The 144,179-nt window shown below is 41.1% G+C and overlaps 1 protein-coding gene and 1 long non-coding RNA gene across 2 annotated transcripts; one reads left to right on the plus strand and one right to left on the minus strand.

The window, feature by feature from the left end:
• The first annotated feature begins 19,438 nt into the window (after positions 1 to 19,438).
• On the plus strand, positions 19,439 to 93,369 carry ldlrad3 (low density lipoprotein receptor class A domain containing 3). Its single transcript, XM_044192314.1, is given in 7 exon segments — positions 19,439 to 19,907; positions 47,829 to 47,975; positions 57,018 to 57,143; positions 59,190 to 59,324; positions 89,768 to 90,158; positions 91,033 to 91,156; positions 91,158 to 93,369. Coding segments are annotated over 7 exon segments (1,059 nt in total). The 5' UTR covers positions 19,439 to 19,852; the 3' UTR covers positions 91,239 to 93,369.
• LOC122874442 lies at positions 48,798 to 51,262 on the minus strand. Its single transcript, XR_006377609.1, has 2 exons — positions 50,764 to 51,262; positions 48,798 to 49,511 (listed from the first exon to the last, which is right to left on the minus strand). It is a non-coding gene; the product is annotated as an uncharacterized LOC122874442 (long non-coding RNA).
• Positions 93,370 to 144,179: the final 50,810 nt, after the last annotated feature.

Consider the following 144,179-nt stretch of genomic DNA (forward strand, 5'->3'; position numbering starts at 1 on the left):
CTTTCTCACTTCACTTCTCTTGCCTTCTCAGAATCACACCATGCGGCTCACATTTGCTTCACACCTGCTTTCTACCAGAGCTGCTTCATCAACCCAAGAATGCTTTCTCAGCTTGTCCAATCCCTCCGCATTGAGATATTGACTCAGAGAAACTCATTTACCCAGTGGTCATTGCTGTCTGGATGGTAACACATCTGGGTTTGCATTCTCTTGTGAGTTTCCCTTTACAGAAATAATGGGGCTTAATGATTTACCGCAGGAGGCATTGATCCTCAGCATTCACTGCTGGCTGACCAAGCACCAGAGCACTCAAACTCTTTTACAGATTTTTTTGTGTGTGTGTGTGTGTGTGTGTGTTTGTGTTTTAGTGTGGCTGTGGCTAAATTGATTTAAGTTCGCTATCAGGAGGCAGAGCCAGATGCAGGCTCCCATGCTATCAAAGGAAGGCTGGTTTCAGCGAATAATCATTATTCCGTCATCTATGTCGTCCAACCTGATCAAAGAAATAATAACACACCTGAGGGGGGACAATGTGCCTGTTGTCTGGGGAGGAAATGGAGAGGAGAGGATTGTCTGATCTAATTTAGCCAGGGAGACCACAAGGTTCCCTTTTTTCTACACCCAATTACACCTGCTCTTCCAGGTTCACTTCACTGAGCATGTTCACACAGAGGCACAAAGACACGTAAATAAACAAAAGCACATCCGTAAGACCTCCGCTTTGCTGATGGGCAAAAAGAAACTATTTGTGTATTTGTATTGACATAAATTAATTGCTTCATGGGTTGTGAGATTGAATTAGGTACGTGACATGCTTGCTAGTAGTGATGTGGCTTTGATTGTCGCTTTTAATAAAGCCTATTTCTCTCTGCCATCATTTAAAAGACAGTTGGTGGTTTCACGGTAATGGAGCAGCTCCACCACCCACCAACCCACTATGACTTAATGATTCTGTTTATTAGCATGGAAGAGAAACAGGAAATTTCTCTAATAACAGAATACACATTGCCCTGAGATGTATGTGTGTGCCTATATGTGTGTGTTCATTTAAGTGTTTGTGAGGATGTGCATTAGCCTGTGAAAAATGACAGTTTATTTGCAGAGATCCACACCTCTTGTACCATTCAAGACAATGTATTGCTTGTCTCACAGTAAATGCACTTTCTTATTCATCTTTCCCCCTTGGCCTCTTTACACACACACAAACACACAAAAACAAGGGAATAGGCATCAGCCAAGGGATCCTAACCCAGATTTTTACATTTTCCACAGTTTGCTTTGGGTTCAACCACTCACTGAAACCAGACATGACTATTACAAGACTCAGATAGTGCCATCTTTGAGATTAACATTTTCATCCCTTGTGGTGTGGGTTTCCAATGTGTTTACTATGCATTTGGGATAGAAAATGGTAGGCGGAGAGCAGACAAAATTAGCATATTGGCTAAGAAAATGATGCACATAAGATCACATTTCTTGAGGCAAGGAAGTGCTCTCTGTTTTGTTTTGTTTTTTTGTATTTTTAGTCACATCTCCCACTAACACCTCCAGCTTCTATTTCATGTAATGTGTTCAACAAAGGGCTAAAGCACCTTTGAGAAACGCTAACAGGGAATAATCAATCTCTTCCCAGTCGTTGATTTTTGGCTCATATGAGATCCAGCCAGCAACAAGGTGATGCAGATTGTGGACCATCCCAGACTGACTGACAGCAGGCATCTGTCAGAGGTGGCAGGTACAGACAGCTGTCTGGCAGCCCTAGCTCATGAACAATGACTGGGTGGAGACGAGACGGCCGGGGAATCCATCTCTCCTTTCGACAGCTTCCATCACTCTTACATCCCCGAGTCAGCAAAGACACCTTGGGGCCTCTGTCTCTAACCTCTGTGCAATCTTTTCTTGTCTGAGCATCCAACTTGGACAAGTAAAGGAATTGTAGAGTAGGAAGGGAAAGAAGACTCATACCAGGGTTCAGAATGAGGATAAGAGCTTAGCATTAAGCCTGCAATGGGGAAACATAAAAGTGGTCACATGCAAGGTAATAGAGATGGGGATCATGATGGCGTGGATGCAGTGGAAAGGAGCCGGGATGCTTGGTTTCCTCCAGCTGATAATAGAACGTGCCTCTGAATAAAATGAGCGTCCCGCCTAGATAACACCTACTGCTGTTCCTTCTGGGAGCTGTAACACATTATACTCTCTCTGTCACAGCTGTGATGAATCATCCTCACAACAAGGATGAATGTGGAATGTAGAGAAGTAGTAGACAAAAATATAGCATTTGCAGACTCACCCTCCAAAATCTCTGCCCAAAGGTATGTGGAAGTTAAAAGAATATATGTCTATATTGTAATATCAAAACAGAATATTATATTTCTTGGTTGACACAAATATGTCTGCATGTGTACGACATCTAAAAATGATAGGTTGCATTAAAATCTTCGAGATGTGAGTCCACATGTTTCCTTTCACAGGGTTTGACATCCGCCTACACTAACCTGGCACCCTAGCTTGATCCACTCATGTTTTCCCCTCCATTTCTTCCTCGCTCCCCATCCTTCCTCATGCCTCTCATCATTCATGCTGTGTACACAGTCTGTCCCTTTCTGGTTGCCCAGGCTCCTCCGGAGCTTGTTAATTGCGTTGGTGACACAGGTCTGTGTGTGAAGCAGCAGTAGTAATTGCTCTGGCCTGGCCTGAGGAGAGGAAGGGTACAACCGTCTGGCCTCCAGGTCTGCCCCAAGACTACGAGATTAGAAACATGCTGTTTGACGAGACGGATAGCATTAGTAGTTTTAACAGGGACAGAGTCTACCATCAAACTTGTACTGCTGTTCTCATTGGGGTTTGCAGACTATACAGCAGATACTGTGTAAATATGGTATATGTGCTTTTTTTGCAGTATATTTCACCAGCTGGAAAACAGTTTGTACAATATTGTGATGACCTTTAGATTACAGTTGGGGCACTGTGTTAACCATTCAGTTCATTTGTTTCTCTTCACTTTAATACAGGAAGCTCAAATGCCATCACTTTGCATAATTTGTAGACTCACATGCCTGCTGTTGTGCAAATAGCTTTCTCTCATTTCGTAGCTTCGTGTCAGTGGCCCCCATTCATCAAGCTACTCTGGAAAAGACTGGAGATTCTACCAAGGAAGTTATCCTTAATACATCAAAAGCAGCGTTTGGAGGGAAACCAGTGAAATCAATTGACCACTGATATGTAAAACACTTAAAGAGGTGTAGTTTGGTTTATTAAAAGGAAGGCTTGGCACTGTATCTGGATACCTTGCTGAAATTTACTGATATCTTTGTTTCAAGGGTTGCTGTCGAGTTGGGATTCTAGCACAACAATCCTAAAGATGAAATCTTAAGAAACACTTGTGGTACTGAGCATAATCAAGACCAATGAAGGAATGCAGAGGAATTTAATATGATTAAGGCATCAGTGGTTAGCACAGTCACCTCACAACAAGTAGGTCCTGGATTCAAACCCCACAAGACATACATGTCAGGTATTGGGAATGCATCTAACATTACCTTTGACTAACGCACTGGCCTTAGACCTTGATTTGAGGCTGCAATACAGCTGCCCACTGTTACTAAATTGGTCAAATACAGAGGACACATTTCCTCACAGCGATTAATGAAGTATAACATAACAGGTGTTGCTTGAGTTTTCAACTTCAAGGTTGCCAGAGTTGCTGCCAAGAGTAGTGTTTTTTGGCAGTCTTAGAAGTGGGCTTAATGGATGTCTTAGAAATACATTTTGGAAAGCAATGTAGAAAGCTATTGTGTTATCTGTCAGCTTTGTTTTAACCAAGAAAATTCAACTTCAGGTCTCGGTCTCTAAAGTTAAAAATGCGAAATTATAGATTATCATTCCCCATCCTAACCATTCCCAGGTCAGAAAGAAACAAACTGTTCTATTTCATATCCTGCTGTACAATGGCCACCTTCTTATGTGGAACAGCACATTGAAATTTACATGTACTTGATCAGCCAATCAGGAAGAATCCACCAAACCCTTCCTTATGGGGTGCAAGCATTGTCCCCTGCAGTGTGTAGTTCCGCATAGAGCATAGCATAGCATACAACGGCTGTTTATACGTCCAGTACCAGGTGAGGGTTTGATGGGTTTGCCCTGATTAGCCAAACTGTTACATGCACAGCTCCACAGTAGAGGATTGTCAGACTTGTAGAGCCCATTACAGGGTTGTGCTCATGGGTTGAGTAGTGGCAGCCTAAAATTCAAGTAGTCATCTTTCCCACAAATCAGTGACTATGCTCTTAGAAGTTAGCGTGACTGATTTTCTTAGCAAATGTGACTGTGATTTTAGAGCTACAATAAAGCTTTTGTTGTGAAATGAGAGTATGCTCATTCTAATATATATTAATAACAATGCACTCTAATACTTATGTTATGTTATATATGTCTGTAATATTTTCTAGATAAGTGTGCAAAACATTTAGTGTTTGAGAACTGATAAGAAATACATTTTAGAGAGAAATAGAAACACTATATACAAAATATAGACACAGGAATTCCAATATCAGTCAAAAATTGTACAGTCAGCATGATTTTTATCCATTTAGTTCTTTACTGACATGTTATTTGACTGTCTGTCCTTGTGTTTCCCGCCTACACAAAATGCTTTTTTCTGCAGACTCCCATGGTGACTTCTTAATCAAGATGACAAGCAGCTTAAAAATTAGACGCAGTGATGATAAGACATTAGCTAAACATGCACTCTTTTATGTATTTTCACAAAATGCTCTCCCTCAACAAGAGTCTTTCCCTGAACTAAAACCTCCTCTCAACTGGAGGTTGTGTAGAACTGAATATAAAAGAAGAATTACAACACACATTTATTTGAAGCTGTTCATCCTCCTCTCTGTCATCGCCACATACTCTAACACCTGCTTTCCTGTTTTCTGTTGATGTGTCTGTCACCCCTTTGGTGCTGCTACACCTGTTTTCCAAGGCACCTACAGAACCAACACTTGCAGGTATGGCAGATGTGCTAATGACCTCTGTTCAGCAAGGGGAAAGACTGAACTTTCTATTTCTGCAGCATCACAAACACTTAACGCACTTCCTCAGCATAGAAATTCAGACATTGCTCATGATACTGCTGCTAAGAGACTACAATCAATACACCACAATGTTACATAGTATTTCTGGATGGCTAGTACTGTAGCCCACAAACTCCCAAACAACATCTGTTCTCTACATTTTAAGTCACAAGAGGAGAAATCAAAAGAGATGAAAGAGATATGGTGATTTTTTTATTTTTTACCTAGGGAGTCTAGCAATTTTTGATGGATTTCTCCTAAACTGGAGCAGCAAATTGGCAGAATAGATATTTCAGTGTGTTATGTTTGTGATTTAGCTTCTCCTTTTTAAGGGAGAGCATAATAGGTTTGGTCTCGAGGGATGATATTTTTCTGCAGAAAAAGACAAAGCTACAGTACAGGCAGAGAGAAGCATAATAAATTGTGTGTGAACTGAGGTGCAGTTTGAAAAGTAGGAAAAATAAACAGTGTAAACAAGGCATGAGGCAGATTCTGCACCTGGATCAGAATTCTATTGCAGATAGAAAATGTTTTATGATGTGTAGATAGAGCTCAAAACAGAAACACCAGTGTTATTGCATTCAAGGAGCTTTAGAATCAGTTTTATTCATTACACCTGTTCAGCTAGGCAGCTATGTTTCTGTCGGTAGCCTAGGAGTCTGTATTCATTCATCCTTTACCATTATTGATGCAACTTTTATTTGTAGCAGAGGAAACGGGACATGAGACTTATAACAAAGGGCAGACAATGTGGAGATGGAGCAGAATGAAAAGTAATTCTATTCTCCAAACTGATTGCAGTAAACTGACACATCGGGGCACCTGTGAAACGGTGGAGGCAAGTGAGCTTTGCTTTCAAGGCTAAGAAGAGGCTGTTGTTGAATTCAAATCATATATAATACACACAGCAGCACAAAGTGTTAAATGTGCGTGTAATTTTCACTCATGTCCACGCATGTCTACGCTAACGTCCATTAGTGCTGGCAGGCAGTGGATTGAGATTAATGTGTTCCAATTTGAACCACCTCTCTGAGTGTCCTGCAAGGTCTCGCATGTATACAGGAGGACTGTGAAGTGAGAGCTGGAGCTGTCCCAAAGGTAGCTTGGACTGTTTCAGAGTGGCCTTGCTATCTCTACCTGTGGATGGAATACCAAACACACATCTATGAATGTGCTCGTACGATTTCACATAAATAGTTGCACAGACAACTCTCTCCCTCTTTCTATCTGTTTTTTGCTTCCTGCGCACATCCCTTGTGAAGACTCCACCTTCAGTGGTCAGTCTCTAAAAATGTATGTAATCACTTCAAATGTGGCCTCTTTATCCATTACAATGGGCCTAAATGGCAGATAATGGGCAAAAAGATGGCAACAACGTTCGTGCAGACACACTCACTGAGAAACATACCTTATAAAGAAATAACCAGCTTGTTTCTGAGATCCAGTATCTGTTTATTCACACTGCACTTTCCTCATGAAAGCTTTGTGTTTGACTGAGAGACTGAGTGGAGTAATGAGTGGATACAATAAAACTTTCTTCTCTCCCTCATATTTTACTTTCTGTCTTTCTGTGGTCGCTTTGTGATGATGTTTTAAGCCTCTCGTTGCCATAGACAATCAGAATGCTCATTTAAACCTGTGCCCACCTCAACACACTGGAAACCACAACTTGGTGAACAGGATTTGACTTTAACCATGATAAATGAGTCGCCATTAAGATAATGATAATAAAATGGCCGTCTGATTAAACGAGCATCCAGTCATGTTAATTGTTCTTATGATGAAAGGTCAGGCTCAGCATTGTGTCTGAGGCCAGGCGCCACCAGCAGTGGTATTTAATGAGACTTTTTCAATTAAATCATCCACAGGGAAACAAAGATGGAGGCCAGCGCTTTCTGCTCCCAACCGATATTTACAGGGCATGCTGGGTCCTAAAGGCACTTAGAAGCAATAGAAGGCAGTTTGTCGCCCCATCAAATGTTATGGAGGCTGAATCGCTCTCCGCCTTCTTCAAAAAATCATCATCGCAAACACTTCAAGCACATAATAATTTCAAGTGTGTTTAGTTAAGCTGTTATATAAGCACTGCACAACACACAAACATGCACAGACACTCCACCTCCTCCCTACATGCTGGATTTGGCCTTCCCCTGCCGACGTGGCCCCCCGTCCTTTGAGGATTAGAAACAATCAAAGCTATGCTCTTTCCACGCTCAAATGTCCTCCCTCCTAACAGCATGCGGGAAACCCCCATCGGCCCACACACCCGTCTGCGTCAGCCAGCAGGGTAAGCTTCAGGCAAGCTCGATTGGACAGGAAGATTCACAAGAAAATACTGCTTAGAAGCTTTCTATTACTGCACATTAATTCTCATGACATTTCAGTGTGTTTTGTGGCCTTGTCCCGTATGTGTCAGGGGCTCATTTATAGATGAATCATGTTGCCTCACAACATTTCCTCACTGTTTTGAATTTGAATGGCTCCCTCCATGTCGTCCAGCCGGAGACATGTTTAGACTCTGAACGATGTTATTTTCACACTTCAAAAGATGTCCTATATTTCAACTATGTTCCACTTTTCCGCTGCTATTGTTTAGATGCTTCTGACTGCCACCCTCTTTTTCTGACTCAGTGTGTCAGTGCTAGCTAACATATAGGCATGTGTGTGTGTGTAACCTGGTATCACCCTATGTCTCTGTGTGTCACAGTCCCATAGCTTCCCAGCAGTGACTCTAATGACAGTTCGCCCAAGGCAAGGCAACAGAACAAAGCAATGAATTTTTGTGTGTGTGTCTGTCAATTTGCCAGCTGTGTGTATTTCTGTTCATGTGCATGCCAATAAATGACTCAGAGATGTGTAGCGAGAAAGGGGTTGATATTTGAATATGAACATTTCCCGTGGTGCTTTGGGGTTGGGGCCCAGCAGCAGTGAGCATTCAGCTGGTAATTCTTCGCCCTGTGATCAAAGGCCCAGTTCTTAGCAAGCTCCCTTACCACCCTCTCGCCGTTCCCCTTATTTTCCCTTCCCTCCCCTCTCCTCGCTGCTCCAGTCAGGGCCCAGACCAACCCTCCGTGAGTTATACCCCAGAGGCGGTGTTGCTTATTATCCCTGAGTCTAGCAGATCTTACTGGTCCCGCCCCACTGGTAACCCCTCACTGTGCTGACCCCTTCAAACCCAACTTCCTCCTCTCATGGTCAAGCTCAGTGCTCTAGCTGCACCCAGATTTAAACAATCTCTTGCAGTCCTGGCATTTCTAGAAACCTTTAGGCAGCCACAGTGCTGCTACCTCTTGCCATCCGCCCCTGTGTTTAGTCTCAAACAGTTTTGAACTCCACACATGATCCACACTATCACACCCTTGACAAAACCTCTCTTAACACCCATAACTTTCAGTTTAGTTAAGATATTTCATGCTCCTTTTCCTCCTAACACCCTTTTCACACACCCATCTATATTCATGCACTTGACTGCTGAATCTTATGTATGAACCAATTCTTTCTTCCCTGCTTTCTCCAACTTTCTTTTGTTCTCAATCGCTGTCTGCTGCTCCTTCTATTTTAATTCACACTTCAATAGCTCAAACGTGTCACTCACTCGCTGGTGCTATGCATATTTGTTCAGTCCAGCATCTCGTAGACATACAGCGCTGCTCTAATATTCTCAAGGTTACTCTCAATGTTACCCTCCCGTTACCCTCTGTGTCTTTTTATCTAACACAAATATAGCCTGGAGCACAGAGCAGTCTGATGAAAAATGCAGAATAGGGCCAGGGCATGGCAGGAAGGCAGGGAATGAATGGCCCACTTTAGCCCATGAAAAAACACCTGTGACAGTTGGTGGTCCACTAAATGAAGGCAGCCTGTGGTTGTGAGCAGTGGGCCAAGCCAAAATGATTGCTATAAAACAGGCCAAGCCTGCTGGGAGCACTGGTGCCTCTTTTCATCCTGGCCTCACTTCATCACATGACCTTCTGGCCCTGATGCTCTCGTCTGTCCTTCTGTTTTCCTCCTCTCTCTCGCTCACCCTCTGTGATATTCACACTCCTTCTACTCTTCAGTGTTCTATTACATTTTGTCTTTGCAGTTGGTCATGTGTGCCCAGACTTATGTACAATGGGGGAGTGAAGCAAAATTGAATAGGTTCAGTTCTTTAACTCTGTTTAATCCCAAACCTATGATAACAAGTTATTGACAAGCTGGCAGGAAAATATTGTTTGTCTGTGCCTTCCAAAACAACATTGCCATTACAAATGGTTAAGGTTTGGTCAGGTTCTGGCAACTAAAACTACCAAACAACCAATGCTGATTATTAAGAGATGAGATGCAAACCTTTTTTTGTGTCTCATGAATTGACAACTGTTTATTTATCGGCATGGCAACATGTGCAACATATTCCACTGTCTCTCTTTGAGACACAAATTAAACCATATAGCCTATGCTTGATTATTGGGAGCAATGTAGAGCTTAACAAATATACAGTGTTTCCCACAGAGTAATTGTGGCGGGCAAGGGAGTGGGGTATATTTCTATTTCCAGTAGGTTATTTCTTATTTCATCATTTTAATTCCACTTAATTCTCCACCTTATTTTAGTGTTTAATCACAAACTACTTTAATCTGCTCACCTTGCTTTTCCCTTCAGTTCACACGCACCTCTGTCTCACCGGCTTGCCCAACCCCCGCCTCTTCTGTTTCTCTCGTGAGCAGTATGTTGTTTAACATCGCCCAAAAAACACAACTTGTGTTTTGGATTGTTTCAGTGTGTGGAGGAGGCTTGTTGTTAATGAGGTAGCCTATTGGAATGATCAAAACCAACGTGGTACCAGCAAACATTTCCTTGACCTGCGCTTGAGGCCAACAAGTCCAATAGAAGTCGAGATGAAAACATAATCTTAGGGGAATGGTGATTTCGAGGAAAACTTATTTTAGAGTGGTGTAACCGAAGAAATACAATTTTAAAACAACATTATAACACGATATAACATTGTAACATGTGTGAACCGTAGTGTTTACACATTAATTGTGTTATTGAAAAGTGTTATTATTCTAAATATATTATATGCAATATGCTATTATGTATATGGCCACTATACGCGCTAAAATAGGTGTTCCAGCATTTCCCCAAGTTCCATTTAGGAACAATTTTTCCTTACGCATCAACACTACAATACCTTCGGCCTCCAACGCATGCGCAACAGGTGATATCAATTCCACATCGAGTTTGACAGGAGGGGCATGTGAGTTGCCACTGAGTTTCAAAAAGACACTCCAATTTAAAATGCAAATGTGACATTATGCTTTTATAATTTGTATGCTGAGTTTGAGGCTACATGGCGTATTCTCATAGATAGCTGGTTTTCATATTTGTACATACAAACTGGGGGTGGGGAAGCTAGCATGGTAGCTGTGTGTTTTGTGGCTAACGGTGCAATCTGTAGCTAACGGTTAGCAGCTAATGAGCTATAGCTAACATTTTTTTGTGCCTTCTTTCCAGCTGCTGTGAAGAAATGGAATTCAAAGGCCACAGAAAGTGAAATCCAAGCTGCCATGGGTGTCCACCTACATTTTTATGTAGATGAATATTACATAAAAAACAATACATCCACAGAGCTTTTAGAAAGGTGCGGAATAAAAGTATTACGTTTCCTAAAAAAATATTATGATTGTGAATTAATTATTTTAAAAATTTTGATGAATCCAAAATAAATGTTTTGTTTATCTCTGTGTGAGATGTCTGATGTTTGGTTCCTGCTTCTAACAAGACTTGTGAGCCAATGGTATAACGACGTTGGTATCACGTGGTATAGTTGACCGTTAGTGTGGAAAAAATACACACTGACGTTACAGTGACGCACATATTAGCTATCTTAGCTTAATCATCCGAACAACAATAACCCATTAAATTATAGTTACATAGTCCTTAAAACCTTATAACCTTACTAATATGTTAAGAGGGACATACCACCTAGAATTTTTTTTTAAATAGTAGAATTGTAATTGTAGTGTTAATATTAATAAATTAATAATAATATCAATGACAGCTATAGGAAAAATAATGTCAGTATTAGTAACAGAGCCAATAATAACAACTGTAGTAGCAGTTGTCAAGCAGGAACACGGGGGGAGCAGGTGGCCCACAACCACAGATCCAGTCTCTTTAGCTCCGGAGGCAGAAATACCTGCTGAAAGCGACAGAAGGCAAGAGGAGAGAAACGAGAAAGCACAAAACTACGGGAGAGAGAAGATGTTGAGTTAGTAACATGCAGTAATGGGATAAAAATGCATACAAATGGAGAGGGAGACAAAGAGAGAGGAAAGAGGTGCATCATGGGAAGTCACCCGGCAGGCTAGGCCTATAGCAGCATAACTAAGAGATGGTTCAGGGCTCACCTGAGCCAGCCCTAACTATAAGATTTATCAAAGAGGAAAGTCTTAAACCTACTCTTAAATGTGGAGATGGTGTCTGCCTACCGAACCCACTTTGGGGTTTTTACAGGGGAAGAGCTTGATAACTGAAGGCTCTGGCTCCCATTCTACTTTTGGAGACTCTAGGAGCCACAAGTAATCCTGCATTCTGGAAGCGCAGTGTTCTAGTTGGATAATAAGGTATTATGAGATCTTTATAATACGATGGTGCCAGACCATTAAGAGCTTTGTAGGTGAGGAGAAGGATTTTAAATTCTATTCTGGATTTTACAGGGAGCCAGTGCAGAGAAGATAATATTGGAGAAATATGATCTCTTTTCCTAGTTCTTGTCAGTACATGTGCCACAGCATTCTGGATCAACTGGAGAGTCTCAAGGGACTTATTCGGGCAGCCGGATAATAAGGAATTACAGTAGTCCAACCTAGAAGTAACAAATGCATGCACTAATTTTTCTGCATGATTTTGAGACAGGATGTGCCTGATTTTTGCAATGTTACATAGGTGAAAAAAGGCAGTCCCTGAAGTTTGTTTCATATGGGAGTTAAAGGATAAATCCTTATCAAAGACAACTCTGAGGTTCCTTACGGTGCTGCTGGAGGCCAGGGCAATGCCATCTAGATTAACTATATCTTTAGATAATGTGTCTCAGAGGTGTTTGGGGCCAAGTACAATAACTTCAGTTTTGTCTGAGTTTAACATCAGAAAGTTGCAGGTCATCCAGGTCTTTATGTTCTTAAGGCATGCTTGAAGCTTAGCTAACTGGTTAGCCATGACAGACATGGTTTGGTCCGCTTATGAAAAGACGGTCCCACTAAATATAATTTTCATACATGTTTTTGTTCTGGTTTAAAGATGTTGAACTTCGGGTAACATAAAAAAATTGGCATTATGCACTTTATACCCTGAATGCAGTATTAGCTCATGTATTAATGCTTGATATAAAGTATTACGCGACGTCTACTGGACATGACCTCGATGCTATTTGAGGAAATGTTTGCCGATTAAGTAAAGTCTAATGGTTTTAAATATAAATAACAGATTGTGCTCGTTATAGGTTTTGTGGGTGTGTCATGTCCAACTTTATGTAGGCGGCAGTGGAAGCTATAGGCTACTGAAACTGCGGCAAACTACAAGGTAACTGAAATTTTTTTTAATAATTTCACAAGTATGTGGGTGTTTAGTGGCTTGGCTTAAAAGTAAATTATTGGTTAAATAATGTCTGTACAACGTTGAAACGATGTGGACAGATGTTGTCTATGAGCTGTTGAAACGTGTGTTGAAAGACCGACGTCAGAAAAACTTTCATATCAGCCCTCCACTAGACATCGTATCGATCTCCAGGACCAACATCGATTAGACGTCTGACGACATCGAAATGTTTGTTGGAAGGTGTTTCACTGCTCAGTATCTGTATTTCTCTGCAAAATGCTAAAATGGGTCACCGGCCGTTAATCTGATCGGCTTTTCTGATCAGTCTTTATAGAGACCGCAATCAAACTATTTAGAACGAATATCGGCCTATAACAACTGGTGACTGATCAGTTGGAACACCCTTAATCACAAGAGGTCACTTGTCGTGGAAATCATACACATACATTGTTACAAGTCTGAACAAACCTAACAATGCTATTGTTTTATCCATGCTTGCGGTGGGGCTCCAAGGTTCCAGTGTTGGACAGCTGGTCCACCACTTTGGTCCAAACTGAAAAATCTTGACAAATACTGGATGGATTGATGTGAAATTGCGTACAAACAATAATGGTCCCCATGGGATGAATCCTAAAGACTTGGTTATCCTCTGACTTTTCCTCAACCACCATGAGGTTAACAATTTTAGTTTTGTGTGAAATGGCAATTGGCCACTGTTGAATGGTTTGGTTTAATGGAATTTTGCATTGCTACATATATTCAGGTTCCCAAGAGGATGAATCCTATGACTTTGGTGGTCCCCTGACTTTTCATCTAGTGCCACCAGCAGGTCAAAGTTTTCACTTATCCAGTGAAATATCTTCACATCTACCAGATGGATTGGCAGACGGAGCTTTATTGGTCCCCTGACTTTTCATCTAGCGTCAGCAGCAAAGTTGACAGTTTTAGTTCAGAGTGAAATGTCTCAGTAGTTGGGTTGCCCTGAAGTTTGGTATCGACATTTATGCTCCCCACACAATGATATATAATAACTTTGGTGATCCCCTGAGTTTTCATATAAAGCCATCATCAGGTCAGAATTTCAGTTTGTCCGATACTTTGGTTTATGACCTAACACCTGCAAAACTAAAGACATTCCCATCGGCCTCAGCTGTACTCTACTGCATTTAGCTCAAAGCTCCACTGTGCCTAAATAGAGCCTCACAGAGCACAGTTGCAGTCTGACACACCGCCCCTGGTGTGTCTGCTCTCTCTGTGTCTGATCGTTTAAACTCAATTGACAATAATTTCATCATTTAGAGTGACGTCTAAGATTGTACAGGCAACAGTTTAGTTTATATTTTGCCTAAATAGAGGGACAAAATCTGAGGGATGAAACCTTGATGAATGCTCACAGTTAACCAATGTCTACTAATCATGTATAAGTGAGAGAAGATTGCCCATTGCTCAGCTAGACTTGACCTTGTTTGAGGCTGTTATTTAGAAATGCCACTGCCTGTTGTTTGGAGACCAGATGTGATAATGGACTACTGCGGCCTTGAGAGCCGGTTCACCACAGAGAGTAAGTCCAGCCTCCTCCATCTTCATGTTTGAGCTCATTTGGACCTTTATCCGTCTTTATAGTCTATTTCTTGTATATGTTTTACTGTTAAAGACATGTTAGTGTAAATCATTACTCTCAATGTGGTATAATTCACTTTTGTATTTAGGGTCCATTGTTACTTTTACTGGGCTGGTTTTAATGAACATTTTCCATTTACATACACAGCAGTGTAAGCCACTAGCTACTTACATTTACCCAAATAGCCCAGGGATTCATCTTGATAGTCACATTCCTGTATTTGTCCATTACAATAATGTTATGCCAGTTCTATGTTTATCATATTTATTATCATCCTTGTGTTTTGCAATTTGCTATGTAACTCAGTCCAATCTGTACATCATTTTGTCTAGCTTAATTAAGAAAGTAATTGTTGATGCTTCAGGCGTTTCCCACTCAAACTGTTAATGGCCCCTGCCTCAGAAATCCCAAATCAATATCTTTTCCTCATTTGATTCTCAGCCTGGGCCTTATAGATAGACAGTCACACACACGCGCAAACACATACACACACATACACACATACACACACACATTGCCCTTTCTTTCTCCCTCTGATTCAATTGCTGATGTCTATCTGATGTCCCTGCAGCGCCACCAGGTCAGACATCAGCTTTGCTAACTAATGTCAGTGGAACAAGGCATTGATCACATAATTAAATGATTATTCAATTAATGGTCCTGGAGGACCATGAAGGAGGAGACTCTGCAAGTATATGCAAGAATGTATAACTATGTGTGTTTGTGCATGTGTTTTCACATGATTGGTCTATAGGAAAAGCGCAATGAGATAACTTCTGTTCAATTGAATTGAATTGAATTGAACATAAGCCTGCATGTGAGGGATGCTTTTTGCTCTGAATATTCACCACTAAAGTCAACCTCTTAATGGGCCAGCAGAAACATTTGCTGAAATCATTGGCGCATTTTTCCTTGATGTGTCCTCTCTCCTGTTTTTCCTCTCTCTATTGCTTTCTGACTCACATGCTCACTCACAAACAAAGATGTCCTTCACATCGGTACGCTGGTTATTAAATGTAAGATGAATGTCAAGAGACTCACACTAGAGAGTGGCATTTCACAGCTATCTCGATGGCAGTCTGACATGACAAGGACATGTCATCCTGAAGCTCTTGTGAGTTCTATTATTGCTCTCTCACCCTTGTTTCACATTCTCGTTAGATAAAGTGATATATTAGCCAAGCTCTCACCGACAGTGAACTCAGCTAGTCTTGTTGGCAAAGTTACAGTATATTTACTTTCAGTAATTCCCTTCTTCAATACTTAAGGTAATACCTTAAGTATTGAAGGTTTTGTCCAAATACATTTCTCCTCTCATTTGCTATCTCACTCTATTACAGTAGCTCTCCTGATTCTTTCTCTCTTCATTATTCTCACACCTTCTTTTTCACCTTCTTGATCTCTCGCTTTCCTCATCCACCTCCTGATACTTTTCTTGCCGCTGGCTTCCTTACTCATTCTCCTTCCCTACTGCTCTGTAAGTGTTGTTTTCTGTCTCCACACCCACACATGCACACACTCACATAGACTCCCTTTATGCTGCTCCCGTTATACATTCCCTTACCTCTCGCTACATCTCTGTCTGAAACTCTCTCTCTCTCTCTCTTTCAATGCCACCACTCACCCACAGGCAAAGTCATCCCAGGTTGCTACGCTCCCCCCTCTTTACCAGTCAGAGCGTCTCACTACCTCAGAGTCATTTTCCAAATTTGGCCACTAATTGGGTTTCTCCTGCGATTAAGTCAATAACAACCTTCATATTAGAGTTTAATGTCTCCTAATGAGTCCATTTGTTGGCCAGCGGCTAATTAGGTCTGAACTGTTTATAGATAGCCTAAACTAATTGATGGGCATTACTGAAACACTGTGTGTCAATCAGTAATGTAGTTGAGCCCATTTCTGCTTTTACCTTGCAGCACTCTAGTGCAGAGCCCCCCAAAAACAGATTATACCGTTCTGGTTCATGGATCAGGCTGTATAATTTGTGAAACAGCTCAGCATTAACATTAATGATAACTCCAGGGGAGCAGAAAGAAATCCATTTAACATTGACTGACAAATCTTCTTCCTCCTCAACAGGCATTTAGTTTTATTAGTGTTGATTGTATCCAGGATTTGTGTTGAGGAGACTTGTGTCTGCCTTTGTTAGCTGTGGCGGTCATTAAAATATTCATATCTGCCAACTGTAAACTTTTCAAGAGTGGTTACGCAGTGCACATGCACAACCATCTAACATCAGGACTCATCATAACAGATTGAAATTCATAAGGCCCTACAGGCAACAATGGGGGAATATGAGGACAACAGGGCCCTGCAGATGCTATCAAGCTTGAATCTTTGACAAAGTTTTAACAGATCCGACTGACATGCCAAGACCCTCCCCTGGAGTTTGAGTCTGCACGAGGCTGTGGCTTGATAAGGCAGTGTGTGGATGAATATAAAGTGAGCCGGAGGAGTCTGATATTGGGACTCATCCCAATCATATGCCTCCAGGTTAGCATGCTATCAAAAGGAGAGGTTTGTTTGAAGCGAGGTTGTCTGTCTGCACACAGCTGCAGTTCTATGATAAAGAGGAGAGAGGTTTGATAGGTGAAGCCTCCTGTCCTTCCACCCCTCTCTCTGTCCATCACTCTAATTTAGTTCAACTTAAATTGGCATGAAAACACCAATATAAAGCATGAGGATACTTGCTTTCTGCCTTTTATCTCTGTATGTATTTGTTCTGTGTATCAGTGCCTGGACAGTGCTCTATCTGTGTTGTTAAATATTAAAGTCCTCACTGTGTGGAAGTTGCTAGAGCTGAGATTGTATAGGAACACCAGAAACAACTGGAAAGAATAAATCTCTTTCTGCTTTGATTTTCTACAAGTATTTGCCTCTTTTAACTTTCATCAAGGCAAACCATCTGTTAAAAGATTGCTCCAAATAGTTTTCCCCTGTGCCATCTGTTGCCACCATATCTATTTTTTTACAGTTTCAAAATATTTTCATCCCTATCGAAAACACCTCAGCGAACGAGCAATATCTGGGCACTTGCTGGCACACAGCAGGCAAGCCGCATTATGGTTTGCCACACATGAGCAACAAAACTTGCCTTTCTTTAGACAGAATGTCACAGGACAGCCTGAGATGGCTACATGCTGCTATTGTGCTTACTGACAACACTGGAAAAAGTTCAAAATAAGATGAAACACAAAATGATTTAATTAATATATAATGATGATCAAATAAAATTACTGATATGAAACAGAAACAAAAATAACTTTTTAGTGGTCCTCTATCAGGCTAAAATATTGTCTCTCAAAAGATAAAACTGCCCATGTGACCCGACTTGGTGCAGGAAGTGCTCTTTTGAGCATTTTAACATGAACTGTTTTTCTCTAAACTTTGCAGTCCCAGCTCACAGCTTTGCTCGTAGACCTTGCACAGGGCTGTGCTTCCATTGTTCACATAGAAACAAAGAGGGGAGGGGGTCCTTTTAATCCTTTCTAACTGGGTGTAAAGAAAGTGGACAGGATGGCTATCCAATCAGCCAATCACGTTAAAACCAAAAACAACCAATGGCGTGACGATTTACAAGGTGTACAAGGTTTCTTTGTCTCAGCTACATTCATCAAAAGGAAATGATGATGATGATAAATGATGATATGCTGTGATGTGAGATGAAGCTTGTTTCACAGCTTGCTTCAGTTTACCTGTAAATATAGCTAATGCTGCCAACATTAGCCTGACCTACTGATTGTGTTTGTTAACTTTTGCTAACTGGTTTCTGCAACTCCAAAATGCTTAGATTCTGAGGTGTGTTACACTGGTCTGCCATATTTTCCAATCATACGTCTCCAGCTTTGTAGACTGATTATGAGACTCTAATAAGCACTGTTTATAGATGGTTGTGGGTTAGAGGCTGTGATTACCAGCTGAATGTTTCACAGAATTTACTAATTTGCTGAGATCACACAAATATTCAACTGAGCCAGCATTTTTGGAAGTTTAAATTTTTACAGCTTTACGTACTCCCCTAGTCAAAGATGGTAACACTTCAGAGTCTCACCTCAGTGGATTTGACCCCTTCTGAGGACACTGAGGGAATGATTTCACCTGACTGGACATCTGACCTGATGGAAGCAAAGAGGGAAGGTTAGTTTTCACCGGTAAAATTAAATTACTTATCAAAACATAACCATTTTAACTCTATGATATTTTATATTTGTTTCATTGTAAGATTTCATCTCATGTTTATAGGTGAAGCATTTTTGATGGACTTGGATGTTAGTGATGCTGTTAGATGGATGGAGTGAAGGTTCATGACCAGAAGCTTAATTGTCCTTGAGGGAGCCAAAAGAGGAAAACGTCAGCTTGAAGGTGATGACAGAAGAGGATCTACAGGACCTTCCTGGGAGGCTGAACAGAGAGAAACAAGTCCAGGTGCCTGGTTCTGACTCATCCTGCCTACTTCCTCACTGAACACCTCCATCTTTGCTGGCATCCAACTTTCCTCTAGTTATGCCAGATATGACATTGTGCTTGAGACCCCCAGCACAAAGTCATGACAGAATGAGAGACACATCACTTTAATTTAATATTACATTGCTACAAATGAGGTGCACTGTGAAATGTAAGACCACATACTGTATAGTCAGATATACTGTACAGTATAGGTTTGCATAATATTCCTTAAGGAAAGTGTTTGTTATACAGTACTAACTTTAAAGCAACCTTTTGTGGGCCCACTTTATTATATAATAGGCCTACTATAATAGACTTGGACTAGTATGGTTTTCATAATGGACCATCCTCATAATGGGATTTATAATGAGATTATAATCTCATATTATGCATTTTGTTAATGCTGTTATCTGTTGCCTCTTTAGGTCTATCTCTCACTTATTATTTATTAGAGTGTTTTAGTTTTTGAAACAATAATCCCATGCAAAGTTTGATTAGGCAGTTTGGGGAAAAATAATCTGCCTTGCCCAGGCCTCCTCATTTGTTTTTCATATGAAGGAAAACCACGGCAGTAATGGCAGTAAACTCTGACCCTCGTTTTGTAGCTGGAGTTCTGTCCTAGCTAACTGTCCCCAGTTTAATTTTTTTTTCGCCCGTGTGTTTCCCTATTGAATAAGTACATGTAGCAGAGCTGTTAGCGGTACAATCAAAACAACTTCTGGTTTTGCTAGCGGGGACTGTTAGCGGACCCTAGCCCGCAGTTTGGGAACCTCTGCCTCGAACTGGCCGACCTCCGCTCTCCGGCTCTCTGCCTCCGACTCCGCCTCTCTCAGCACCAACACACGAGCGACCTACTCCCCAGCCTGCCTGCCGCCACCCCGAAGCCCCTTCCAGCTCCAGCCTGTGTACCTCCCCACTCCCCAAACCTGACTCCTTCTGTCCCGACGCGAACCCACCTCTCTCACGCCTAATGCACTGCTAGTTTTGCCGGAAGAGAAAAAAAAAGTCCAACTTGAAAAGTACAATAGGCAGGAGTAACTGGATCGGAGAAGTTTTTCTTCTTTGCTCCCAGTTTTTGGCCCCGCGGCGGGGCAGGACGGCAAGGACAGGCCGGGGGGGAAAAGGAGACCGTATGATGTGGATCTGGTACCTTCTGCTTGGTTCGGGGTCAGGCTCAAGAACTGTTGGTAAGTTTTTAAAAGCAGACGGAAAGTAATGTTGTCACGTCGCCGAGACGCTTCAGTGTACGGGTGGGTTAGAGGAAGGGGGGCAATGTAAAATCTTTTGAAGTGTTCGCTGTAGCACAGCTGTTTTTTTTCCTTCGACGAGTTTGCAGAAGCAACCTCTATGAAAAGAAGCTATCCGACTTTTCATTTCCATCGACTGAACGGGGGGGGTTTGTCTGGAAATTGGGAGTTGTAGCAGCCGGGGCAGTGGTTTCACATTTTTTCCTGCATGTCGAATGCATTGTAGCTACTGGGTGCATGTCCCCTTCACTTCTGAGTGAGAATATTTTTTGCTACAGACATTTGCCATATCCGTCTTCCGTGTGTTTTACTGAGATAGGGTTATAGTCTCCTCTAAGTTGTGACCGAGAGGTTGTTGACAGGGCAGTGTTGACAAGTCAATCTGTTCTCCAGCCCCGCCATGGCAGCTAGTGCCCGGTGGAGGACACTTTTACAGGAGTTTATACATAGGACAGCCAGTTGGCACTTTATGCCTTTTAACCATGCCGCTGTAGTTTAGAGCTGGTATTCCAATCAGTGACATCTATCCACTGGTTATTACAGTGTGCTGAAAAACTAACTGTCCACTTCAGTGAATAATTACATTAATGTGAAACACGTGTGTGGTAATCAGTGATTCAGAGATAAACAGCCTCACAGTATGTATGATCATGATGATAATGTAAGAAACAATTTTGAAAAGGCATTCGTTCATCTTTTCCCCTTTAAAATAAGTATCTGCACATGCTATATTAAAAAGGGTCTCTGGCCCAGCGTGAGTGAACTCTGTTCTGCAAGTTGTAAATCAAGTTTAGGTGAGTTGGAATTCCTCCTGATGATACTCATTTGATATCGATGCCCACATGCATGTACAGTGAACTTTAATATATGTTCATATTATATTCATCTACATGTTAAAAGTTAGTTTAGATACCATGTTTAAGCTAACATGTTAGATGTACTTTTATTGTCTTTTATGGGACCTTTTATGAAGTGTTAATCAAAGCATTTAGACATGCCACTTTTCTGTCAACATGGTTTGAGTTAAACATTAGTCACATTTTACTGAGTGCTAGTTTGCTCTATCGGAGTAAAGGAGCATGTACACATGACGGATGTCAGACATTTTCTCCCAGAATGTCACTTTGGTCTGTTTCTTCAGTATTACTTATGTGTTTTCAGCTTTGAATAAACAAATTGTGCTTCAGCCTTTTATTAGCTCGCAGCTTGACCAGGATAATAATAATGTCAGCAAGACTGTGTGTGTGGGTGTGTTGTATTGATGCCCAGACCAGTATATAAGTTAGAATAGAGCATAAATATTACCTGTCCTCTGACAGGACATTGCTATTGGTTAATATTCTAGCATACAAATTAACTAATAATATTAGGTCTAAATTGGAAATTTGGTGTGCTATGAATGTTACAGATCTGCAAACATGCAGATGATATGTGAGTGCAGTTAATTTCCTGTACACACTTCGCCATGCAATAACTCTGAATTTCTGAATGGTCAACAAATGCTACAAAAGTGTCACATGGAATCTACAGCTCACAACAGTAAAACTTGTTTTGCATGCTGTGAACAATGCACAAGTATACATACACTCAACAACAGATTCAGTCATTTCCAGAACAGTGTCTAAAATGACTGTAGTTCACAATTTGGATTATAAAAGCAATTAATAGAATATAAAGTGAGCCTTGCAGACTAGCCATTTTCTGTCTTTACACCACCATACTTAATGAGCACAGTACTGTATACAGTATACGGGATCACATAACAGCTGGTCCAAGTCAATGTCAAGACTAAATAACATTCACAGTTTATACTAAATTTGCCACATATATCTGGGTAAATTGCACAGCTCAATTCCAGTTTTTCACCTCAGCAAATGTGGCTCCTAGTTTCCCTTCTTTTAGAACTTTATATCTGTGTGCTTTTGGTTGATCATTTGTTTGTCGTAGTTCTTTTATATGCTTTGGCTCAAAACAAATGACAAAACCTGTGTTGCGATGTAGGTACAGTATCTGTCCTATGGTAATAATGAGATATCAAATCCAGTAAAGACCACTCTTTGTACTCCCTTTCAGAGCATACTAACAGACTTTGCAGATTATTTGACATAGCACTGGAATGGGCCCTTAGCCTTGCTGCTTTGCAGCCTTGCAGTCTTGCACTTGCCCTCAAAGCTACATGAGATAAATCAGAGCTATTATGTAATATGAGATTTAGTCACACAACCCACTGACAGTGGAATGTTGCAATGCAGTTACAAACAAGGCAAGTTTATTGTATTGTGGTGTGCAGCCTGAAAATATATTTAAGCTGTTCAGCTGGTTTGCACCAGGGGGAATATGATATAAATAATTTGAGGTACATTGTCGGAAAGATGAATTAGCTTTGCATCAGTTATTTCCCCCCCACACCTGAGGATGATTATTGTTTGTTAAAGATCAGCATTGTGATAAACATGCAAGTTTTATAGTACCCAGCACCCAGGGCTGCCTGGGTCAAATATTCTGTAATGTAGACTAGGTCTTGTACAGATATGTGTGTTGTGATCAAATACTATATCATTTTTTTTTAACTTTGTGCTTGTATGTGTGCGTATGAATACATAGTGACAATGAGACTGTTTCGCCTTGATTTATATGCACCAATAAAACGCAGGAGTAAGTTTGAGCTTGTTTTCATGTGTTTAAGCCGTAAAATTACTTGTGCATTTGTATTAACATCCTCTCATGACTATTTTCTACCATTCAGCTTGAATAAGTAAGCTCACAGAGCTCTGAAAGCCCATGTATTGCTTCAATGAGGAATTTTGGAAGAAACCTTGATGCTTTACACGTTGCTCTTATGCTCACCGTGAGGTTAGTTTACCTGCTCACTCAACACAACTGTACAGTACAATCTGCAAAACAACTATCAAAGCTAATATCTGAGTTACTTTGTTTTTCCAGTGTCTTGTAAGTAAAAAAAAATGCTCTTGTCCCCTAAATGGCTCAGTTAGCTGACTGACATAGCCACACTTAAGCATCTCCTCAATCAACATAAATGTGTGCTCCATTACCTGCTCTGTGTTACCAGGCCACACACACACAGGCCAGGTGGTCAGATATTTTCATTCATAACCAAAGACAGACTATTCGGGTCATTGCTCACACTGAACAGGGAGACAGAATCACATCTCCTGCTTATTGTGCTTTGTATTTTTTGCGCTGTGGCTTCCCAGAGACAGGCCAGTTGGCCCAATAAACTGCTGTGTGTCTTTGCTTATCTTTGCGTGTCTTTGGAACAGGAAAGAGAGCGAAAGAGAGATGTTGTGTTTTTGTGCTGACTGACATGATTGATATGCTTCCAGCCACAGTTGCACAGAGAAGGCCAGGGATTAAGGAGGGCCAGTGTGGCTTTAGTTCCCAGAGTTGTTAAACGAAGCCACATGACTGGAGTCACATTTCAGACCTTAGTAACAGTGCAGCTTTAAATACAGTAAGTACGATATTGTGTGGATTCTGTTTCATCATTTGTCAGTCAAACGTAACTACACATTACGTATGTTTTATGGCTAGGACAAACAAAGCATATTTGTACATTGCAGGATCTTTGACCATTAGGTGTAAATCACATTGTATTTCTCTCTGTGTGGGATGTGGGTTCGCTGTCCATTCTCTTTGAGCATCTCTGATCTGTAATGATGCTTAATCTTTCATGAACCCTGGGATATATGGATTGAAGGAGACAGAGAGAAACAGAGAGGAGTAAAATGTACTGGAAAAAGTTAGAAGACAGCTCATTACATATTGATTTTGGATTGATCTTAACTAATTTGCCATGCAGTGATGCAGAAGCTTTGTTAATCCCTGATAGTTGCCTTATATTGATCCACCATGTCCTTGGATGCCAAGATCAAACCTCAGTTTTGGATGAATTTGCTTATTTACCGAAGAGAGTTGTTTTGAGAATACTAGCCATTAGATTTTGTCGACTTGTGAATATATGGCACTCTTGCTTTTCATCATATATAGTGTTTACTCAGTACTTTTACCCAGTACATTGTATACTATCTATAGTTATTCCCAGTGGAGTTAACCATGAGGACAGTTTGTGCTAGAAATTGATTTTAACTGTCTACAGTGCCAGACCTAAAGGGTAACTTGCTGAGAAGTTTGTTTTAAAGTAAAGCCCAAGCAGTGAATGTTTTGGACCATTTTTAAGACTGCTGTGCTCTCAGTGTATTTTGCAACACATGCACATGTGCACATACACACACAGCACAGAGAGGGCTGCCAGTGGACTGCTGTAAAGTAGGAAAATGGTGAACTCTCCACCCCACTCTGTTTTCAGTTTTACTGGAGAAAAGGTGGATGAACTTAAAAACCCCAATCTTTTTCTGGAAATCACACCCCTCTGTCCCTCTTATCAATTGAAACAGCCTCTCCCTCCATAACTGATATCCCATTGTTTTACAGTTTAGAATAATCCTTTAGGGTAGAGACATCCTGTACACAGCGAGATAGGCGGAGCTGCAGCATCCCATTCATTGTTTTTGCAAAGCAGCAAACCACTTATGAGAAGCAACAAGGAATAATCAGGCAGAGCGGTTGAATGAAAAGTTAATTTAAATGAACTGTGACTGTAAGAGGTGGAGAATCGCAATGATAACCAATCACATCTGGCATTTATTGTGTATTTAATGTAAAATAAGTAAATTTACTGCTGAAATAAGATGCAGTTTCAGATGTAGGTTCTGCACTGATCCGTATTATTTGTGAATACAAACTGTAGCAACCATGGAAGTAAGCAGTAAACTGCATGATTGATCTGCCCACAAGTGAAGGTTTGTGGGATGTTATCAGCAGTCTGACAACCTGGCCACATTTGGTGTGTCTTTAGTGTCCTCGTTTTGTATGTCCTCACTATGTTATGTGCAACACCAACATCGTGTTTTGATATGAATTACATAACAATAACAAACTTTATATACTTTCAAATACTTTAAATACTGAACACGTGTCCCAACTGAAAGACAGTCCATGATGAACGTGATTGTTAATCGCAACACCCATTCTGCTTCCTGATTTTTAGTTTAAAATTTGAATTAACCACACCTGACAAGTGTACAGGATGTTCTGCTACTAACCTGTTTATAATATCATTATGGACAAAAGCTTTTTTGTTGTGTACCGTGAGGGCAGTTAAGTTATGCAGGTGCACTCTCACAGTGGACTGTAATTACACAGAGTCTGAGTATGATGTTGGGTTGATGTTAAATATTTTTAATTAAAACAGAGTCTACAGCCATTTTATCTGAATGGGGCTGAGCTGTCAGCAGCAGGCTGGATGGCTGTCTCTTGTTTAGTCTTGTCCCAAGTTTTGAGCCTTAAGAAATGTTTGACCCTGAAGTTGTTGATCTGTTGTGATGTATTGAGTCTAGAAATGCAGACATGGAGCATCCGAACTTTGCATCGGGACACAGCAATAGAGTCGTGGATTATTTTGTTTAGAACTTACACAGCACATTTGCTCGTTTTTCCCCTGGCCAGTCACCTTGGCTTCCCCACTTTATCTTCATCCACGGTGCCCCCTCTGAGAGGAGAATGACCCGCTGTATGTGTCCCCTGTGTTGCTTTGCCTGCTGTCAGGCAGGAAACATACCCTGGTAGGCTGACAGCTGGCTCCCCTGCTGTCCCCCGTGATCAGCAGTCATTTGCTGTACTGTGTCTCACAGCCACCGTGGCATCCAGTACAGACACTGACAGGCTATTTTGGACTGAAATTCCTGCATCCCTCTGTCAAACCAAACAAACACTACCTTAAAGGTCAACAAAAACCCAGAGAGAAACACAGAAAACACCAGGGCAGCTGATCCCCTGTTTGTTTGTTGACCAGGGTGAAAATATACGTGGCATGAGTGTGATATTATATATTTGGATCTTCAAATGACTTTGATTTGTCCCTTGAGATACTGAGATGACTATGGCCTTGAAAATGGACTCAATATTTTCTACTCAACTCAAAGAACCAGTAAGAAAACACTTAAGATTGCTCATTTTGTCATTAGCTGATGAGGTGAATTCAGGCTAAATAAATGATCTCTCATGTTTTCAGTCTATATCAGCCACAAATGATAATATGTAGATTAAAGGAAACAAAGTAATTTTGGATTTGTCTTTGGTGATTGTTTAAAATGAGATGCTGCTCAAAAAGAGTCCCTAATATTATATGCACTTACAGAACACTGATTTGTATTTTTTAGTTTATTTTATTACTGCCCAGTGCTTTATCGTCTGCATTGGGAGATTGTACATATCAGCTGCCAAATACCTGTGGTGATGATTATGCTGCACTAAACATTTGTGTGGACATACCTTTAGCCTCATGCTTTGTAATTGTGATACAGCTCCAACTCCAACTCCCAACTCCATCCACCAGCTTTGGATGCTGTAATTAGATGCAATTTTACAAACGTCTAATCATAAGTAAAATGGTTGTTTTGACTAAACACGTTTTTTTAATTGCAATCACACACGCATTTGTTTTCCTCGTTTCTCTCTTTTGCGTGCCAAGTGTGATTACGTAAGCATTCAATGCCCTGTGTGATAAATATGCAAAGTGTCTTAATAGCCTTGTAGGTAAAACCTGTTTTAGACGCACAGCGTTACTGCTAATGTATTTATCTGCAGGATTAGATTAATCTTTAGGATTATGGAGACCTTTAGTGGAACTGTTTTCTCCTTCTATTACACAGCACAGTGATTTAGGATTGCTCAATAGGTCAGGGGTAAACTCTAAGTCCGAGACTAATGCAAGAAATGCTGGCTCATGAAACAAGCCATTTGCTGAAGTGAAACTCACAATTATAATTGAGGTCCTGTAGAGTGTGAAATTTCAGTGATTTGCAGACTGCACTGAATTTTCTTTCCCCCTCTGAAGATAGTATAGCTGTATGTCTTATTGATAGTAATCTGACAGATTCTTTTCCAGGTTTAAATGTGAAGATTGCGTGCCATATTTGTGCCACAGAGATTTTTGCATGCTATTATGTGTCTTGTTTCAGTAACCTTATTCTGAGAGCACAAGTATTTGGCCAGGCATGATGGAGTGAGAGTCGAAGACAGCTAAAACCTCAGTTACTCTGTATCCACCCCTGTCCAAGGGGAAAAATACAAGGGGGAGACGTTACCTGCCCTTCTCTTCGCACCAGATTGACATTTCTTGGACAGTGGCAATGGAATTCTCTTCACCAATTATTGCATGCTCACTCACACGGACACACATTTGATTTAGCAACCTCTCAGGTGAAATTCCAATCTAGGGACGTAAAAGCTATTATGTACTTGAGGCTACTCCTCTGGGCGAGTGCATAAATGAACAAATAAGATCAATCTCAATTCGGCTGACTTGAAATAATTGCCTATTTGTCACAATTAATTTCAGAGCTTTGACTCAAGACCCCTTGATATTGATATTGAATTTCCCATTATTACATACCTGAAAACCTGCTCATTAAATGGAGTTGAATCCAAAGAATTAGTCTTTGTGTTAAATGGATGATAAAAGGGTCAAGGCAGACAGGGATAATTTCCCTGTCTGTTTGAGGAAGGAGAGGTGAAGTGATGCAGAAGCTGGAAGTTAATGTGTGGAAGAGACATGACTCCACCTCTGTCATGTCACAAACATGGCTTAACCCCTTGAGCTGTTGGCCCCTTGCTTCAAATGTGCACACTCTTTGATTCGGCCATGCTTGTTCTCTTTCTTCTCTAGTAGAGATCATGCAGTTGAGTCAGTGTATGTATGTGTTTGTATATGTATAAGGTGCGGTGTGTATGCGCAATATGTACAAAGGGTAATCCTCTCTTGGACAGGCACCAGGGGAAGTGAGGCGCTCATCTTCACAGGAACTAATCACCTGATCCCGCCTGCTGTTTACAGAGGCAGTCTCGCCAGCCGAAATCAAATGCAAAGCCCATGTTAATTGCCTTAATGCTGCTTCCCTGTCAACCATGGCTTGGCAGCAGCCCCCAGCACTAGGCACACACATAAAATGAATTATTTTCACTTGTTCAATGAATACCAAAGACAAAAGGGGGTTCTTGCCCCTCAGGATTGAAAGGCAGAAACCCATTTTTACCCTCTGATATTTTGAACTGGGGAGAGCAAAAGAGACATATGGGAGGGCAAATGAAAGTGGAGGTGGGTTTGTTGTGTAGTAGGGGAGGGGGCAGGAAGTTCAGGCCAGGCTTAGGTCATTACTGGGCCAGAACCATTAGTCTTGCCAGAGTCTGGTGTGTCAGAGATGGTAATTGAGTCCGTCTCTGTGCAGCCTGCTCTAATGAGAAGCTGCAAGCCTAAGATTTGACTAATTTCTTTTATGCCCAGGACGATATGTCAGCCTGGCCGTTCTGCGCCTAATGACTCTAGATACTTAATGAAGGATTGGTGGGATTTCCAAAGACTTGGATGGAGCTTTGTATTAATGTACTTCAAAAGTTAGTGCACTCTGGAGACTTGTGTAATGACATTCCAAGGCTTTTGATGTCCTGAAAGTGCCCTGTGCCTCTAATCAAAAGTGGTGTGTATTATATGTATTTGTATTTACGTATGTATTTTTGATGGATAGGTATATTTAATTGATTCCTGACCTGTTTATTTCCATGACAGATCATATAATTTACCATGTCATATATGTTTCTAATCAAATGAAGTGAAGATGTCAGACCAACTAGTCTTCCACTTTGTAAAGATTAATGGCCAGCCTTAGATGTTTATGAAGCTAAGCACTGCCACATACTATGTGCTTCTCATTCCTCATACCTTTGCAACTAGGAAAATAACATAATCGTCCTCCAAATCAAACAAACTATGTTAGGGGTAAGGATGGCTTGTTTTAAGTGAATAGTAATAATATTGAGCAAAGTTATTTATCTTAATTCCTATGGGTGTATTAATTATACTAAAATGAAATAGCCAAATTGCATTTTATGCCCGCATAAAGTGTTTCAGTGTCTTAATGCACAGGCAATGGAATGTCCATCAATGAATCTTTAGCATCTTATTTCGGGCCACTGTGGTTTAGTGGTAGAGCGGGTTGTCCACCAATCGGAAGGTCGGCGGTTCAAACCTGGCTTCCCCCAGCCCACAAGTTTAGTGAAGTGTCCTTGGGCAAGACACTGAACCCCAAATTGCTCCTGAGGGCTGTGCCTTCGGTGTGTGAATGATTCTCCCATCAGTGTGTGAAAGTAGTTGCAGTGCTTTGAGTTGTCAAAAAGGCCCTATATAAGTACATTTACCGTTTAATTTCCAAAATGATAAATGTGCGTTCACTGGAAACAATGTGCACAAAAATGATATACTTACTCAATAACCACATGCTTTTGTAGATCCCTTGACCTGCTTGCGTTGTCTATGCAGCCCCCGACAGTGTTGAAAATGTCAGAAACCAGTCAAGCTGGTAAACATCATATTTCACCCTCATGTGATTCCCATCCCCACGTGTCCGCCATGGGTCAGGAGCTCATCTTTCCTGAAGGAACAGCACAGCAGCTGATTATGATGGATTATGATAGATTCCTCCTTGACTGACCTCTGCAGCCAGTGACACATTCTTCACTGCACTTGCACACACACATACACACTTAGACACAAATTTATGGACACAGACAAGCGTAACACACACACACATAAAAGTTGATACACCAAAAAGTGCACACTTGCACAGACACTTGTTCATGTTGCAGTGGGAAGGTACATTCACCCAAGGACAGACATACAGGACACACAGTCACACATGGTCACACAAGTCTGCGCACATACATGTACACATTACAACATAAGGCCATGCAGTGCCATGCAGTGTATCAGATCAGTACCAGTGAGAGTCTTGAACTAAACCCAATTAACTCCCCACAAACTGACATGAAAGCAAAAAATTTGTGAAAAAAAACCTTCTAAAACCAAGCCCAAAGTGTGGGTGCTGCTTTCAGAGGGAGCCATTTGTTTTCATTTGGTTTGGTGTCTTTACCGTTGCCATGCAGAGCACTTTGAGCAGTGTGTTTCAGTCAGACCAGCTACCTCCGCCTCTACCCACAACCACCCCCCCTCGATCCATTAGCACAGATGGTAATGGCGTAGCTGCAGTGAAGAGAAATTTGGTGGATGGTGCTAATCACTGGTGCAGACTAATGGATGCTCGGTCACCTGGTTAACAAGCCGCTGAAGCGCTGCTCTTTGCATTTTCTCCTGCTTTGCAAAGGAGCAAAGGCCATCAGAAACAATTGCAAGTGGAAGAATGTCAGAGTAGACGATGATATTAACCCAGGGGAAGCTATAGAGGTGTCACGGCACTACAGCTGAGCGTGAGTCTGCATGTGATATGGAGCAGCAGGAGCACTGACGTGTTATGCAACAAGTAGAGAATTGTTGGTTTTCATAACATGAACCCTATGAGCGGATGAGGCTTTTTCTCAACACAGTGTGAGAGTACTTTTTAGCCATTACTATGACAACATAGAGGTCTAGGGCTCTGCGTGTGAGTGTGTATAACAGAATTACAAGTAATGCAGTTGATCTCTCAGAGGAAGGGAAGTGAAGCCAGATGAAGCAGGCTCACCAGCAAAGATGAATTAAGTGGCAACCAGGGGACACAATGGATAGATTTAGATGAACAAATGCTGTGCACACACCTGCTAAAGTACACACAGTCAAACACATGAATGCACAGAAAAACACACAAATTAGCTCCCACACATCGACTTTCTATCACACAGCAGAGAGAGAAAAGCTTAACCGAGTATGAGAAAGTGAGATATCCCCATGCTGTGAACTCATTGCCCTGGCTGTAATTACCAATTGGAAAAAATTGGTCACCTAGTACTCTTTTGACCTTTCTCATCACTGTTTATGTCTTTTCCTGTCACGTTGCATCTATGTCTAAGTTGGCCTTTTACAGATAGCACATAGACTGAAATCTTATTGGAATGACCTTTAGTTACAACATCAGCTGCCACGGTGAGAACTATTCATACTCTACCTTTTAAACTAAGGCCCTCCATTTGACTTATTACCATTGTGACTCATTACTATTGGGTTGAGTAGATATATAGAGAAAAAGAGAGAGAGGAGACTTAGTGAAGAGAGCACAGGCAAGGGCCACTGGCACTCTTTTCCCTCATCTGCATTCTGTTGAAATATACATTTCCATTGTAATGCCCCTGTCATTCCCCCTTTACCCCCTTCTCCTTAATGTAGTGTATCTATCTCACATTCCTTTATTCCTTCTCCCACTCACCTTGTGCTCTCTCTTTCTGTTCCTCTATCACTCTCTTTGCCCCGGTGTTTTTGGCAGATATAGTTCTTTCCCACTGCTTTTCAACCCCTGCAGTGACTCCATGGCCTGGCTACACAATTAGGAGCTCATTACTTGCTAATACACAGACTAGAAGACAGACAAAGGCAGTCTGTGCTTTTTTTTGTTGAGCACTCCTCGCTTCCATCATTTTATCTGTCTCTCTCCCCAGGCACTTTTTGAGTAAAAGTGCCTTCCTCCTCTCTCTCACTCCTCTACCATACCCTCTGTACAGTACATCTTCTCCGTGGTGCATAATGTGCCTGTGCTAAGAAGAATTAATAGTTAAATTTCCATCTCTTAAGCATTGTTTTTATGAAATTAAATGTACTCTCAACATGACATTTGAGTTTCTGCGTGTAATTTTCTGGCTCATTTAGCATCTCCAAGCCTTAACTGGTTTATAAATTTTGTTTACCATATGTAAGCAATGTCCTTTTTAAGAATTTGATTCCTTTGTTCGCAGATGTTTTCCTCCTGTCATGTTCAGAGCTCAGTGTGACTAGAAGCAAACTTGAGTCTCACAAGTGTAACATAAGGTCCCTCTGTGCCACTGTATGCATCACTTTTTTCACTATCTGGCTGGCTCTGTGGAAATGCCAATTTGCTCAGTAAGGGGTCTCGCGGCGTAGTGGTGGATGAAGGGTGTGTGCTGTTTACCAGTGTGTTCTGCGACAGTCGACTGCATGATGAAAGAGACGCAGGGGAGTGTTGACATTTTAGTTTTGTGCCGGTGATGGGCCAATGTGGGGAATCAGAATTAATGGGATAGTTGTGTTTGTTTGACAGGGGAAGCTTCCGTCTTGGGATTGATGAGGAATTAAAGCCCGTAAGAAGATATTTGTCTGTTTGGCATTGTGCGTACTTGTGCGTACATCTCTGTGATCATACTATGTGTGCATTCTTATGTCTATTTTTGTATGTCTTTGTGTCAAACAAGACTGCTTTTTGTCTGTATTTGAGTGGTGAGCAGCTCACCCACAATGCCATCATCTAAATCTCATTTTAGTCATTCTTCCTCCCCCCATCTCCTCAGCTCATCCTCTCTGTGAAGGTAATCCCAAGGTGATGTTAATAGGCTGGGATGCTGCTGAAAATGTCTGTCATTTCTTAGAGGATTAGATGGACAATTGCTTCTCTGAAATTCAAGCCAAGTGGTTAAAAGAAAACTGCAACAAAACAACTTTTCTGAAAGTGCTATATGTTGTTTTTTTGTACCATAACGTAACTCAATATTGTGCTTGCATTGTAATGCATGTACGTTCTGATCTCCATTTTAATTTCACCATAGATGAACTCATAAACAACCAAAATAAACCAGTGCAATGGGATTATAGGCTCAGTGTGATCTGTGATCCCAGATTAATGGGAGAGCAGTGTGTGATTAATAGGGCGTTGTTTAGCCAAGCCAGGCTAATTTGGCCAGTCACCATTCCAAAGATCCAAAGGCAGTAGAAAGCAGTCATTGCAAGGTCTATTTGATACAGGAGAGGCTGCTAAATGAATACATAATAATAAGGCAGAGGCTAATGAAACAATCTGTGTTGTGCTCGTGTTGCCAGAGAGCTGTGTGTGCATGTTTGTTTGCAAAGTATGCTTCTTTGTGTTTTCATTAACCTTTATGTGTCCATTTGTAAGAACACAGAAATAGGTACAGGGAATAATAACTTGAACAGACAGCTAAGTTGTCTATTACAAACATATACACAGCCACTACTTTCTGCAGCTCCTATCAGGGGAGAGGAGAAGCTAATTAATTTTTTTAGTTTACATTTTGCTTTGTCAAGCCACAACCTTTAACTAAGAGCGTATGTGTGCATGCTTTATTGGGATTTTGTGAAACACTTTAAAAGCAACCATTATCAGCAGATCAAAAGCTCTAACATAAATTCTAAACGATCAGATGTAGTTGATATACACATTACAAATAATACTTCCATTCTCCCTTAATACTATTTTAAGGCTGCGTGAATGACTCTGTACTTTTGAAGACAATTTGTATGTGTATAGATTGTCTTCATCAGTCATTTATTTTGCATTATTAGTTATGTTTCTTTTGTGTCTGTGAAATATGTACATCTATGAATAACTGGTTATTGTTCAAAATCACGGTTTCTCTTAGTTTAGTTTAGTTTTTTTCTCTTAGTTTTTCTCTTCAAGTTGGCTCTTTCTTTCGCTCTCTCTCTGTCTCACTCTACTCATTCTGGTACTATTTCAGCCCACAGATGCACTATCAATAATGCAGCCTCTTTAACAAAGCTAAGGCTTTTAAGAGGGTTTGTCTGTGCCCCTCCCTTTTAGATGCCTGCTAGTCACTAGGTGGCCACATCCTAGTGGAAAAAGCTTCGATTTTGTAATGAAACCAGAAATACACTTGCTGTTAACAGACATTTTATACTTTATTTATATCGTTATCAAGGCTTTTTCTTCTGAACCTCGCAGATGCTGGGAAGCACTTAATGCTGGTAGGGCAAAAAGTCACTGTCTCACCAGGGAAGTAAATAACTGAGCACTGACTGCATAGCTGTAGGCAAAAATGAAATGGTAGCTAAAGCAACAAGGAAACACTGTTTCACTCTATAAAGTTCATATTGTACTTGAACACATTTTGTTTGCATTTCTATGCAGACAACAGAAGGCTTGGAAGGCATTGCAAACCCCAGACAGCCTCATGTATCTTTTCAGGCAAAACCCATGTGGTGCAGCCTGCTTTATTTTGTGTGGAGCGTGTGTGTGTGTGTGTGTGTGTGTGTGTGTGTGTGTGTTTGGATTAGTTAGGAGAGGGTCTTGAGGAAATAGAGGCTGTTCTCTGAAATCACAGTTATCCCTCAATGTTTGGGATAATGCCATAAGCTATTGGAGGTTAGAGAACTTCCATTTATTCATGCACGTTGACTGAAAAACAGTGCTGTGTTTGATGTGAGAAAGAAGAAAGTAGATCCAGTGCAGAAAAACAAAAAATACTTCTGTACACTCTGAGATAATGATTGTGTTGTGATTTTGCCATATTATGTTTGTTTTCAGAAAAGCATTACAGGAAGAAGAATGAAAAGCCAATGACATTTGCCATTTTTAGGCCATTAAAGCAATGTGACTGTTGTCAAGTTTTTGTCTTTTCAGTTCACATGCAGTACTTACAGTTAACATACATACAGTTAGCATACTATAGATGTTTGCCATTAATGTTGCATGCAAAGAAAATAATGATAAAACGTGACATTTCAATTGTCTTCTGCCTTTTTTTAAATACAAACAATTAACTATAGTGAGATGCTATAGAAGAGTATGTTTTGTACATCAGAAGACTAGGCTTATATTCTGTCTTCCTTCCTTGAGGAATTTACTCTGACTGTCTGCCTTGAGAGCCAGTGTCCTTATTTCATTAAACAGCAAATGCTAAGTCCCAAAGCCAAGCAATTGTCTAGTTATCTGCTGAATAGATGGTGACTAATCCTGCTTTAGCCTATAGAGAGGACAAGCTTGTGGTCCATTGTTTGTTCTCCTCCAGATGCACGCAGGAGGATCGGACTGATGCCCCACCTATGAGAGCTGACCAGTGCTGTGAATTAACCACTCTCTCCTTGTTGGTACTAAAGACTTTTTAGATTTGATCTGACAGTGGGTGGTTTTTCTGGATGTCCTTGGACTCTAATTCCTTTTGCCAGGGTGGTGAAGTCAGCTTGCAGCAATCAGCCTGGTTGTCTTGATCTGGTCATGACAAGAGGTTTTTTATTTTGGCAAAGCAAACCCCTTTCTGCTGTTGCTGTTTCACAAATTGGTGTTTCTTTCGTCTCATTTTTCTCTTTTCACAGTTTCGAACTTGGACTAAACAAGCAGAAGGGACGGTGTAGTCCCTCATTCGTCCAGGAGTGTTCTATCGTAGAAAAGGTTTCAGTCGTAGTCATCTGGACACTGTTTTCAGAATCAAGACGTTTCGGCTGATTCGACAGTGTCCAGATGACTACGACTGAAACCTTTTCTACGATAAAGCAGAAGGGACAAACTTATCTACTTGGTTAAGATCCCCTCCAGAGTAATTTTAATGTGAAAAAACTCTGCATTGAAAAAATGTTTCTTTCCACAAAAACATGTTCAATAAACTAATGAAAAGGATTAAGGATCATCAGAAATTCCAAGATCTATGAATATGCAAATATGGAGATGCCTCCAGGCGCAATGGCTCGCCGCATCACACCCACCACTGTAGTGTCGCTGGTCTGATTGTACTTGAACAGCCGCTCAAAACACACATATCATTTCAAATATGAAGTTTAGCTTCTGACTCTAAGCATGTGTGTTGCATGTGGTCTGTGATTGTTTAGCATTAAACTCAGCAGGATGGGTGGGTTGAGAAAGTCCCGTTTTTATTAATGTCCGTTTCCTCAGGATGTTGGCACGTGTTCTGAAATTTTCATGTCATTAGTTGTACAGATGTCGTGGGAACTGAAGATTAGTCTGTGTCTAGGTTAGGTGAGATTTGGTCACAAATAACAGCCAACACAATATCCTCTGGTCTTACAGACCCTTTATTGCATTACCAGAAGTTACATACACATACGGATTTCAGAGTCACAAAGACAGAGAGACCTCGAGTAGAATATCACATAATCATTTATACTTACAGCCACGCCTGTAACAGTTATGCTTCTCTACCCTGTTAAGTTCTGATAAACACCTCTTTGTCTAGACATAGTGTCACATCGTACACTGACATTTATCTCAGACACTTCACCTCAAAACTGATATTTAACCAGGACTTCCCAGTTTTCTGTTATTCATGTATTTTGGGTTGTTTGTCCTCAAGACAACTTTCACTTCCCCATTAGTTAAAGATCATGCATAGTTCATCAGCGCAGCACACAGTGCACAGGGTACACACAGGTCATCTAGTACTTTTCTGCTGATCACACAGTGTGCGCACAGTTTCTGTGTTCTACAGGGCGCAGGCTGTTAGACAGAGATTGTGACTCACCATTACAAACTGTTATACATCTTAATGCACTTATAAGTTGTTATACATTTTAATGCAGGTTAATACCATAATTTCCACTACACGGACAAACATGTGCATGGCTCAGAAAGCACAGTGCTGTTTTGTGAAACAAATATTTTAAGTGGCATGAAATGGGGAAAGCACAATATTGCTACACTGCTGACTTTAGTGACAGAGGAGGATTCTTAAACATTATTTTGTTCTCTTCAGCAGCTACCATGCTGCTTTTGTTGAACTTTCTTGCACAGTATGCCTCCTCCGCTCTGTCTATAACTCTCTCTGGCTATGTGCGTATATGTATGGTACTCTGATAGAAATAAAATGTATGAATGTAACAGACATTTCCATTTCACAGGTATGCTCTACTTCTGTGTCAAACACAGAAGAGGAAATATTCAAACTGCTATATAATGGTAATGTACCAATAAGCATCATCAGGTCCACCTACAAAGTATGTGGACTTTTGTGTAAGTTCTTCTTTGTGTAAGAAGAACCAACAGCAGGGTTGGCAATGACAAGGACTTCAGTGCATATAGACTTGGGTATTCCAAACTGGGAAAAAAATAGGGGGAAATTGCTAAATTAATAACATAGTTGTTGTTAGTTTTCTTTATCAGCACTGTTACACTCTTACTTACTGTATCAACACACCCTTATTGTACACCCATATTGTATTATGTAAGCCTATCAAAATTGTTACACCTCAGTCTATCTCTGTATACTTGGGAGATATACATAGTGTATCCAGTTGATTATGTAGCATAGATAACAGTTTTACATTAAAGCTGATTGTAAAAGACTGGGATAGAGCATGGATATGTTGTAAGATGAAACAAGCACTTTAGAACCACACTGACATTATGGACCTTTCATTTTTGAGCATTTTCACCAGAATCATCTCATTTGTCTTCAGTCAAGAAGTTTTAGATATCTAATTGTGGTGTTTGTCTTCACACTGTGACCTGTATATTAAATCATGAATGAATGCTCAATCCTCCTCTGAATCCTCATTAGTAGAAAAGTGCACTACAAATTAACAGCACAATTAACTTCAGCTGTCTGTCTGACTGACTTATCATTACTTCCTTAGTAAACACAACAAGTGATGAGGACAAGATGAGAGATCAACATGTCTCTATTACCAATCCCCTAAAAAAGCCTGCAGCTTTAGATGTGATTAAAAATGACAAACCATGCTGCCTTGGAACTGTATCACATTCTCATTTTCTCACTTTTAGGATAATGCTAATCGGGAGTACATAACAAACTGTATGCTCACAGCTGTCACTGCAAATAAAACTATCTAGAGTACCAAAGATGATTTGGTCTTATTACTGTTAGATTGGTAAGGTGACCAGTGGTGACCAATGTTTTTACAAACTGTGTCTTCACAGTTGTGGCCATCATCCTCAAGTGAAAATGAAGATGAATGTTGTAGTTATTACCTAAACAGTTTGCTGTAAATGTTCTTCTTTCACAAGTTTATCTTTAACCCACTCTGCTTACTTTTACAAAGTAGTGAATGATTTCAGGTGTATGTGCTTTTGTTTTCACCTCCAAATATGTGCTTTATATAACTGGGTAAATCTGGGATTTGTTTAAAACCTGTCTGGTTGTCGGATTACTTGTGTTGGTTGCCTTATTGGGCTTTGTTGTAAAGCTGCAGCTTCCTAGCTTTAGCCTTCCCTAGCTGTGTCAATGAAACTGGCCAGAGAAATGTAGAATAGATGGTTAAAACTCACAAGTTGCACAAAAAACAAAAATTGCACAAGTGTAAAATAAATGTAAACATTGAAAAGACTAAAAAATGCAATGCAAATGAACCAAAATGTAAATTTTCCTTTTAGGATGAAGCTATGTTTAGTGCTTAGATTCTGTTGTGATGTTGATGTCAGAAGTGTATCAGAGGAATATGGAGCAGGGAAGATGTTGGCTGTCCAGGGCCTCTCATATCCACGTTCCTCTCTGAGAATAACAGAGGCAGGAAGACTGACTCACATCAACCCGTTGATTATTTTTCCCTTGTGGAGAAGTCTTATTTTTGGAGTGTGCTACACATTAAAACCTATAATAAAAGATATGGCCTACATAACAGTCACACCACAAAGTCAACATACACAGAATGACATTAAACAAGTGAGAAAATGGGAATGCAGCATTGTGCATGCATGAAAATTGGAACATAAGGAAATGACAAATGAATTTGTCTAAAGTGATAGAGGCCTTATTGTAAATAGTCATTGTAGCCTGATGGTAGAGTCCACTGATAGATTCACAGTGGGTAATTATTTTGATAGAAAGAACATTGGAGAAAACCATAGTATTGATCACAAATTTAGCTTGAAGTTGCTTCTGCTCATTAATATAGCCCATGATTAGCTAGTGTTAGATCATTAATGTGTTTTGAGAAATGTTGGAGGTTAAGGGAAGGATTGCCTGCAGCTGTTGTATGTTGAGGTCAAACCCACCAACGGAGAAGCCATAATCACATACAGCGCATATTGTTATCTATGCTCTTACACTGAATGCCATGTCCACACCCAGTAACTCAGCATCAATTATTTTGCTTGCTGGTAATTATCCCAAATTTGCCAAGCTTTTTTGTTTATCATTGTGTTTCTGTATTAACTGATTATCCAGAATGTGAACCATAAAATCTCCAGAGTTCCCCACAGAGGTCCACCTTCTCCCCTGCAGTTTATTTACAATGTAAATACCCATTTTTGTCATAAAAAACAGTATAAGAACTTTTGATTTACCTCCGCTTGTGTCATGCTTTCATTCTGCTCATTCCCATTTCCTCTCTCCGTTTTCTTTTGCTCTTTCTTTCAAATGCCCCTTAATTTGCATCTTTATGTGAATTTGTTTGATTTTTTTGTCAGGAGAAATAGGCACAACATGTAATCCACTGCACATTACTGAGTACCTCTTTAGATTACTACTATAGTTTACTGAACTACTCAAACAATGGACTACAATCAAATTTCTGCTGTGACTCACTGGAACTAGGGGGTGTATGGACGCATTACCCCACTGCACCAAATCGTGTGTGTGTGTGTGTGTGTGTGTGTGTGTGTGTGTGTGTTCAATGAGAAATTAGTGAACAAATATCTCTAATACTTTTGTCTAAAAAGAATATTTTCATGAAGCTGTATCACAGCTTAGTAATGTGAATGAGTGTACATAGCCTGTACTCTGCACTGCCAAAAATAGCATGAGCAGCATATGAAAATATATTTAATGCAATCTATTTTCAATGTATCTTCTAGAATAGTCAACCTACATCCAGAAAAGGCATTTTGTCTTTTGTTTAAGTATTATTTGCCTTCTAATAATAATAATAATGATGATGATAAACTTTATTTGTATTGCACCTTTCATACAAGAAATGCAGCTCAAAGTGCTTTACAACAAAGAAATGACATGCACCGAGTGCTTCACATGAAAGACGTAATTAATGTAAAATAAGATGGAAAAACTCTTTTGATAATGATAGTAAAAATAAAACTAAAATAAAGATAAAAATAGAATGCATAATATAAGATGGAAAATAAAACCTGAATAATAATGATAATAAAATTAAAGTTAAAAAATAGTATACATGGATTGCATAACATCACGTAAAATACAGCATTTTAAAAGAAGTGCGGCAGTGCATAAGTGCAAAGCAAAGTGCAAAAAGAGTTTCCAGCCTGTATCAGGAAAGTCACAGCTAATTAAAGGCTAAAGTGAACTTTAGTTTGCTTTTTAAAAAATATTTAGCGAGCTGGCTTCCCTGATAATAGGTAGTGTGTTCTATAGCTTTGGGGCATAATTCACAACAATAATAATAATAATTACTTTATTTGTATAGCATATTTCATGCAAAGATATCATATCAATAATATACAACAAAGGCAAGAGAAAGAAGGAAGAAAATAAATAAACAAATAAACTGTTTGATAAATGATACCAGCAACGTCAAGCCAAGTAAAAAGATAGGTCTTTAATTTATTTTAAAAATACCAAGGGAGTTTGTTGTCCTGAGATCCAAGGGGAGTTCCACAGTTTAGGGTCATAAAAACAGAAAGTAGCCTCACCAGATTTCTTGTGGGACACTTTAGGAAAAGAAAGACAGTGGAAGATCTGAGAGTTCTTGTTGGGACATAAAATGAGAGGCAGTCGCTGATGTATGAGGGTGCTAGATTAAGCAATGCTTTGTAGATAAATAAACAGACTTTAAAGTCAATGCTAAATGATACAGGTAGCCAGTGCAGTGATGCAAGCAGAGGGGTAATGTGACCTAACCCTAAATCCACAGGGCTGAAGATCTGCTGAATGACTTTTGATTTTGCACTTTTTTAAAACCTAATTGCATTCATAATCTGCTTTTGTTTTGTGTTAAAATCTAACTTTATCTTAGCATGTATTAAGAGCTGTGTTCTTCTCACTTTAGAATTAAGTTTATACTGTAGGTCTTTGGCTCAATTGCTCATTTAGCATTGTTGCCATGGACATAACTGTACAGAGTTGACACCACAAATAAAGTAACTATATAGCAGGTGATGAAGCCTGTGGCGCTTCCTCCTCAAACACATAGATGCACAGAACTTCCTCCCAGAAAATAGCTTCCATGTGGCTGCTAGAGGCTAAAAGAGACACAGGCCTAAATGTAGCCAGTATCATATTATTCAGGCTTTACTGTCTTTTTATTTTATTTTATATTTTGCATGCATGACTGCCCTATTCTCTATCTCTCCCCATTAAGGGGTGCTTTAATCTGATGCTTATGACCCTGCTTGTTCTTTGTCTGTCTGTCTATAGGGGGTCTTTAATTGATGCAGACCCAGTTCTTTACACTTATTTATACTGGACGCTTCAGTGAGTTGAGGGAAAATGATGGAGAATATTTTCCTCTCTCTAGGAAGCTGTTTTCTCTCTCTCTCTCTCTCTCTCTCTCTCTCTCTCTCTCTCTCTCTCTCTCTCTCTCTCTCTCTCTCTCTCTCCGCCACACACACACAATGAAAGAGACAGCCAAATCAACTGCTTGGATAGCTTGCCCATTAACAGTGGTGTGTAATTGAAAAATAAGTTTCTATCCTTGAACCTGAAAAGGCAAGTTTTTATTCAGAGCTAGGCCATATCGATTCACTCCTCCCTTATCCTCCAACACAAGCACACCCTGCTGTCTATGTTTGTATTGACATTATCAGGCTGTAATGTAACTTGACTTGCTCTTTTTCAGCTTCAAACTGAATTTCACATAATTCACTTGAGACTGTTTTGCACAGTATGGTGTATTTTTGAGGACAAAAAAACCTACGTTAAGGGATGGTTGATATTTTCCTCTGGAGAGCTCAACAACTCCCCTCTATAAACTAATATATATATATATATATATATATATATATATATATATATAGATAGATAGATAGATAGATAACAAAGTATACAAAGACAGCCTTATAAATTTTCTGGTGCTGTTTCAATCCGAGGCTCAGCCTTTCACCCAGGGCTAATCAATGCAGGTCAGATATCTAGGCCTACTGAGGAAGATGGGGTTAAAGCAGTAACAGCCAAGCCAATAGTCATCTGAGATATAGATTTATATCACTGACCTTTCACGCACAGAGCACAGGGAATAGAACTTGCTTAGGGCAGCTATAATCTGAGGGCAGAAAATGATGTTACTGTCCACCTCTCTGTTTCTTTTTTATTACCCCTCTACCTTTTTCTTCTACTCGTTCCATGTTACTCTATGTCCAGCAGTATCATGAGCTTCCCTCCCCTCCGATTTGTTCCCGTTCATCTACTCATCTTCATCTCTACTTTTCCTTAGTGAGCTGACAGTCTTCACATGTTTTCCCTACATACTGTTGTGTTAACTCCTCATAGCATCTTCCTGCCTCCAAGTCCAGACATACCCAGAAGGGTCTTATAGGGGAAGCCATCTATACTCTTTAAGATTTATTACATTTTCAATAGGCTCTGTCAAGAGTAATATAGATTTTATTACTGAATTAGCTGTCCAGGGCAGCATGCTGACAATTTGGTATGAAAATATTCATAAGACCTGGGAGACAGTGGCAGATGTGGGTGGCTGGATCGCAGGCTGCCTTGCGTGGCCGTCTTTGCATATTCAGAGAATTGCTTAGGGTGTACTGAAGTCTCCAGACTGCCATTTCCAGAATCATTATGTATGAAGTGTACCCATGGAAAATGTTGGAATGACAGTTGGAAGCTTGCCAAATGTGCATTGACTTGATTTTTGCTCTTTGAAATGTGCAACAGTGGTCAAAGATATTGAATAATTGACAACCCTTTTAAGAGATTGTGGGAACGTGTTCCCCAGATCTTTCCAATTGCAGTTATGCAAAAAGTAATCACCTTTTAAAAAAAAAAAATCTGTTTTAGATAAGTTTTTTTCCTCAATTTAACCCAGAAATGCCTGTTTTGATAATGGACTGTGTGCATCTTTGAGGCCTGACAAACATGTTGAACATGTTTCCTTCCTCATAAAACATTTGGAGAGCCAATGTTTTGAATATTTGAAATCCTGCATTGTTTACATCTATGTTTGCGAGCTTGCAGTCTTCTTTTTCCTTGCCTTTGCAGGCACATCACTATATTTCTTTGTGCATTATCACCACCAATTGTTGAGCAGTGGAATTGCTTGAAATTGGAAGCAGGAATGTGTATCGTGTCTCACATAAGTGCACATGCATGCGTGCAAACAAAACCCACTGGTAAAAACATTTCCGTATAGCACTGTTAGTGGTCAAAAACTACACAGGGTACCTTTAAAATGTGTTTTGCTTATTGTTTTTTCTCTTGGCTGTTTGACATTCACTGTGCAGACTGATGTATATGCAGAGTTTGATGCTAGAAGGCTGTTTTTATCTTTTGAAGGTGGAAAGTTTCTCTGTGTTCACCTTAAATGTCAGTTTAACACATGCACGTACAAGCAGGACTTTGTGACTTCATAACTAATTTGGAAACCAATCATGGTCCACCATGCAACTTGTGTGCAAGTGTGATGTGAAAAATTGAAACCTCCAGTGCACATACACTGAGAATGGACTTTTCATAGTAGTAGAAGAGATCTTATGTTCTGCAATTAAACTTTTGAAACAAGAAATATTTGCATCTTCACAGATCTGGATTTTCTAATGAGGATGAAGGAGATGTAACTGTAAGACAACATAATTTAATATTTTTGTGTAAAAATACCATATCAGACAAATTATTATTCAAAGCAGAATATTTTTCTGTGTCTTAAAACATGTCTGGAGGGGATTTTTAAACTTTGTGGAAATATGAGATTTTGCTTTCATTAGTGCCCTTATGTTCTGAATATAATCTAACACAGCACAGCAGTCATGCTCATATTGCATGTCACTTATGGCTCAACATGAGACAAAGAAAGATTGCATTAGGGAGGATTTTGCCTTTAGAAAATATTGCAGAAAATATTCCAAATTTGATTTCAGTATTATTTAGAACCTCTGGGAAATTAGACTTGTATTTATGCTGGGAGTTAGTTTTTATTTCAAATTATAATTGAGGTAAGACTGATGCACGCTATACAGTACCAGCAGCAGCAGTTGAGCTAAAAGATGGAGGGGTAAGTATTTCACCTTGATTGAACCAGTGAAACTTCTTGGAAGGTGCGCAAACAGAAAATGTAAATGCTAATTAGAAAAGTATCCAGATGATGCCTGAAAGATTCTACCCACTATGATTTAACAGTCTAAATGGGGGCTTAGGTGACACAGGCATGGTGGAGGGTGGGAAAGGGTGGAAGGCAGAGGATGGGTGTACAGAAGCAAGGATAGTATAGTCAATATTTACCCTGAGTAATTGGTCTGTACTTCCCCCCAGCAAGATACACAGCCGTCCAGCGTCATCCCTGCCTTATCTCCTCCAGTTCTCCCTCACACACCCACTGTGTGACCACAGTTGTAAACAGCAGTGTTGTGCAGCTGTGCATAATGCCCCCAGCTATCCACAGCATAATAGTTAAAGCATATGGGATGAATGAGTGAGCCAGTGCGCATGGACACTGTCCATTAAAATTCTTCAGGTCACCTTGGGAGAGTTGCAGAGCCCACAGAGAACTGTACTGAATTATTATTCTGGTAACAAGTTCATAGAGCAGTCTGTAATGAGCTGTGTAGCCACACTTACTGTGGTAATGAGGTGGGCATGTTTGTTACCTCAACGGTAAACCGCTGTAAGTATTCAGGCTTATTACTGTATCGATAGAATGACAAGGGTATAGCAATTAAATGTGTCGAGGCTACCAAAAGAGGAACTCCAAACCTGGATGCAAGAAGTGCTGCAGAGGTTTGCTATTGGCAGTGTCAGAGACTCATGGGAAAAGATGAGCTGTCTGTCACCCTTCTATCTTCACTCTTTTTGGCTGCTTCTCAAACACACACACACACTTACAACACATATAGTCCTCTCTCTCTTTCTCCCTCATGCTCTCAAAGAAACTCTCCAATTAACCTGATGCCTCTCGAACCGCCAGCTGTTTGAAGTCATTTCACATGGCTCCCTCCAACACTTGTGTTGTGTGTGAGTCTGTATGGACATTTACGTGGTATTTTACTTAGTTGTGTTGTCGACATTGAGTGGCCCTAATCACACTCATTTGTGTGTAAGTTTGCTGGTCTGTAAACCCTCATAAAGGCTGCTGGCTGCTGAGGAATCTAGTATACCAAGTGTAAAAAGTATTCACATTATGGCTACATTATGAGGAACAAGTCAGATAGAGCTGGTAAACAAGGGTGTAGCTTAGGATTTGCAATATTTCCCTTTATATGTGATGTGAACTTCATCCTAATCTGTCACGATCAGGGCACAAAAATGGTTTGTTGCGTGTATCAAAAAGATGACAACAAATGGCCTCAGTGTCAGCTTTGTTATAAGTTTATAAGTTCATTTATTATTTTAAATGTGTTAATTAATTGTGCACATGCTATCTTTTCTTGAAATATATTTAGGTACATTTTTTAGTTAAAATAGTAAAATTAGTAGTCTAACTGTATCTTAAGCCTTTCCAACTGCGATGGCTTGTAAAAGTCTTTGTTTACGCCTTCTAACGTTACTGTGCCATTGTTCCTCTCTCCCTATCTCTCTATTTCTCTCCAAAGTGTGCATCTCTGTGTAGGTCCCTTTATCAGAAAGAGCCAAACAAACAAGGATGGGAGGGGAAGAGCCAGGGGAGATTGTGTGAAGATGGTGGTGTTTTCTCAGATAGATAACAAAAAATTGACATTTGGCAGTTTTCAAGCATACCTGGATGGCTGTTTATATATCCAAGAGGCTCACCATGGTAAAATGCTGTCTACAAGAAATGGTCTCTGCAACACCATTGGGATTGGCTTTCAATTTATTGAAATATTATACCACACAGGTGAAACTTGAACTAAGATGTAGGCACAAGCAGTCTACTATTTGTTTTAGTTTCGTGGAGGTAGTAATCACTAATATGTATGCATAACAATTTCCATTGCATGTATTCATTTAATAGTTGCGTTTGACAAGTCCTCCCACCAAAAAGCGAAATGATAATTGGAATACTCTATATAAATTACAAGAGCCTTTTCTCTCTATCCCTCACTTCCCCTTTTCTATATTGCAAGAGACAAAAGAGGGGTTTGCATCATCACCACAGAGGATCAGAAGCATTGTGCTGTCTCATTTAAAAGAAGATACATACATGGTTTCCACAACCTGCTGCGGTAAAAGGGCAGCAAGAGAATGATGCTGTAAGAACAGATGATTTCTATGTGTCAGTTACTCAGCGGTACTCTTTGAGCTGGCTACATCTACTAACTGCATTGAACCTGTGAGCTCTGGTTATGAATTCACAACAACTCAAAGGTCAAATCTTTCTATTTGTATCGGAGTACAATGAATCCTTCAGTAATGGATACTGCCTCGTCGAGAATGTGTCCCTGTAATGATTAAATAGAGAAAACAAACCCTATTTCTTCTGCACAAAGTGAATTCATTTATCTGATTTATTTTGAAATATTGGAAGAACAGAAGCAGCATCTTCTCTTTAAACAGCACTATGAGTGTGAGGTAGAGGCCGTCCCATCCTTAGTCTCAATTGTTTAGTGTAATTAAGCTAAAGTATAGCAGTTCAGTTAGTAATGATAATATGAATGTAACACAAATGTGTAGCGCCTTTTTTTTTCTTTTTCACATCACTTCTTTTCGTAATTAGAGTTGTGTAAGGACAAGAGATCTATAGAGTGACCCAATCAGTCACTTTACTTAAAGGTGGGGTATGCGATTCTGGAGAAATCCATTACAATGACAAATACCATGATATAGAGCGAACAACGACACAGCAAGTAATGTAACTAACATTAGCTAGGTTGCGGGTTAGCAAACTGTCGCTACAGTTGCTGCTGCAACGCTAACAGCCAGAGAGGAGGAGACGGTTTCCCAGAGCCAGCAGACCAGCTCCAGACAGCGATATTCACAACTCTCCTGCTACTACTAACATCACACCAACGGCGTGTCTTGGCAAACTAGAAAGTAAACTGAATGTCCGTGGGCAATTCATTTAACGTTACCTGACAAAAATCATGGCTGTAATGGCTGCAATAGTGTTGTCTGTGGCTCGGTCAAACACTTTGTTTGTTTCCCATTTACAGAGCCAGGGCTGTGTACAAACACCAGAGTTTTTTTCAGCACACACAGAACAAACAGCTAGCGGACCATGAGGAGATATTCACTGAATTTGACAAAAAGACGTGTATTGGATTAGAATTGCATACCCCAGCTTTAAGGCTTAAAGGTCCACTCCTCTTAGCAGCAGGGACACCTCATGCTTCCTGCTCTCAAGTCTAATGAAGTGGCCTACCAGCTGAACCCAGTTTCAGCTCTGCAGCATGAAAGTGTTCCACAGTCTGTTCGGAACTCCTCATTACTGCCCTATAGTTTTGTTTACGAGCTAAGCTGCTCACCGCATAGTGTCAGACCTCAGCCAAAAGGCCATGTTTCACATTCCAGCCCATTATGCCGCAGCTGCACTGCGTCAACTAGAAATGCCCCAAACTAGTTCAGGGCACATGCTTTCTGCCGAATGTGTTTATTTCTGGTCTGTGTGTGTGTGTATCTGTGCATCTATGTCCAAGACATAAATATGTGCTTTGTTTGAATGTGATTGTTTCTTGGTGTTTGTATCCTTATCTGCCCGATTATGATACCGCCTAGCTCTAAAGTGAGGCTGACGTCCACAATACCGTTAACACTGAATGACCTTCTCTTCTTTTGTATTCATGAGATTGTCCTCTGTTTATTTGCCCGTAGATTGATATGGCTTTTTAAATAGAGCCACTGCGTTTAATATTTTTCTATCTGCGAATGGAGATAATAAGGGTCTTCAATTTTGACTGTGGTGATGAATATCACTGAAATGCAATATCCCTCTACCTGTTTTGATTTCATCATGGAATGAGATTGTAATAGTCTGCTTTCTTTCTTGTCATCCTCCTCTCTCTTCCTCTTCCTGTGTCATTCTCTCTGTTCATCAATCAGAGAGCCAGCTGCTCCCAGGGAATAACTTCACCACAGAGTGCAACATCCCTGGAAACTTCATGTGTGGAGATGGGAAGTGTGTCCCAGGCGGATGGCAGTGTGACGGATTGCCTGACTGCTTTGACAAGAGTGACGAAAAAGGCTGTCGTAAGTCCAGTTTAGACTCCATTATCAAATCCTTTCTTTGGCCTTAGCTGTGTCTTAAAGCAATGAAGCCACATAACCTATTTAGAGTCACGTCATGTCTTCTCAAATCCTGAACTCCTCTCGCTATCCAACATTGCAGTTGTGCTTCTTCTCCTGCGCCATAAGGGCCATTTAAACCTAATTCTCTGCCAACTTAAATTAACTTCCTTCCTCAATCCTCCATTTCCTCTCCCCCAGCGTGCACCCCTCCTCCTCCCTCTCAGACCCTCGGCCCCAGTTTAGCACCAGGGCAAAACTTAATGCCATCAAAGCAAAGGCCGATTACTTCTGTGTGCAGGAATAGTAGCGCATGCATAATTCTACTGTAAGGCTACAGTAATAATTCAGTTTTGATCCTCACTTTTAGTTGGCTTTGATCTTTCTGGTCTGCTGCTCCTCCTCTTCGCCCTCCCGTCTCAGCCAGAGTTCCACACAAAGATGGGATTGCTGATGAAGATTGACTCTGAGGCCTGCCACACTGAATGGAAACCCCCATCTCCCGATATATTCATCTCTCTAACAGTCTCGCAGTCCTGTTTCCACTCCTCTCTGTGCCTTCCCCTCTTTATCTCATCTGATGATTTTTGGCTTTTGGCTTGTAATTTGCTTCACAGAGGCTTGTTTTCTAATAGAAAAACAAAACCCTCTTCTTACAGAAATTACATTTTTTTTTTACCCAGCTAATTCCCTGCCAAAAAAAAAATCACATACGGTTTGCCCTCCATTCTGTCACCTCTCTCATTTTCTTCTTTTCCCCAGCAGTCACTTCTCTCACTTTTCTCTCTTGCTGGCAGCACAGGGAACAGGCACCTTACTCTGGACAAAGTTGTGTCCCATGGCATGCCAGCACACACATACAGACTCTCACAGCCCACAAACTCTGCAGTCATCAATCTTCTTAGTTTGTAATGCCTTGGTCATTTTAAGTTGTACATTCATAGGAAAAAGTGGTATCCTAGACTATATTCTTTTGTACACCTTTACTACTGACATCCCTGTAACTTAAAGAAAGTCTGTTACATTAATGAACTACTTATATGGATGGGTTCTGTGCCCCAGATTCTCATCACTCAATGGCCTTAAACTGTCAACAACTGTCAGACCTAGTAAAACCTAATTGCATCAGAATTAGATACATTTAGATAAGTCTTCCTGTTTTATCTAATCACACAATTCATGTGTCAGTTTGTTACATTCTCAGTCAAATTCACCTCAAGTACTTTGAACCTACAGACAAGCAAGATTATTATTTTTTTGTCTGTTGCTGACACTACATGCTGTACTGCTAAAGATAAAAGCAAGTTATTATAAAGCATCACACTCAGCCTGCTTCTCCAGTTGTCAGATGACTACTTCTGCTTGTTGTCGACATCTACATTATCTGCTCTGGCATAAGTGGGCCTTATTATCCTCAAATAGATGGCTAGTTGTCAGTCGATATCACCGGTGACTGCCTCACAAAAGTCCCCAGACAAACCTCTGGCTCCATTAGGCCCTCTGCAGGGACAGATAGACGGAGGGAGGGGAAACAAGGGAGTTGGGGAAGGAGAGAAGGCAGAGAGGAGGAATCATTATGGTTGCTACAGCAGGAGTTCTGCCTGGATGTCTATTATCTGAGGAGAACACAATGCCTGGAAACTTTGAGGCTGCAGCACTGGATTCTCTGCAAGGAGAATCATAATTAGACACCCCTCTCTAAGAAAACACACGAACACTTTTATATATTTACAGTTCTATATATATATTTAACAGAGGGGGTGGTTCCTTTGCTAACTTGAAAGACAGTTTGTTGACTTAGCTTATTCTCCTTCTCATGTACGGTCACTGAGCAACATGAATAGTGTTTCAATGCTTCCTCAGAAAAACGAAATCACCTTTATTTAGTGAAATATTGCTGTCAGACTCACTTTTTTTTTCCTTTACATAACCAAATAGGAAAACACACAGTGTATCTGATGATGTCTGACCACTGTCCTTTGCAATCATGGTCATTACTATTAAATTTCCTCCCATCTATAATTTGAGCGGATGGATTCTGTCAGACCAAGAACATGTGTTTTAATTGTCCATCAATGTCCGGAAGCTTTTTTTAACAATTTTGACCACTTGTTTCCTTAATTTTAAGTGGCCAGGGATGAGACTAGCATTAAGCGTTAAGTTTTTAGCAACCCCCATGTTTTTTTCTCTGCCTCTGTTAGGCATGGACAGTGTGCACTTTGCATGCATGCATATATACACAATAACTTTATATATATATAATATGTATGAACATATAAAAACTTTTGCTCCAGGAACAGTCTCTATTATTAACACATACAGTTGCAAAAGAAGACAGCTGTAGTTAGAGAGTAGATCCCCTGTAAGCCCATGCTTAGCCAGCAGATTGTGCTGATGTGGGTGTCTCTGATCCAAGGAATATTTATACAGAGCCTGAGGTAAAGGTCATATTTGGTGATCTCCATTGTGTCTCATTAATGAGAATTTTGTTTTTGGAAACCATGTGGCTAACGGGGAAACACAAAGGAGAACAAATCAATTTCATGATCAATTTTCTTTTGAATCTGTTCAAAATTTGTTAAACTCCAAAAAAAACACCAACAAGCACACTCACTTGCACATACTGTACATCGGAATTTACTGTACTTTGCCCTCAGAAAGAAACGTCTTTCTACCTTTTATTGTTGACCTGACTGTATTTTATTCCAGTGCTATCAGTGGATGAGGAAGTTCAGAAGAGAATCGTGCAAACCTGGTCCGCTGGTCCTCCGTCCTTTAATTATTTACTTATTGTAGATGTGTCCCAGTATGCTACGCCTCATAGACCAGGAATTGTCTCTCTCAAATGGTCAGCGAATGTTTATTCACCTAGAAAAGATAGGCTTCTCCCTTCCTCCCAAGCCCCGCTGCTTCTCTCTTGTTTGTTTGTTCTTCCGGTCCCCTCTAGCACAAGGGTCAACTTGAGTCATGTAAATACTTTTTGCTGGCTCTTAAATAACAGTCTGGGCTGAGAGAGGCAATATCTGCAGCCTGAGTCTTATTGCATTAAAGATGCAGCTTATTGCATTACTGTCCTGCTGCGCGAGGCCAGGACCCCCCTACAGATCGTTTTTATCAAGTCCAATTTTTTATGGAGTGTAACTTCTGCTTTGCTCCACATGAATTTAACAGAATTTTAGATGAAAACATATCACTTGTTTGAACAATATCTCCAATATTGAGCATCTACTCTATGTGGGTGTGCTTGTATGTATATGTGTTGGCAGGTCTGAGGGGTCTTCAAGCAATGATTCAGAGACAGGCTGCTGACTAATTCCTCACACAAAGAGGTCAAAAGTACCACCCTGCTCTCTGGTGTCCATAACAACAGCCTGGGAGACTGTTAGACGAAATGGACACTGACAGAAGAGAGGAGAGCTGACTGAGCTTACTGGGCCTCAGAGCCAGGATTAGCCTCTTTGCCCTTGTCTGTGCAGAGCATGAGCAGACGAGAGAGCTGCGTAGTGGGGCCGAAAGAGTGAGTGGACATGAGGTATAAAGCAAAAAGTGGGGAATCAAAGACGGGGGGACAGAAATGCAGTTGGGAGAGAGAGCAAAAACAGAGAAGCTGTTCTGAACTAACGCTCCTGCAGGCTCAGGCCGTGGCCTCTCGGTGTGGAAGAATCCATGCATTCAGTATTGTACACTTACAAACTTCTGTGCAAGTTCAACTTTTGCTCTGCTTTTAACTAGAAGGCCATCAGCAGGACCAGTGGCTCTTAAAGAACAAAGAATGGGCTCTTTGTCTCCTCGTATTCTGCTCAAAATCGAGTTTGCATGTCAGCATGTCTTTAATCAACAGGATGTTGCTGGTTGAGCCCCCCTTTTCTTTAGAGCAATGGTTCCTAAACTGAGGGTCGAGGGCCTAAAGGGGTCGCAAGATAAATCTGAAGGGTCACATGATGATAAATAGCATGGGTGAGATTCAAAAACATTTTTCTTCTACATATTTTTTTCCCCTGACTTCATAATAATTCCCCCTTAAAGCAAGACTGTGTAACTTAAAAAAAAAAGAAATAACACAATCTTCCTCTTTAAATGAGGTGTTGAATTCATAAACAATAAAATTAACCATTGCTCAAATCAGTACACTCTGTATGAGCAGTAGCTAATGGTGGCCAATGTTAGCAAACTTTAGATGAATATTGCTGCGTAAGTTCGCTGACTTGATGACTCTTCTTTACTTGAGTAACACATTTTACCATTTACCATTATTCTTTAATCGTCACTTGTGGCCACAGTGGTGCTGGTCAGCAAAAGTTACATAGTCTGGCTTTAAATGAAACAATTTGTGAAGGGAAAATCACTTTGTTTGAACTGCTCACCATTCATACACATGTTAAGCCTGTAACCTGTGCCACTGAGCAAACTTTCTGATTGGAGGCTCACACAAGTGCTGATGTTTTGTCAGTTAGTTTAAAAGTCTATTAATACTTCATAACAATGAAGGATATAACTGTTTGGAGTTTTCATTACCTGATGCACTCGTTATTGATCCTGTTAGCTCTTCACAACAATTACAAGCAAAATAAATTCAGTTCATTGGATTACTTGACTATTATCACATTATTGCTTTCTGCAGTCATAACACAGCCAAAGCCTGGAGCAACATCAATGGTGCTTTTTGTTTTTTTTCCTGTACTGACCTCCACAAAATGCCCATGAGATATTTATTTCAAAAGAGCCGCTAAATGCTTATCAACAACAAAGTTCTCCTCGAACAGCAGGGCTGGAAATAGCTAAAAAGACTCCTGATACAGATTGGTTATGATTTAGATATCAAGGCTCACACACTGCCAATTCTTTACCAAACCCACCAAGTGTGTGTTCATGTGATAAGAACAGTGACCAATGCACTGACTCTAACGCAAAGAGCTATTTACTGCTGACAGATATGTTTTTATTCTGCTGTTGTCTTCTGTTCATGCTTGGTTCTGCTATGCTTCATTGTGGATAGGTGTTCTTTGCTCAGAGAGTGTGTTTGTATTTGTGTCTCATTGTGGGTGTGTACATTTAGGAGGACACGTTCGAAGAATAAGCAGGTGGGATTGGAGGACTTTGGGGGACATAGACTGGAGCATGTCTTGGTTTGTGTGTGTTGTTTTAGCCAGCTCAGAAAAAAAACTGTCAAGAGAGCAAAAAGAAAAGAGAAGAGAAGAAAATGAAGAGAATATGGAGCATTAATAGCAGGAAAACTAAGGACAGCAGAGGATGGTTTAATGGGACTGGGAGTCTGGTGCATCCCATGTGCTTAATGGTTGACTGATCAATAAGCTGGTATAATTAATACCAAGAACAGGGATGAAATATTGATTATGGTCTTATATACAGTCTTACTTTGATTTTATCTCCTGAATCTCCTCATTTTTCACTTCTAGTTTTCTCTTTTAGAAAGAAAGCTATCCCTGTCCGATTGTCACAAATTACGCAAAATGATTGCTTCGAAATCTTCAAAGCAATAAGAAATGCTTTCTTTTAATTTCCCAATACAATGTTGGGCGCTACCAGTTCAAAGAAGGCAATTTTAGCAGCACGTTGCTTTCTATGATGAATATTGCTGCAGGGTCATTATCTGACAGATCACTCGCTGCTTTTTCACTATATGCCCTTGTTTCCCTCTCCTTTTATCGGAAGTTGTTGAAATATTACTGATATTTGCACATACGCCTGCTGTATGGTATATGAGCCACACTTGCTTCCTCATCTAGCATGAAGTTTGATGGCTTTGCAGAACGCCAGTGGCCCGTAAACGCTTGGCCCTTGAGATGAAGGCAGCTCTATAATGTTGCCATACCTCTTCCTGCACACAGAAGGTTATTGTATTGTACAACTGGTGTGTGTGCAGGGCTTAGACAGTGAAACGTATGGAATGATTATTTTGATCCCCAAGCCTTCTCGACTGAAACTACCCTTGCCCTTCTTGCTTACACCCTGACTCCATTACCTATTGATTTCCTCCCCTCAGAAATGCTCAGCAAGGTCAGAGAAACCTTTGAAGTCCTCAGCTGTCTCCACTCTGTCTCTGCCTCTATTCTCTGCACTGTTTTCTTTCTTATTAGTCTCTTTCTCCAGTCTTTCTCCTCACCCTGTCAATCATGCATGCCCATCACGACCAAGCCTACCTGTTCTCTGGGGAACCGAGGAGAGGGAGAAAAGGGGAGAAGTGTAGAGAAGGGCATAGAGGTGCATATTGGGGAAGAGCAAAGCATACTGCATCTGCAACAGGAGTTATGCTGTTGGATTCAGCCTGACATGAATGTTGAAGCCACGGGGCAGATAAAGACGGGAGAGGAGAGACAAACAGTAGTATTCAGTTTCAGCTTCATGTTAGATTATCAAATGATTTACTCTTAAACCGAAAATATGTCATGATGCTACACTCCTTGGCCTGGACTTTGTTTTTCTTTTAGAAAGAAATATTTGACTTGTTGTGTTGTTGTTGATATTTTAAATAAACATGAAAATAAAACAAATTCATTTCAACAGAGAGAAAGAGGGCATGTTTATGTGTGTGTTTTTGTGCCTTTGTTTGTGTGTCCGCCAACTGTGCATTTCCGTGTGATCCAGCCACGTTTTTCTGCTAGTGATAGTCTTACCTCAAGGAATCAGCTTGACTGCTAACCTCATTCGTTTTCATTTGCACTGCTCAGCTGAACACTGGAACTAAGTTTGGAAGCCATCCAACACCCTGCCTGCTTTTCGTAAACAACTTCTACAAAGGCTTAGAGAAGAGAAAGAAAATTTGGCATGGAACTGAAGCAGTTCAAACCAAGAAACAGAGCGATGACAGAAGGGATGAAGCCTGGATGAAATGGATGGTTATAGGTTGCAGAGTAAAGCAGAGGTGCTGAAATGAAGTAGCACTACCTGGATCAACAGCAGTATTTCAATTTGAACGGTAGAAGTCCCAGACCTGGAATAAAACAAGACACTTTCACAGTATTATCAAAGGATAATAAGGTTTATGTTTTTACCATCTCTTCCACCCTCAATATGCTCCTTCTAATTAATTTTTCATCTTCCTGCTCTGAAAACTGTTCAGCTAAGGGTATAAAGGGCCATGCATCCCCCCAAATACAGCTAAACACAGTAGCTCTATCTTTCCAACCAGTGCTGTCTCTCCCACCCATGAATCTCCCTTCATGAGCTTAACCTTCATGTGACTTTCGAGCTAATTTGGAACACAAACACTAGGTCAGATGAATCCTGCCAGCAGTAGAAGTGGTAATGAGGATTCGGTTGAGGGAGGAAGTGAATGAGGAATCTCAGAGCTGTTCTTCTAGCCAAGTCTGCCTTACAAATGAAAAAAAAGCAGTCAGCATCCATGTATATGCAGAAAAGAAGAAAAAGTTGTATTTTCAAAGAAGAAACTTTATATTGTCTTCAATATAAAACTAAATAATCTGCAAAATAAATAAAAATAGAGAATAAAGGATGATACTGCCTTTGTTTGTGGGCAGATTAATTTCAATTTACCCCTTCACAGCAGCATGTTTTTGTATCTTTTCTTTTATGTGTTGCTACAGCTCAAAGCCATGTCTGGTTTTCTCCCTGAACTCTAATGAATGTGATACACCATGCAAAATGAGCTTTGGGTGGTTATGGCCTCTGCTATCCAGGTAAACAAAGGCTTCCCAGACTACAGACACAGAGATCGGGCGCTATCCCAGCTTCCTCCTGCATTCAGTGGATTACATTTCATCCTGGAGACGGGCGCTCCTCGTGGTTGTTATGCCTCGCCCTCCCCACTCGCTACACATAATCGCCGCAGCTTGAAAGAGCTCATAAATCAGCCTACCACAATATATTGTAGAGGAAAAAATGTGCGCCCTTGGCATTTGAGACGGCACAATGCCAACCTATGAGTGGGCCAATTCCACCCTTTGTATTCAGCAGATAGAAAAAACAGAAAGACTGTTTGGTGGCTTGCTTTGAGATCTCTAGTATGCCCACTCACTCTCCCCCTCCACGTGTGTTTGAGTGTGTGGGTTGCTCCATCCTTTTGTTGTTTTGTAGTGTTTAAAGTGTTTATAATGCTGTTTCCTCACTAGCATTAACTTGTAGTCTTATTTAACCAGTATCATAAAAATGTCTTAGCTGTAATGCGTAGCTTTTCCTTTCTCTGTGTCCAATAAGCACGATTACAACAGGAGTAGCTCTCACACAAAGCCAAATTTACAAGTTTAAGCTTTTGAATTATAATGCAAATTATTGGAAGGGAATAATCCATGAGTAGTTTAACAAAGGCTGGAGTAGAGAAACAGAGCTCTGAGAGAGGATACTGTATTTCACACAGATGTGTCTCATTATTATAAACTGTAAATAGCGATGGTCATACTGCAATGTCTTTTGTGTGTCTTTTTTGTTGCCATCAGACTTTAAAATTCTAACTTCACAGTGATTGAGCGAAAGAGAGGTCCTTTATTTTCTGGTGCCTTTGCTTGTATCTACCTGCTATCTTGTTTTTCTCATTCTGCCAGGGAAGATCAATGTGTTTGAGTTAAAACTAGGGGTTAGTGTTAAACAGGGGATGCCAGGCATTGATGTTCTGCATGCTCGTCACTCAGTCTCAGGCCTGTCCTGGGAGATAAGACCTGTGGCCTGCTTAGGCTGATCAATGGCAGAATCCATACAAACACTCTCCCACACGATTTGGTCTCTTTGTCTTTGTCATTAACTTGTTTTCTTCTCCTATCAGTAATTTGTGCTCTGGACCTTACCCTTTACTTGTCATACGACAGAGAATGTGAAGATAAGCATTACAGAACAAATTGAGCTGAATAATTAATTGATCTCTATAACAAAGCAGGTGTTTGACTGTTCCCCTTGTGCATCACCACCAAGGCAAATTCTGTCATAAAGCATGAAGTAGTGCATTGAAAATTGCTGCATCATCTCCACATCACCCATAAACTAATCCATTGTTCTTCTTTTCACCACTTCCCCCAACCCTCCATCTGTCCTTAGCTAAGGTTAAGTCGAAGTGCGCCCCTACATTCTTCGCCTGTGCTAATGGTGTCCACTGCATCATCGGACGCTTCCGCTGTAACGGCTTTAGTGACTGTCCTGACGGGAGTGACGAGGAGAACTGCAGTGAGTTTCGACAACCAATTTCAACAATAACTATCTGTCTCATGCCATGGCCACAAGAAGTCATAGTCTGTTCAATGATGTACTGTATCCCAACAGTTTATACTGCAGCTACTGCACCGGTCATATAGCCAGTGGTGGGTTGAGTACTGAATGTACTTTGTACTTTACTCAAGTACAATTATTGCTGTAAAATCTGAACAAAGTATTAAAGGGGTAGTCCAGCAATTTTACACATAAAAGTCAGTTTACTCATCCTGTACTATTGAGCATGTAAAAGCAGTTTTATAGTTTCCTCTGTGGCTCTGGAGGAGCTTTTTCAACTCGGAGAAAATAACTGATGATGTCGTAGTGATGTAATCACTGACACTACTGAGTTATCTCAGCTTGGGCTTGGAGACTATATATTTAACAGAAAGCCTGATTTACAAACTGGAGGTGTGGAGTTTGAAAGATGTAGGTGCTAACCAGGCAGAGAGTAGTCTAACATAAAGACGCTATTGGTTGCATTATGGGAAATGTAGGATCAAGTGCTTTTGGAGCTTGACACACGCGAAGAAATAAAAACAAGAATACCCCAGCCTCTGTTGTTTCAATTGTGACAACTGACAAGTCTGTTTTGAGTGCGACAACATTATGGAAGTGCAACACAAAACAACACTTAGTGATAAAAATGCTTTAATTCATTTAATTTAGGAGCAGCAAAGGGAGTTTGACGCATAAAGATATCCAACTAAAACACCTCTGTACATCTTTCACACTTTTGTCTCTTTTCCTCTCTTCCTCCTTCCTTCTCCTATCTCAATTTTTTATTGTGTTCGTTGTGAACAAAAAAATGACAAGACCTTGCTTATAAAACTGAACTGACATCCCAACCTAAATTTTTGGATTCATTTTGAAAAATAAAAATCTCTGTGATTTTCCAGAGGCACAGCACGCACGTGATCAACTGTTACCTTTTTTAGATTTGGTTATGAACAGTGGGGTCAGAGATTATCACTAGAATTATTTTTAAACCTACTTTTGTTCTGCTTTAGTTTCTGTAATGCCAGAACAGTATTGCTTGTGCTTTCTACTGTGTGAAGCAGATATTCTTCATGTTCCTCCTTTCAGAGGAAAATGAAGGAGAATGTTATTCTATAAAGAATGCAATTTCTGCACTGTTGCTGTCCCCTCCACTCACTATTAAATCCTACATTTAGAGCAGATAATAATAGTGATGACAAAGTATAATTGGCAAATGTAGCAAATTCTGTAAATTTTTCAAAAAAGTTTGAGTCATCTTTATTTGTTTGCATTGCTTGTAATTCCTGACTCTGCACCCTTGGGTCTAGCTTTGCCTTTTAGATGCCAGGATCCAGGTGTAGTCTATATTATCAGGCATATAGTTTGTCCTAACATGATCCCATCCTTGCTTTCCCAGTGGAGAAAGTGCATCAAGCCAATCACTCACCACTGTCAGAGGCAGTGTTCCTAGCCTGCAGGGCCCCATACTCACAAATCTAATCTAGCCATTTAAATGGAGCTTTTCTCCACACTCCCAGCACATACTGCGTCATGACTGTATAATTGTCTGGATCTTCTCACAAGATAATTCTGCCTCATTTTGCAGAAACTAGAACAAAGACAAAATCAGAACGTGCTAAAAGGAAGTGGTAGTGCTGGGCAGGATTTTGAATGTCTTTTAGAAATTATTTTATTCTTTCTGTTGAGTTTGAGTTTGATTTGACTCCCCAGATCACATTCTTTATTAACTCACACTGTTTTTAATGTTTCATTTCACTGAAAACCCCCATGAAAAATAGCCATGTTTTTCTTTTAAAGTGTTGTAGATGGGATGGGTCCAACAAGTACACAAAAACAAATTCTAACAAATTGCACAAACTACCACTACAGATGATTAACTTAATTTGCTTTTAAATCATTTGTTTATGCTCCGAAGTTTGTTTCTCAGAGTCACTCCCAGAGTTGCTCATGTTTCTCAGGTAACTTCTCAATGTAACCCTGTTTGAACTAACACTTGACCCTTGACCTCTGACTGAACCACAGCAGGCAACCCATTGGTGTGCTCGGAGGCTCGCTTCAAGTGTCGAAATGGCCACTGTGTAGACCGCAGCTTCTTGTGTAACGGCCAGGACAACTGTCAGGACAACAGTGACGAGGAGCTCTGCCTAACTACAGCAGGTAAGTCATTAGGTCAGATGTATGAGGAGGTCATGTATTATGATAGAAAGAAGAAGTTATTTTTCAAACTGGAAGCAGAACATCTATTCAGACACAGGGGTAGGCTGAGGATGAGGGTGATGTAGTGTGAAAGGACAGTGAATTGTAGCATATCAGAGACATTCCTGATTCCTCTGATTAGCCTTTAACTCACACATTTCAAACTGTTTTTATTGGTTGGTTAACAGACACATTTCACCAAAATTCAAAATACAGAAAAAGGCAACTGAAACGCTGAGAAACTTAAAAATTGAAATTATGAAATTATTCCTGTGAGCATATTATAGTGTTACTGCAGCAGCAAACTGTGAAAGATACAGCAAAATCAATCACAAAGCTACAACCAGAACATGTAAAGTTGGACTTTTTTCATTAACAGGGTGCTTAATAGACGCAAAAGTAGCAGCAGAACCTTTAACTTAAATTAATTAATACCAAATATTGGCAGTATGAGAATACCAAAATCTGTGCAAAAATAGCAATATGTGTATGCAATAAGTAGCAAATTAGAAAGATATAAGAATATGAAACTGTTATAGCGTACATACATATATGATGTGTAAAAATATATATTATGATACTTTGTTTCTACTAAACCAATGGTCTACAAGGAGCTATATACTGTAGTGTCAGAAAGTATAAAGGCATTTGCATGTGGTATAAACACTATACACAAATAAGTGAAATATACATTCACTTTACAGAAGTAGCTAATTTGTTCACTGAATGTGCAGATTTAGGGATGTGAATTAGAGGCTGTTTACTTCATTAAAAACTCCAGATGGAGGGACCATATGTGCAACAAAACCTGACAATAGTATATTGATGTCTTTTCATTATTTTGAAAGCTGTGTTTAAAATATGTACCAGTAACAGGTTTACTGCATATGACATACAGTATATGATTTGCTTAAGCTTATGAGATGGAATAGTAAATAACTTGCAGAATTAAAGGACTGACTGTGAAAATGTCTTTAAAACTGCTACAGAAATTAATGTTCAAAAAAGTAACAACATACTAACAATCACCTGATGTGGATATAACCAGTAGCAGTCCTGTTCACATGTACTGTAATTACACAATAAGAATGGTCATTTAGATAATAATCTTTTATGGAGAGTTTTGGAGATAGTGGGAAAAACACTGTACACAGCACACTAGAAGCCTTAACTTACTGTGATTCAGTCTGTGTGAAATGCAGAAACACCAATTATGCTGGATGAGTAACATAGGTTTTCAGTTAAAAGGGTAAGTCTTTAAATAATAATCTCCATCTTCATGCACTTTATTCACTTAAAGATGAGACTGGGTGGTAACCACTGTCACTTTCATCTGTTGTTCCAAACTGGAGTTTGTTGAATTTAACAAGGCTGTAATTGTTGGAAATATTAGCAGTGAACTTTGCAGCAGATTTCAGAACAGGCGGAAGCTTGTAGACACAGTATTTAGCTTTTCTATTAAACTGGATAAAATGATGATAGATGAGCAGGAAGATTCTGTCACTCAATATGTCACGTCTTCTGATATTTCTGAAAACATCATTTAGGAAATGTAGTCTGCTGTCTGTGCTTCATAAAGAAACAGCAAAGCCACTGACATATTCAACTTCATGCCAAAGAAGACATGAGCTTCTATGATTTCGTTCTCCCAACTTGGAAGAACATTCCTCACTATGCCTATTTAACACACAAAAACACACCATTTCATCATCAGTGTGATGTTATGAAATATAATGATATTGATGACATTGTGCAGACTTTGCATGGTAACACAAACAGCAGTAGTATCATCCCTGACAGCGAGTCTGATGTCTTCTGGTATAGAATGTCTTATTCACTGGCAGGTACCACTTACATCTGGTGGTCTTATTCCACTGACAGCTTCACTTCTCACAGGCACAACAGTCAGCTACTGTCAACACTTCAGCTGTACTTCCACTGGCAAGCCAACATGATTTCTGCCAGCAGTCCACCCCTGATGTGTATATAACCCCAGGCAACCAAATGTGGACCACTGTCAGTGTTTTTTCTTTGGTTATAAAAAATCATGTGTATTGCTATCCTTCTGTCCAGGTGCTGCTGTAACATTGACTTACTCTATAGTAAAAAACACTGTCTGTCAGAAATAACAAAATTCAAAACAGGCTATGTGCAGAGTACAATGAAAAAAGTTGACGATAACCTGTCAGCATCTATAGCCCACAAGACAGTAATGTTATTACCCATACTGAGATAGGCAAAGTCAGCAGAAACTCAAGAGACAAAACATGTCTGATAAAAAGGGAAGGAGCTTTGCGGCAGTGGCACATTAAACTTCAGAATATGAACACAGTAAATCTTGGTGACATTTTTTAACAGCATTTATTCTCTAAAATAAAATAAAACTGTTGTCTGACACTGTTGACAAACTACAGATCAGATAATCGTTACACTAGATAATTATTCTGCGTCTACTTTAGCCTACTAATGTATTACCTCACAAATCTAAATTTGATATGCTAAAATTAGTCAGTCTATTTTTTATTTTTCCTAATTAGTGAAGCTGATTTAGTAAAACTCTCATTGTTTACCTGTGTGTGTTTGTGAGAGAGACAGAAAGAAAGAGTCCATCCATCATCACAAGCCCGTCCCTTTCAGACTCCACAACTCAATGCAGAGCCACAGAATGCTGAATAGACCTGTATAGTGATGCAGAAATATTGACTGATATCTGTATCCACTGCACTTCGTTTCCTTGTTGACAAGTGAACAATACCAACTCCAGTGCTGGCTGGCAGAATGGCATCTGAGGCATTAGTTCTCAGAACGCAGTCTTCGCAACAAATACTGGATACTGTATGAAGAGTTGAAACGACAGCTCACTGTTAGCAGAAAACCTAATACTGGATGAATTTGAAAAATGTTTGCTTATAATAAATATAATTAACAATCAAGGTAGACATAGGTAGAAAACATTTTCAATCTATCACAACTACATTATATCATAAAATGTTTTTGCACCTCAATATGGGCTCAGTGAAGATCTAAAGAGTGCTTTATGATACATAATATTGCCAGTCCTGAGTACAATTATTCTACTCCATTTCCTACAAAAAGAAAGTGTTCTGCCTAGCAGCAATTTTATTAAAAGGCTTGCTATGGTTGGCTGAGAGGCTTCTCAGACTACATCTCTAAAAACGTTTCAGGTATCTAGTGATGAGTACCAAGTTTAATCTTTTTCTTATCATAAAAATGCCAGATTTTACAGCTATGCAGCAGAGTAGTTTTGCATGTTTTCAATTCAGCTTCCACAGAAATGTACCAGTGCACCTACTTCTAACCTGGGTGTTTTTGGAAGTGTTGTTATATTCCCAAAGACTCCCTGTCAGCACTGATTTTATAGTAGTATTTGTATGTATGGAGCGTAAATGACCTAAATGTTCTCCCGCTTATTTTGCCGTGTAAAGTACATGTGTTGAGAAGTTGTGAGCTCCGTGTTGTTGTGACCTTCAGAACATCAAGGAAGAGCAGCTCAGTTTTTTGTTTTCTTGGTATGTTTCTTTTTTTTTGTCTTTTTTTTATCATCACTATGCACCCATATACACACACGCACACACATACTCACCTTACATTCTGGTCTGACTTTGCCTCTCACTATAATAAGCACAGACCTGCAGGTGACAGATAAGGCATACAATATCCACTCTAAGCCACCTGAGAACAGCATCTCCTTCCTCACTTTCTCTCCTGTACCTCTCCTTCTGTTCAACTCCTCTTCCTCCTTACCAATAATTACTTGCCTCAGTGTCTTCACATTTGGTTCCTTGATTTGAATAGTCTAGTGAGAGATCAGCATGCAGCCTGTCAGCGGACAGATCATCATGGCATATATAGAGTAGTGTTTGGTTATCCTGCTCTAGAGGTGTCATATAATTAGATCTACAGAAGCAGCACCATCCTCCTAGCTTTTTTATGCTTCCAGTGTTTTTATTTCCCATCAGAGTGATTTTAAACAATTTGGCACAGTTAGACACAAACAGAGCAGCACAGAGCTGCTTTTACTGTTCATCTTTTTCTTTGATGGGTAATTGATTTTTGAAATAGCAGAGAGGTGGCAAAGTGGCAAACATTGCAATGTAACAATACACAATCTTCTATAAATGCATTGGTGCAATCATCGCACAGTGCGATAGAAGGAGTGGGATGGGGAGCCTGTAACGGATAACAGAGATAAAGAAATGGAAAGCACACCATATAAACATAATATAGTGAACCAGAAAGGGAGTTGCGAGTAGCAATGAATAGCAATGGGCAGGAAGATGGAGGTAAGCAAAGAGAGACAGGTGATTTGGTAGAGAAAGGCAGGGATTTGGATAGAAGTGAGTGAGGGGTAGCGATAAGCTGGAGAGGATGACTGCAGCATCCATCTGAAGTCGAGCCCCGAGGCCGAGCAGTGTAACTCAGGAAACAGAAATGACATGAAAGCTAGTTTTGCAAAGCTTCTCTTTTCTCTTCCCGGGTCTCCCCGTCTGCGTATAGCAGAGGATAGAGAGTGCAGTGATGGAGTGCATGTTTGCCCCTCCAACAAACTGTTGTTGAAACACTGCCACAGGGCACACAGGACTTGGCCAGATGCTGGGGGAGCTATCGCTGAGAACAAGAGAGCCACTCTGCATATCCAAGGAAGCATGTGCATGAGCACACTCACACGCAGTCACACACACACAAAGAGTCACAGTGCATCTCACAGTGATTGTTCTGCATATTTAATTGCAAAAAAAGAACTCTGCAACCTCCAGAAGAAACTCTCTGAAGGTCATGGCACTGACAAGTTTAAGGACTGAGTACAAAAGTGATGAGCACAGAAGTTGAAGCTTTTTAAAAAGTGGTTGAGAATCCCCTTAGAGTCATTTAAGAAAAGTAATTGATTTAAAATGCACACATCAGCGTCTCTCATTACGCATTAAGTAGGCAAAGAGTATCAGATGGCGTGGTAACTGTGGGAGACTGTGATAGTGATTCATTCTCACATCTCTATCTCAAAGAAGCTTCATCTTGGCGTTTTTCTTACATGAAGTTGTCCTGAGAGAGAAAAAGTAACAGAGTGAGGGGAAGTGTAAGGGCCAGAGGATGGTTTGAGGGCTTCAAAAGCTCTCAAATGCTTTGTGTGGTCACAAGCTTCAATGGCGCTTGTTTTGGTTGTGTGTGTGCATGTGTTCCAATGCGCATTTGTTCTTTCAGTGGACAAAATGAAAGAAATGTCCACATTTTGTTTATGTTCTTGCAGTAAAGCTCTACAACCCTGCATTATGTTTCAGGATGCACAGTAGCTTTCCAACATCACATGAGGAAGGCTTAGGCTTTCACTGCTGCATCTCCTCTAGATTATTTATTTTAATATCAGTGCAATAATTTGACAAATAAAAGGCAAATAAATCCTTAAACCCATGACGATTGCACCGCCTATGGCTCACACTTTGAAAGCATCAAAACATCAATTAAGCTTTGAATAAAAGAGGCAACATCAATTCTGCAGAGCAAAATGGTTCAGAAATGTTAACATTCAGGACACATATTGGAATACATTCACACTGTTTGCTGTTTACATGTGATTTAAATTACAATGCATAGTAAACTAAATTATTTATAGTCTTTCTGCTCACGGGTGTCTTGTATCACTCTACTACAATTAAGGAATCACACCCAAGGGTAGGCCTTTGTTTACACGCAGCCTCAGTGTGTACTGTATAGCATGTTTTACAATGTCCAGACTCCTATGAAGATAGGCAGTAAGTCATTCAGCAAACTAAAGAATGCTCATGCAAACTATCCTGTATGGTCCATGAAGTGTAACTGTCACAGCACATTTTGTTGCATTATGATTTTTAGCAGTGACCCCATCAGAGTAATCATTGGTCTACAGTTTCTCAGAGAACTGTCAGTCAGAGTGAAATGTTGGGCAGCAAGCTGACAATTAACATTAGTCTGCTACATGAGTGTACTGTCAAAACATTGGCAGCTGATGTCACCCTTGACCCTGATTGGTTTGATGAAAATCAAGCCACCCGTTAAACATGGTCCAAGATCTGCCAAATGAAGTGGCAGCAAGACTTTTTGGAGAACATGACTGTATAATTAAACCTGCCAGTTTCTTTTGTACATTTAGATAAGCCTTTCAGCAAGAATCACTTGTTTCATAGTGCATGTCAAGCGAAGCTGGCTTATTGTAACAATGAGTGTCCAACTAAAACATTGATATGATCATAAGCTTTATTTCGGCCACCATCGCCACATACCCAATAACCCCCTCTATTCCCACCGACAGTACAAAAAGCAGTTTTAACCTTCTTGTTTGTGTATGGAGCGCTGCTCTCTGAGAAGTCAAATCCCTCATTTTAAACTCCAGGGATGCTCCCCTCCCACAGAGAGTAATCTGCAGCTTTCTATTTGTTATATCCTCCTAAGGCTGCGTAAGAACTACTCCATAGATCCACACTACATCTGCTGTTCTGCATAAGCACTATGTATTCAGCAACCTGTCTTCACAGCCCTGCCATTTACAAGGCCAATAAACACCAGTAATTCAGACGGGGTTGTATATACAGTGACTGTCTGCTGACATCTAGCAGTAACTCTTGCCTCTCCATTAGCGTCACCCAGTAAACTATACATTAATATATAGTGTCAGTCTGATATATAAAGAACAAAGAACGTCAGAGTGATTAAAAGTCCCTCTGTCTGTATTCACTGTTGGTATCCTTTTAGCTTGCTAATAGCTTCTCACACTGCCACGTCCTCCCCCATTGATTGCTGCCAGACTTTGGGCCCAAATAATACAGGTGCTATAGATTAAAATGACAAGTTAATCCATGTGCAGTTTTTGTGGTAGAGACACGTGCATGTTGTCTGCTCATGCCCTTAGTCAGTAGCACTCAGAGCACTGGCAGAGAGAGAAAGGTGTGGGAGGGAGCGTGAAATGGTGTAGGTGAATATAATGGCAGTAGACTGAGGTGTGGGAGGGGAATGTAATAGTGCCAGTTTATCAGAGCCAACGCACACTTGACAGGCACAAATAGAGAAAGTTGCGCATGTCACCGCCCATGGATTTGAACTCTGGAAAAGTTTCAGGTTTTTGCTTTTGTTAGCCTAAAGCATGTTCACAAAGCAGTGTTGAGGGGCTCTCGACTGTTGGTCTGCAGGAGAGGATGGCCAAGCAGTTGGCAAGATGCTGTTAGCTGCTGCTGGCAACGCTGAACTGAGAGGGTGCAGCTTTCTATTTCCGCCATTTAAATTGTAGACAAAATAGTTTTTCAGTATAGTAAGAGTGCATTTTAATTTGGGAGGTCTGGCAGCAGCATTTAGCATCTATACTGTTGTTATCCATGGGTAAATGAATACCATAGTTCATCCACTCATCTGTTGTGTACATCCTGCTTTAGTATACTGTGCTTTCTCTGTGCTTTATCTGAGAATATTTCTGCACTTGTCTCATCTTTCATTTCTTGTCATCCCGTCCCTCCCTCTCTCCCATTCCACCAAGGCTAAGCGTCAGTCTTTTCAGAGCTCCTGTTGTTTAAGGGCCTTGTTGCCATTGGCTATGGCCACACAGGAGGGTCACTCCCGGGACCAGAGTCTGCATGAATCATCCCCGTCCTTGAATCATCTCCAGTCAGCCGTTGCTGTTCAGGCTCCTGTAATTAACAACCTTTCCCTCCTAAACCTATCTTCATTCAGTCACCATGGTGATGGTGGTCAAGTGACGACCTGCACCCACAGACTAGTGGAGGAATTTCACTCCAAACAATAGCTCTACTGTTGCTATTGGGTAGAGTTGTACTTGGAATGAGGATGCTTTTGTGTTTGTGTGTGTCCATGTACAGTATGTGGGTGCATGTGTTGTGGGTATACAAGTGATTTTTTTTCCCATCACTTCTTGTTGCCATTCTTACCACGCTGCTACTTTAATAGCTTTTTGGATGGATGAGTCAGAGGAAAGTTCAGATTTGCCATTAAGAGATAATATAGCACAAGTGTTAATCTCTGGTTGAGCTGGCTTGGTCCATGATGGCCATGTACCGGCCAAAAACATTGAATTAGACCATTAGATTACTTGAGTAACGATATAAATGAAAAAATGACCAAAATAAGCTCATTAGCTCACTGATTTGTGGTTCTCTGAGCATCACATTTGCATTTGAGTGTGTTAAGTCTGGCCTCAACTGCAATGTTTCCGTGCTCCATCGATACTCACTGGTTGGCTGACAGCAGAAAGGAGGTGAGATCACCATGTAAAGTGTGCTTGAATAGGGCCTACCCCTCTCTACATCTTTTTTTTCTATCTCTGTGTCTAAATTATTTCAGTCATTTACAGTACCTCCTCTCTTTTCATAGCACACTAGCTATTTTAGAAAAGTCTGCATTGTGCAAACTCCAATGAGGCTCACAAGGCCATTATCTTTCTTGAACAATATCACATTAAAGAAAGACCAAGAGGTGTTGAGGCTGCACCAATACTAGATATTGACTGCTCATTAGTCACCCAGCTAAAGTCCTCAATAGCTGTGGTGGCAGATACTTTGCCTACTTCTTTGCAAAAGCTTAGAGATTATTAATGAAGTCTTTAATAGCTTCAGTGTGCAGTAAAAAGAACTTAAAAGAAAAATTTAATCACTCCTTGTTTTTTGGTTTCTCTGAGAAACGTTTCTATAAGTTTGTACAAGAGACATTTTTTTTTATCTCTGTTGGCTCTTTGGGGCCGAAGAGAAGAGGAAAATGCTGTTTTTGCATTTTTAAATTGCTAAATGGAGAAAATTAGGAAACTAGAGCGAAGAGGTGCACTGAATATGATTTCATTCTATTGAATAGCTTTGATGAATGTTGGAGAAATTTAGATACTGTTCTTTTAAGACATGGTTAAGTGCCCAGAGCTCAATATACAGTAATTCCCTCCACACAATTTTTTTTGACCACGTTATCTTTTCTTCTGGCACGTCTAATGCACTCATCCATAAGTAGCAGTCACTTAGTAGAATTACAACTCTAGTCTGCTGGAGTAAATCATAGTATTATACCAGATTTTGGTGTCACATTTTGCAGGGCTGAAAGACTGGTGTATTAAAGCAAATAACAGAAGCTGAAATATAAATATAAAATGGGAGCAATCAACACTGGCATCAGGTGCTCCATTACATCTTTTCAAAAGAAGTAGCCCCATAAATGCCACTCTGTTAGGCTACAAAATCCCACTGATTGGCTATCACATTGCTAGGGCTTTGGATCACTAAACACATCTAGTCTCATTGCTGGATGCTGCATTACCTTTTCATTACCTTTGATTTCTTCATGATGTGCATTCATGTATCGGTTACCTGACAGTAATTAATCCAGTGTTAATTATTGATAAGAGGCAGCATTATCCCCACATGTATCTACTACAGTGGCAATGGACCAAAATTGTGTGCAGGTATTAGGAGTAAACAGATAGACACCCTTGAGTGATGCATTAGGTATCAGTCAGCTCTCACTATAATGGGCCGGGTTATTTTCTGCAAACGCGTTTTCTGTCAATACCGTAAGTGTGCATTCACCCATAATATGGTTGAGCTGAAGGTGCTGCTCGACAGATGAAGAGCCACTGCAATTATAAAGGTGTTATATAATGCAGATGTGTGTTTGGGTGGTGATAAAGGTGAGGGTGCAATGGTGCATGTGTGTTTTGGAGGTTTGAGCGTCCATATATATGTGTTCGGTGTGTGTGTATCCATCATGGAAATGCATATAGAAGGAAGGCTTAAGTGGAAGGAAGGAAAAAGAAGAGTGCCCTGGAGAGAGAAAAGAGGGATTGCATGTCAGAGAGTGTGAGAGATAGAAATGTGAGCGGATGGTCCGGGGGTCTGAGGGGGTAGAATATGGGATGAAAAAAGCGCAAAATATGAGTGTGAAAATGATGGAGCGGAAGAGGGAAGGAAAGCACAAGGGAGAGTGTTAGAGAGCAAGAGGGAAGATGATGGAGATGAGGTATTAGGGAGAGTGGCAAAGCCATTGTGGAAAAATAGATAAAACCCTCTGGATTCATTGTGTAGAAAGACAGGGAATCAAGGGGGAAGGCAAAGAAGTGGAGGGAAACAGGGAGATGGAAACGGTAGTAGGGGAAGTGGTCATGGGTGCTGGTAGAGAGAGAAAAACCACTCAGAAGGGTAAAGAGAAGAATTGAGTAGAGGAAAAGATGGGAAAGTAAGCAGGGGGGAAAAAGGTGTCCGCAGAGATGTAAATAATCAGGCAGAAACATGAGAGACAGGTGCAGGAAGCAAAGGTAAGAGCAAAACAGAGAGGATGTGGTGAACAGGAAACAACAAAGTGATGAGTGGATTGAAGTTGAGCCAGAGTGGTGACGTGGGAATGAAATAAAGCAGGGTAGACAAAAAAAGAGAGAAAGTAACAATGAAAACAGCAAACAAAATGGAGAACAGGAGGGTGAATGACAGAAGAGCAGAGGGAGGAGAGAAAAACTACAGGGTATGAGATCTTGAAGGGGGTCATACGTGAAGCTCAGAGATTGAATAGGGGGGCCTAGATTACTCCCTGCATGCAACAGTGGTCTAAATTCATGGTAATTGCGGGATTCTGCACCATCTTTTTCAATTACTCTCTTCTCTTTTTTTTCTTATTGCTCTCCTTCCTCTGTCTCTCTGACTCACTTGGCTCATGTACCATTAACCTCCCATCAACTTTTCTCAGTTTTGGCATTTGGCTCCCATTTCCACCCTTTTCTCATCACTTCTCTTTACCATTTCACCTCCTCATGCCCCACTGTCTTGTCTCCTCTCATCATGGGCTTTCTCCTCTTGCCTCTGTTCTCTGCTCTGGCTGTCTGCAGTCGCTTTGTTCAGATGGGCAAGGCTTAAATGCAACGCTTGAGATGATAATACCTGCAGTGGTGTTTTGTTTTTTTTCTTGTATTTGTATCATCCTCTCTAACACCCTCCTCACCATTTTTTTCTCTCTCTGTCTCTGCCTCTCCCATTCTTTCTTTATATGTTGTTCTCATCGTTTGCTAGTGTCATGTGGACACCCATGTTAAAACCATGCTGAAGAGCCAAGGGATAGGGAGAGAAAAGCAGCAAGTGAGAGCAAGAGATACAGTGAACAATAGAAAGAAATTTTTGTGGTGTGTTTCACCTTTGGTCCTTCGCTTAAGCAGCTTTGTGTGGTGAGAGAATATGGAAAAAGCAAGGAAAAGTGTGCCTGCAGGACAAATGTGTGTACAGATATGTGGTATATGCATGTGAGCTGCTGGGCAGTTCAAATTACAATATATGATTACAACAGAGATGAAAAAAAAAAAAAACATTTTGTGCACAAAATGCATTGCTCTGAAAACCCAAGAAAGGCCTTAATTATTGTCACATTCAAAAGAGAAGCAGAGTTGATTGATTGTTGATTGATATAACAATAATAAACAAAATGAGCCTCATTGAAAGTGACATACTATATTGACGGTCAGTATAGTCCATCAGTGTACATTTGTCCCCTTTCTAATCAGTACTTTTTCCCAGTATGCTGTATGTAAAAGTACAAAACAAGCACTATTTGGTGAACAGTATATGCTTATTATTGACATTACTACAGTTGTGACTCATCTTCTATAGGTGGGTTTTAACATAAAGCTGAACATATTTGTACCATTTGAAGCAATGGTAAACAGTGATTACTTATCAATGATCAGTATGGCATGACAGTTATGTTAAGCTCAAATCTTGAAGCTTGTAGCAATGCATGTAGCGCTGATTTCAATTTGCTGCATTATCTGTAACCTGGGTTTTGAATGTGCTTAATAAATAAAGTTTCCAGTAGATCTATTTTGTTACAAAGTAGACAAGGCAGATAAATTAGATCTGAATGACATTTTAGGCATGATTAATGGATGAATTCCTAAACAACTATACATGGTACTCTGAATCACTTTTAGGTTTTGTTGGCTGAGTTTGCAATTTGATACCCAATCGATTAAAGATTTTGAAGTTCCTTGGCTGATGTGCAAATTAACTTTGACCTTTCTAAAACCTCTGGTAGGCCATCATCAGCAACATCAGAATCAGAGTCAGATACATTTAGAGCAGTACAATAAATATTGCGGGATTTCCTTGGTGTCAGTGGTGGGTGGTGCAAGAGCAGGAACTGAATATGTAGTATGAATGCATTTGCAAAACTGGTGGTCCTGGTTAAGTATTAAAATAGAAAAGATAGAAAAGAAAACAGTTTGTAACAACATGTAGAGCTGGTTCAAGGTTAACCCGAGCTTCCTCTAGAGGGGACTGTTATGTTAAATTTCGGTCTACAACATTTGGGCAACACTGCTTCTCAGTTAAGGCAGCCGGGATGTGGAGTATCAGAGAGTGCAGTACTCAAACATTTTAAATTTAGTTTCAAAACATGGTTGAAGGACAATCAGGTCTGTTGTCATTGAGCTAAGAGACACTGAATGTGGTCAGCATTGGTACTGAGTGTTTCGTTGGTAATTTCTTGTACTGATGAACTGTGTTGGTGTTGGGATTGCTAATGGGGTGATCCCCAGTGGGAATTTAGTATTGTTCTTCTATTGTTCGTTTCAGGGTGGTTTTTGTTTTTTGTTTTGGGTCTTTTTGTTTCTGGTCTTTTTTGAGTCTGTTTTTTACAGAGTGTAAGGTTTTGATTTACTACAACTGATCTTTTATCTCTGTGACCTGTGCATCACTAGTGGCCTCCGCTTAGGGACTACAGATGAAAATTAGCTTTCAGCTATATCTGGTACAATACATGCATTGTGCATTGTCCCTGCTAAATAAACAATAAATAAATATAGAATAGAATAAAATAGGAAAAGAAAAAAGGTTCTCACCTCTCTGTTTCTTTCTTCTTCTTTCTATTCATTTTTTTATATAATAGCTTTAAAATAATGTCGATGTGGCGAGATATTGATGAAAGGCTGTGTTCCTGTGTATGTTATGGGAAGGTATTTCGGGACAGCACTTACATTATTGGGAATTCACCAGACTTTGGTCAGAATAGATTGAGTAACAGGGCTGCAGTAGTGCGTTTCAAAACCGTTTCACACAGTATAAATACTGAGCAAAAAGCGCTTACGTGGCTACCTCTGCTAGGGAATACCAAGATAGAGTGAAATTTTAGCCCTCTATGAGAAATTCTTACATAGCATGTCATTCAGATGTGTGGGTTCCAAAACCAGCCTCATAGCCAATAAGAATCTCAGATGAAAGTATATAAAGATTGAAGCTATTCTCTTTTTCCTCAAACTGCAGGATTATCACAATTGGGAAAAATTGCTATCTATCAAATGTTTAAATAAAATAGAAAACACACACAGTGTACCTCCATAGTTGTATAGAGAGCGTTCTTTCATCATGCTCATCTGCCATGGTGCAAATGTTCAACTCTTATTGCCTGTAAAAGCACCTCACACGGGCTATAATGTGCATTCATTTACTCATCTAATTGTGAAACGTGTCTTTAAGCTCCTTTGCTTTGTATGCGCTGAGCTATAGGCGATTTCCTTGTAGGCTATGCACAATACAGTATATGTGGATGTTTAGTCCAACTAGGTGTATTCCTGAGGGACGGCTTTCGAGTGATGTTTTATAGTTGCTAGCCTACTTTCTCAAAGCATCATCTTCCATCTCTGCCAGTCTACTGGGAAACCTTTTAGCAGTGTTTGCATTCACAGAAATATCATCAAAACTCAGGGCTGTGATTTTCTTGGACTTGTCTTTTTTTTCTTTTATTAAGTTTCATTTTCTCTCCAAGAATGTCCTGAAACATTATATACCTTCTAAAAAAACAGGGCTTATTTTGCATACAACACCGAATATACAGTATGTTGGTAATTCACCTTTTAGAAGGTACTATCCCTTTTTTTAAACTCATATCACCCCCATTAGTTTCTAATGACAGTATACTATTTTATTCAGCTGTTTGGCAATGCAAGCAGTGTGGCTCTAGGCATGGCAGTGTCTGCAGGTCAGTTAGTCTGTCCAACACTGTGGTCCAGAGTAAAATATCTTAGATGGGTTGCCATTAAATTTAGTACAGACATCTATTTTCCCAGAGGATGAATGCTAACTGATTTGGTGATACCCCGACTTTTCATCTAACATCACAAAATCTCTTCAGCTCGACACGATGAGAAGGACTCTTTTTCGTTCGACTCTTTTTCTTTCGTTCTTACCATGCTGACATTGTTAGCGCGGTTAGGATGCCAACGTGAGCTGTTCTTAAGCTCAGAACATTGAGACTCACCAGTCAAACAACTTAAACTGGCAAAATCAACCCAAGTCTAACAATGTAGACCTGAGTCTAACCAACTCTTGCCTAGTTCTGATGTCTCTCAGTTTCATAGATACTAATTCTTACTTAATTAGTCTTAGTTTTTAGTATGTTGTGTGTTCCTTTGTTTTATCTTTAAAATTATCCCTCAATACAGTAAATTAGACATGCGCAAAGGAAAATAGAGGAGCTAATTCTTGCTGGAAAAAATGAAACAATTATGCTGATGAGACAGGGGGGTTGTGAAAGTATTAAATGTTTGGAAAAACACTTTATTTGTTAACTGGTGATAGCTTTCCAAAGTCTCAGACTGATTGACACCTGTTAGCACACATCTAATTTAATCGAATCATTTTTCTGTTTGTACACTAACTGCAAAAACACATTACTATGAATAAAAGTATTTATATACTGTATAGTTTTAGCATGTAGTATGGAATTGGGGCACAGCTATTGCCGCGTTCCTGCTTTTTTGTACCTGTAATCACATCTGTGAAAGTTGTGCCTCAACACACAAACCCTCCACAGTATACAACAAGATCACACTCTCTAGCACAGTATCATGCGGCTCCCTCAGGCTACAGATGATGCATAGCTGGAAGCTGCATTATTAATTAGGTGGGCATAAAGTTGACTCACTTGCACTGTGTGCCACAGCTTGATGTGTGGTCTGTCTCATCAGTGGTTACGTGGGCGAGAGATTGTTTCTGTGTTACAGAATATGTGCATGCATGCCTGAGCCTGGTGCTGATAGATGCGATCATGAATAAATGTGCATATTTTCAAAAACATTACAGAAACAAAACAACTATGTGTGCGACTGCATGGACAGGGATCAGTTACGTTGGAAATGATGAGTGTATGTTAATGTATAGTCTACTGTAGCTGGCTGTTGGATGGTTTGGAGGAACCATTAATGTGGCTGTCTAACCCATTAAAAGAGGCTCCTGCTGAGAATAAGGCGTATAAAGGATTGACAGGCATAAAGAAACAGAAATGTTTGATACAAGCCAGGAAACAAAGACATCTGGGAGGGAGAAAGCAAAATATACATTCATTGAGTATTTAGTGATCAAAGGAAGGAATGCTGTTGATAAAGATGGACAAAAAACTAAAGGCAGTGGGGGGATGAGAGTGCAAGGGAAGGAATGAGCAAAAGATATTGAGCAAGTAAGCTGTATAGCAAGAAGGAGGGGGAAAAAATCTGCCTTTCCCTCTTATAAAGGTTAAACACACACTGAGCACTACTGCTTCAATTCAGCCAATAAGCCACAGGGCTCTTGTGCATATAGCACATTTACTATATAGTACATGCATAATTGATTTTAGAAGCCTTGATCCTAATTGGTTATGTTAAAGACTTTCCTTTCAGCAACAAGATGAGTTTCTTTTTCTTTCTTCTGGTTAATGAAGCTGTGGTGTTGTAAATGGCCAGGGGAAGAGGTGCCAAAGAATGTTGTTTCGTCACATCTTCGCAATTTATCGAACATTGCTGCTCAGTCTTTTTGGTCTTCAAGAACATGTCAGTCAGTTATTTCCACCTATGCGCTTCACTTGATGTGCAAAAAGATGCACATGGATGTGCAGGGAGAGAAAAAGAGGATGCGAGACAAGAGAAATATTGAGATGCAGTAATAGCTAGGCAGTATGCAAAAGACCACACAAAGATGGTGACATACTTAGCATTCCTTCTGGTGAGGCAAACCAGGATTCCTGCTGGGATTTTTTTTCTATCCCCTCCTCATTTTCATCTGCACAGCTCCTCATTGTTCATTCAGACCGCACAGCATGCGTTCTTCACTGATTGGCTCCACCTTGTCTTCTCATACATAAAAGGTCATGACTTCAAACACCTATCTCAGAGAAAGCTCTGGGACCAGCCTTATCTCTGACCTCCAAGTACCAGCCTCCCCTTAAGAACTGATCCTCAATCTTTTCCATGCTTACTAAACCCTAACTGTCACACTTGGAGCAAATATGTACAAGCTGCACAACTGACCATCGTGCCCCACTTCTTATCACTCAGACAGAAGCCATTGATTCCACTCTAGCTGAACACAGAGATATGAGCAGGAGCCATAGACCTTCAGCAATGGGCTGTGTTGTTCTGTTGTTCGACTTTGATAAAAGACGCAAGGGCTCCTCGCACTTACACCAGCCTGACCAGGCCTATTGTTGAAGGAGAGGGGATTAGATGGTGGAATAGGCATCAGGGGTCTTGCTCTGTTTCTTAACCAAGAGAAGAACAGGGCACAGCTGAAGCCACCGGAGGACTGGCATTGTATGTGGGCACTGATATTTTGTGCATGTATGTGTCTGCATGGCTGTAAAAGACTTTAATGCTTTAAACTTTTTTGGTGTGTTTTGTGTGTCTGTATATCCATTACTGTGTGTGTATGTATTTGTGTGTCTTTGCAGGGTTTATCCCATTTGATCTGAAGCCAGATCCTTCCCTGCGCCTCTCTCCTCTCTGAGCTCAGACTTAACGTAGCATGGCCTGCCAGGATAAAGTGGGCCTGTGGTGTGGGGAGCCACTGTTCACTGTACCTTCAACAGATAAGCCTGGAGCAGGCTGTCCATGCTAGTCTTTGGCCTTGAACAGCATTGACTGGTCCGTCTGCATACTTATGGAGGCACACAGAAACAAACTGTGTACACAGATTGCTAAAGCAGGGTTTGTGTGTATGTGTTTTTTATTTCCACCTTGTGTCTTATTTTCTTAACTACAGTACTCAAGCAGGCCAGATTATGCAGCGATATATGAACATGACAGTCAATCTGAAAATATGTTGTTGGCAGGTTTGATGTATGGTAAACTTGGAATTATTCTACAACTGTCCATTTTCTACGTTGCAATTAAGAAAGAGGTCTCTGCACACCTTAATTAATCCTGTCTGTGTAACTATGATCTCTGCTCTGAGAACTAAATCAAATGCTTTCAACTGGAACTTCACTCCCTGAAACACAGTCTCCTGTTGCCACCACTTCTCAATAGATAAGGTTACCAAGAGGAATGTATTGCTTGTGTGCTCATGCATGTTCTTGTGTGTGCGTGTGTGTGTGTGGTTTTCTTGAGTGCACAATTTGTGTCAGAGTTAAACCTGAGAGTGCTGCAGCAGTTACTTGTAATGCTATGAAAATCCAATATAAAAATTCAGTTTGACACTTTCTCTTTAGTATTCTGTGTTTCTGCTGTTTGTGTTTAGATTTAATATAATTTATCTTAACACATTGTCTTATGTATTTGGAAATGGAACATTAAGTGCTCTGCTTTTGACAGATGCTGAAATGCGGTTACATTTATTTACTCTGAACAATATAAAAATAATTTGATTTTAACTCCCAGTTCAGTATTGCAACTTTCTACACCAACAGAAAAGAAGATGTCACATAATGCCCACAAATAGATTTGTTTTTTCACAGAATCCAACACTGGGTAGATGAGGGCTGGAAAAAAATAACAGAAACTGTAGCTTTCGTCTATGTGTGTCATAATGTCAGCACTTATACAATAAGCTGCACCATAGCAACCTTTTTAACCAGCTGGTGAACCTGTGAGTGGCAGCCCAAGAATGACTGATGGCTTAACTGCCACTTATGTGATCAATAAAAGTGACATCTACACAGGCAGCTCGCACACTCAACTTAAAACAAGCAATAGTAACCATGGGCTGATCTAATTGCTACAGAGAGTTGTAAGCAGTAGCAGTCTAACTACAGGCATTTACACAAGGATATTGTGACAACAGTGACAGCTACAGTACTGTATGTACATCTACAGAAAGTTTTTTATTAAAGGACCATGCCAATGTTTTTACAATTAACAGGCCTTTCCTGCACACCGCTCGTTACTGAGGATCATTTGTGTAAGCATAACAAGTTTTTGGATTGATTTCCTAGCAAAACAAGGCACTTCCTTATTAGTGTAGTCAAGGACGCTATGACATTAGCGATTTGAGTGTCAGCTGTTGAAATGCAAATGTTTAAATAGAAGAAATTACAATATTTGCATTGACCTTTTCATGCCACCTCAAAAGGCATCTTCCAGGGTTGGTCTCCCAAAAACATATTTCCTGGATGCCTCTCAAGCTTCAAATGTTGAAGTTTCCATGAATGCATCTCCAAAGAAGAGAATATTCCCTATGCACAGGTAAATTACTATGTAACAATAGCAAACAATGACCAAAAAAGGTTTCATTGTGATGGATTATCAGATTCAAATACGCCTCCCGTCTCCACAACTTTATTCTCATGCAGCATTGGCAAGAAAAGGAAATTATTCTAAAACCTTGCATGTTTTGGCAAATGTTGGGCATTATGCCCAATGTGTAGTTAATGACTTACAACATTCAAAACCACCAGTAAGGTGCTTTGAATTCTATACTTTTAGAGCCACTTTTCACAATCTGGAAAAAGGTGCATGCTTAGTAGTCAGTTTAGGACAGGAGCATTTTTTCAGGTTGAAAAATCCTTTCAGTTCAGGCTCTTGATAACACATAGACCTCTGAATGCTTTAAAGACCTATGAAACAAAGGTTTTGATTGACAGTGAAACTTAAATTAGTAGTGAGCAGAACAAAAATGAGAGCACATAGGAACAAAGAAATAAGAAACAAAGTCAAATACTGTAGATAAAACTCAAGCAGTCTTCACTACTGTACTACCCAGTTATTAAAAGACCAGTCCTCTCAGTAATAGGGTTTAGTTTTAAGTAGTCTTTCTCCTTTACTGGGTGCCTCTAAAATAGTCGTTTTTCTCCAAATAACCATGTGACAGCATCATTTTCTGATCAACTCAGCCTTATTCTCCTCCGCATCAAACACAGTCTTTCATCATGTTTTTTGGTCAGGTTGCCTCTGGTACAATTTACCTTTTTCAGTTGACCTTGTATCTGACTTCTAATAATTCCAGCTTATATTAGAGGTCAGCTGTAATGGAAAGGAAATGTGTGCTTAACTTAGATTTCAGGTGTTTTATGGTTAAGGATGCTCATCCACAGGCCTTACATAATATTTTTGTAGCTCTCTTCTGTCCTCTGGGACACACAGCAGATACATGTGAAAGCAGGGTATTTAAAGTCACTACTGTGCTTATATAATTCTGTTCTCACTGATTTTAACATATTATGGCACACTTTATGGTGTTAAATCAACCTCGTGGCAATTTCAGAGAAGAAGGAAAAATCAGTTAATTTAATAAGATATTCACATTCTGTATTGTCACAGCCGAAGCTCTTCTTCAATATTCAACATCCAAGTAGTGCTACTTCTGTATTGTATGAACGTTTTACAAGTCACTAAAACCAATTTTCCCTCAACACTCAGTCAACAGTCAGCCTCCTGTCACTGAGGCTGTGTCTCCTCTGTGACTCTTGCATGTCACCCTGCCTGCTGTTTTGTCGATCTAGCTGCAGGCTACAGTTTATAATAGTCTCCTGTCCCTCCTGAGGAGGCTGGTCGAAGCCTGCAGCTACCATCCCTGCAAATGCACACAGGCTTGAATAAGACTCTTAATCTCCACAGTCTTATCACTCATCTCATCACATCTTGGCTTTGTGCGCATGCGTCAGGCTTACGTGAGTTCTGTTTGTGTCTGCGCTCAGGCTAGCCTCCACCCCTTCCTAACTCACCTTTCGGCCTCAAAGAACAGTTGCCGTGGTGACTGTACTCGTCAGGTTTGGTGGGATGGGCTCGTAGTCAAAGCCTCTCAACAATCCTGAGCAACCTTTCACCCTCCCCATTCTTCCTTTTCCTCCAGGAAAAAAATAGCCTACCCTTCACAACCACTGGGTTTCTAAAAAAAAAAAGAAATGAAAAGAAAAGAAGAAAAAAGTAGTTGAAACTCCCACTTTTGTGCCTCAGTTGAAGCATGCAACATGTCACGAATAGAACAAAGACTGACACGTCTTTGTTTTTGCAGCTCCTATTGAGTCTGATTCTCTGTGATACACAAGCAAAGGTGATATTCATAGCCCATCTTTTCACCAGTATTCTAAAGCCTGTTATTCATGAGTCTTTACCCACTGTACTACAGCGGCTACTCTTCTGTTCCACTTCTCACTACTCTCCCATGTTCCCTCATCAACAGCAACATTAAGTCCTTTGTACTGTAGATCCAGTAGTTTAAACTTTGCTTTTATTTTAGCTGAAGGCTTTTTTTCATTCTTTCTTGTTTACTACTTTTGTTTAATCATTTTATTTAACTGCAAAAAAAGAGTTCTACACTTGTAATATTGCTACCACTGATATTACTATTGCTACTGTTAATAATATAATTCTGTCATGATAATGACAATTATTTTTATCATAGTAAATGAATGTATTAATTAATTAAAGGAATAGTTAGGCATTTTGGGAAATAGGCTTATTCGCTTTCTTGCTAAGAGTCAGATTAGAAGACTGATACCACTGTGATATCTGTACACTAAATATGAAGCTAGCAGCCAGTTAGCTTAGCTCAGTATAAAAACTGGAAGCAGGAGGAAACACCTAGCCTGCACTGCTAAAACAACAATAATCACGTTGTATGTTGTTTGTTTAATCCGTATAAAAACCAACGTGAAAAAAGCATGTTGTGGTTTTACAGGGAGTTATGTGCTGGACTATTTTTGGGCCAGGTTCAGTGATTTAAAGACACTGTTGTTACAGTGATGACAAGACAACGTGAAGTTACTGAGAAATAACTTACATAACTCCCTGTAAAACCACAACATGTCATACAGACAAGAGAGTGGTTATCAATCTTCTCATCTAACTCTTGGAAGTAAGCGTATTTCCCTAAAACTATTCCTTTAATGAAATTTACTTTTGTGTCAAGACAACAACCCACCTCTTTTAGGGTTATAAGACACCATCCAAATCGATAATATGGAAACATGTCTGTAACCACATACATACTATACTATAAATTCACATACGTTCATATATACAGGAACCAGTAAAGATGTCTTCTCACCTGCTCTTAAACCTCCCACTCCTGTCCTTCCCATGCATCTCTCCACTCTCCTCTTCCTCCTCCTCTGTGGATGTTCTCCAGATGCTGAAGTCATCCATTAACTCCAACCCACCTCCCCTCCACTCTTCTAGCAGCCCACAGTAAGCTGTGACTGAGTGTTATGGGGGGGTCTGATAGTGGCAAGCAATGGAGCGGACAAGTTATTACAGGACAGGCAAATAGAGGCCCGGTGAAGCTTGAAAACCTCCCTTCCCCAAAGCACCACTCAAGCACACGCACACACACACACACTGAGGGATATACAGACAGACAGGACAGAATTAGAGACAGACAGACAAAAACACAGGCAACCACACTGGCACTTTTACTGCTGTCTTCCATGAAACCATAAAGACATGCAGAAGTTCTTAATGAGAAAAAAATACAGTAGAGGGGTAGGCTTATAGAGTACTACAGTACACACACACACACACACAGCTTGCCCATTAATTCCTTCTTTCTCTGTGCATGCTAACGAGAGCAGACATATAGTACATGACAGGGCACAGCAATGGCAACAGGGTGATAGCATGGGACATGAATATTAATACCGGGATGCCAAAGGGATCTGGAACAGTTCTGTCGCAGAGCAGTTAACATGTTTTGCTTCCCAGCGTGGCTTGGCAGAGCAGCTTTCAATCAATCAATCTTTCATGTCCCACCAGGGGGAAATTTGTTGGCAACGAGGGTTTATAAAAACAATAAAACATAACAGAGGACAATGAGGGTGATTGCACACTAAAGTAAAGGGTGAAAACCCTAAGAGAGTAGTGGTTTAAAACAGGTGAAAATGCTAATTTAGAGATTAAATAGTCCTAAAAGTTCTACAACCAGCATCCCATTTTCTAAAATCCAAGAGTAAATGTGTTGATAGCTCTCCCTGTCTTGTTGAAATGCAGGCATCCTGAAATGATTACATGAAGGCAGTTGCTCAAAAGGCTTTGGCAGGTCAGAGCGATAAAGTATTTCATTAGCCACAAACACATTTTGTCAAGCAGCAACCAACCAAAAACCCAATGTTCTTTCATTGAGGACATTGGACCTGTACAGTCTTCGGTCTAACATGCAGTGAGAACATCAAGTGTTTCCAGGTCTCTGCTAGATAAAATATACCTTAGATTTCACAGTTTCTTAGCAAGGATGCCTGTATCAAAAGTAATTTATCAGTGTTGCGTGAATGGATATGTCTCATCTGTAAGGTACAGCACACAAACAAACACCATACGTCTCGAGTGAAATAATGAAAACATGAGCTGAGATGGAGGTGAGGCATGGTCCCCATTTATGCGTGGAATTAAAGTTTGATCTGTATCTGGATGTCTTATCTAGATAGAAGTAGGTTGTATGTTAATGGAAGGTGGTAATGCACACAAACACTATCAGCACATGACAGGATCAGCGAGACCACTTCTGGAGTTGATCTGGCTTTCAGTGTGATTGGATCGCATTATACAGTGTCCGCTCATGAGTCAGAAATAAAATCACTACAGGCTCTGCTCTGCTACTAGCCAAGATGGTGTACCAAAAAAGGACAATTCTCATCTCCAAAGTTAACAAGAAAACACTGAAACATTCACAGTTGTTGCAAAACACAATTTCTGTAAAACCAACTTGTTGTTTTCGGGTGCTTCCTGTAGAGAAAGAAAAGGTACAGTCTACAGTAACCTCACCTCACCTCACCTACATGTTTTTTGTTGACAATAGATGAACCTCCCGCCTCTCCATCTACTCACCTGCTATGCATAGTGTGCATAAAAAATGTGATCAAATCACAATGCAGGCAGAATGCAGACAACAAGAAAGAAAAATTGCTGGGAGTAAGTGCAGTGGAGTGATTGTGTTATATTCCAGATGCAGACTTAAGTTTAATAGCAGGTGTAAATTGGGTCAGAAAGACGGTAAAAGCAGGACAGTTTCAGTTTTATAATAGTTTTTAGTAAAGTTTATTGCGCCCATAGCCACCGCAGTCCTTTTTAAGAGTTTGTTTTTCATCCTCTAGATTCCTCTCTACTGGTAGTGGAGTCTGAAGAGAGGAAAGCATGAGTGCACCAAACAACCCACAAGTTGCTGTTTGTAGTTCCCCCCAATATTTTTCAGATTTCCACACCATGTGGCATGGGTTTAGTTAGTTCTCTCTGGACCAGGATGAAAGGATTTCTGGGATTTTGTTTGTTTTGCTGTTTTTACTCATATAAGCATCTGAAAGCAGACTGTGTGAATGTGTGGATGCATGGATGTGTTTATTTCTCATGAACGTACTGTAAGATATGCTCATGAATTTACAGTATGTGCCTGGTTGCCATGCCCCCCCCCCAACCCAATGCACGCCCTCCCCCTGCTCCAGATTCCCGCCCAATACTAAAGGATGAAATGTGAACGTGTGTGAGTGTATGTGTGCGTGTTGCCAAGTAAACATGAGAGCTGTCTGCCCCCTAGTGGTTTCATTCTCTTTTCATGGTCCCTTCACTCATACTGGACTTAATGCGCTGAGCTATGAGCTGGCCAAGCCTGTCACTGGATCTGCACCTCATTTTATCACTCTGTCGTTGTGGGCATAACTGTGGCAACAGAGCTGCCAAATGAGCCAGCAGGCCCACACCTGTAATTAGCGTCAGACAAAGTGACTCTGCAATAAGAGAAAGTATTGCTGTGACCAACCTCTATCATCTGAAGACAGCCGTACTTGACACATAGCAGCAAACCCTGGAATGCTGAAGCCAGAGGATGATTACTTTTTTCTCCCCACTTTGGACTCTTTTTAAAGATGGCACTTTGTGAATGTAAAATGGCTCTTCAGTGCATATAAAGTACAGCACATCTGTGCAGGCCCTATCTTTTCCCTCAGGAATGAGCCAGAAGGGGGAAATATCTCCATTCCCTTTATTCAGATGCATTTTAAGTGTGGCAATTAAGACATGGGGAGTCTTTTATTAGGCCGATTTCTTTTTATTTTATTTTGCTCATTCATCTTCGGATGAGTGTATTCTGATAGTTGGCCAATCAGGATAAAGGAATGCGCTCGATTAAAAATAAATAAATAAATAAGCTTGCATCTCAGCAACCCAACAGCATGTCTGCTGTTGATCTGCCACATAGTTTGATTAAAGACAGTCAAAGGAGTGCTTCAGAGCTTGTTATAATCACTGCACATCCAATAGCCTATTGTGCACTAACATCGGTCCTTACTTTGCTTCAGTAGCTGCATACAATTTTCTATTTGTGGACATGTATGTGTGCACCAGTACTCTGTCTCATCTTGTTTTTATTTCATTTAAGCTAAGAAAGATTTTGATGTGAAAGCTTCCTCTCTTTTTGCTCATGAGCTGTGCTGCACTATAATGTAAATCTTGGGGTTGTCTTTTGAAGGTAGTGTTTTCCAAAGTAGCATCTACTGCTAAAACACACAGACACACAAATACATGGGTGCACACAGTTGTGTTCTTGGAGACAATCATTTAGATTTTATCATGTGGACAATATCATGATGTTTGTGATTGAATTGTTTTTGTATTGATTCATTTGAATAAGATGCTACTTAAATGTCTAAGCTCATCACCAAGGAATAAGTATTTACTGGATTTTTGAGGCCAACACCGATATCAATATTTTAGAGTTTAAAAAAAAAACCTGATAATGATACATCTGTCGATATTTGTTTTGTGACATTAGCGTATACCATACGCCATACCATTTCCAAAAATGTCTCATTAAAGAAGACAAAGACGCTCTAACTTCCATTTCCTATGACTTTAAGACAAAGATATGTACATAGCGGAACATTTTACAGTTGAAAAATAAACTTGTCTGTGCATTTTGCTGGACAAACAACAGTATGTAATTGCCACAAGATGAGATATGTGCACATGATACTTCAAAAGACACTATATGCTTATCTCTCCTCCCTGTCCCTTTGGACATGCCCACATCGGTCCCTACCTCTGTCTTCTTTCAACTCCTCTCTTCTGTCCACTGTTGTGCTGTCTGTGACCTCTCTATGTCCCTATAATTCTCTCCTCTCATGCAGGGGTAATAAGATTGATGCAGGCGGGAGATAATGAAATGCAAAAAAAAGAGTGGTAGACTATTGGAGAGGGAGAGAGAAAAGGCAATGAAAGAGGGAACAAGGCGGGAGACTAAAAGGAAAGGAAGAGAAAGATTGAAAGAGAGATTCGGTTTTTGTTGTTGATAAGCATCTTGAGTGCGTAATCCAGGTTGAGTGCAGTTGTTGTCTATCACAAAAGCAAAGTGCATGTCATCTCCATGACAGTAAATTACCAACAAGAGGGTAGCAGGGTGGAATAGCGAGTGGAGAGGAGAGGAGGGAGCTATGGAAAGCACAAAGCTGGGGGGGGACAAAAAGCACAGGAGTGGTGGAGAGGAGGCCAGAGGGGAGGAGAGGATTGGGGAGAGGAGGGGAGAGATGTGGGGAGAAGGCACTCTGATGTAATTGAAGTGGCTGAGTTGAAAGGCTGCACCTTGCACCCCCCCCAAGCCTCCACATATGAATACAGTATAGAAACACTGTTAGGGGTGCCAATGTCACAGGGAGAGTTGTAGAGTGAAGTTATTAATGTGGAACTAAAGAACATCTATGTGCAGCCCAGAAATGCTCCCAAATGTTCCTGATGTGGGGTAATGTTTACCCCCTCAAGATGAAATTCCTGGTAATTTCCCTTTAATATTTGTCACTCACTGATCCACTCGCAGAATACTAGTAGCACTATGTCGAACTTTCACAGACTGCTAGTATTTTGAAAAGTTACATGATAATGAACATGTATTAAATGTATTGGCAGATCAGACTGATCTTTTCTTTGTCATTGTGGTTATTTTCAAAAAGAGGGCAGAGTACACTTTAAAAACCTTACAAATATGGTGTCTCTCCTCCTTCAAAGCAGCCTTGAAGTCCAACAATGTAAAAAAAATCCTTTGAAAGTTACATTCAAATTCAAAACAAGGGTCTAGCCATCAAAAACAGTCCATTTGTTTTAATTTAGACAGACCATCCCCAAAATGATTTAAATGTCGATATTGTTAAAAAAAAATTTTTTCATACAAGTGAATAGTCAATGTTTAGGTCAGTTTGGTCAAGTTTGCATTATATGACTATCACTTGGCGTGGCAGAAGCTGAATGTTTCAACCATTACTTTTAGCTAACTGTTTAGACTTCTCTGCTTGGGCAATCACTGATCTACTTCAACTTGTATCCCGACATGCCATGCAGCAGGTCTTTAGAATTTACATTTTTGTTATGTCACTTGAAATTGAATGAGCTTAAAAGGAAGACTTCCTTCACTTTGGACTTTACCCCTTTTGAAGTCAACAGTGTCCAAGCAGCTTCGCTTTTGGCTCGACAGCACGAATGTACTTGAGCCTTTCATGTCATGTTTGACAAGACTGGAAAGCCTCTAGTGAACTTTGATGTTCAACTTTGATCATGACAGTTCCATCAAATGAATGTGGTACAAAGTAACACTGTCAGAGATGCTAGCAGGACCAGGCACTTTGAGTACATGTAGTGTGAGCACACCAATCACAAGAGATTTGGGTGACGGTAAAAGTTTGAAAGCCAGTAAAACGTTCATTGATTTGAGTTACCTGTCTTATACATAATGTGTCAGTCAGATGGTCGCTGTTTTTTGTCTTAAAGAAGGCAATATGTGCAGAAATGTTGATCCATAGAAGTTAAAATAAAAAGATTGCATCAGCGTTGTGAGTGTGTGGCTTTTCCCTTTTTACTTTGATGTACCTTAAACACAACATCTGGCCCTGGCTCAGCTATCCAGGACTTTGATGTGTGACTCCATTCTTCACAGAGAGTAAATTTACAGGTAGAAGCTAACAGTAAGATTTGCAGAAACTAATAGTAATCTCCTATCCTATGCTATCAAAGGACATAAAGTGTGCATGTGCATGCCTGTAACGTACTGGTGTGTGATTAGGACTCTTTTCTTTTGAATCAGAATTACTATTGTTATTGTGAGACCCCCCCTCACCTGTCTTTGTGTGTGATGATCACACCTTTCTTTGTGCCATAACTACAACTAACAGCTCGAAATGGGCTGAAACTCAGAATGCAGAGCTCAATCACACACACAGCAGGGGTGGGGGGGCAGATGCACGCAGGACCTCTGACTGAAAAGGAACTTGCCTCAGTCTCTTTCTCTTTTTCTCCCTGTCTTTTCATCTGCTGAATGTGTGATTTGTAACAGCCTTTCAGGCCTCTATCGCTAATGTACTGAATAGGCTCCTATTGTTAATGTTACAGCATTTTGAGTTCCTTTTGTGTGTTTCTCTCTGCTCCCAGAGGACTGTACTGAAACCTGATAGGCAGCATAGGGTGGCAGCGGTGGGATCTCTTTATTTGTACTTTTTTTACAAGGTAATTATGGAAATAATTCTTCTTTGTTTTGGCCTTTCTCTGCTGAGAGGCCAGTTCATAATTAATTGGTAGCGTGAAGGACTGGCCAATTTTAAATCACAAGGGAGGGGTCGAGGGGGCTTGTTTTATTGGCTGGTGCCTGGTTGGGGCGGCGGGCGGGTGGAGCATCTGAATTAGATTAGATTTAATTAAGGCATGGGGCCCCTGACTACACACTGGTACATAAGTAGGCTGTATGCCAGGCTGGTTGTTGTTGGGAATTTAACAGTATGTGTGCACATACTGGTGAGGACTCCCACAGGCCTTCAAGGTCAGGTAGACAGAGGAAACATGCAGCATGGTGTCTGGAATAAAGAAAAAACAAGCTAAAAAAAACCTCCTCCTCTAATGATAGTTTGCTGCTTTGTCCACATAATTGCTCAAATACTGAGCTTTGATAGTCTCTCCCAACCACCAGCACCTTTTTCTTAAAGAAATAGTTTGACATTTTGGGGAAAACACGCTTTCTTGCCAAGAGTTAGATAAGAAGATTGATACCACTCTCATATCTGTCAGTTAAATACGAAGCCAGCACCGTGTTAGCTTAGCATAAAGACTGGAAACAGAATCCGCTTATGATCACTTCTAAAGCTCACTAATTAACATGTTATATTTCGTTTGTTTAATCTGTACAAAATCCGAAATATAAAAATGACACATTGCGGTGTTATGGGGGTTATGTGTCAGACTATTTCTTCGAAAAACACAGTCACTTCCAGGAGTCTTGTCATAAGTCTTACAGGTAACCAGCAGAGACTCCAGGAAGTCATTGCGCCTGGCCAAGAAATAGTCTGGCACATAACATTGATGAAACCTCAATTTGTCGTTTGTTTTTTTTATACAGATTAAACAAACAGAGCCAGGCTAGCTGTTTCCCCCTGTCCTGTTTACAGTCTTTATGCTAAGCTAGCCGGCTGCTGGCTGTAGCTTCATATTTAATGTACAGATATAAACGTGGTATCGATCTTTTCACTTAACTCGCGGCAAGAAAGCAAATAAGCGGATTTCCCAAAATGTGGAACTATTCCTTTAAGTACACATTGTGACCTCTATCAATGCATGATATGAATTCCAGTACATATAAACAGTATATTACTTAATCTATTTGGAATCTGAAAGTGGAGTTCCCTTTCATAATCATTTTAGTTGGTGTAGCTTTGCGGATCAGACCTTTAACTCAATATTACAGAGTCACACTGGTTGACTTTTTGTGGCGCTCTGCACGTTTCATTGAATTCTCTGAGGCCCTGTAGCTCTAGCTTGTACATGTGGGGGGAATCTCTACCCCTGTGCTAAACACAATATCCCCCAAGAGCCTGTAAGTCTGTATAAGCCTGGAATACTCCAAAAAGGCTTGCCTGCTCTGCAGTTTCAGGAGATCTAATCCTTACAGATGGAAGCATTTTCAAACTATTGATTCTACCTCGAGGTATCTCGTAATGGTCATTTCCTGGCAAGCTTTCTGGGCAATATCTTCAACTGTCTGCATGATGGCTAGTGGACAGAGATGTGAGTCCTTTAAAGTATATATTAGGAATTAATGCACACAGTCTGTTAAGCAGAAACACAGAAACCTCGAACACAGAACATAGAAAGTATTCCAATGAGTGTTGAAATTTTTAGGAGGCACACAGAGGTTTGATCTTTGCAGCCCCCTGAGGCATTAGTGTAATTTGATCTGAAACAGCAACTGTAAAATACTTTTATGTAGCTCATTCCTCATTAGCACAGCCTTACTGCAGCTCCGTAATAAATAGGATTCCTTCCACTCTCCCTCCCTCTCTCCTTTGTACAACAGTACTTTCAGCCGGTAAGCAGCAGAAACACCATTTACATGAGCCTCACCCCGAGTGCCTGATTGAAATTCTCACACTGTAATATCAGTCAGCGGAAATGTTTAAGTGCTATTCCCTCATCCCATCTGGAATAATAAGCTGCAGTGCTCTCTGGCATTACAGTAGTCCCTTTCCTCATTTCAGGCAGCGAGTTGGCTGCTCTGCATTTCTTCCTGCCGGCCACGGCTCTCATCGTGAACTTTAAGTTCCCTGGACTCCTAAGTAGTTAGCACCCCTCTCCCTGCGACAAACATGGTAATCTGTGACGGCCCCTGGTGTTCCTCTGCCTTCTCTCTTCAATGCTGAGCAACCCAAGTCGAGTTTTATCTAAAACTGCTGTAAGCTGTTTTGTCCTCACAAAGAATTATTTAGCCTCTCTGTTCTTTTGCTTTCTTCAGAGAGAGGGAGGTCCCTACTTTTGAACTGTGGGCTCAAAGCTAGCCTCTGCACTGCACACGATGCTCCATTTGTTCTCCTCGTCTCTGGAAGCTCTTGGGGGAGAGTCAGACTGGTGTTACGCTTATTATGTAGCACTCTCATCTCCAAGAGAGGCTGCTTCTATTGAATCACACATAACACATTTCAGAATGAACCTGAAAACAATTTACTGCTTGATATTCATGCCCCTCTCCTTCACTCCCCTCTCGATTCCCCTGGCTCTGCAACTCCACAACTCATCCTCCCGTTTCCTCAACCTCCTATTCCCCTAAATTGTTTCCTTCTTTCTCCTCCTTTCCATCCTTCCTACCTCCATTCCCTTCTTTGTCTCCCTCACCATCACTCATCCTCCCTTTTCCCCGACCTCCTACATCATCCATCCTCAATGTGCTCTTCATCTCCTACCTCTCCCCCCACAGAAGCTCCGGGGCAGGACTTTGTGACACTGGATTACCGTCTGCGTTACTACCCCAGCATCACCTACGCTGTCATCGGCAGCGCTGTTATCTTTGTCCTGGTGGTGGCGTTGCTGGCTTTGGTGCTCCATCACCAAAGGAAGCGGAGCGTCCTGCTGCCCAGAGGCGTAAGAGGGAGCTCGCATCACCACCACCAGCCCCTGCTGCTGTCCCGTCTGGTCATCTTGGACCGGGGCCACGTCCATCCCAGAGGTCCAGGTCTCTCCCCTGGCTCCCCGACGGGCCAGTACAGCTCAACTCCCCAGGCACTTCAGCTGCTGTCTGGGACCCTGTATCCCTCCGGACTCTCCATGGACTCACCTCCGTCATACTCGCAAGCTGTTCTGGATGTCAGGTGAAAGGAATAATGATTCTAACAGCTGTTTATAATCTTTTGTCTGTTTCCATAAAGCTAGCTTTGCACTGTAAGCCTAGACTAAACCAAAAACCTAAAGCAGAAATAGTGGCTCAAAGTATAATCTAATTTAATATATAATTTTAATACAACATAATTAAAGTGTAATTTAATTTACTTGTTTGCTCATTTTTCTCATATAATCAATTTTCATAAACACGGACCAAATCAGTTCTAAAGGATGCTCTCAGAAATATCTGCATGTGTCTCAATGGTGATGTTATGTGATTTGTAACGCACAATCAATTAATCCTCTAAGCCTGCTGGGTACTCATTTATTATTAAAACAAAAGAGGAATGTTGATCATAAATTCCTCAAAAAAAAACCAAAGAAAGATGGTGAACATTTGCTAAAAAGCCCAATAATATTGATGTAGAGGATGATATTCTGATTAATAAACATCACTTTCTTCGCTATTCAGAGCACTGCAGCTTATTATTCGCTAGCTTCAGAATGATTACTTTTATGATCATTATGTGCAACATTTTTTCTAGTGGCTCAAAATAAGTGGAAAAACTAAATCATAATATGGGGGGAAAGAAGGTAAAAATTCATATATAACAAAGGGTTAAATGATGATAATGTAAAAAATGTAAAAAGCAAAAGTGAGAATCTTACTGGGTTGCAGGTTTCCTTAAATAATGATAGGTTCTTAAATAATCATGTTATTTTCTCAGAAAGGGGTGTACATCCTGAATCTTTGCTAGCTGCTGGTCCCAGTCAAAAAATATTCATTGTAGAGTCCTTATGTAATAGCTCATGGCCCTGACATCCTAGTCTTCCTCTATCTGTTTCTTCTGTTTTTTCTGCTAGTCGGCCTCCCTGGTTTGATCTCCCTCCTCCCCCATACCTCTCAGATGGGGAGCTTCCATCAGAGGGCGAGCTGCCTCAATACGAGGGACCACAAGACCCTTTGAGCCCCCCCTGCAGCGAATCCCTCTGCACCCTCCACACCCAGAACTGTGGCCTCGGGCACACAGCCGAGTTCGAGCTCCAGAGAGGAGTCGGACCAGCTGTAGCCACTCCCTTGTGGACTGATAATAGTTAGAACTTAGAGAATGCAGGACTGAAGGAGCAGGCTGGAGGGCCATGTGAGGCCAGGACAGTTCACAGCAAAGACCTGCTGAGGAGAATCAACAGGGACTAAGAGACAGTAGAATAAACTGCGTCCTAATCTCGCTGCCTACATGTCAGCTCACTGAAGCACTGAACTGAGAGAAGCTTATCCTGCTAGACTGATCTTGTATGCTGGCTCCCTCTGCTGGGGTCATGGCTGCACTACACCTTAATCAGTTACACGTTCATTCTTTTTTCATCAGTTTAGTTCACTTGAATTGTACTCTCCTTGAACAAATACTGTGCATGACACCTAACATTGACCACAACCTGCATCTCCAAAGAAGTAGGAGTTAAACTGCCAGACATTAACATATTCTTCATTAACATATCATATAATGATGACAAAATGGCGAAATGTGGCAGCACCTGAAATGGTCATTGTGCTATAGTATAATCATGATAGAGTGGTGTCATTCGCATTTGTGTAACACACGTTGGCAGCACTCAGACAGAGTCAGAGTTATGCACCATTTGTAATACACATACTGCACTTCACATTACACATCTGCAGTATTTTCCATAGTGCGGTTTATAAGAGATTTTTATTGAGTTGAAATTGTAAAATACCTGAATGCTAGATGAAATCTGTACTGTTGAGAATAACTGCTACATTTGATGACTTACTGTATTTAGGTCATTTTAGCAATGACATGTTGCCTTATTCTTACTGAAGTTGATATACTTTTAGACAATACAGTAGTGTTGTGTACATGTTTAATGGTTTAACAGAAACACATGCAGTTGTGATATACAAGAGCAGCTCAATCAGAAGTACTCAAATACTAGTAGTACTTTTTCAGTGTTGATATGAACAGTGATCTGATTCTATGGCTACAGTGAACTGATTATAGTACAAATTAACATTTTGTAACGGCTTTAGTGGTACTCAGCCCATATTAGCAACATGTTTCCACTGAGTTGTTGAGAAAAATTTAAGAGACATTTGTAAAAGAGCAGTGGAGGTCTTGTAGTTTTTTCACAATATTTTTCGCAGTGTTTCTTGATGTAATTTGGTTAAATTCAAGCTAAAAATGTGAAGAGGACCATTGAGATTTTTTCAAATAATCCTGAGCAGAAATTATATAAGAATATATCCTTACCAAGTAAATCATTCCTCTAAGAAAAACAACCACCTCTGCTGGCAAAGATAACTTTTTATTACATTTCTGTTTGAAGACCAATAATGTTTTATGAAATACAAATGATTTTGTTGAGGTCTTATTCTGTGCCAGTTTGGCCCTAAGTGCCTTTGTATGTGATATGTTTGAGGGCATAAATAGCCTATTTAAAACCTCTAAAAACAGCCTGAGATTTTACAGTAAGCTCACATGACAAGAATATTGTGTCTTAGGTCAGATTGTTCAAATTTTGCTTGAGATTCTTTTAATGTAGATAACTGATTGTGTTTCATTCTGGAAAATCATCCTCAGTAGTATTAAACAACGACAATGACAATATCTGACAGATCTGTGTTTATAAATGTACTATTGTCTTTTGACCTTTGTTCGTTCATTTCAAAGTAGTTTGTTCAACACTGTACATAGGAGATAGGGAAAGTAAAGAAATCTATTTAAAAGTAGAGTTTAAAGTGAGAGATGAATGTGTAAATGTACTTGTACTTTGCATCTTACTTTTCCTCCAGAGCCAGCAGTGATAATGCAGGCATAAGAAAAACAATCAAACCAAAGATAATCATTATTGACCTTACCCTCCTAAGGAATGATTATGTTTCACAACTGTTTGTACCTTTATTATTTAAAATGTGCAAAGGTTTCTTGAGTAAAACAAAATTCATGTTATTTGCTGAAAAACTGGAAAACATTTCTCAGGACAAAATTTATACCAGTCTGTCTGTTATGTTGTTTATATCTTGGTTTTGTTTCAAGGAATGTTTAAGATCAAATTCCTTTTTTTCCCTGATGTCTGATCTCATGAAATTAGTAAATTTACGTATTTGTGACGTTGCCCATCATGATCTTTTTATTCCTTGTATTGTGTACATTGAAAGTAATATAAAATTCTGACTCATAACTTGTGTGTGTGAGTTACATTTTCTCAGCAGCTTAATATATTGTCAAAATATGTTTATTGCAAAGTCTGAAGCTGTACTGCCAGCCCGTGCCCCAGACAGACAAACCTTAGATCACAGATCCCCAGATAATAAACATTTAGTAGCAGGAATGCAATCTGAGTCTACACTGTGGGTGGAGAGAATGAAACATTCTGTGGTGTATTCAGATCCCTTACTTAAGAAAAAATAGCATCCCACAATATAAAAGTACAGAAGTGTTATCAGCTAAATGTACTTTAAGATATCAAAAGTAAGTACTCGTCTGCAGTAAAAGTGGCCCCTGTGACTGATATATTATTATTTATGACATTATTAGATTATAAATACTGATACATCAATGCACAAGCAGCATTTCATTGTGGTAGCTGGTCAAGCTGGAACTACTTTTAGCTATTTAGATACAGGTAGTTTAGTTCAGTGGTTCCCAACCTGGGGGTCAGACCCCTCCAAAGGGTCACATGATAAATCTGAGGAGTTGTGAGATGATTAATGGGTTGGGGCAAAAAATAAATAAAATTTGTAGTCATATTTTGGACTTTTTTTTATCATGTTTGCCTTTTGGTTTGCAAAATATTGAATAATTTTATCTCTTTGGGCCTCAAACACTTATGTAAATGAAATTATGTGAGACACTGCTTTTTTGTGAGGGGTCACAAGCCAAAACATTTGGGAACCACTTGTCTAATCTTTAACAATGCACTATGTTTTATAAACTTATCATGTTTTTTTATGTAAAATCTTAATCTGCAGTGGCAGCTGAACAGAGCACTGCAGTTCTGCATTTCCACCAATAGATGTCACCATGTCACCATAATGGACAAAGCTCAGCGCAGAATGATCCAATGTGCAAAACTGAAGCTCTTCATTTTTGTCCTGCTACATTGTTGTAATCGAATATATCAAATTTAGGTTTTGTCAGAGTTGGTAGGTTTTGCTTGCATTCAAGCTCAGATCTGCATTTTTCTTAGATTCATGGCAACTATCTACATCTCTTATGACACCTAGTTTAGTGAATACATGAATGAATATTATCTCACCAGTCGCCCCCTATTTTCATTGTAATGTCCCCAAAACCCTGCATCTCATCTTGTCCCTCCACCACAATATCCGCATCACATTATGATACATTAGATAACATGTGATACCATCTCTGACAGCACACACCCATCCCCCCTCTCCTGTCCTTCCCATCCCTCTACCTGCCCCTCGCTTCCTAATAGTCCTTTATCCCGGTCTGCTCATCTTTTATCTTCCCGCACTCACACATCTCTCATTTTCACTCCCTTTGCCCCTCCTCCCTCATCTAATGTTAGGAGCTTTTCTCTCATCGCCCCGCTCTCCTTTACATCTTAAACTCTGATGCTGGAGGCCCATGTTTGCTTAGCCCAAGCCCTTAACTACACAGACTTTAATTAAAAGCTTGCACGCTTCCCTTTTGCTGTCTGTCCTGTCTCTGTCTGCCCGGCAGCTGGTGAATTGGCAGAAGGAAATTTCTACATATCCTGCAAAATAGTGTGTTGCTGGACCAGAGGATGCTGTCCCTTCAGTTATGCCCCACAGGAGATGAGACCAAGCCCCATTATTCTTAAGTCAGTGGACCCTCTGTGGGCAATTATGCCGAGAACCGTAAAGATGATGCAAACGATGACAATAAGGAAGAGGAGTAATAGTGGTAGTTGGGTCGGCTGTCATGGTAGAAGTGAGGAAAGAGGTGCGTTAGTGTTCATGTAGATGAGGATTGTTGTTAACAGACACCATGGCAAAATTCCAGGTGACAGAGCAAAGAGACTAGTTTTCCTCTCTTGGGGGTCTTTTATTTGGCATTACCGTAGCCGTTAGCTATTGGATACAGTGCAAGTGCGATAAAGCTGGCTAATATCCCACTGACAATAAAGACCTTAATTCTTTCAACTAGTGCTGAAAGAGACTCTTGAGGTTACTATATATTTAATTTGCTCATTTAGTTTCTGATCATTGTTCTCTACTGGAAAAAGGGATATAAAGTTTACGTAGGGATATATAGATTTAGCCACATAGGTGTTCAGTTCACTTGCTTTTCCAGCTCTCTCGCAAGGCCACTTTTGCTCACACATATATGAACACACACACTTGGCTGTTGTGCCATAGCTCCAGTGTGCTGGAGATAAGACCCAGTGTTTTCACATGTAAATAGTGTGAGCGTGGAGGGGAAGGAGGGTGTATTGTTAGCATGGAGCAGCTCTGAGGGGCTCTGAGGTGCTCTGCTGAGGGTTTGGCCAGCGTGGCCCTTATCAGATGAAGAGCAGGCCTCTGAGGGAAGGAGGGGTCGGCGAGGGACAAGGTCTGGGTAGGGTTGAGGGGGCCAACAGGAGAATAGAACAGCTGGCGGAGTCACGCGTGCAACCTCAAAAACACACAGAGCCCAGACACACTGAGCACGGTGGGAATCTCCTCAACTAACACACGGCCTCTTGTGTCATTATCAGCCACCAGCCAGCAAGCCTGAGCACATAATCACACACACAGCAGCACGAAAAGAGGAGCATTTCACACAATCACGGACACACACACAAACGCAATCACTGAGGACAATCACAAAGATTCACAAATACACATTTCCATACAGGCGTATTTACACATCATTAGGCTAACAAACACACACACACACACACACACACACAGAAAAAGAAAGACTATGATCACCTCAACTTACACATAGCTAGATCACCATTGAGAAATCAGCTAGTTTCACTGAATGAATAAATCAGCAATAACTTTAACTACCACCTGGTTTCAACTCCTTTGTCTTGCTCATGTTCAAACTTCAAGCGTGAATCCCAGAATGGGAGAGATAATACATGCATTCATCCTGCCTTTCTATGTGATTCATGCCATTCTTTGATGCCATAAAGGCTGATTCTGCACATCTGACAACAAACAATATGCATTTTTGCTCCTAAATCGGTAGATGTCACAGTCTGATAACCACTTATGGACCAATGCATACATTCAAAAGACCAGCCAACCACATTGTTAGGACGAAGTCAAGGAAAGGTTCATGAAATGCAATTTAAAAGCCTCATGTGATATGACTTGAAAACTTAATTTATTAGTACATAATGAAGAAAATAAGTTATTGAATAAATAGTAAGTTTTAAGTTTATCATCTTTTCAATGCAACTTTTACCGCATCAAATTTCACCTCAAACAATAGAACTGTCATTATGTCAGTCAGCATACCGATAGAAACAAAAATTCCTCTCATATATATATGCATGCATGCGTATAAGTCAGACCAGCATTAGCAGCTGAAACAGTAACACTTCCCTGCTTAAGAATAGACCAGGGTGCTGGCTCTTGTCCTTTCCATTCAGGCCAGTGTTAAACACACAGACTAGCATGCTAATGGGTAATCCCTGAGGACCAGCCACTTTTGTCCCAGCCCTAAGAGGATGTCTCTCTCTGGGCACTGGGTGACAGCCACCAGGCTGCCGGCTACTGGACAACCAGCATGTTGCCAGATACCAATCTCAGTCCTCAAGAGGGATGCCAGCAGGTTGCCAGGCCCTGATTGGTATCTGATGGGCGGAAGATTGGCGTCTGTCCTTGTTTCCTTTTTGTTTGTTTGTTTTTTTCCTGTCTGTGATGCACCAGGAGGAGGTTTGCTATCTTTCTTGGTGAGAGGAAAGTGAAAGCGTGGCGTAGGGGTGCTTTGTGATGCAGCAGGTGGTATGTATGTGTCAACAAAGATCTCCAGTTAATGTGATAGACTACAGTGCGAGTGGTATGAGGTTGCTACTTTTGTCCTAAAAATAGCAACCTCATACTTAATGTCTTAAAGCCCCATTCAGTAACATCTCACTAAATGTCTTAAAGCTCCATTCAGTCACCTTGACAACAATGTGAAGCATTTCAACCAGCTTTTAAAACAAATAACTGGTTTATAAGATAAAGTAGCAGCGACAGCTGATTCTGGTATTGATAAAAACAGGTCACTTGACATTGCATTCTTTTTTCCAATTACCTGTCAAATGACACAATTGAATGGTGTCAGGCGGTTGAATGGGGGTTTGGTTTTTTTATGCAAATTGCTGAGGTGTTCCCGGGGTTATAAGCACTTGTTCATGTATCTCTATGGATTAGGACATTCCATATTGCAAGGTGGACAGTGGAAGAGGGAAGCGAGCCGAGAAGCAGGCTGTCATTGATTTGCTGAGAGGACATTCCACAGTGCAAGGTGCAGTAAGGAAGCCATAGGAGGAGCTTAAATCCCTCGGGAATACTAGTATTCTTAATCCTTATGATGTGATGAAATAAACAAGATGTTCTGTAGATTACGTAAGAAACATGAGCACGGATGAGCAGAGTGAAGCTTCAAAATTGATGACAACATCATGTACTGTGTGTGTGGTATTATATGTTGTCGGCCAAAGGATAGCCATATGATGATTATTTTAAACAATTTATCCAGCCCTGGTTCTATACTGTCTATGATGAAATATTGTGGCCTCATCCCAACTCTATACTCTCATCTGTCTTTCCACCCCCAGAGAACTGAGCTCCACATACAGCAGCACCCAGCACGCATGCACACATACACACACATACAGGCAGTAGGCAATGCGACACACTAGCCTCTACTCTCTACCTAATAAAAATATCATAGATTGACTGTATTTTCAACTTTCAGATGTATGCAAATCTGTATTAATACCAAATGATATATCATGAAGATATTTGATATCTAAGTGCATCATATACAATGTTTTTGCAACAGTGGCCAATTTTTATCCACTTGAGTACAGATCTGCTTGTGAGCAACTTTTCTTGCAGATTCATCAGGGAAGCTGGATCCCCCACGATGCTAAAAAACGATTCTTTTTCGTCAACATGTACCCTCATCTCCAACAATTCCCCCACCCGCAGCAACCTTCTTCACTCGTATGTCCTCATCCATAGACATTGCATAGAGCCTCACATCCCTTACACGCTCCTTCTCACCCCCCCCCCCAATCCTTCAAAATGAATTACACACAACATAGAAACCATACCCCCCCCAGCCCGTCTCCGCCTAACACCCAGGGCCACCCCATGCCTCGCACGTTCCTCTCAGACAGGGAGCACGACACTGGGCCCCTCCATCCCCGTCTTCCCTGCGGCCCCCAACTTGTCCATGCCCCCCAGTTCCATCCATCATATCTGCCCCCCGGCTTCCATCACGTCCCCACAAAGGCAGCTGACCCAAAGAAAAGAAAAGGCAAAAAAGAGGGGAGAAGAATACAGCCGCTACCATGCAGAACAGTGCTGACCGGAGGACTTTTGTCCCGGGCCCTGCCTCTCCTCGCCTGGTCTTTCCTGCAAACACACCCTCTTCTCCGAGGGAACAACAGCCCAGAGGCTTGGGGGATGGAACTGGGGTGTGGTGCTAACTAAAGCAGTGTAGTTTGGACCCCTCGATGGCCCCCTGGTCACCAGCAGACCCTGTGTGTTGAGCTGTCAAACAGGGCCGCCCTGGCCCTCCCCTTGCGTCCATGGGCACTCCCTCTGGGGGGCAGTAGGGGCCCTGAACTCCTGACTCAGGGGCCCAAAAGCCCAGGCTCACCATGCTCTGCTGACCTGACCACTGATGCTCTGTGAAGTGGAACGGTAAAACTCAGGTGAGGAGGGGGGCTGAGTGCACATCTGCAAAGAACTTTTAAAGAAAGATGGATAGGAGATTTACATAGGTTGACATCAAAGACACCTTTGACTATTGTGTGATATGTGCACTCAACTGTAATGCAACTGGAGCAGAGATTTTATTTCTGATAGCACAGAAAGAAAGAAAGAAAGAAAGAAAGAAAGAAAGAAAGAAAGAAAGAAAGAAAGAAAGAAAGAAAGAAAGAAAGAAAGAAAGAAAGAAAGGAAGGAAGGAAAAGAAACCCCTTTTATAGCACTGCTTATGCTTAAAGAACAGCAGACAAAAAACAAAAATAAAGAGAGCTAAGATTGAGGAGGGGAGCGTATAAGTGAATGGGCAGCATCCATTAAATGCAAACAAAAGGGGGTGCCTTTCTGTTGGTGCTGATGTTCTGTTGCAGGCCATCCTGCCTTTGTGGCCAAAGGAAGAGAGGGAAGTCCCCACTTGGTCACGTTCACACCCTCTGCTGATAGAGCAGAGTGTCACTACTGGTCATGGATGTTAGAAATCCCTGCAGCTGCTTGGGTACAAACGGAGGTGACAGGAGAGAGACAGACAGAGAAACAGAAGCAGACACAAAAAGAGAGTGATGTATAAAAAGATGGATTTAAGAAGAGGATGAAGAAGGCAAGAAATTATCAAAAGAAGACCACACACCAAACATCCTTGATTTCTAACTGATATTCATATAGAGGAATTAAATAAAAAGAGTGGAATAAAAGACATAGAAAAGTTAAAAAATATAAAGAACAAATGAAGCAAACCTGGAAAACAGTTGAGGAAAAGGTTTATGCAGAAAAGGTTAGAGGACAGGAAAATTATTAATGAGGAGAAAGATCTGGTCGGGGGAAACAAAGCACATGTTGGATTGTCCAAATTCAGTGTTCTAGTTTATGAGACCCCAGAGATTTGTGAGGCAGATAGTAGACTGGTGGAATGAGAGGGGGCTGGAGGGGTGGAGAGAGGGAACGAATGGGGTTATATGTGGAGCCGCTATTGTTAATTAGCGCCTAGCACCAGCATGAAGAGAGGTGGGGACCGTTGCGTCCTATATATTCTATGTATTGTACTATTGGCAATATTAGTAATGAAATAAATGCAATATCTATTCTTCGAAGATGTTAGACAGCGGGGATGTAATAGGGAATAACTGCAAGACTGGAGAAGACGAGCACAAATTTAGACATAGTAACACACAAAAAAAAAACCCCACAAACACACACACACAAGCACCCATCAGTCCTCAAACACACAGCACCTTAATGGAACCGTGACTGACCACGTTCCAGCTCTATTCACTAAAAGGACAATAGTGTGCTGAGACTGCAAAAAGCCAGATGAATGTGTGTTTCTGGTTTTCTGTGTGTGTGTGTGTATGTGCTGGCCGTGTATATGTGTGTGTGTCTATATACGTAGGCCCGTGTCCGGTCCTCGGGTGCACAGATTGTGATTTTCCCAGGTGAACAACGCCATACGGAGCATTGCATCTTCAAGCTCATTAAAGACCATTCTCAGCCATTAGAAAGCATTCAGCAGGGTGTGCATTCCCCCAGACTCCAGTGTCAGGGCACAGAGCCATGCCTGAAGGCCCCAGGGTGGGGACCTATGCTAAATGGGCCGAGGGAACACACCAGAAGGAGCTGATCCTTTTTCTTCCATGAGCACTGGTTGCTGTGTGGATGGATGGGGGGGGGCATCTGAATGAATGGAAGATGACATAATGCTGTGGTGATTGTGATGATAGATCAGCAAAGACAAACAGTCCGCCTTGTGGACAGCAGCCAGATCCTCAAACATCAGCCGTCTATTGATTCCACTGACTATAGAGTTGGACCACGGAGCAGTGTGATGCCATTCAGTGCCGAGCGTTGCTAGGTAGAGTGCACTAGTCCATAGTTTGTGTGTGCATGTGTGTGTCTGACAGAGAGAGAGGGAGAAGGAGAATGAGCTGGGTTGAGAGGCAAGGGTGCAGTATCCACCCCTGATGGTTATAAATGAGAGTCATGTCAGTGAAGGGACCCCAGGCCATCTGTGATACTCACAGATGATCTCATAGTGTGCACGCCTAACAAACACACACTCAAGTGATAGCTATTCTCTCGGGAAGCATATTACATGCATGTAAAAGAGCAACATATACACAGATTTCCCAAATGTCCAGAGGTAACAAAACTTCAGTAAATCTGACAAACTATTTTTTTAATTTGTGTCTTTTTTGGGGTTGGACTTGGATATTTTTCAACCTGGGTCTTATTCTCATAATTGTGGCTGTTCAGACTGATGGGTCATGCTAAATTTGCACTCTCCACCCAGTTGTAGAGATTCGGGAAACTCTTTGGCTAGTTTGGTTAGACGGCAGTAGATTCTTATGCATTTAGTTACAATTACTAATCTAGGGGGTTGCTTTCTGTGTTTACTTTTAGTCCAAGTAGAGTTATAAAAATGTAAAATTTCACTTTATTTGGAGAGCTTTGGGATGATCACTTTACTTTCCCTGAATCACACTGGATTGTGTTTCCCGAATCTCTACTAAAGTAAACACAGAATACTGCCTCCTGGATTAACTATTGTAGCTAACAGCATAGGGAACTAATTCTGGCACAATTTCCCGGCTAACCAAATGAGCCACAAAGTTGTATTTCCTGAAACTCTGCAACAGAGGTGGCGAGTGCAAAGTTAGCATAACCCAAGTTGAAAAATACCCAAATTTCCCTTTAACTAATGGCTAGAAATAGAAAAGAGACACGGATATGGGGATATTGGGTACTGAGAGAGAATGGGTTTCTACAGCCATACATGGCTCAGTTCAAAGAAGAGACTGCAAAGGCATGTGGGAAGAAGCGGGGCAGGCTTTAGCAGCGTAATGTTTCACTGATAACAGGCTCAAATTTACTGCTGAATAAGATGTTCTGTAGGATACAGAGGATAGGCCCAAACTTTTTCTAGGTCTCCCAAAAAACATGATCTATGTTCTCTTTAAGTCAATTAATCAGGAAACTTGCCACCCCGTTCCCTCTGGTAAGGAGAGCAGGAATAGGCAGAGCCTCTTCTCACGGTGAGGGCTCAAGGAAGGAGAGTCAAATATTTATAGAGCTACACAGCAAGATTCATTTCTCTCTCGTGACATTCACTAACTCCTGCTTCAGCGAATAGCGTTTTGGCAGCCATCTCCAGGTAGATAAATAGCTGAGTGTCCAATCAGATCTGAATTTATTTTAGCTCTTCTAGAAGTCAAATATAAACATCAACCGGCCCATATAAGAGAGCAAATCATGAATCATACCCAAAGGAGAGAAATTAAAAGTCAAAGTGACCTTTTGGGGAGTCACTGGAGAATACTGGCCAGAGGAGGAATGCTGCTATTTCCTCCAAACTACAGTAAGGTGGTTAAAAGGAAAGGCAGTTGCCAGGGTAACTTGTGGCGGTATGTTTTGGTGAAGGCCGAGACAAAGCAGCACGTGACAGGCTCGCCGTCCCCCTACAGCTGTGACTTGTCTCCCACCCTAGAGAGGGAAAGCAGAACAGGAAGGGAGAAGAGATGGATTGAAAGAGAGAAAGAAAGAACTGTGGAGAAGTGCGCCATAAGAATAAATGAAAGTGGAGGCGAAGATTGGATTAGATCAGATAATAGTACAAAAATAAAGATGATGTGAGACAAAGCAAGAGTGTCATTTTCAGTAACACATCTGTGGCAATACATTTCCCCACCAGCTCCTGCCCACTGCTACTTCTACGTCTCCCAACAATGAGGAAACAAAGAGGTCGTAAAATGGCACAGAGTTGTAAAAGACAAAGAAATATAAAAGAGTGGCTCCACACAAAAAAATGCTGTAACTGTGAGGGGTCAAAGTGGCAGGGGACCGAACTCTTGACCTCCCCTGTGACCAAGAGCTGCCACCCAGTTAAAACAATACATTCATAATCTCTCCCTCTCTCTCAGTGTGCGTGTGTCCGCTTGTCTTCTAGTGCCTATGGAATGAGATACCTCCTGGTAGGTGTCTTTTAAAAACGTCTTCGTAATCAGTAATCATGTCTCCCATCCTCCCTCCGTCTGCTCCTCTCCTCCCCCAAACCTCCTCCATCGCAGACCCACTCGAGCTCAACTTGAGCGGGTTGCCTCCCTCCAACAAAAGACATCTTCTTCTCATCCTCCTCCGTGGAGACAGAGAGACGGATGAGGAGATAGAAGAGTATCAGCTCATCCCTTTAATCCACGGTAGACAGACTCTTCAGTGAAGAGGTGGGAAATCCACTGATCAGGGGCTTAAGATGCAAACTCTACAATAGATCTATGGCTCTCTTTGGGTCATCGCAGCAGGACGGGACACCAATCTCTGTCTGTGCACACAAAGTTGTTTCAAAGTGATGATGCTCATTATGCAAATACACACATTGCCTATATGTTGCAACATATTCACACACATACACACAAATACAAGTATAGATTGACACAAGGGATGGACGATATGGCTGAAATCACTGTAACAATATTATTTTGAATTTTTTTCCCAATCTTGATACATATTACAATATAACTAATATATGCAAATTACATATAAGAAAATTGAATTGATGTTCAATGGAGAGAACTGTGTTCCACTGTTGTGCAACTCTTGACACGCTTAAACAAAAGCCTTAATAAGTCATTTTGTTACTTTTTAATTGCAATTTACTGAATTTTGTAAAACAATAACATCAGTATACAATTACACTAAAAGTTAATAAACAATAATATTGTATTATCGCCCAGTCGTAAATGACATATATTCATTTTGGTCAGTATGATTTTGAACACAAAGCACAAATTATCATCATATTGTTCATAAAGTGACTCAGTTCTTCGAATCATTACTACAAATCTGTATATTCATGGAGTTAACAGTGAAATTGTCATGACATCTGTTTGGTTCAAATAATGGCTCACATGTTTTGTTTGGTAAAATAATTTTTTTTGGTTAAGATTAATCTAAAGTATTTTTGCTTTTGTATGTTTGGTATACATTTCCAGTGAGAACATACTCATATTTGCATAAATTATGAAAAGTTAATAATTGTGCAGTTTTGGTAAACCTGACTGTTGTGTATATATGTCTGCGCATGAGCAAGTACGTGCACATGTGTATCAGTATGAGAATGCGTGTCACTATGTGCATGTGTGTGTGTCACTGTGTTTCCTTGTGTGTGCGTGTAAGGCAGTGAGTGTGCGCCTGCATTCAGCATCTCCCTGCAGCTAATGAGTGGCGGCCCACCTCTCCAGCAGGCCTGGCAGTCCTTGGCTATGGTGCTGGATCTGGCTGTTTTCTCATGGTAATCACACACTTTGTCCCGGGGTGGATAATCCTGCACTGGCATTGTCTGGGCCCCAGAGGAGAGCCCCACAAGGTCGACCCCGCTTCACAGAGAGCCACAAAGACCCAAATGCAGTAGCAGCACCCCACTCCAGGCCTGCGCTCGTCAACACGCACCCGTACATGCAGACACACACAAAAATGCATGCTTGCACTCATTAGTTATTCTCAATTTCAACAGCAAGGCCTGGAGTCATTAAAATGAGCTGCTTGTGCAAAAGCACAGACACACTCATTCTCATGCACAAATGCTGTACATATATGCAAAAGCAAGCAGCAGTGCATTTTAATGCATTTACAATCGTTTTGTAGGAAAGGTTAATTGGGATATTGTAAGCCAGCTAACGTTAGCTTTGCTTGTGCCACAAAGCAACACTCCCCTGCAGCAGTGTGAACACAAGCAATGCAAGACAAAAAGGCATCATAGAAGAGCATTCTCAGCAATACCTACATTATTATGTGAGCCAAACATGTGCAGGAAGCCTGTCCTGGTTCCTTGAGTAACAACATATGATTGTACTGCACATTCAAAGTATTAAAAAAATCTAAAAATTCACATTCCACATTAAAATTAACCCTCTTTGACAAAACACATTTTTGCAGCACTTGGCTTCTCCCACCTTTGGCAGCGTTCCACTCTCTATAAACCTGATGTGTATAAATAGGCCGTATTGCTGGAAGGGGAGTAACATGCTCGGGGCTTGGCATGGCATCAGGAAGGATCAGCTCAGTGGAATATCTGGAGGGGCAGAGCGAGAAGATGAAGGCTGAAGCAAAGGAGAGTGGAAGACAGGCTCCCACAGGTCTCTCTTACACTCCATCTACTCCCAAATTATTAATGGGCAGGCCTGGGAGGAACACTACTTAAACCACCACCTCGTTGATCCCTTGAAGCATAAGAGCAGGCAGTTGCACACGGCGCTGAACAGCAACTGGAGTTGGAGTTGTCTATGTTCGGACCTCCCACAATGACTTCAGCATCAATATTAGCCTGTAAGCCATTAACTTTTGAGATAGCAAAAAAGGTTCATTTCTGTGGTGCTTTAAAATTCCTACATAGGATAGCCCAGAATAAATGGTCGTTGCTCAGCAAAGCCAACAAAAGCCTTTTTAGCAACTGTTTTCTGCAACTTAAACTTGTCAAAGTCTGGAAGGTACCAATAAGCAACATGGAAGGAAGAGCACAAAAATTCAAGGGTGTGATTTTTTAATTTCCTTGATTTCATGGAAATCAGCCTGTGGTGTTCAAATGTTTTATGCAGAGGAAATATCAGGGATGAGGTCTATTTGAAGGAATGAATGTGTCTCACTGGGTCATTAGCCAGGGGGAGTGGAGCACTGTGGGCCAGTGTGAAGAGGCAAAGAGAGGGTTTGTAATCCTCTATGGCCAATGGGACACAGCCAAATGTCTGTCTAGGGACACACTAGGACATTTTTGTTCCACAAACAAGTGAGACACACACACACGGCCACACATAAATACATAAACGCACACAGACACACACAACCCTAGAAATCCCACTGCCTCCAGTCTAGTAATCCTCATTGGTTATTCTGAAAGAGTTTTGCTGTGGACACCAAGTTGACAGACAAAGTTAGAGAGTAAAAGAGGAAAAGAGGGAGGGAGGAAAGGGAGAGGAAAACAGACAAAAAACCCTTCTCCACTCCCCCAGCCATCATTGGTTCATGGCACAGGGTCTTTTATTTCCTTTTTGCTAATTGGCCACCCAGGCATTGACTCTGGCGTGAGTTCTACCCCAAAACACGTGCATGTCCCTCAGTCCCATGAAACACCCCCTGGCTATTCTCCACTCACCTTGCCATTTAAATGACTGGGGGGAAGCTTGTTACCATGGCAAATGGAAGCAACTTCTAGAGGAGATGGTGAAATCTTTTTGTCACGGGTGCAAAAACAGTCTTCGTTCACATCAGCTACAATTCTGTCAGCAGCCTTAACTGAAAATAGTCATACAGTGACTGACTGTGTCAGCACAGACAATTGCTTCAGTTAATTTGAATAACAGAATGATTAGCGCCACAAGAAGTGGAGAGCCATATGTGGATAAATAGATTTCATGTTCATCTATTTGTAATTTTGAATGTACACGATGTTATGTAACATGAATAGGCTTATTATTTTGTGCTGCACACCCATTTTATAAAAAGGGCAGGTTTTTCTATGGAGGTCTGGAATATTTAACCCCCTAGGTGTCTTCACCTTTATAGCAAGGCATTTCCCCAGAATTCTTAAGGGCGTGATGGACAAGGGATGATCTCATTATTTCATTAACTTATTAGGAGCAGTGGAATCTTCCACTTATGCCCTCCCTGCCTTGGGGTGGCAGATGCAAAGGTCTGCGATAATTTCTTTAAGAAAATGAAAGAAAGAAAGGCGGGGGAGACAGGAGAAAAAGTAATTTGATTGTCTGGAGGCTCCATATGGTTCCATGGCTTTTTAGTTCACACTGGCTGCCTGCTAGCAGACTGAGGCCTTTCACTGTTTCAAACCGATGACAAACTTCTCTATCCTCCCTTCATCCACCTCTCAATATGCCCCCCGAATCTGGTTAGGGGAATAATAGAAGAGGCAAACAATGAGGGGGCATGAGAGGGTGTTGGAAAAAAGAAGGAGGGGGGTGTCAAGTGACCCGCAGAAAACACTATCAAACAAGACTGGAACTCTAAGGGGCTGACAATGGAGCGGCCTGCTCTTTTCTGTGCTACGCCACTGGTGGGGCAAGATAAGGGAATTCCTCAATACAGCAAAAAGGGAAGAAAGGGGAGTACTGCTTTTGAGAGATTCAGACTTCAAATCCAAACACTCCCCCCATAGATTATAGCTTGTGTGTTTTAAAGGGTGGCTGAAATAAAGCAGCACTTTGTTGGACAAGTTAGCCTTGTTGGTGTTGCCATTGTGAATGGTAGTTTTGTGCAGTTCTATGCAGATGACTGGAGATTAGGAAAGGGCTAGACTACACAAGGCCTTTAAAGTTCTGATACAGAGATCTATCACAATAATTCAAAAGGTAACACAATGGCACTAACTGCTGCAGCTGTCTGAATTTATTGAGCCTTAAAACGCTATAGAATAAACAGCGGATTTAGCTGTTGGTCCCATACTCCTTATCAAACCTTTCGGTGCACTCTGTTTGACTTATGTGCTCCAAGCCAGAACGTCTGCAGTGTTTGAAAACCAATCCTATGCTAATGTAATAGATTGACTGATCTGAAAGTCAAATAGTGGGCAAGATAGTAAAGTCAGCCTTGGGCCATGTGAAAGGAAACTTGAAATTGTGGAGAAGGCAACGCGTCAGAACATTTAGATTTACACTGATGCATCGTCAAAACACTCAGCATGCAGCCTGAGGCCATGGTACTAGCCTGGCTGCTCCACGTCAAACAAGGTGAAACATTTCACTGGGGCCTGACCATGCCAACTAACTGTCACACACACAAACACGCAACTGTCCCACTCATACACACACATGCACAGCCCACAATGCAGAGCTCAGTTTTACCTTACCTTATCTCTCTTGCCACATCGTCATAAAGCAGCACAGTATAAAGGAAACAGGCATCATTACTACACCACAGTGTTGTCTCACCCTGCCCTCTTTGCCCAGTGTGAGACTGATGGACCTGGACCTCATCCATTCAGCAGACTGACTGACTAAAAGGCTTAGGCAGCAGCAAAAAATCACAGGGTCGACCAGCAAAAAAGTTGGAACTTGGCTCAACTTTTTCCCGGACCACAACGCTAGTGGATTCCTTTGTAACACAAATGGCATATTTCTACAGTTTACTTCGAGATCATCACAATGAAAGCCGTGAGTCTCAGAGTATTATAAACTGCAGAGGGTGTGGAGGGTTTTGGCATCTGATAAGCAATCAAACTCATGTATCTATTGCTCTAAGCACCCTTCCTGAAACATATTTTATGTCTCACCTGTAACTAAAGCAGCACACCCCCACCTAACTGACTGGTTGGTTGATTGCCTGACATTTTAGAGGACTGTTTTGCTTGCTGGTCTGGATGAGAAACTGGCCTGGTTTTTCGGTTGGTTTAAATGCAAGGATGGAGGAATGAATGGATGGATGGATGGATGACATGCTGACTTGATGACTGACTACTCTGCTCACAGATGGTCTTCTATTTATTTTAGTCAAAAATCTAAGCACCCCGCATCTAAGCACACAGGACATATTGGGGACACTAAATTAATCAGAGGAGCGCTTTTCTGAACTTTCATCTGAAAGTTTCTCTCCAACATGAAGCTCAGGTAGTGTGGAAGGTGAAAGAGAAGAAGAGAAAAAGGCACTAAGAGAGAGTGGAAGAGATGATTTTAACAAAAACTGAAAAGAGATTTTTTTTCCCCCTGCAAAATCTGAGGCCTGTAGCCACTGTTTTCCAACATTCTACAGTATCTCTTATGTCACTCTCTACTGTCTGTTATCCAATAAAAGAAAAATGTCATAACGCTTCCCAACCTATTTCTCTGCAGATAAAGACACTGATAAGATAATTTGCTGTAAGATAAGAATTCCACAATTGTCTCTGAGACCACATTTAAATCATTCCCGGTGCCATTATATCCTGTGTGATTTGATGTGTTATGCAGCTCTGATGGAAAACAAAATGGCATGAGAGAGAGAGCCAGAAAAAATTGACCGTTAAGACATTGCTCTCTGAATAAAACCAAGCCAATGCTTATCTCAACGTTTGGGGCAGAAGGGGCTTTACTTTGGAGCAGAGCTGCTCAAATATGCGTTATTTGCACAGCGTACAACTTCCCAGTCACTGCGGATTAGGCAAACAATACAGCTCCCCCATACTGCCCCCTCCACCAAAAAACCTCCACCCAAATTAGTCTTTCTTTGGCCAGTTATAAAGACCAGAGTATGAATGAGGGCCTCTGTTAGTCCATGGAAGATAACAACCACTCAGTCACAGTGAGAGGGAACCAGCGCTGTGTATTCTGGCCCTCCTCAACATCGGATTGGCGAGAAATGATTTATCTTGACCGACCCACTCTCCTGATTGGCTGATGAGCATAACTGACCGGGGCATGTTTTACACCTGTCCAACAGTTCACTTACATTGTGTGTTTATGTGTGCACAGAGCCTGCATACATACATGTACGTGTGTGACAGAAATGAAAGCCTTCTGCTACCTCCTGATTAGGTTTAGAGCTCAGAGAGTTTGGTCATTAAGCCATGACAACCTGCCAGACTTGTACCAGACTTGCAGAAAGACAGAGGAGTCCAAGCCAAGCAACCACACAAACAACACGTAAACAGAACCCAAATCACCAAAGTTGAATGGCAACACCCAAAATGCCACTCTCCAGAGAGCAATTTCCATCACTGGAGAAAATGTTTTATGTGATTGTCTCAGACATGTATGTACACAAAAGTGTGCACATGCATGTGTGTTTTGTGGTGCACAATACATGAGCCATTGGGTTGAGGTGTGGTAAAACATGCTGATTTGATTTATGGAGTTCAGACTTTAACAGCAGAGATGCCTGGAGCAAATTCCACGCAGTCAAATAAATTGTAACATACCCTCCTCTAATCACTAAGTAGAGGAATAACACGGCCATTTTGCAATACTTCATCTTGTCTGAACTGATTCATGAGATAATATATTCCAATTGCACCTGTAAGGTGTCACTCAGAGAATAGTAAAATAAACATTTGAGCAAATAGGTGAATAATTCACACATGAGCTGATGACCTGATCTGCATCACTGACTGCTGCTGCTTTGGCAGTTTTTGTGTGGATATTTTCTAGGTTATCAAAACTGAAACAGTTGAAGTGAGTGTGATAGATGACTCAACTTATCAACCATGCAGACAGGTATGAGGCACAGCCATTGCCAGGTTAGAAGGCAGACATAATGTGCAATAATTCCACTAGTTTGACACTGGGGGTAAAGAGTACACACTGACATGGGAGAGACCTGATGCCTTCACAAATACATAGAAGTTGTCAAGTAGGAATCATCTGGATTCCAAAAAAAAGTTCTTAAAAAGAAGTGTAGGTGTGTATGCGTGTGTGCGTGTGCATGTCTGAAAGAGAGAAAGAGAGCGAGTGCAAGGTAACACAGCGACTGAAGAATGTTTAATTAAATTCTGGAAAAGGCTCTGGGTGCTTGTGCTCTAAATGGCCCTTCAGCTGAAAGGAAGGATTAACACAGAGCACGGACAGGCCTGCAGCTACAGCACACTCATTACTGCAGAATGGAAAGATAAGTCAGAGAAAGGAGAAGGATAGAGAGGGAGAGAGACAGAGAGCAGAGGGAGTAGAGGGATAGTTGAAATGTAAAACAGAGAGATGGTGGGAATTTGACTAAAGAGGTGTATATGTACAGACTACAAGAGAAGAGGATGGGTATCAGTGGTCAGTGACTTGAGCAAGGAGCAGAAATAGGCAAGAAATTCTCACAGCACATTGTATAATATCTTACATAAATGAATATACACCACACCTTTCCCTAACCTTGGTTAAAGTTAGGGAAAGGATGTGGTTTCGCTTCAAAGCCAAGGGTGCCCCAGAAACTTTATTGTTAAGCGCATACCACATACTGCAATGTCCCTGGTTCAAATTCAGCCGGGGACCTCTGTTGCATGTCATGCCCCACTCTCTCTTACCTTGTTTCCTGTCTGTCTCACTATTGTCATCTACCCAAAGAAGGCAAAAATGCCAAAAAATAATTGTGAAAACAATAAGCATGTCATGTCTCGTGCTTCAAGTCACTGTTAACTTTATCAATATTTAACCAAGACCACAGTCTTTTCCTAACCTTAACCAAGTGCTGTGACTACCTAAAGATAAGCATGAAAAATGTTTTATCATCCTTTATTTGCTACAAGCAGATATTGTATTTCAACATTTAGAATATTTTAGTAATACGTTCTGCAGATACATTCATAAACGTTTCCTCATTACATTAATAGAAAACATAATCCAGGCGGCCTTATGTTTCTTTCAAAACGTATTTGCTGTTGCAAATTAGTTGTGTATGAATGTAATTTCTAGGAGACAAAATAGGCAATGGGACTTAATTACAGACATTTCGGCTGCATTCACTTCCAGTTTTACATCAGAAAAAGTTCCATCATATCTTGTTGTAGTGATGTCACCATGTTTCCATTTCTCAGCAATTATTTTGGTGTGCACAACGTTTTCATAACCAATAGAAATTATGGTAAAAACTATATAACCCAAGTTGTGATAGGAATTGTCCTTCAATATCATCTGTGTATTTATATGAAATTTCAGTGACATCCATTTGATCAAGTTTTCGGTTACTTTTTATAGTTATATGTTATATTGGTAACATTTTTATGTAGACGAATATTTAAAAACAAAAAAACATCCACAGAGCTTTTCCTCACTTTTCCTAAAAAATATATATATATTATTATGAATGTGAATTAATCATTTTAAAAATTTTGACAGGTCCAAAATGAATGTTTTGTTTATCTCTGTGTGAGATGTCTGACATTTGTTTTTTTTAGTCTTTGGTTTTTATTTGCTTCTAACAAGGCTTATGAGCCAATAGTATAATGGTGTTGGTATCACTTGGCATAGTTGCCAGTTAGTGTGAAAAAAAACGAACACTGACGTTGGCACATATTAGCTATCTTAGCTTAATTGTCCAAACAACAATAACCCATTAAATTACAGTTCTGCGTATTTAAACAAAATAAACAACAACTACCAACAGTCATAGTCCTTAAAACCTTAAGTAATGTGTTGTCACCGGTTAGATTGCCAAAATTAGAAAAATAACAGCTTCTATCCCTGAGCTACATTAGCATTAGTGAAGGTTGCGTCCATTTACCATTACTGCAATAGTTCTCTCAAACAACATAACATTATAACGAAGATGAGTATCAGAGGGGAATTAGAAGTGGGCCAGGGTCCAACATAACTGATAGCCCGGGGCCAGTACAAGTTTATGCAGGGCAAGTTGATTAACCAGTCACTGGTCCGTCCGGGCCGGTGGCGGACTGGTCCGCTTATGAAAAGACAGTCGCTCTTCTTTAAGAATGGAGTGGACATGGGATCCCAATATATTAACAATGCGTCATGTCGAAGGTAAATTAAAATCTGAACAACTGTAAATCTGTTTAGGCCCAAAACGTTGAGGGTGTCATCTCATATAGCAGTCTAACGTTAGCCCTATTATGAGACACTTTGCTGAGGTACTTGTGGCTAGCTAGCCATGTAGCCAGCTGCGTTGAGCTCAACAGCTACGGTACTCACATTAATATAAAAATCTGAAAATACTGACATGATCATATAGTCGTCCTTTCTCCCTGTAGCCATTGTTGCTGTGTGGCGCTCAGCTGTTTTTTATTACCTGCTATGAGATTTGTTTCCAGCAAGAAAACACTTCGACTAATGTTAGGTCAACACTACACTAACGCTAGCTAATGTCAACTTTTAGCTGTCTGTCTAATGTGGAGCGCTGTGGGTTTTAATAGCATCCCTACAATGTACTGTAGTCTTTGATTGGATTAAAATGTAAATATTTACCTAATGTCTTATAGTGTAAGGATGATTGAAATGTCATTTTACAGTAAGTGTTGTAATATAGGGCCCCTATAATTATTAAATGATGGGGGGAAAAGGGTTACCTAAAGCTAGCTAGCTATATCCTAAGATTACTATAGATAATGTTACATGAAACACCACTGCACAAAGTAATCCAAATCTATAGCTAATGCATAGCTATATGTTGTAAAATGAATTCATTACTCTATCACGATAGATTCATCACTTGACATGACCTTTCAAACCAACAATTGCAAACCAACAAGTGCAAATTCTCACAGTGGACAGGCTCTGATATGAAAGGAGACAGAAGTGATATTAAGATGGTAGAAGAAACAAGAAGTGAGCAGAGAAACAAAAAAGGAAGAAAAGACTGAAAATTTGCCATTACTCTACGACAGTTTCGAGAGCGGGCCCTGGCGTGGCCAGTGCTACAAGGATTAGCACTCTTCATCTCAGATATGCTGACAGGCTCTCTCCAGGGCGTCTGAACGGCTGGGCAGAATAGGGTTCGACCCCAAGCCGAGCCCCTTGAGCCCCGGCCATGTCCGTATTATAGCCACAGCCAATCTAACTGTGCTCAGTGTCAACAGCTCACACACTGGATTCACAGGGGGGCCAGTTTGCTCAACCTGCAGGCTATACCCTCAGACGTCCTGTTGACCTGGCTGCTCCAGCTGGCAGGCAAATACACACATTTACACTCTCGCCCACAAACACCACTTCATTAAGCTTTTTGAAACACTGCGGTGGAAGTGGTTTGTTGGGGAAGTGCAATGCAAATAAAAACACATGTACTTTTGGTCCATTCAACTACTACTGGATTTCCTGTAAGGCTTTAGTAGACATAGGCCTACACAAGGAACGAATGTACACGCTGATCAGTGTAAGTGTTTCACAAATACCATCCTTGTTAATTAACTAATTTAGTTATTGGAATGTGATGGCAGTAAGTATGTTAAAGTTTGAATGAGATCAACATTCCTGTGCAGAGCAAAGTGCAATGTCAACAGGCAGGGATAGTTTAAGTGGCTGCTTTGCAGCTCTTGCAGCTGCTTTTGCACTTAGACAAGTAAACCAAATAAAGGGTTAATCCCCACCAATAATGGATACAATTTAAATGGCAGTGAACCATGTATATCTGACACAGGGAGCAAAATATAGGGATTTAAGCTAGCAATTCAGGAGGTGTGTGATTTAAATTAGTCTTATTTCTCTCAGTATATTTAGGCAAGATTTGTTCTTCTTTAACTTGCAAGCTTGTGACAAGACCGGTCGCCCACACTGACAGGATAAATCTGTGTGGGGAAAGTGAAAAGCAGTGCTTGCCCCTCCCTCATTACCACTGCTGAAGTGCCCATGAGCAAGGCCCTTAACCCTAACTGCTCCAGTGGAGCTGCTCAGTGGTAGCAGATCAGACTGTGGTTGTACTGGACAGCTTCCAGGTGTGAATGTGTAACTGTGTGAATGCATTCCTGAAAAAAAGAGCATTGCTCTCAGTGAAACTCCCCCTAGAATAAATAAAAATAAATAAATAAATAAAAACTCACCCCAGCCATAACACCTTTTACTTCAGAATAAACACCTCTTCTTGAAATTATAGATAATTGTTCTTCTATTACATCTGCAAAATGGGAGGAGGAACTAAAAATTCAAACAGATTCTAAAAAAACATCTGCAAGAACATTTATAGATGGCCGCTAATGGTGAAATTTGGCTAGTCCACCATGAAAGTATCCATATACCACGCTTCACATAACCTAAATTATTCTTAAAAGGAGATTGTAGGTGCTGGATGTCTGTGGACACTATACACTGAATGTTCTTGATGTGTGATTTCCTGGACTCATGGTTCTGTTCCCTTATCCACTTATTTTGGAAAGTAGCGTTGAATCTAAGCTTGGCATCAGGCATCCACATCCCCCTTTCTCCATATACGTGGGTGTTATTGGAGATTTATATCCTGTGCATAATATTTTTGATTGAAAGCTCTGGAAAAAGCAAAAAAGTGCTGCTATCTCCAAGGTCAAGAGTGAACTTTAACACTGTACTTTAATGCTTTGATATGGTTGACAAGTTTGTTTTTCAAGAATGGAAAACCAGGAGGAAGTTCCTTAATGCTTCCTTAATATGAATTCATTATATCATTCAAGTTGTAAAAAAAAAAAAATCAATCCATGCAAATAGTGATTTTTAGGTGCTTTTTTAATGTCTGCATCTGAGATTTAAGATAAAACCAAAACCATATGCATGGAGTAATTGGGGATAAAATGTTTTTTTGTGATTTGGTTGAACTGACCCTTTAAATGATCTTGATACCCTGCAAATGAGTATCCCTGTTATGAGAAACCCAACAAGTCCTCATAACTAAATGAGAATAGTTTGTTCAGTGCACTACTCATGTGGGCATTCTCTGATGCACCACTCCTGTGGTTAAGGTACTAGAAATTACTCAATAAATTGAAAGTTAGGGACGGATTGCCTTCAAAGTTAAAAGATACAAACACTAAACCACAGTGTTTTGTGTCAAAATCAGCCTCTTTGTACACCCATCCCTGATGGCTACATTTAATCACCAGTCCTTTACGGATCAAAAGGAATATTGCTCACCATAAAGTCTGTATCAAAGTAAAATTATTTTTCTGCCACGTGATAGAAGAAAATCAATAAGCAATTGGAAATCAATCATTTCAAGTTCAAACCGACAGATATATAAAAAACTACAGGAAATTAGAAGTTGGGTCTGTGTTGTAGCAGTTTATCTCCAGACAGTTCATATTGACTTCTATTAGACAGACATAGGCATACAGAGAGGTCTGAATGGCACGTCTCTTCCCAATCACTCCTGCTTTGTGATAGCTGTGAAGGTGAAGACCTACCTGTGAAGCTCTTATCTCTGTTTATCGAGCTGCTGAATCATACCTTTGATAGTCATGGTGTGCCATTGGGACAGCATGACTGAGCAGATAGAACTTCTCTTCAAGTTCAAAGACAAACCTATATGGGTGAAAAGATCATTGCTGCCTTGATTTAACCTCTTCTGAGTGACCGTTGGCTCTGAAATTCATGTTGTTTTGACAGTTGGTGCAAACAAGAACATTTACAAAGTAAAACAGTTCCCATTCATAAATTAGTTGCCCAGCCAGAATACAAGCCCAACATGTGTGTGTGCGCTCATCTCCATGTATGTAAGCCTTTTAAGAGTGAGAGTAAGCACCCAAGAGTGTGTGTGTGTCTTTTGGAGTTGCCTGTGGGATTTAGATCCAAATGAGATGAGTGTTGGTGCATTAATGAGTAACACACAACCCTCATCTCCAACAATACACCCCCCCACACACACACACACACACACACACACACACACACACACACATCCATTCTCTTAAAAAAAAAATCACCCCAATCCTCCCACACACCACCACCACCACTACCACCCTATACCTCCTCCCTCTCTGCTGACATTTCAAGGCTGTGTTGGGAGCCAGAGGAGGAACTTCTTCATTTGGAGTGTGAGACAATGTGGCAGGCCGGTTGGCTTTGTGCTCCTGACATCCCGCAGAGCCACAATATGGCCCCGTCAGGGATCAGTGGGAATACACAATGCCCATTACCCATGGGGCCGTGCGGAGGGCCTCAGGGGCAGTGCTGGGATGGGCCAGTTTCCAGACTACAGGGTGTCTAAGCCACACTGAAAGAGAGATAGAAGGAGGAAAGAAGATCAGAAAGGAGATAGAGAGACAGACGATTAAAGAGAAAAGAGAGGGGAAAAGATGAGATGGGAATTAAGAGGTATGTTGAAATAAAAGTAGGGAGAAAGAGGAGGGAACGTGGAAGATGAAGAACTAAAAAATGGGTAAGGGTTATGAGAAAGAGTAGAGCGCAGGCGTGATAGCGTAAGACCAAAAAGAAGGAGGATACAAAAGAGGGGGTATTGAAAACAGAATAAACAGGGAGCAGGTCCTCTGCCAGAGATGGGGTGCAATGAAAGAGAGGAGACACTCTGCCTGGGGGTGCATCTCCCTGGGGATACAGAGAGAAGAGAGGGTTGGGGGGGGGGTTATCTTGGAGCTGAACTTGGTTGCTTGATCACACCCAGCATAATGGCAGCCTTGAACAAACAGGCCAGGGAAGAGATGCATTTTCACCTTCACTGCTGCTGGTTTGACCCCAGGGCTCTTTGAGGGGATGCAGTGGGTGGACAGGAGCACACTGGGGGTAGACGTCAGGGGCCAAAGGGCCAGAGGTGGCGACCAGGGGCCACAGAGGGGCACCTAGAAGGACAGAGAGAAAGATAGAGAGGGTGGACGTGGGTCAATGAGCCAACTGAACTTAACCATCAGTCTCCCACGAAAATCTACCCTCTGTCACTTCTTTCCACCTTTCAAAAAGCACTAAACCAGTTAGCTGGACAAACAAACTGTGATCTAGTCTCGGGAATCCTACCTTTAAACGAGCAGGGAGGGTGGGAAAGTGTTGCAAATAGGATACCATGACCTCCGTGTTGAAACATTAGATTATCCCAAAGTCAACCAACCCCATTCAGATGTTACCTGTGATTTTCACCTCACTTTAATTTCCGATGAAAGACCACAGGGCATGCATGATCTGAGCCGTTCCTGCAGCTCCTGACCAAATGTTTGCTCTCACCTTAGTTAAGGGTCAGTACAAATCTGATTAAATGGGTCAGCATTCACCTATTTTCAGCCCTTGCTGACAGGGAGATGCATTAGTAATCTGGGAGTACTTCCCTGGAAAGAAGGGAAAAAAGATAAAACTGCTGTGCCGGAGGGTTTGCATGTGCTCCAGGAAGTTTCTCCACAAACCTCCCAATGGTACATCTTTCCTGTAATAGAGGTGCTCTTATCTATATACAGCCTGCTCTGGCAGAAATTAAGGGAATTTCAGTCTTGCTGTTGTTTATACTCCTTCAGAAATATCCTGCACTCATTTGGGGCTGTGCACCGAATCCTTCTTTGCCCCCTTTTTTTTCATAGCGACCAGCTAAAAATTGCCAGATGGCTCTCTATCTTTCTATTGCTCCCTCACAGTTATTGTCTCACAGTCTGTTTGCAAATGCATGCACCATTTTTGTCTTTGTCTCCCATACACATCAAGTCTTGTGCAAATAATCTCATGCAGTTTGGATGCATAACAGAGAAGGGGAATTCAGTTCACACAGGGTCAGAAGATGGAGGCAGTTATGTAGAAGTCTAGTAATGTAGAGTTGCACCGTTACATACAATGAGTTAAAAACTATACAAACACTGACATGGAGCTCAAGACAAAATATGTGACAGCATACAGTATGCAAAACAACAAACAGACTCTTGTTATGTGTTCACTAGTGAAATCTCTTCACTCGCTTTATCCATCATCTCATCCTCCTACCTACTGCTCTCTGTGCTATAGGTTCCACCCTGGGTGCTGCCACAGGTTTATTTAGAGCTGGGGGCATGTCCACACTGCACAGCTTGTCTGAATGGAGACTCACAACATGTGGCACCCCCCCCTACCAAAACACACCATCTGGCCTGGTCCTCTCCACAGTATGAGACCCGTGCACAGCAACTCGCTAGGGAGCACACAGAGTGCACAGATGTGTAATTAAAACATTCCCATGCTCGTGCACATATGGAGACACTGTGATTTTTTTTCCCCTTGGAGTTGGCACTTCAAAATTCAGCCCCTTTTGCTGTTGTGAATTTTCATTTATCATCATGTGTTCATTGTGTATAATACTTCATATTAATGTAATATAATTGATAAAAACTTTTTTTAACATACTGGATCGTTGGGTTTTTGTCCAGTTTTTGGTCAGAGAAATACAAACTCCAGCTAAAGACTGCTGAGACCTCAGAGTAGACAGACTGTTCTCCAACAAGAGCTGAATGCCCATAAGCATGTTGACCTTTTGGGGTCAGAAATCATTGTCTCCTGTCCTTCCACTGTGTGGTCGCTGGTGTATAATTGACATTTAATGAAGGCCTCTGTTAGCATGGGGCCATAATGGCACTGGGTAAAAGAATGGAGAGAGGGGGAATGGGGTGAAATAGGGGGAAACGTGTTGATAATGGTAGTTGTGGTAAAAAGTGAAAAAAGTAGAGCAATGTTGGTGAGGAAAGGGTGTAAACAGAAGTAAAGAGAGAACAGGGCTATGTGAGGAGGTGGAGGAGAGGAGGCACATGGGATACATGGGAGCGAGGAAAGAGAACCCAGTAACAGACGAAGAGGACAACAGCCTGTTGTCTGGCTGCCAACCCCATCTGTCTACTTTCACATCACCTCCATCAACCACAGAGAGCGAGAGAGCCAGTGAGAGAGATGGAGAGAGAGAAAATGGACCCACCAACGTACCTCCCTTGACACCATGCCCTGATATGTAATTTTTATAGCACACCACTGCATTGTTACGGACAGATAGTCTGGAGACAACGATATGGAGAGAGATGGTGATTTATTTGAAACAAGAGCAGAGTAAACACAGGTTGCTGATAATGGATGGTTATGAGGATGTATACTGCTACTGTCCTTTTTCTTACGGATCCATATATGATAATGGGTTGGTTAGTGGTGACACCACATAAGAGTGAAGCACCCGCTGGAGAGGATTGGAAGAAGTGACAGGTTGGAGTGGGAGCACATGGGAGCCGGATGGAGAGGAAACATGATGGAGTGAAAACACCAAGAAGTAGAATCACAGTTAGTAACTTTTGCCGTTGAGAGGAGTCCTTTCAGTCTTGAACGAGACCGGACAACTGACTGGGGTGAGTGGTGTGCTTTTTGTGCTGATGGGGAGCAGGTGTGTGTAATGAGTATTCTGGTGATGGGGTGCGCTGAGGCTGGTTGACGGGGAAACCTGGTGAGTCTGTAACAGTACCCCCTCCTCCAAGGCCAGCTCCAGAGGGCCGAGGACCCCAACGCCGTGGTGGTCTCCCTCTTCCACGGGGAGGAGGACGATCAGGGTGAGTGGTGTGGAAGTCGTTGAGCAGAGAGGGGTCAAGGATGTTATGTCTGAGTACCCAGGAGCGCTCCTCTGGACCATAGTCCTCCCAGTCCACCAGGTATTCCAGTTGTCCACCACGGCGCCGGGGGTCCAAGATCTCGAGTACGCCATATGCTGCTCCATCTTCCAGGATGAGAGGAAGGGGGGGTTCTGCTGTTGCACCAGGTCCTGTGGAAATAGGGACAGAAGGGTGGTGAGGTTTAAGGAGAGATACGTGGAAGTTTGGGTGAATTCTATACTGAGGTGGTAATTGAAGTTGATAAGTGACTGGGTTGATCTGTTTGGTGATGGTGAAGGGACCAAGGAATCTGGGACTGCGCTTCCTGCAGAGCAGATGCATCCTGATGTCCCTAGTAGATAGCCAGACCTTCTGACCAGGTTGGTAGACAGGGGTAGCGGATCGTCAAAGGTCGGCAGTCATTCTGCGTCTGCGCAGAGCTCGTTGCAGCTGATGGTGGGCTGCATCCCAGACCCTCTCGCTCTCTCGGAACCTGTAGTCCACTGCAGGCACCTCTGATGGTTCCCCGGACCACGGGAAGAGAGGGGGTTGGTAACCGAGTATGCACTGGAAGGGAGTAACTCCAGTAGTTGGCTGGCAGAGGGAGTTCTGGGCGTACTCGGCCCAACCTAGGAACTGGTTCCAAGAGTTCTGGTGGCCATGGCAGAAGGTACGTAGAAACTGGCCGATCTCTTGGACCTTCATCTCCGTCTGCCCATTCGACTGCGGATGGTATCCAGATGAGAGGCTTACGGTCACACCTAGGAGGGAGAAGAAGGCTCTCCAAACTCGTGAAATGAACTGGGGTCCACGGTCTGACACTATGTCTTCTGGGATCCCAAAATAGCGGAACACGTGGTTGAACAGGAGTTCTGCTATCTCCATGGCTGTGGGTAGTCCCTTGAGGGGTATCAGTCTGCAGGATTTGGAAAATCGGTCAACCACCACCAGGATGCAGGTATTGTGGTCAGAGGCAGGCAAGTCAGTTATGAAGTCCACTTCTAGGTGTGACCAGGATCTGTTGGGAACGGGCAGAGGAAGTAGCTTGCCGGAGGGAAGGTGGCAAGGGCTCTTCGAGATGGCGTATTCCTGACATCCCTGTACGTACCTTCTCACATCCCTAGCCATGTTTGGCCACCAGAAGCGCTCCCTTAGCAGCGAGAGGGTTTCATTGGCCCCTGGGTGGCCAGTGCCCAGAAATGTGTGGGATGAGTGGAGTGCGCTGAGTTCGGCAGACATATTGCAAGCCCAGGGGACAGCCTGGCGGAGCGTTGGCAGAGGCATTGGAGGAGGGCACCGAGTTTTCCGAACACTGGATGGGGCTGACAATAACGTTCCTAGGGATGATGGGCTCAAGTTCTTCATTGGGCTCCTCAGAGGTGTATAGGCGGGATAAAGCATCTGCTTTCACATTTTTGGGACCAGGACGATAGGAAATGTTGAAGTTTAACCGTGTGAAGAACAGCGCCCAGGGGGCTTGATATGGAGTTAGTCTTTTGGCATCTCTTAGGTACTCCAGATTCTTGTGGTCAGTGAGTACCATGAATGGGTGCTTAGCACCCTCCAGCCAGTGCCTCCACTCCTCCAGGGCAAGTTTGATGGCAAGAAGTCATAGTTCTTCTCCGCCGGGCTGAGCTTGCGAGAGAAGAAGGCACATGGATGGAGCCGAGCTGGCTTCCCCTACTGCTGCGAGAGCACCGCTCCTACTCCTGTGGTGGAGGCGTCCACCTCCACGACAAAGGGTTTCTCTGGGTCGGGGTGAACGAGGAGCGGTGCGCTGGTGAAGGCTTCCTTTAAGGTGTTGAAGGCCCCGTCAGCAGCTGCAGACCAGTACAGTGACTTGGGCTTGTTACAGAGTAGGTTGGTGAGGGGATGCACATTGGAGCTGTAGCCTTGGATGAATCGTCGATAGAAGTTTGCGAATGCTAGAAATCTTTGGAGCTCCTTGATTGTTGATGGAGTGGGCCATGTCCTTATGGCGTCGACCTTCCCCTCGTCCATCTGGATGCCACTGCTGCTGATATTGTAACCAAGGAACTGCACTAAGGGTTGGTGGAAGTAACACTTCTCAGCTTTCAGGAAGAGCTAAAACTCCCTCAGGCGTTTCAGGACCTCCGTAACGTGGTGGCGGTGTTCGGCCATGCTTCGGGAGTAGATCAGAATATCATCAATGTAGACCAGAACAAACTTGTGGAGGAAAGCACCTCATAGATGAAGTCCTGGAATAGGGAGGGGGCGTTGACCAGGCCGTAGGGCATAACACAATATTCGTAATGTCCGGTAGGAGTTACGAAGACTGTGTTCCACTCGTCCCTCTCACGTATTTGGATGAGGTTGTAGGCGCTGCAGAGGTCCAACTTGGTGAAAACAGTGGCACCGTGGAGATGTTCCAGAGCTGCAGGGACGAGGGGAAGTGGCTATCGGAATTTCACAGTGATCTTGTTGAGGCCCCAGTAATCGACACAAGGCCACAAGCCACTGTCCTTTTTGGCTACGAAGAAGAAGCTGGAAGCAGCAGGGGGAGTGGATGAACAAATTTAGCCTTGGTGTAATGCTTCTCTGATATACTCCTCCATGGTCTTCTGTTCCGGGATGGATAATGGGTAAATTTTCCCGCGGGGCACTGGCTCACCCGGAAGTAGATCATAGCGCAGTCCCATGGCCGGTGTGGAGGCAGTTTTTAGGCTTTCTTGGGGCAAAAGACATCCCTGAAGGGGGTGTAACATGACAGGATACCCACGGACTGTTTCTCCACTGGACTCTTGATGGAGGTAGAACACACAGGGAGCATCTCGAAGCGAGAAGTGGGAGGTTGGTTGACGGGGAAATCTGGTGAGTCTGTAACAGCATGAGAGGGGCACACAAGTGATCTCCTTGTATATGACAGAAGTTCTGAATAAGATGAATCACTATTATATATGCTGTGCTACAGTAATTAGGTTATTCTCAGGGCATGTCTGGGTTAAAGAGCATGAAACACATCTCTTAATGTGCGTAATCATCTGTCAGTGTGCGTCTTACACATCCTCCTTAATGACTGGATCAAAGTGACTTAGTATGTTCACTGACCAAACAGTTATGGAGCATCTACAGTAATGAAAAGGTGTGTGTTCTTATTCCCAGCCATCTCATTTGCCTACCTCTTAGAAATGGAGTCTGTGTTTCTAAGGAGTGGCTGTTTTTTTATCTGCTTCAAACCAACTGAAGTTGGCCGGGTATCAAAGTCTCCACTCGGGGAAAACCACACTGAATCGCAATGGTCCACAAAATGTGAAAAGTAAACAACTGTGTGGCCAGAGGTTAGCCATTGTGTTGTGCGACTTAATAATGCTGCAGTAAAAAGGGTTTTGCCTGAGGTGAGACAACTGCAGCCTCACAAACGCAACGGAAATCGGAGATAAGAAGCAGGGGGAAAGGTTAATACAACACAGAGTTTAGGAGAAGCCCATAAAATATCTGTAACAGAAAACATGATACCTTATTCTACCGTATAGCACATTAGATGATGAACAACTAACACGTTAGCCTTGTTACTACATTTTTAGCATTATAATCTCTTCTTTTTTAAAGTCAAAGTTTCCAATGATCAGGCAATGTCCAGCTCGCCCAGTACCAACACTTTGCCATCACATTTCAACTAAAGTCCACCTAAGTGAAGTGAAGTCCTGTTATCTTTGTTGCTTGAGAGAATCCCACAATTATGTGTTGCCTTGTATGCTAAAAAGATAGCTGAAGTAGTGTATAGATATGAATGATTTATAACTATGTGGAAAAACAATAGAAACCATCTTATGCATTTTAAGTAGACCTTATGCATTTATTTGGACTCTCAGTAGACATTTATTGGAATACCTGAATCCATTTGACACACTGAACACATCTGGTAATCATATTTTCACAGGACTTTCAAGTCTCAGGCTGAAAACCCTCTGTGACAAAGAGCAGGGTGGGTACAGTATTAAAGTAGGGCACACCTGAGGGCTGAGGTATTCAAAAGAACAATTCATTCAGTGAATCTGTGCAGCTCACAATGAAGCCTAATAAACTATAGTGTACAACATATGACAGTCATATTATGACACTTGATGCCGCATGAACATACCAAAGACAGAATAAGACAACGTGTTGTTTTCAAGACCTCTAACATTTGAGTACTGTTTACATTGTTCATCAGCATTTAGGCATATATTAGACAAGTTCATAGCTGGATTGGATAAGTGCATCCCTAACAAAAGGTTGATCAAAACGCTGTTTCAATAGTCAGGTGGATATAGGATAGAAACTTTATTGTCCACGATGTGGAAAATTGTCTTTAGCTTCACCGCAATCTACATGGGTTACAAAAAAAAAAAATAGTAAACACTGCCCATACAAACAGGGTTGCATACCCCCATGATTACATACTGTATTATAGGGTTAAACCCCTTTGATTATACTGTGACTTATCCAAAGGCCATAAAGTGATGAGCCTTCTATTAATTAGCCAGTAGGCTGGTTACACTATTTTGTGTTTTGTCCCCTCATAATAACATTACTGTACCATATAATTAACTTCCTCATAATTGCAAAATTGTCATTTTATAAGCCTTTTTCACAGCAGACATTTTGACTTGTCAAAGTAGGAAAAGCGCAGGTGATACAAATAACATTAACAATGGCTCCGTTGTTAATGCCAACATTAACAGTGGCTCTGTTAATGTTATTCAAGTGACCCAGTAAGACATGACGTGAGTGATAGCGAGCCAGCAGGTACAATACCAGGACTCCACCAAAGCAGTGGAAGTCAGCCATCATTGATTGTATTATTTACACCTGTGCTTTTCCTACTGGGACAAGTCAAAACATCTTCTGTGAAAAGGCTTATAAAATGACAATCGCTACACCTACAAAAAAAAATTTTATTATCTGTAATTGAAAACATTGTCAGATCATCATAAATTTAAAGTTAAATAAAAATTGGCACTCCTTCATTGTGGGACTTCTTATGCTCTTGTGACTTTTAATAAATGACTCTTTCACCTAAAGCATCTCCCAGATGAGGTTATACAACAACAGGTTGGAAGACTTTTTTTTCAGTGTCTCGTACTCATTATGGGATATTATGGCTCAGGATAGAAAGTAAGCATTCTTCTATTTCTTGTTAGAATTTACTGAGCAATATTTCAATAAGTAAATGTTTTCAAAACTTTTCTAGTTTACTTTTTTAGTTTACGGTGAAACCAAAGTGCAAGGCAGGCAAAAAACCTCCCCTTCTCTGGAGTTTAAAAACACTCTAAAATAGAGAGCTGTGTAGCAGATTCACCCCTCAGGGAGCAGATCTTCCCCAACAAACTTTACTTAGCCAGTGCTCATTCTCACAGCTCTGTGATCTCTTTGCAAAATTATACATCACTGCTGTCTGTCATTCACTTCACAATGTCACCTTTATAGCATAATTGAGTTCTTATGCAGGCTCCCTGTATACAATGCACTAACACACACACTAAACTATTACACCTGTGATATTCTAATCCATTTTTCAGATAATTGGCTAAATGGATGAATGTCATCCTTGAGCTGAAACAGCACAAAAATCTATATCAGCCACATATCTGATTGCCTGCCTTGTTAGATTCCTACTCATGTGTCTGTGTCTTTCTGAAAAGAAGAGATATAGACACATGCATCCAATGTCTAATCTCAAATATACCAAGATAGCGCAATGCCATGAGAATACAGGGTCAAGCAGGATATTCTGTTCTCTTAAACACTTGCATTAGATCTCATCATGTCTGTCTCATTCACACACACAAAGAGGAAGGCTTGAACTTTCTTTAAACCTGTCATCATTCTTCCTCCTATACCGTCTTTCCTCTTTAAGTCTGTCTCCCATTCCTTCAGTACTTGTAACCGCACACTTAGAGCAGTTAACGGTGGCAGTAGTGTGTGTGTTTTTGTGTGCACATGCACATGTGTTTAATATAAACAGACTTAGAGACATCCATCTGTCAACACTAATACCCTGTCGACACAGGGGAGACGAACAGTAAATTATACACACACATCATTTTTGTTCACGTGTCCTCTGTAAAACTGTGTGTGTGTTTGTGTGTGTGTGGACTTTTTCCACACTGTCTTAGAGATTGACATGTCAGAGGTAATGGCTTGTAACTGGGTGTCAGGATCACCAGCCCCACAGCTATTCTCGCCATAATGATAAATCATTAGCTGTGTTCCTACATAAAGGTGGAGATGACAAAGTATAGACAGAGTTTTTCTGCTGTAGTAGTTGTTGGTCTTCACCTACACATACAAACAGACACACAGAAAATAAAGTTAGGCTGTGTGGCTGCCTGTCACTAGCTATCAGGTATTCACACATGGGGAGATGGAGGGAAGAGCCGTGTGCATACCTGGCCCTCTCCCCCGCAGGTTACCTGTCAATCACAGCATGTCACAGCTCACAGAGGCTTCCTTCAACTCTGTTGAGTAAACTGGGGAATTAGTGCTCACACACTAATAATCTCAGTCACTATAATCACATGTAACTGCAGCCAGTAGTCATCTAAACAATTGGTTCAAATGAATTATTTTGCTATCTCTTTCTATTTAGTGCAAGTTTGTTTTAACTCTACACCTGTATTTTAAATTGTTTCTTCTTACTGTAAAGTAAGAGCTGTGTTTCCATTTTTAGCTCATTCTTATTATTATTTCATTTATAGCAATCACATTCTAAACACTGCCAGTAAAGTGTATCAAATCTGGTTGTTTCAGGACTTTTCTTGAACTGAATGTTTCGCCATGTACCAATATGTTGCTTATTGGAATGATCTCAGCTAATTGAGTTTCTTATTTATTTAAGACAATATTTGAAAAGGCCATTTTTGCAGTTTTATCATTTTTCTGGAACTGGAAATTTAAGCTACTCAGTCAATTTAAGCTACTGAGTAGCTTAAATTTCCAATTCCCGTCCATTTTTTTCACAATTGAGAATGACTTCCGGATGGGAGCCGAAACGTCTTGATTCTGAAAACAGTGTCCAGATGACTACGACTGAAACCTTTTCTACGATCACCCAGGAAATAGGTTACATTGCCATTGACAGATAATCTATAAGCCACTGTCTGTTAAACTGAGGTTGTTTCTACCACTGATTTTGCATTTTCAGTTAGAGTTCAGACATGGCCTGAAGCTACCCAGTGAGAGAAAGTTAAAAGGTCAGAGATGACACTGTTATCTGTCATATTTCCACTCTGATGCATACTTCACCTTGAGAAATATTTGGTGGGAAAAAAGAGAAACAACTGCCCGGAGGGTCACTTAATTTCCTCATACCTTCTCATTTTTCCCCTCTCTTCTCACCGTTCTTAGTCCACTTTTCCAGATAAGGCTGCCTTCATCCTCAGCCAAGTAGTCATAAATTCAGGGGAACTTAAACCATACACATGTCATTTCAGAACACCTGACATCAACCATGAATGTACATTGGATTTCTTTTCTATTAGGTTGTTTACACTGCATCATATGGTATCCCAGCTGAAAAATAGTCCCTAACTGGATGGAGACAGCAGCAGAGCTCTGAGTCATTTCTTGAACTCGGTGCCCTTTGGATATTTTAACAGAGATCTTACAATTAAGAATTTGTAAGTCTGTGTGAGTCGATGCAAATCCGCATATGCTATAAAACCTTTAGACACGTGTGGCTTCCCAAAGGCTTACCAAATTGTAAGAGACAAAGAAAGAAAGAAATGTTTATTGTCACCAATTTAATATGCAAAAATAATAATAGTACAGACATGGTTGCAAACATGGTTGCTTTAATGGTGTGTGTGTGTGTGTGTGTGTGTGTGTGTGCATCTGCATGTGACACTTTGTCTCAGCTTGACAGATAGTGGGAGACTTCTCATGAACCTTAAATTAAAGGGCACATACAAAAGTAAACACGCACACAACACTGTGCATACACTGCATACACTATATACTGTACTATATACATACTATATACACAGTATATATACATATATACACAACATTTATTTATGTACATGTATACTGCCAATATCAATATAAAATAATGCATGGCTTCGGCTATCTTTCGGCTATCTTTATGAAACTGTCTGTTACTTAGTTTCAACCTGCCCACTGACTTGTTTTCATGTGTGGGAGGAAAGAGAAAGATAGAGAAAGGGAAAGAGAGACAAACAAAGAATTTATTGAAATGATCATTTAAGATATCATTTTGCATAATTTTGCAAAGAAAAAAATCACTGTTTTATTTTTAGTCATGCTGTGTGCATATACGCATGAATGCATGCGTGTACGTCTACACTCTTTCAAGTGCGTGAACTGGGTGGGGGTACCCAGCAGCATCAGGGACGGCCAGCAGCCATTTCTTGTGCTTGATGGAGCTGTCAGAATGCATCGGCTCGTCCCCTCTCTTTCAGGAGCGCAGGGCATGCATTCTTCCATCAGAGAATAGAAGGGTGAGACCTGGGAGGTGTCTTCATCCATAAGGACAGACAGATTCGTACACAGAAAGGTACGGTAGACTTGTAAACATACAGAATCTGACAGTGTGAGTCGGTGGAGTAGGACACGGTCTGAGGCCCTCTGAGCCATCCCTTGTGCTAGTCACGTTTATGCACTTCAGTATCGGACGCTAGGTCAGAACCTGGGCATTTTACTTTACAGAGCAAATGTAACCAGACTGAAGTTTGAACAAGTGAGGGAAATTATCCTTAACCAATGACAGTAAAAATAAAGTTCATGCGCTATGCTCTTCCCTGAACTTTCTGCTGACACTGACACACATGCTCAGAGAGTCAAATCCATCTTTGCTCCAGGCTACTTTCATTCTCTGCTGTGTGCTGAGACATGAGCAGACCTGCCTGCCACATCCCATGCCAAATTATAGCAAGAGAATGCCTTTAACCGCCAAATGACTTCTAACATGTGTTTGTGTGTATGTGAATGTATAGTACAGTATATATATGTGTTGAGCAAATACTTTTAGACTAATTCAGGAAATGTGTTTTTCGTATATATAGCATTTTTTGGCTTTCATTGCTATCTCAACTACTAATATATTATATAACTGCAAGTCAACCTATTGCCAAGGGTTGTTCATAAATCATGTCTCACAACTATCATAATACATTCCTTGAAATTAAATCATTTTCCTGTGACTTTGACATATAAAACTCATAACTCATACTGATGACAATACATTTGATTAAATGCCAACTGTTGAATTTGGAGAAGATGAACTGATGCCAAGAAAAGCAGCATTGGTTAAAGTATAAATTATTGCAAGTTGAAAAGAACTCATAGAGGAGTCTCCCCTGTTCTCCTCAGTCAGGATGTTACAGGACAGTAAACTGGAAATGCAAAGTTGTTGCTGAAATCTCATTTAATCACCAGGCTGGAATCATCATTGTTGGCGTGTCACAACAACAAAATGCCGGTATCTGACTCCTTCATGCTTGGTGCAAATATAAACACTGGCAGGGGCTGCCTTTACAGCTACAGTGTTGAGTGTGTGTTTGGAAGCTTCACACTTGGAGGGACAGAGCGGTTGGCCTAAACTTTGAATGTTTGCTGCCAGCGCCTTATCTGTTTGTTTACTGTACAGTGAGATAAGCAAAACCCAAAACATAGTAAACGCTCAGCATGCTCCAACGCTCATCCTTTTCTCTGGACTGCCACTTAGCTTCTCCGAAGGCAATCAGTTCTCACCGGAGGAGGATGAGGCGTTGTTCATTTAAACAGCGCACTGCTGTTTGATCCAGCTGCAGTATAATTTGTGAAGGTGATGTCAATGAAGCCCCTTGGGTAGATTTTGACTGGATGAGTGGTGAAAATCTAGATGTGGTGTGCACTAAATTATATACGCAACATATTTATCTGACATGTTTGATATCATTAGACACTATGTAGCCTTAGCTAGAATCTAAATTAGAGTTCAGAGAGTTTGAACAACACTTGGTCATACAGCAGGCATTTTGCCACAAGATCCATCTGAGAGTCTGTGTAGAGTGAAGAGGTTAAAGGCCCTGTCATACCATCATTTAAAATGCTAAAATTTCAAGGTGAAATCAATTAATTTCAATGGAAAAGAGTTGATTCACTTTTGGTGTGAAATAAATCAGCACAAATCTTTTGCATCTAGTTTGAGTTTGGTGAACTTGTGAATTCACACCACTGACCAATTAGCCCACCGTGTCGACAGTGCTAACCCAGCTTTGAGGGAATGGGTAGTTGGAGAGTTCAAAACATATATGAAATTACTGTACTTAGCTTTAAAGGTGCTGGTGGACTTTGCAACCTTGGAACAGAGCAAGTCTAGCTGTTTATTTCTATTTCCAGTCTTTATGTTAGGCTAAGCTAACCGTCTTCAGGCTGTAGCCGTATATTTAATGAACAGATACTAGAGTGTTACCAATCTTCTCAGCAAATAAGCATATTTCCCATTGAACAATAGCTTCAATATTTCTGTTTCACCATCCTCTTTTATTTAACCTTCAACTGTTGGAGAAGTTATAAACTGCTCCACAAAAAAGCATGGTTTGCAGACAGTTATGAGACAAAAATCAATAGTACAAATATCTTGAATAAACTTTGTGAACTGTGAAGCTAACTAGCTTGGTGACTGATAGTTCGCAAGCTAGCTAGCTCAAAGAGTTATTGGGCCTCGTATGTTTCCGATTTGCGAGTGTGTTCACAGCTAGCTCGCCAGCTACAGTAGATCACTAACTAGCCCAAAGATTAGTTACGTCACCAAGCTTCTAGAGCCACGTATTTCGCGAAGACTTGGAGGTGAATTTTGGAATGCCACTTTCTGTCATCGGACCTTCAAACTGTATAGTGATGTACAGTAACTTAATCGCACCTGAAATTGTCTTCTGATTTGTAAAATGCAGTTTATTTTACATTTTAGCCAATTGTGAATCTAAAGTGATTTCATGAAGAGGTAGGTAAAGGAAGGTATTTTAATAATGCCTTTATGACATTTGATAAAATAACGATTTATATTTACATTAGTGGCCATGATGATCATTGCTTTTTTATTTACCTCCACATCAAAATCTATATGGAGCAACAAGGAGTGGAGACGCCAAGAGCCTCATTTAAGTTATTCCAACATAAACACAGGAACACACCAACACCCACATGCATCCAAATCCACACACACACACACACACACACACACACACACACACGTATGGGCACATGCACTCACATAAATGCACAGCACAATCCTGTATCTTTTTTTTTTGATCAGCCTTTTTAATTGTGCGTTCCTGCATCTCGCCTGGTGTATATACAGAAAGCGTAACAAGGCCATTGGATCCAATTATACAAAGAACGGTCTCCAAACACATCGTCCAGGCGGAGGAATCACAGAAATATTTATCCTGTTTAAAAGTTTAGGAAGGAGAGAAAGGGCCTTGGCACTAAACCCTTTAGTGAGGCAAGGGGAATGAAAACCTCCAGTGTAAAAGGACCTATTAGTCTCAGGACATGGACATTAGCATGATAGTAGACTTAGCCTCAGGGCTGAAGGAGAGGGACGCTGTCTCTACGCTTTCAGCTAGCGAGAGAAGGGGGGTTCCTATACATACACATACACACACACACACTCACAAGCTCTCTGATAGGCAGGGAAATGCAAAGTGGGGCCCTATACAGAGCATGAGGCACACCAACAACCCAGTAAATAAGGAGGAGGAGGAGGAGGAGAGAGGGCGGGTCAGGGAGTGAAGGAGGGTGATGAAGAGAGAGGAGAATTAAACTCACTCACAACAGACCAAGAAGAGGAGAACCATTAAAAGATGTAAGGAGCAATTTGTAAAACTGCAAGTGACAACAATGCTTTGCAAGCATGAAAAAAGAGTTCATACCTTCTTTTTGTATAACAGTCACTCTGTTAAAGCTGAAAATTCTACTCCAGTCTGTAATTATGGGTTAACAGGTGAATTGTATTCCAGGACAGAATCTCGTAATATGCATCACAATAAAATGTATAGTTTCAGATGGTCAGTGAGTCCTGAATATTTCTACTATTTCGTGCACCGTAAAGAAAGAAAGTAGGGAAGGATGCTTGAGCAGAGAACACACAGAGAAGGTTCAAAAGGATGGGAGGGGTTAGCCTGTGCTGAACAAGTTGACCAACACTTCATGCCGAGTTTGGAGAGAAAGAGTCCACACAGGAAACATCACAATTCCAAACACACACACATACACATACACACATACACACACACACACATACACACAAACAAACATCCAGTGTAGATTCAAACACAAATACAAGCACAATCATGTGTGGGCATATATACATGCAAATGTGTATGTGTGTGTGTGTGTGTGTGTGTATGTGTGTGTGTGTGTGTGTGTGTGTGTGTGTGTGTGTGTGTGTGTGTGGGTGGCAGATGAAGGGAGTACCCTCAGTCTGGGGTCACAGAGGGTAGTTATGTACAAAGCGTGTGTTGATATAGTGTAAAGATGGAGGAAACACAAGCAACTCATGCAGGGAGAGGGCAACAAGTGGAGAGAATGAACCACATTGTATGTCCGTTAGGGAGATGCCGAGCATGGAGGGGTGGTGGTGGTTTTGGGGGGGGGATCTAAAACTAAACAACAAAACTGAAAGTGCGTACTGGCATTGAACTATGCACTGACAAAACAATCAGCAGGCAGAGGAAGGAGGGAGGGAAGGTTACAGAGAGGGGACACCTCCAGCGAGTCCCTGAAAATATGATAAATGGGCTGTTTAATGTCCGCATTCATAGTTTGGAGACAAGGCAAGACATTGAGGGATTAGGTCGTAAGAGTCAATATTAGTGTTGGTGGCATTAGGAAAGCCCTGTCTGGTTAAACAGAGCAGGGAATAAAGCGTTTCCAGCTGATGTCAATGTTTGAACAATGATTCTAATCATTCGCGCAGAAATGAGGACTGTCTTGGTTTATCTAATAGATCAGGCACTGGTGTGGGACTGATACAGAGACCTGCATAGTAAGAGGAGGCAGAATAGTTTTCTGAATGGACCTATGTGGGTAGAAAGTGTTGAAAACTTATAAATATAAATTCCAGTTATTTAGCTGGAATTCTGCTTAAAGGTGTCATATTTTAGTAGCTCTTTTCACAAAATAACCTTAAATATGAGCAGTGCATTGATCAGCAAGTGTCATTGACTCCACTATTAGTATTACTAAATAGCTGCTGAGATTTAATGATCTTTAAAGAGGCAGAACTGGCCCAACTCTCTGTATTAATGCTCTAAGCACCCAACACCCTTTGAACCACCCACAGTGCTATGTTCTTGGTTTCCAAAACCTGAATGAAGATTGTATAAGATAAGGATCTTTGGATTTGGACCAGTGGTACATTGTGTCTTGGCTTGTTTTGTCAGTTTATACAGGGATACATACTAGTTTTCAACTTTATTTGTATGACATGTCAACTTTATTTGTATGACATGTCATTCAACCACAAAAGCAAAAGTGTTTGTACCCGTTCTGAATAGCCATCCTACTGCCTCCCTGATCTTTCAAAAAGAATTCTGTCTCTTTTGCGTCTTTGTATACAGTCTCAACGCTATGAATCATACAAATAGGGATAACAGTGCATATGTTCAAACAGTCTCTCCCCAAAAGCATTCATGGTGTTGCACTGCACACTGAGGCCTTAACTTAAAGCTAGGGTAGGTCATGTATTTCAGAAGTATTTTTTGCCATATTTGATGAAATTCTCCTTACATCCCGACAGCAATCAATAAATCAAATGCTCGGGGAGAGACAAACATCTGGTATCTGTGGCTGTCGCAGGCCTGTAATGAGCCCATCCAGTCATTTCATACTGGCCTACCTACCTGTCGACCTGTCTAATTTGGGGGAGTGGCTTTGGGGGGAGGGCTGAAGGGAGGGGGTTGGATTTCTTCAGTTGGACACTTTCAAAATCTAGCTGTCTCTTGCTAGTTTCGCTAACATTACCTTGCTTTAAGCTTTTAAGCTGTTTCCAGTCACACTGCTGCCTCCAATATGTAAAAATGACAGCAGTTCTGTAAGGAAAAGGCAGAGAGAGCAACCACTGGCTCTCACAAAACTACACTAAAGAAAACTATAGGGACCTATTTTCCAAGTGCGGTAAATGATTTGCCACCTCTTCAATCATGTCATATTGTTAACCATTCCTTCTATTTTAAGCCACAACTCAATTAAAAAGATATTGTGGTGAGATGAAGATACAGTAGGTGGTCAGCAGTAACCAAGTATTATTTTAGGCCTAGACTCAGATGTAGTCAGTAGCCACAGCGACAGATTTACCTCATGCAGAGTCCAAATCTGGAACATCAACAACACTGAGCAGCAGCAATTGATCATTATTTGAAAGCACAGTTCCTCCTACAGTAGCAGCTCACAGTCAGTCAGTTTGCCAGTGTGAAATGTATTAATTATACCAAACATTGTTATGATATGCAACCTCAGGTCTCATTATTTAAAGGTAGTTATTGCACCTGAATGGAGCAATTTTTGGCATGTATAAACTTCAGCTTTAATACCTCCACATGCTTGTAAAGGTTTATATAATTTTAAAAGTAGCAAAGTGCAGTCACCTGCTGAATTTATGATCATATGTTACCCTAAAACTCAGGAATGCCTAAATTACCATTGTAAAGTAATTGTATTTTTTGCAATCCAGCACACAGCAGCTGTCAATTCAAGACTGTGACATGAGGAGTTAGCCAAAGGTGCTGGTGAAAATTGAACAAAAGGAAACAAAACAGGCATAACGACATGTACACTAAAACCCTCCTTTGTAAAAAAGGGCCACCTTGTTTTTCAGGGGGGATTTTGCATCTCATGTTTCAACAGTTTGTTTTGAGACAAATGATTTACGAGTCCCTCTAGTACAACGAGAGCCCAAGGTTGTAACTGCAAATTCAAAATGACCCCACACTAACTGGCAGTACAGTTCCTGCTACAGTACGTCAGGTAAATTAGGTAGAATGGCACATCAGATATGACAGATAACATGCAACTGAAACCACAGTCAAGATTTCACTGATAATGCATCATTGTTTCATAGAGAACACTTGTGACTCACATTTATGTCTCTCAGAATAACTGTTCTACAAGTGTTTGCATACACACACCATTCAGGCAATAGCAAACTGGAATTATAGTTATGTGTGGGGTTGCAGTGTGTGTGTGTGTGTGTGTGTGTGTGTGTGTGGAGGTATCCCTATAAGACGGGGAATATGCTTGGCCCGCCTACAGCTGTGATGAATGGGTCTGAGGCTTTGTACCACGATGCTCCTCACTTCATTACTGTCACATGGAACAGATGGTGCCTTTCACCGTAGCATCACATGTACACACACACACACGCATGCACACACACACACACACACACACACACACACACACACACACACACACACACACATTCTTTCCGGGGATGCCGTCATTCTGTGATGTGCACACACACACACACACACACACACACACACACACACACACACACACACGGGACAAGGAGGTTTAATGAATTCTACACCACATGCAGCTTCTGCGCTCAGCTGAGGCATTAATTTGCAGATCTGAAGAGCAACCAAACAAAAAATTAGATCATGAGTATGAAATGTTAAACAAACCAAAGAGGGGGTAATTGAATGAAGCAGGGAATAAACAAAGACCTGTGTTCCTTCTTCCAAATGGAAAATTGCTTTGGTACTTGGGAATCTTGATTTGCCAGCACAGCAACACAAAATCCCAAGATGTTTGAGGAAAAACAAGTTGTGTGTGTGTGTGTGTGTGTGTGTGTGTGTGTGTGTGTGTGTGTGTGTGTGTGTGTGTGTGTGCGTGTGTGTGTATGTGTGTGTACTGATGCCTTAGGGACAGCAGGTTACACACTCTTCTCTTCACTGTGTACCTCAATTGGTGTTCAGCGTATGACAAACACACAGACAAAGTGCAAAGTTTGAGCAAGTGCTTTTCTTTGTTATGCAAACAAACAAATTTACTAAATCAAACATGAGCTATGCCAAGAATCACATTAAATATTGCACTTGTTTTCACAGTTAAAGAGCATCAGCTGCACATAGATCGTCTAAGAATAAAAATCTCACCTACTTCTTTCCCACTTGTCTTTCTATTCTTTTTCTTCTTCTTCATTCAGGTCTCAAAGTCCTGAGCCTGTGGGTGTGTGTCACATTTGTGAAGGCCCAGTGCATGAACAACTTTCTGTTCCCTCCAGCCTCAAACCAAATGTCCCCACCAAACCCGACCGTTATCCCTCCCCGACTACATGGGTCACAAATTAACTGGTACCCGCTCGCTCAGCTGCACAGGAGCATCCCTGGAGCGCCTGGCAAATAGAGCACTAGCCAAGGGGGCTGAGCTGCTGGGTGGAGAGGTGTGAGGAAGCAGGGTGGTGGGTGGTGAGGTCACCTCTGGAGAGATGGTTGGCATATGATGGATGTACAGTAAGTCTTACCGACAAGGATCATTTTAAATTCTTCTATGTGGAACAGGCATCTTATCTTTCTCTACTTCTCTTCCCTTTCTTTTCTAATCTCGTTTAAATGTTTAGTATCCACCTTCTCTTAATCAACATGTTATCAAACTCAATATCTTCATTCCCTCCTCATCCTATTCCTCCTTCTGTGTCTTGATCCAAACTGTGCCTCACCTGTCCCGCAAAAAGAAAGATAAAGCCAAAAAGGCTTTTCGACAAACACTCGCAGTCTGCGGAGCAAAGTTCACAGGTCTACACACTCTGCTTTAAAGTTACACCTGCCAATAAGTAGGTGCTATAAACACTATATTTAACTTAGCACACACACACATTTTGGCCCCACTATCTAACTGAAAATCAGAGCCACTGATACAGGGACTGAGACCACACGCCACACAGTGCCCAGTCCAAGCTCTATCTCTGAATGGAGCGAGTCCAGACTACATGGTCTCTGTATTATCTTATTGGTTTAACATTAAGCAAACTGTGGCAGCACACCAGACCACCAGCTATTGGTTCCTCTTTGCTTTATCGTTTTTCTATTTACTCTCCTTTCCTTCTGCTATCTTGAAGGGAGCTATTAAAGATGCATCTTTCTTATTTACAAGCAAACCAAGATGGTGTGTGCGTGTGCGTGTGCGTGTGCGTGTGCGTGTGCGTGTGCGTGTGTGTGTCCACATGTGTTAAGGTACTTATACTTAAATGAGGTCACGAGGAGTGGAACAGAAAATCAGTGTAAATAATAAGGAGAGTTGTCTTTTATCATGTCTTTTGACATGTTTGACCTATAGAAATAAAGTGATGAAAAGACAGGAATGATATTGTAAGTAAAAAAAAAAACTTGCTCCATACATACATAAATATTGTCTTTAAAAAATAGTAAATAAGGTCAAATGTGAGCTATTACATTAACTAAAATAGAATTCTACTCCCAATTTCTGAATTCAGAGGACAGAAACTGCCTCTTTATTTCATAACACAAAACCACTCATATATATGTTAACAAATCAGTGTACCACAATATGCAAACAATGGCTGAATGAATGGACTGTTTTTGGACTATTATTGGAGTAACTGGTCCCAGTGGGCAGCAGATGCAGGACAACCTCCCTACCATGTAACAATAGCTCCCAGTCCATGCTGTCCATCCATCTGTATTTGTCCAATACAGTAAAGAATCCCTGCAGGAAGACCAACTGGCATTCTTCTGTTGTCTATTGTGATGAAACTATCACAGGAATGGATCACTAGGAAGACAATCCAACCTAATTCTCTGATCCCAAACCAAAAAGAAGGCCAGGAATGGACTTTGATTGATCAGGGAATAAATGGACCAGATTCTCCCTGCCTGCCTTTCTCTGCACAGACTAGTATCTGAATGGCTAACTTCGTTAATTTCCGTGGCCTGTGGCTTCATCCCTGTCAAAGTCTGATGGAGTAGCTGGTTTCAGTAGGTGGCTTGTAATGACCGGGGGGCTCATAGATGCTACCGCTGCTGCTGTAGGTCTTCGCTGCTGTCTCTGAGGTGAGTGAATGTGGACCCCCCAGTAGAGGTGAAAGCACATCACACATTCCTGTGTCTACAAGTAGACAGTACTTATCACTGCAGGACGCCTGTGGGTCAAACAGAGACACACGTTCAAATCAACCCCTGGAGTAGTACACCTCTCTCGTTAAGTGACCTGATGCATTGATTTCTATACATTGGTCCAAAAAGATGCAGACCAAGGCAGTGCACCATCCCAACATTTAGTAGGTTAAATCACTGTTTATGACATGTGATAGTAGCTGAGTGATATATAGTTTCTGAGTTGGAACCTGTCACAGCATGAAAAACAGTATATATGCTTCTGGGCTACTCTGAGGCATCAAACTCTCTCAACACTCAGTGCCTCCACAAGTTTTATGAGCTAACCAGCCTGAAAATAAGAGATACACTGACTCAAAATATTTGCATCAAATAGTTCTTCAATATTTTACAGGCATAGAGAGGAAGCAGCTTTAATTGTTTTCTGAACAAATGGTTTAATAATTTATGTAATTTAGTACATATCCTGCACATATGGGGTACCAATGAAACACTGACTTGGTACCCCAGTAGGTACAAGAGAATAAGGGGGTAACAAATTTGTGTTTAGGAGGAATGTAGAAAAAAATTACACTGTAGGTACTTTTTTAATTACCCGGTACATATTAAATAATTACAGGGGACAAACAGGTGACCAACAGGCCCATATGTCCTTTCACAATAGCTATGTCATGAAAAGGAGCCAAACTACTTGTGGCACTTTCACTTAGTTAAAAAAAAAAATCAACTTTATTCTAAATTTTAAAGTAAAATGTGATATGTTGACTTTGAGTCAGCTACTTCTTCTCAGTGTCCCTCAATAGCAATGCCATCCAAAATACCTTTATAGTATAGCCTACAGTAGCTATGTTGTTGCTAGTACCATGCTAGCTACATTGTTGCTAGTGAGTACCATGCATAGTGAGCCTAGGCAAGTGAATCTCTACCACGTTCAGAGAGATTTGGAGTAGTAGAGTGTGTGGGAATTAGCCTAAAGCTTTGCCTGGTGTTTTTTTGCCACTAAAAGAAAAAAAGAGAAGTAACTGCTGAATCAGACAAATGACAAATGTAACCAGTTGGCTAACATGTTAGTCAGGCTTATCCAGTGATACCCAGAGGCTTTCAACCTCAGTTTTGAGCCACAGATCTTTAAATGAAAAAAAAACTATTTACTGATACACTTCAACATCTGTTTTAACATTGGCATGGACATATTTTGTTCTCTGTTTAATAATATTTATTGTGGTGACAGACTGCAACGTACTGTACAGCTACTGTAAGTATAGGCTACTACATATTATGGCCTGCATAGCCAATATTTACTTTGCAATGACCTTTAAAAAGGGATACCTTCATGGGTACTGGCAAGCTACTTACATGCATCTAAGTAGCCTGGTCACAAAGAATCTTGCAAGAACAGGACAAATATTAGACTGATTTGAACGGGTTAGTTAGCGTAATGACCACAGGTTGGTGTGCTTTCTGCCTGTCTGCACACAGGTAAAGCCCCAGCCTGGACTCTGCCCAGAGAAGAGGAATGAGGGTGGATGGAGGGATAAAGGGAAGAAGGGTTTCATCCTTTATTGCCCATAAAGACACAGAAGTGGAGTCACTTGTGTGCAGTAAAAAGTGCTCGACACCTGCCGGGATGTTGACTCAAAATCTTTATCACCAATATCTAATCGCTCGCCTTCTCCCTCTGATAAATGGGCTCATGTCGGAATTTTCCCTCTCTAACTAAAAGACATGCTAAACACAGGTGTGAGTATGTGTGTGTTTGACAGATAGAGAGGATATGTGAGGACCTGTGCATTTATTCACTTATGGTTGACGTGGTTAATGCTTAAGCAGGTGTAAGTGTGTGTGTGTGTGTATTGATGCCTGTGTGTTTACCTGTGGATCCTCTATACCTGAGGAGGCCATGAACCTGGACAGGCCATGAAGTGGAAAGAGTGTATGGGGTTGTTATCTAACCAGCCGTGATTAATGGTGAACAGAGCAGACCTGCTGTCACACGCCATCAAAATTAACTGAAAACCCAATACACATGCACAAAAATTCAAAGAAAGATAAGCTGTTTATGCTTATTATGACGTGGATAATTAAACTGAATGCATGTGGTGAGTGCTTTCTTTTTCTTTCTTTCTTTCTTTGTAATTTTTCAAGAAATGCCTCTGACATTCCTCTCAATGACTAAAAAGCAAATGATGTTCAAAGCCAAAAGCAGGCTGACAGTTTCTTTTCGGGTGCTCTGTGTGATGTGAGATACTTATCTTATAAGATCTTACACACTTCAAAGTGTTAGGATTACACTCTTTGCTTCTGTTAATCCCAGGAGTCAAATGACAAGAGCTGCCTGTCCTGTTTGCATTGGATATAAACTGTTACCACCGGCAACAAAAACACAGGGGGGAGAAAGCGGTGTCTACCTGAGTCTAAATATTGACTCTGAGGTCTGTCACTGCATCCAGTTTTGCTTGACTGCTATTCACACAAGAACAAGGTGATTCAAGATGAAAGCGCTGCACTTCAGGGAAGCCATTACAAAAGCACAAACCAGTAACTGTTGAATCTATGAATGCTGTTGAAGCTAAACCTCATTTTTCACTCACTGGTGAATACCCAGTGTGTCTAAAGCATAGTGCCATAAGGCCAAACATCACCCAGAAACTCTTCATAGACGTGCACCTCCATGTGCAGGTACAGACAATAAGCAGGTTTGAGGAGTGACAGTAATTGTGATGTGTTATGTCGATACCACAGGCGCATGGCAACACAATGTGGTTCAAGGACTCTAGGATAACCTGAAGGTCTAGCATGTGTGTGTGTGTGTGCGCGTGTGTGTGTGTGTGTCTGTGTCATAGGCCTGCACATGTAAAAAGCGACACTGTCAGTAGAACTAAAGTCTCGCCACACCCAGAGGTGCATGTTATAATGGTCCATATACAATGTGAACAGACTCACAAACACAAAGTAGAAGACACAAACATACATAGGGATAAACACATAGTGACTTATGCCATCCGAAAAGGTAAACTGCAAAGTCCAAGTCCAGTGGTGGAATGTAACAAATTACATTCACACTACTCATGTACTGTACTTATGTACAGTTTTTAAGGCATATGTTTCCATTTTATGCTATTTACTTCTACTCCTCCGACTCCTTAGAGTGTCTTTTAGTACAACCGAACGCACAAGACATTTTTAGGTGACCAAATGTTACAATTACATTTCATGAACTGAAAACACACTGTGAAAAGGGTTAAAGTTCTTAGACGAAAAAACACTGACAGCAACCAAAAACAAGTTCACAGCTAATTAAATGTACACTGTCCTGATTGACAAGTCGCTGTGGTAGCGACAAGGTAGTCATGCCCTAAAGCATACCCTGCTTTATCGTCTGTTTTACTCTTACAACAATCGTCTGTACCTGCACATGGAGGTGCACGTCTATGAACAACCATTTGATGACCTTATAAAATGTAATGCATTGTTATAGATTAAACTAACCAAAAGTACATAAAGTATGTAAAATTAGCTTAATCTCCAACTTCATCAGTAAAATGGTACTTATACTGAATGCATGAGTAATAATAATCCAACAGTAATATATATTAATATAACACTCACTTTTTCTAAAGATTGAGTACTTTTACTTTTGATACTTTAAGTTCATTTGCTGATAATACTTAAATAAGATTTTGAATGCCAAACATTTACTTGAAATGGAGTATTTTTACATTGTGATTATTGTTATTTTTACTTAAGTAAAGGATCAGAATGCTTTTTCTGTCACTGTCCTTCTCACATACTGCATATAGTTCTTCTTGTTACTTATCTGTACACACTAATGATGACCACTAACCCATTCAATCATTCATTTTATTACAGGCCTGCCTAAAACAAAATCACTCTTCCTTATTGTCTGGCACAAATTACAGCTTTACAATGTTTGATTGAAATCTCTTTGTGCTTGCTCGCTTTTCTGCAAGTAACGCAATAGAAGGGAATCTACAAATGAGATTGAAGTGAAATGTATAAATTATGAGGCAGCCCACCTACAGTGCAGGTGAGTACACACATGTCTCTAAATGGTCAGCAGATAGGAGCTGTCACTGAACAATAGAAGCAGTGCTGAGGCCCAGCCAGCGCTGTAACTGCAGGGGGATGCAGACACATACTGATAGTGGTTGACCTGATAAAGAGAGAGAGAGAGTGTGAGAGAAGGAAGACCTCCTACCAGCAAGGCCACACAGGATCAGCCACATTTTACTAATTTATCTGACCCGCAGTCGGCTTCCGTTTGTGTTTGTTTGTTTGTTTGTTGGGACGGGGGGGACGAGGGGACGGGGGGGGGGACGGGGCGTAATGCATCTAAATGCCAGTGATAGCGGTGAACTGGCACGCTTCTCTCTGTTAGAGCTAGTTTCATTTATTTGACATACTGGGCACATAAATTGTTCAGTCCCCTGGCATCAGTGAATAAGGCTGAAATGGGATTACACAGTGACTTGCCTTCATCTCAGTCCTCCACCCCTGTGTGTCTGTGTGTGTGTGTGTGTGTGTGTGTGTGTGTGTGTGTCTTTTTTGAATCCTACCCCGGACCCAGCCCTTCTCTCAGGCCTATAAAGCCATGCTGATGAGCCTGACTGGCCCGAGCTCTTGGGGCCAGTAATAATCTCTCTTTAGGAGGCTGAGAGGGTGAAGTGAGCCATAAGAACCCTCTCTGTCAGCTTTAACCGGCCAGCAGAAAGAAAAAGTCATAATTATAGTACTCTCTCTGGCTGGATTTAAATAAAGCTTCCTAGCTGGGCCCCTATAGACACACATTCTCTCGCTCTCACACACACACGCACTTCAATAAAGAGGCACTAATCAATCAGGGGTTCCCCGGCCACAGCTTCATTGGAGCCCCTGTCTGAAAGAAGGACTGACAGCCCTCAACCTCCCAGTATTGTCAGACGAGACTGATTAGGCTTCTGACTGGCTACCTCAGCCACCAGCTAGAAAAGCATGTAGGTTAAAGGGTCTCCATTTGAAATCGAAGAGCACTGAAAAGTTCTGGACACCTGCTTTTTAAAATGATGCTTGTCTCTGCAGTTCTATCCTCCTTTTTTGTTATTTGCAATTTGAGGGCAGCACAGGGGAGAGGGAGAGAGTTGTTTGAGAGACTAAAAAGGGGTGAGTGGGGTACTGTGTGCATGTGTGTGTGGCTTAAGTTTTGAAGGGGGAGCTTGGCTGTGGGCCCAAGGCTGGGACAAAGAGGGGACAGTCTTTACATGCATAGCCAGACAGAGTAAACTGGCCAGTTGCGCTGCCAGCAAAAACAAGGCACAAAAACAGACTTAGAGAGAACGGAAAGAAGGGGGAAAAAACAGGAATATCAGACCAACCCAACCATCAGCTTGCTCCACCTCTAAAACTTTTCATCCTTCATGTTTGGTTAAAATGAGAAATGTTTTAGGTGGCATGCTTATAAGGCGTTAAATAGTACAAGTTGCTTCGATTTTATTGTGTTTGCATTCAATATGGAGCTGTGTGGCCATGGGTAAACTGAAGCTATCCCTTCGCAAACACCCACAGGATGAACAAATACAGGCAATTAGTGCAGCATAGCAACAGAGAGACAGGTGGACTGAGAGGAGAGGAGAGGAGAGGAGAGGAGAGGAGAGGAGAGGAGAGGAGAGGAGAGGAGAGGAGAGGAGAGGAGAGGAGAGGAGAGGAGAGGAGAGGAGAGGAGAGGAGATAAATTAAAATATAATTGTATATGCACAGCTTTACTTTGAAATTGTCAAATGACCATATGATGAGATTTACCTGAAAGTCTACACATTTGTTCATTGTCAACATGTCTTCTATTATCCGTTGTGTTTATGCTCACTCTACTAGATGAAACACAACAACACTTGGATGTAACTGTCATCACAAAACTGTATCTCTAGCCTCTGAATGGCCCAGTAGCAACTGAACAGTTCCTCAGTGCCATGACACTTCAGATAAATGATTTCTAAAGACCAGCTTTTTTTTCCATCACTGTTATTTTTAAGGAGGAGGTGCAGTGGATTCCCTTTCTTTTATTCTTTCTTTTTTTCCACTGAAATCAGCTTAAAGCTCTGCAATGATTTCACCC

Source organism: Siniperca chuatsi, linkage group LG4 (genome assembly GCF_020085105.1).
Source record: "Siniperca chuatsi isolate FFG_IHB_CAS linkage group LG4, ASM2008510v1, whole genome shotgun sequence".
Classification (NCBI taxonomy): Eukaryota; Metazoa; Chordata; class Actinopteri; order Centrarchiformes; family Sinipercidae; genus Siniperca; species Siniperca chuatsi.